General features: G+C 42.0%; 6 protein-coding genes across 7 annotated transcripts; 4 read left to right on the top strand and 2 right to left on the bottom strand.

The window, feature by feature from the left end:
* Nucleotides 1–4,759: 4,759 nt before the first annotated feature.
* LOC137902727 (spermidine synthase-like) lies at nt 4,760–9,900 on the top strand. 2 transcript variants are annotated; one of them, XM_068746809.1, is made up of 8 exons: nt 4,760–4,975; nt 5,230–5,350; nt 6,325–6,417; nt 6,540–6,693; nt 6,789–6,872; nt 8,452–8,597; nt 8,781–8,903; nt 8,998–9,900. In XM_068746809.1, exons 1-8 carry the CDS (start codon nt 4,845–4,847, stop codon nt 9,028–9,030), a joined length of 885 nt encoding a protein of 294 aa, XP_068602910.1. In that variant the 5' UTR covers nt 4,760–4,844; the 3' UTR covers nt 9,031–9,900. The 2 variants fall into 2 exon arrangements, with proteins under 2 accessions (XP_068602910.1, XP_068602903.1); XM_068746802.1 differs by having other exon boundaries at nt 6,783–6,872.
* A 2,721-nt stretch (nt 9,901–12,621) lies between these two features.
* Nucleotides 12,622–13,345, top strand: sst7 (somatostatin family member 7). The gene is made up of 2 exons (XM_068751078.1): nt 12,622–12,726; nt 13,115–13,345. The coding sequence occupies exons 1-2, from the start codon at nt 12,622–12,624 to the stop codon at nt 13,343–13,345; spliced, it is 336 nt and encodes a 111-aa protein (XP_068607179.1).
* An 11,624-nt stretch (nt 13,346–24,969) lies between these two features.
* Nucleotides 24,970–29,287, top strand: masp2 (MBL associated serine protease 2). Its single transcript, XM_068752107.1, has 6 exons — nt 24,970–25,178; nt 27,043–27,262; nt 27,342–27,519; nt 27,777–27,908; nt 28,716–28,912; nt 29,114–29,287. The coding sequence occupies exons 1-6, from the start codon at nt 24,970–24,972 to the stop codon at nt 29,285–29,287; spliced, it is 1,110 nt and encodes a 369-aa protein (XP_068608208.1).
* A 3,280-nt stretch (nt 29,288–32,567) lies between these two features.
* On the bottom strand, nt 32,568–37,297 carry dffa (DNA fragmentation factor, alpha polypeptide). The gene is made up of 6 exons (XM_068750989.1): nt 37,111–37,297; nt 36,411–36,569; nt 36,186–36,343; nt 35,160–35,364; nt 34,034–34,158; nt 32,568–33,427 (listed from the first exon to the last, which is right to left on the bottom strand). The coding sequence occupies exons 1-6, from the start codon at nt 37,202–37,204 to the stop codon at nt 33,203–33,205; spliced, it is 966 nt and encodes a 321-aa protein (XP_068607090.1). The 5' UTR covers nt 37,205–37,297; the 3' UTR covers nt 32,568–33,202.
* An 18,736-nt stretch (nt 37,298–56,033) lies between these two features.
* pex14 (peroxisomal biogenesis factor 14) lies at nt 56,034–78,957 on the top strand. The gene is made up of 8 exons (XM_068752085.1): nt 56,034–56,066; nt 56,827–56,911; nt 62,448–62,570; nt 65,452–65,537; nt 67,036–67,138; nt 70,934–71,031; nt 75,709–75,800; nt 76,842–78,957. The coding sequence occupies exons 1-8, from the start codon at nt 56,034–56,036 to the stop codon at nt 77,293–77,295; spliced, it is 1,074 nt and encodes a 357-aa protein (XP_068608186.1). The 3' UTR covers nt 77,296–78,957.
* Nucleotides 78,958–90,321: 11,364 nt separating this feature from the next.
* On the bottom strand, nt 90,322–135,117 carry casz1 (castor zinc finger 1). Its single transcript, XM_068744845.1, has 19 exons — nt 134,959–135,117; nt 120,994–121,545; nt 115,034–115,934; nt 113,254–113,319; nt 110,611–110,701; nt 108,008–108,172; nt 106,394–106,566; nt 104,918–105,786; nt 101,423–101,555; nt 101,002–101,065; nt 99,872–100,026; nt 99,503–99,625; nt 99,095–99,415; nt 98,788–98,986; nt 97,809–97,980; nt 96,118–96,266; nt 95,161–95,398; nt 94,096–94,449; nt 90,322–93,407 (listed from the first exon to the last, which is right to left on the bottom strand). Exons 1-19 carry the CDS (start codon nt 135,035–135,037, stop codon nt 92,161–92,163), a joined length of 6,051 nt encoding a protein of 2,016 aa, XP_068600946.1. The 5' UTR covers nt 135,038–135,117; the 3' UTR covers nt 90,322–92,160.
* Nucleotides 135,118–137,740: the final 2,623 nt, after the last annotated feature.

Genomic DNA, 137,740 nt, shown 5'->3' with positions numbered 1-137,740 from the left:
GGTTGTCATGGGGGGGAGCAGGCGGCTGACAGTGAGGGTCGGAGGCCAGGAGGTGATCCATGAGTTCTGGCTCGCCAACATCCAGGACCAGTGTATCATCGGCCTGGACCTGCTGAACCGCTGGGGAGCCCAGGTCGACGTGGTAGGGAAGGCTGTCACCCTCGGCGGAGAGCCCATGGAGCTCCAGGCTGGCCGAGAGAGTGGGAACCGACCGAGGAGGCGCCACCAATCAGCTTCAGTTCAACGGCGGCCCAGAAACCTGGCACAACCCCAACCTGCCCCAGAACTGCCCACAGAGTCAACTGTCGCCCCATCTACAGAGACAACCGAGGCCATATACCAGCTATGGCTACGCAGCAGCGATGGCCTAAATCCCCAGCAGCGCCAGCAGTTGAAACACCTCCTTGATGGCTACAAAGACATTTTTGCTGCCAAAGATAAGGACTGTAAGCAGACTGGCCTGGTCCAGCACACCATTGAGACGGGTGATGTTCAACCCATTCGCCTACGACCTCATCGGCTGGCCTTTTCTAGACGGCAGACGGCGGAGGAAATGGTCCGTGAGATGCTTGCCGCTGGTGTGATCGAGCCATCAGATAGTCCATGGGCTGCCCCGGTTGTCTTGGTGAGGAAGAAGAACGGCTCCTGGCGGTTCTGCGTAGACTACCGGCGCCTCAATGCAGTCACCAAGAAAGACTCCTACCCACTTCCTCGCATCGATGACGCCCTCGACTACATCGCTGGGTCCAGCTGGTTCAGTTCCCTTGATCTCCGCAGTGGCTATTGGCAGGTGGAGCTGGCCCCCGAAGCAAGACCAAAGACTGCCTTTACCATCGGCCAGGGGCTGTGGCAGTTCCGTGTCATGCCGTTTGGACTACTTCACAAAGTGGCCAGAGGCGTATGCGGTCCCAGACCAGACCGCGGCTACGACCGCAGAAAGACTGGTGGAGGAGATGTTCGCCCGTTTCGGGGTCCCTAACGAGCTCCACAGTGACCAGGGACGGAACTTCGAGTCCCAGGTCTTTGAGGAGGTCTGCCGACGGCTGGGGGTGAGTAAGACCAGAACAACTCCGCTTCACCCGCAAAGTGATGGGCTGGTGGAGCGGTTTAACCGCACCCTGGCCACCCAGCTTGCCATCCTCACCAGTCAACACCAGAAAGACTGGGACCGTCACTTGCCGCTGGTCCTGTGGTCCTATCGGTCTGCTGTTCAGGAGTCCAGCCAGTGCACGCCTGCCGCTCTTATGTTTGGGAGAGAGCTCCGGACACCGGTGGACTTGGTGTTTGGTGCCCCGCCAGAGCCGGAAATCCCTGGGGGGCAGGAGATGGACTATTTTCGCAGGCTGAGAGAGCGCCTGCTGGTAGTACACGACTACACCCGCCAGGCCCAGGCGAACTCTGGCGTTCGGCAGAAGAGGGGCTACGACGTCCGTTGCAGAGGACGGGCCTTCATGCCAGGGGACAAGGTGTGGGTCTACTGCCCTGTCCGCAAAAAGGGGATTTCTCCGAAGCTTCGCAGCCACTGGCAAGGCCCCTGTGACATCATAGACCGCTTGTCTGAGGTGATGTATCGGGTGCGGATGTCCGGCAAGAGACGCATGGTGGTGCTGCACCAGGACAGACTCTCACCGTACCGACCCCTCGCCCCGGATGCTGGTGAGGCGAGTGGTGGCGGTAGTCCGTGCGCCGGCCCCTGTGACTCTCCGCCTGGCACGGCTCCTGCCAATCCTAGACGGCCTGTTCGCCGCCGTTGCCAGCCGGGGTATTTAAGAGACTTTGTGTTGGGTGATGGGGTCGCCGAGGGCGTCTGACCCCTCAGGTGGGGGCTATGTAGCGATCGCGCGAGATCACGTGAGGCGCAATGCATGATGGGAGTGACTGGGTGGGCTGTTGGCACCAGGAGTGAGAGGGGTGTTGCGTTGAAAGACCCCAGCGTGGCATCCATTTTGCAGTTAAGTTGTCCTGTGTCGCAATAAAGGCACTTGTTGACACAGGCTCGTTTCCGGCGTGGTTCTTCTCCTTGAGCTCGCTACAATATTATATTGCACTGTTGCTGCTTCGAGCCCGTGAGACCGGCGTCTGGCCGTTTCTGGGACCGATTCGAGCAGAACCGTGGCGGACTGGGCCTGACAGAGAGTCCATTAGATGGGAACGAGTGTTCTGTAACGTTCTGGAGAACATAAGCTGTCAAATGAAGGCCAGCTTTTCCTCCATCGCTGGCATAACACTGCCGTTCGGTTCCGGTTCCGTTCTCTCTCTCTCTCTCTCTCTCTCTCTCTCCGCAGCCCCAGCTGGACAGGGACACGCCCCCTCACCCACACGCAGACCCGTCTCAGAACATGTGTTTAACAGTTAAACATCAGTTAAACTTTAACTGATCAACGCACGCATCCACGCACATTCAACGCTGCACGCACACTGATACGCAGAGTTGAATAATTTCATGTCATATAATTGCATTAAATATTTTGTAGATATGCATAATTATGTGTGGTCTCCCCTTTTTGTCATAAACTGATGAGCCAGGTTTGTGACAAAATGTAACAAATGCTGGTACGAATTTTTAAACAAAACATGTTAAATGTTGCCAATCAAATGATGAATAAGCTGTATGTTCATTTATTTGTAAATCTGACTGCCTCACCAGACACGAACCTCACCGCACGTCACTGCTTTCAATGTGTATTTATTTTTTCTGTTTTTAGTTGCTGTTTGATTCCTATTCCATAACTGATTTATCAGCATTTTGTTAAGAATGGTTTCATTTTTTAGTTTGAGAAGAGATTTGTCATTAAACCTGACCTCATTCTGTATTTGTACCATTTAATACATTTGCTGTATCGAAACAATATGTAATCGATTACATACCATATATGAGTAATGTATTAGTAGTATTGTAGTGTATTCCATGCATTACATATATAGAGAAATGTGATATATTGTGCTTTAATCTTTTAAAGTTTATTAGTTTGTGCTCATAGGAAAAGACAACATTGCAATCAATCATGATTATGTATTCAGGATCCAGATGTTTCCCCCACCTATGAACCTTATAGTGCCTGACATTGGTTGTTGTTGGAAAAATAAACCTCGTCATATAACTATCATGGAGCACCAGGTGGAGTTTGTCCCATACTTTAGAGCTCATAATGACCTTCAACAAATTTGACATTTGAACTTGATTGTTGTCTTTGACTGCTAAATGGAGGTTTGCAATGCAAGAAATGCTCATTACATGTAACTTCATTATACAGTCCTAACCTGCAGTATAGGGCACACAGGTGGAAAACCTGTAAGGCTGCATGCCGAGGCATTATTACACTGTAACACATATCACCCTTTCTATTGTTGTAAAGTCCCTTTCAGTCTCTGTAAAGAGATTGTCATACCTGAGCAATTAATTCTATAAGAACTAATACATTGATAACAAAATGTACATTTGAGACCTGTGTTCTCAGGTACTATCTGCTTGGACTGCACTTTGTGTTGGAATTGACCACCGTGCTCTGCAGTGGCTGCATAGGATGAAGGATGCCCACAACCACGTCACGGGATGGTATCTGTCCTTGCGGCCATATGACTTTGATGTCCGGTACCGACCGAGCAAGTCGAATGTAGTGGCGGACTGTCTCTCCAGAAGCTCGGAGGATGTGGGCTTTGCCTTGGAGAGGGAGGGGGAAATGTAACAAACAGGCCGTTCGTTCCTAGTAACAGCTCTAATGAAAAATGGCACACCATTATGATGTTTGACAGGTTACCTGTGTTCACCGTGAGTGATTGTGAGCCATAAGCAAAGCAAATTGGCATCGCAACAGCAGAGTGTCTTCAGCTGGTTGGCTGCTCTCACAGCATTTTAGAATGTTCATAAGCGTTAATAATTATCGTTGGAATTATTGTCATAAGGTATAATGATGACACCAACCTGTTTTGAAAGCAGGATATATTTGTTTTGTAAGAAAAAAGGACACTTGTGTCAAATGTCAGAAGGTGGTACGTGAGAGCTGCACATGGGAGGTGCAGGTTACTTGTGCTCACCGTGAGTAAAAAGGTCAAATGACGACACCAACCTGTTTTGAAAGTAGGATATATTTGTTTAGTTTTTCACAGAGATAATTGTTGCAGTTGGAGTTGGCATGCTTCATCGCAGAGACGTTATGTTGTGTCAATGAAATAAATAAAACACTCAATCATAGTTTTCATTTAGTGGCCTGATGTTTTTTTTGTTTTTTTTTACCTATGCCACCTATTTTTCCTTAGATCATGATACCAATAATCCAAATTATAATGTCCGAGCAGTCAAAATGACTGCTATGGTCACTCTAGTAGTTGCAGAATTCTGGTGCTCCGTGGGATTTAGCATCAATTTCTTATTTTTTATTTTTTATATGGACCAATGGAAATATTCCTCACTCCAGAGAAGAATTTACTTAAAGTAAATTACCAGTTGCAACCCGCTCTTCCTCCTCCCCACAGTCACTTTCATGAGCCAGCACTGGCGCAATAACAGGGCGTGAGTTATTTTCACGCGCACCACCTGCTTCGTCCACGCTGCATGTCGTCACTTACATTGATATCTATTCAGGGGCGGTGCTTCTACTGGGCAGTCAAACAAACCATCGAAAAGCCGAGACGTTCTGCCATCCCATCGGATGATATGACTAAGTGCCTATGATGACAGTGTGCTGCGTCCTAAATCCCGCCTCCCTGCTGTTCTCTATATTATTCCGACTCAGGTTTAGGTGCGATTCGATACGCGGATATCGCTCAAGAGTTACGTCTGTCGCATCTCACGTCGTCGCGTTCATAAACACGTTGGCGTTTGCATTTGGTCGCAGCCAGTTGATATGGACTTCATCAAAGATGGATGGTTTACGGAAACATGCCAGTTATGGCCCGGACAAGCACTGAGTCTCGAGGTGGAAGAAATCCTCTGTAACAAGAAATCTGAATATCAAGAGATAACTGTCTTCAGGAGGTAAGACGCGGTGCTTTCAGATGCGCAAGCGTGGCTAGTGTTGCTAACCTTTGAGCAGAAATTAACACGGGGGTCTTTCCCTGCGTGAGTTTGTTCCATTTGTGATAGAATTTTCCTCACAAACTAGCAAAGTTTCGCAAAGAATTGGCTAACCAAGGCGAATTATGTTATGTAAATAAGGCTGCCTTTTGCTGGTTTTATGTCCCGAGGATGTTCAATGTAATTCATGTTTGTCTATAAATGTGGTATTCCAGTAAAACATACGGGACCGTCCTTGTGCTGGATGGGGTGATCCAGTGCACCGAACGAGACGAGTTTGCCTACCAAGAGATGATCGCCTACCTTCCCCTCCTAAGCCACCCTTCGCCCAAGAAAGTAAGGTTACGTCAGTGCTTCTCAATTATTTTCTGTCGCGCCCCCCCTAGGAAGAAAAAAACATTTCGCGCCACCCCCCCCCCCCTTTTGCTCTGAAGCGGTCAAAGTCACCCTCTTCAGGGCCTTTTGTACGCCACTCTATACTGCCCCCTTGTGGATCAAGTACAAACAGGCCAGCAAGCAGAAGTTGAGGGTGGCATACAATGACTGCATGCGGATACTTCTCAGGAAGCCAAGCTGGTCCAGCGCCAGTGAAATGTTCTGTGGTATCGGGGTTAACACCCTTAATGCTCAGCTGAGGCACCTGTCATACAGGTTTATATGTCGGCTGCATGACTAAGGGAATGACATCATCAGAACACTGACTCAGCCAAGCCTAAGTGCTGTGAAGTTTAACTCAGGTATTTGGTGTCATTGGTACCTGATGTTATTATAGGATTACTGTGTTTACTGTGTAAACGTTGTAAATGTTGTAAATGTTATGTGTGCTTTTTAATTGGACCATTGTGTCTGTAATAAAGATTTTGATTGATTGATTGATAAAGTGTAATTGCACATCCACTCCAGTAGTTGGCAGTGGCGCCCTGATTGTCAGAAAAAAAAAAACACTATTGTATCCTTATTAACATACAAAGAAATATGAAAAAGAAAGAAATATAGATTAACTTACAACAAATAATAACTTTATTACCATTTTTTTTAGTCTGCAACCGAAAATAAGGAAGTCATGTCTTTCTTCTTCTCCCACCGGCTTGTTTACAACCGCTCTTCTTCTGCTAATAATCCCTGCGCGCACTCTGACAATCAGGGCGCCACTGCCAACTACTGGAGTGGATGTGCAATTACACTTTGGTGTAATTCTCAAATGGTGGCGCCCCACCATTTGAGAACCACTGGGTTACGTTGAGTTGTTTGCAGATTCTTCAATCCGTGTCTTTGCTGATTGCTTCCATGTCTCCATTGTTTATCGATAGGTGCTGATTATTGGCGGCGGAGATGGTGGTGTGCTCAGGGAGGTGGTGAAGTGTCCGATGGTGGAATCTGTGACTCAGTGTGAGATAGATGAGGTGGGGGCAGCAGAAAGGCTGTTTGATCTGCTCTCTTGAAAGCTGTAATGATTGTCATTGGTTTGGTAATACTGGACACAGCAGAGCTTGTTCATTCCATTTTTATGGCCTTTGCTGTGCAGGAAGTGATTAATGTGTCCAAGAAGTACCTCCCGGAGATGGCCAAAGGGTTTCAGAGTACCAAGCTCACCCTTAAGATTGGAGATGGATTTGAATTCATGAAGCAGAACCAGGATGCATTTGACATCATTATAACTGATTCGACCGATCCTGTTGGTAAGTGCCACTTTTCTTTGTGTTTGGTGTGTTGAGGGTGTTGTTCTTGACTTGACTGAGCTCATTACCTTTTTTCTTCTTTTGTTAAGTTTCAGGTCCTGCTGAGAGTTTGTTCAAGGAGTCTTACTATCAACACATCAAGGAGGCATTAAGAAATGGGGGGATTCTTTGTTCCCAAGGTGACTTATTTGACAGTTTTGTGTCAAAGTTGGAGAAAGGCTAATTTTGGGTGTGTCAATTTTGTCAATCTGGTTATTACTTAAGGCAGGGGTGTCAAACTCATTTCACATCGCGGGCCGCATACAGCCATGCTCACCATGCTCTTTGGTACTAAAGCTGTTGACTAACATTAAATTGCATCACCACAGTTGACAGGGTAATTTCCCTGGCATCATATGTAAAAATCATTAAAAGCACACAAAATGAATTATGCAGACAAACTTTGATACTTTACCAATCGATTGGGAGATGCCACATCTGTCCAGCAGCGACACACGAAGACCTCTAGCGAACCTATCCCTCTCAGGTCAATTTATTAACACCATAAAGTAGGCGGTTCTCAGGTATTTGCATATTCCCCTACTTCCCCACGATAGCCCAGAGAAAGGAATTCCTCCAGACCCGCATGGGTCCACCATCTTTAAAAGACTCTACTATGTGACAATGAAAATTAAATAATTATCCTAACAACAGTAAGGATTCATTTTCACCGATTTGTATTCTTTCAGTGAAGACAGTGTCAAAGGCAGCATTTTGAAGGCGTTTTCATGTCCTGACTAGCTGTCACTCTCAGAATGTCATTTAAGTGCTTGTGTGTGAGCCTTGAACATATTTTAGTTTTATTGAAGTTCATTACTGACCAAATGTGTTCAAAAAGGTAGGTTGTCCCAAACATGCACAATTCTTTGCAACCAGGGCTGTTAATTTGGGGTACCCTGACAATAGATACTGATAAAATGTGTCCAGACCTATGGAGGCAAATTTGCCCTTCAAATCTGCTTCACATTGCATTATTGAATGATGATGAATATTGAATTATTTCTAGCTGGATGTTGACACACCAGAAGCTTTAATTGTGAAAGGTGAGCAAAAACAGAAAGCTCTGTCTCAAGTTCACCAAATATATATAAACTTTATTACAGGCTCTAGACCCAATAGTAAAAACATACAACACAAAAACACAAATACCTGAAAACGTCTCTCAAACTCGCACAGCAATCCTGCAGTCTTGTCTTTGTACTGTTCCACGTCCGCATTAGGTCTCATCACACGCACGTCTCTCAGACAGGGGAAATAAGCAGGATCGCCACTTGCCAGTTGCGTCTCCCTCAAAGTCAGCTACCATATGCTGTTTGCTCTGTCTCAGTGATGCGGTGTGTCTTCTCCTCTGACCAACACAGTGCGCCCCCTAGCGGATAATTCTTGAAAAGCATTTAATTTAAAAACAAAAAAGTTTTGTTTTTTTTCCCCAAAATTCATCCCGTGGACCTCCGTGCGTGTATAAAGTGTGTGGTGAGGGGTTTTACAGCCTTAAAACATATATGTACATGTATAATAATTGTAAAAAAAATAAAGATGACCACATTGCGGATTTCACTAATTGCAGGTTATTTTTAGAACGTAACCCCGCGGAAAATTAGGGACTCCTGTATAACGTCTATTCTTTCCCAATCACTTCAAGATGGAGGAGTAGTAAATGGGATTGGACAAACAGGAAATGAACGTGCCCTTTTCTCTACACTTGTGTCAATTTCACAGTCGACAGTGCATGGCTCCATTTGGAGATGATAAAGGAGATGCAAACCTACTGCAAGACCCTATTCCCAGTAGTAGAATATGCCTACAGCTCCATCCCATCTTATCCAGGTGGCCAAAACGGATACATGCTGTGCAGTAAAAATCCTGTAAGTGCTTCAGGCATTCTCTGTTTCTCATCTGCTATACTCCTGCTTCTCCTCACATTACCTGTGAAGGCGACCTGCTAATTGGAAAACCATTCTGTAAATAACTCATCCACTGCTTTTTGTTGTTGTTGATTGATTTTTTTCCATCGTGTCAGTGAAGTGCTCTTTATTTCCTAAAATCAGGAGACAAATTTCAAGGAACCAAGGAAAACTCTGTCAAAAGAAGAGATCGAAAATATGGATCTTAAATACTACAACCCTGAAATTCACAGAGCGTCTTTCATCCTTCCTGAGTTTGCAAGAAAGGTAAATGCTGTTTGCATATTTACAGTTAAATATTTAAAGTAAAACTAACCACATGTTTATTTCCTGCTGTTCACTCGCTCTTATCCATTGCCAGGAACTTGATGAATGCATGACCAGCTCCGCCTGACAACCATGTCCATCCTCAGCCTGGCCTTTCATCCACAGATAATTATCCTTCTTGTATGGCTTCTTCGCCTTGTCTGCACAGTCCAGTGTCGGATGTAGCCTTTTAAAGACTTTTTGGGAAATGAGTTATATAGGGAAAGTGTTTGTTTAGTTCTTCCAGTCTTACGTGCTTTCAACGTGTATTTATTTTTTCTGTTTTTAGTTGGTGTTTGATTCCTATTCCATAACTGATTTATCAGCATTTTGTTAAGAATGGTTTCATTTTTTAGTTTGAGAAGAGATTTGTCATTAAACCTGACCTCATTCTGTATTTGTACCATTTAATACATTTGCTGTATAAAAACAATATGTAATAGATTACATACCATATATGAGTAATGTATTGTAGTCTTTACCATACGTTACATATATAGAGTGCCATATATGTCATGTATTGTGCTTTAATCTTTTAAAGTTTATTAGTTTGTGCTCATAGGAAAAGACAACATTGCAATCAATCATGATTATGTATTCAGGATCCAAATGTTTCCCCCACCTATGAACCTTATAGTGCCTGACATTGGTTGTTGTTGGAAAAATAAACCTCGTCATATAACTATCATGGAGCACCAGGTGGAGTTTGTCCCATACTTTAGAGCTCATAATGTCCTTCATCAAATTTGACATTTGAACTTGATTGTTGTCTTTGACTGCTAAATGGAGGTTTGCAATGCAAGAAATGCTCATTACATGTAACTTCATTATACAGTCCTAACCTGCAGTATAGGGCATACAGGTGGAAAACCTGTAAGGCTGCATGCTGAGGCATTATTACACTGTAAAACATTGTGTCATATATGAGCAATTAATTCTATAAGAACTGTAATAAATTGATAACAAAATGTACATTTGAGACCTGTGTTCTTTGATGGTTTAATTTAGACTCACACTTCTCCATTAGAATAAAAACAAAAACAAAACAAAACTCAATAATGAGCAACGTGCAGTTTGACTGTTCAGTCACTAGGTGGTACCCTTTAACACGGCGCAAAGGAATGCTTTCCATTTATACTCGTCAAAATATCTAAATGCCTATTCAGAGAATATAGTGGTTTAATTTGGGCTGTTCTTCAATTTGAGTGAAACTCCCTTTGCAGCATTTGATTATTCAGAACAGTGTTGTTGAGTGCCTTCATTAATTTTGGACGTCATCGTCAAGTTCGATGATCACTTAGAATTGAGTCACACCAACACCGGTCTTGAAGGAGATGTCCATTTTGTCAATTTCCACACTCCTCTGCTGCGACGATGCTGAAAAGAAATTCAAAAGATCAAAATCAAATGTTTTGAGAAGAAACACAAAGGGTTATTTGCCAAAAATGAACAGTGTGTGATCGCCTTCAGTTAGAGCTGGAGGAGAAGAGAAATAAGATCCGCCGCCGCTCACTGGTCGTTGTTCGTTTCATTGCCGAACTCTACAAAATGAAGGTGTTCACAGTGCATTCCGTGCACTTATGTGTTTTCGGAACTGCAGAACAGCAGAAATACCAGAAGAGAGAAACCATATGTTTGCACAACATGGTCTCGTTCCTGCGGTTCAACGAGAGGCCTTCACATCACCACGCAGAGACCAGATTCCTGAAGTTTGTGTTTCAGCTGAAAAGGATTCCTTCAGTCGACGATGAGATCGATCATCAACAAAGACTACGAGATATCATCTGGAGACCGGACATGAAGTCACGCAGAATAGACTGTCCACAGCAACGTGTCTGTAAGGAGGAGGAGGATGTTCCTTCAGGAAAAGGGTCAAAAGAACATTCAGCAACATTTTCAGATGTTGTTATTGTTGCTGGAGACCAACAACTGTGGGGGATTGATTGTTTTTGTCCATGCGCGCTTTCGCCGGGCTCTCCGGTTTCCTCTCCCGTCGGAAAACATCCAGCTTAGATTTGATTGTGCGTTTGAGTAGCTTTGTCTATATACGGCCTCACAAAGCGCTGGCGACGCGGCTGGGGTGTCCCTGACCCGATGGAGAACAAAAGAACTGGAAGGGGGGTTAGAAAATCCCTTACAGTATCCAAAATAGCCACATCCTCTTGAGCCACTCAACATCTCATGTCATTCATGTAAGCCTATTTTAATGCACATTTGGAAATGTAATTACTTTACAAATCTGTGAGTGATAGAGGATGAGCTGATCTACAGAGTGACTGGGTGAATATTAGGCTACTCTAGTTCTGTTGTTAATTTTACTAATCATGGTAACTCCAGAGTGCACTCAGATGTCGAAAGACAAGCTGAGTAACTGATGACTCAAATTGATTTTGAAACCTCTTCTTAAGTCAAGTGCTAAATGTTTTCACGTGCACAACAGTGTGATGTTTTGTTGGTATAACGGGAAAGAGGACGAGATAAAGGAGAGATAAAGCACGTCCCCAGGGCTGTTTTTGTTGACCTGGAGCCCACTGTCATAGGTAAAATCATTAAATACCAACTTTAATGAGAAGATGATAGTTCCTTCTTGTGTGAGGGTCTATTTATCTCTGTTTATTTAAACACTTGTATTTGTGGTGATTCCTTTTTAGATGAGGTGCGCACAGGAACCTACCATCAGATGTTCCACCCTGAACTGTTGATTACTGGCAAGGAGGATGCTGCCACTACACTTTTGGGAAGAGCACATTGATATTGTACTGGAAAAGCTTGACAAATAGCCATTCTGCTGTAGACCCACATCAATCAGCTCCGCCATTCATCTTGACCTGAACTGTCAAAGAAAAATTGCTACACCGTCTCTCTTTTTTAACAACTAATATATGTTTACTCCCAGCACATTGGTGGTGCGCTCTTCTTAAAGACACATCTATGACTCATGGCGAGTGTCACGCAGTCAGATTTTAATCTGTTGGTGGCACAGACACATAAAAGCACCATGACGGGAATCGGATGATGGCAGGTTTTTGATTGCCACTGTAGGGTCTATACTGATAGGAACAGTTGGCAATCGTCCGATGAGATCACACCTTTTGATGAGTTGTGGAATTGTTCTTTCACCATGTCAGAAGAGGTCTCATTTGAGACTGTCTTTCAATCCTGTCAATACATTAGTTACCCGTTGTCTTTTTTAACCTGGTGACGTCATCATTTCCTGCAGATGTTTCCTCCGGTGAATCACATGAACGCAGCGTCACAATTTATCAACGAGGTTAACTGTTGAGTAGGTCCATTTGTTCTTTCCTGAACCCCTTTCATCTACCTTTCCTTTTTCATGCTCACATACACCACCTCCCTACCCAAACACACATACACCCTACACACCCTCCATTATACACCCACAACCCTCCACGTCAGTGGCAGACGAGGCGGGGGGGGGGGGGGGGGGGGGGGGGAGGCGTATAAAAGAGTGAGGGACTTCGGAGGTAGAGCAGAAGAAACATCAGTGGTTTCCAAATCTTGTGACTGGCTGCCATCAACCATACTGCACTTTCTCCGACCCTCTGGATCTCTTGCTGGTCTGAGCAGGTCACACACTATCTCTCTCTCTCGCCAACACACACTCACTTACACACTCGGTGGCTGTTGCTCTGGTCGTCACCTGCTCTCCCATCGCAGCATGCAGCTCCCGGTGGTGTTAGCGGCTCTCATGGGGTTTCTGTTCACTGTGAGAGCAGCCGCCATGCTTCCTGTGGAGGACAGGAGCACCAGCAGTGTGAACAGGGTGAGGAAGGTGATTTTGTGTCACTCACATTTACTTATTTTTTTATGATATTTATTTTCTATTTTAACTGTTGTCATTGAGGCATTTGGGAAATGTTCTTACTGGAGAAAAATAAATTATTACATACAAAAAAAAGAAAAATAATTTCTGAACTTACAAACATGATTTAAAAAAAATATTCTTGATGTTTTCTTATTTGCCTCTTGAATAATTTTCAGGATAATTTTATTTTGGCTACTAATTCATCCCTGTGAGCAAATGAGAAAATGTTAAAATATTACCTTTGACTTAAGCTTTACAATAGGATGAGTGTGGATGTTAAATATTCATATTTACGTGGTCTTTTCAGTAACATCATGTTTTATTTTATTTTATTTTATTGATACAGGACCTGAGCAAAGAGCGTAAAGAGTTGATCCTGAAGCTGGTGTCTGGCTTGCTGGATGGGGCTCTGGACACCAACATGCTTCCGGGGGAAGCGGCTGCTTCGATGGATCTAGAGGAGCCGCTGGAGTCTCGGCTTGAGGAGAGGGCTGTCTATAACAGGCTATCGCTGCCACAGCGTGATCGCAAAGCCCCCTGTAAGAACTTCTTCTGGAAAACGTTCACCTCCTGTTAACAGGACCATTTGCCCCTTCTGCTCCACATGAACTGTAGTAGCCCTCAGCTGTACGTAACATCCACACCCGTCAGACATGCAGCATCGACAGACTTCACTGAGACAGTGTTATCTGTTTGATTATCATTTCTGCTCTATTTATTTATACATTGTATGTATTTATGTAGAATTTTCTTTTATGGTCAACAATAAAGCATGGATATAATATTTGAGATGCTAAACACAGGTTCTTCTGTTCAAAACTTTAAATGATCCTGTTTTACAACTGCTTTGACATAAATGCAAAATCACATGTCATGGAAATGAATTATGGCTGTATTTTAACTGTGGATTAAAATGTTTACTCCACTAAAAATATCGAAGTCTATTTGGATTTGCTTTTATTACACAAATATTTATCTAAATATATTTTTCCTCACATTTTGTATTTAAAGACAATCAGTTTTCTCTTTTTTGAGATGGTGAACAATATCTCAAAATATGGGTATCTTTCATATTCTGCTGTAAATAATATATACCTGCCTTTCTAAGTTGTAGACAAATAAAAATAAAGGCACAAATATTTAATGTTCCAATGGAGAGAAAACGGCGGCTCGGTGGCACGGTGGTAAGCACTGTTGCCTCACAGCGAGATGGTCGCAGGTTCGTCTCCGGCTTGTGGCCATTCTGTGAGGAGTTTGCATGTTCTCCCCGTGTCTGCGTGGGTTCTCTCCGGGTTCTCCGGCTTCCTCCCACCACCAAAGACATGCAGCCTAGGCTGATTGGTGACGCTAAATTGTCCGTAGGTGTGAGTGTGTGTGTGGCTGATTGTCTGTCTCTGTGTTGCCCTGCGATAAACTGGCGGCTTGTCCAGGGTGTCCCCTGCCTCTCGCCCATTGATTGCTGGGATTGGCTCCAGCTTGGCCCGTGACCCGATAGCGGAATAAGCGGTTGGAAAATGAATGAAATGAATGAATGGAGAGAAAACCAAAATTAAATATCATTAAAACTCGACAAATATTTAATTAAAATGCAAGGTTGTGATTTTAAACTTTAGAAAGTAATACCTATAGAAAACTATTTTTACTCTAACTTGGCGGCAAACGTCTGCATTGTGAGGGAATTGTACTGCTACATGTTTTATTAGTGGTCCTCATGAATTCCTCTTCACGAGCTGAGGAAGATGCTTCAGCGAATCACAGGCCATTAAACATGTCAGTAAAACAGGAAAGTAAATTAATAAAAAGCCTCCCTCATAATAACACAATATTGTTGCAGGACGGCAGCAGCAGCTCTCGTATCCCAAAAAGAGGGAACCCGATGTACACGATATAAATAAGTAATATGAATCAGTGTTTGAAAATGAATGTGCAGATAGGGCTGCGCATGTCATGGTGACATGATGAATGTTCCACCTTTCACCCTTACAAAAATGTTCAAATTATGCCGCAAACAGGACCCTGATTGGCTACCTGGTTCTCTATCAATCACACTACAATTACCACATGTGCTCACAGCTCCTCCGGCATGTATGGACAGTGTGATGTGCGAGTTTTAATCCATTTGCTCTGGCCAACAGTCTCTATTAGTGATTTCAGGTACAAATAAGAATATAGTATTTTATGAAGTTGGAATTAAAGCCTCATCATGCATGCAGAGCAAAAACACTATCCTAGAAAAGCACTATGTTAAATAGAGGATTATGGAATAATGAAAGTAAATGGCTTACAATCCTTAGAGGACTTTCAGTTGATTATTAAATAAATATGCCAACTGTCTGGCACATGTCACTCGCGGTTTCTGATTTATTGTTCTGTGTTTTAACATATTAAAGCTCTATAATTAAATCACAAAATAAAATGCTTGCAAATATCATCTTTCTTGTCACTTTATGAATGCTGTTCTTATATATCACACTCATAATGCAAAAAAGAACACTTCAACCCTTAGATCAGGGGTGTCAAACAAATTTTCTCCAAGTGAAACATTAGCATTATGTTTGACCTCCAAAGGCCAAATGTAAACCGTAACACAGTAAAAATGTAACTACATGTAATGTCATTTAATTTAAAATAAATATAACTACTCCTTAACATGCTGTTAATAACTATTTGTTGTTTTTTTTATTTAATTATTTAGCCGCCACAGTAATTACAATAAAATATTCAGTTTTGATATCACTTTTTAAAAAGGTTGTAACTTTAAAATTGTTAGAGATAGAGCCATACTGTAAATGAGAAAAATCATAAGTATGAACCAAAGTTTGTGATGGGAATAAATTAACATATCTAATAATGTGGAAAAGTTCCATTCAAATGCAATCATCACGCAGGAACAAAGATAATCAATACAAAACCAACCGAAGTGTGCAAGATAAAGAACATTCCCCGAGTCAATGCCATGGAAAAGACGTCACTTTCAGGATCAGCACTGGACAGCTCCATATATAGCCGACTACCTATGGAGCTGTCCAGTGCTGATCCTGAGTGCCATATGTTGCCGGCTACATATGGGGCTGCCCAGTGCTGATCCTGAAGTTCAACTTCAGGATCAGCACTGGGCAGCTCCATATGTAGCCGACTACCTATGGAGCTGTCCAGTGCTAATCCTGAGCGCCATATGTAGCCGGGATCAACATTTCAGCACATGCTGGAAAAAACAAAAAAGTTCAAATAACTTTCAATAGTCACCGCCAGCAGATTATTCATTTCCTGACTGCAGCGTGTTGCTATTGTTATTGCCATGTTGTTGATTTTTTCCGTTTGATCAGTTCACTACTTAAGTTACAAACATTGCATAGTCAGAAGAAGGGCAAAGCTCAGGGCGGATTCCATACACTCTTCAACTGGGTTACCATCTCATTATTCTACTAAACAGCGTGAATAGGAGGTAATGGCTCATAGATGTACTTGTTTCACTTCAGCAAAGACATGAATTACCAGATGTTCACAGCATTGATTCAATTACAGGTGGGCATTAAAGGCCACAGAGATGTATTTTATTTCTTTTATATTCATTGTGTGACAAAATCCAGTCTGACTGAAAGATCCCCTGAAAATACAGCCTGATGGTGAGTAACACATTTCATCGCAATGTAATTACATGGTTTGCGCAACCACAGGAAACTCCGCTTTCTCTAATGATGCTGAGTAGACAAAGGCTCCTGTGGGTTTTTTTGATTACAATTCATCATGTAGCATTGTCCATTCTTTCCAGTCTGCAGAAATTAACCAGGCCGTTTTCTGCTAGGACAAAAGAAGCAATCATTTGAAAGAGTAATGAAAAATGTCGAAAACAAAGACTCCTAAAATCTGCATTGGATGCCAATCAGCAGCTCTGGGATGAAGGTTCTCGACACACACAAAAAATATGATGTCAGTATAGGTCATGCCCACTTCACTCTTTATGCCCCCTAGGCTCAAATGAGCTTGCAGAGGAGCAACATCAAAGCGGATGCCTACAAGCAACGTATTTTATTGGTTTTCCTTTTGATCTGACAGAGGATATACAGGAATGCTTGGGCCTTAACTGTGCAATTCAAATTTAAATGTGACTTCATATGTTCTGCTTTTTAAAAATAACAATCATTGAGTTTTTCCCCCTCATGCTCCTTGCAGGGGTAAACAACAACTTCAAAGGACACACAAACCACATTTAGAGAAATGCAGCGCATATTCATGAATATTATGGGATGTGACTAGCCATGGCATGATTTTTGCTGACGTTATGTCATAATATGCAATATATTGTTAATTAGTTATGGCTAGTTCATCATTGGCAATGCTATAACTGTCCAAAAATAGTGGGCTTCTGTATAAATATAATGAAATTAATATGAGAATACTGTTTGAAAAGCACTGGTGGACGGTAAAAGCACCAATATGTCTAATCATTATGTGTAAAGTGAAAGAGGTAAGTTGCAGAAAACTAGGTTGTCAATTCAGTAAAGTGTAATCCTCCACCAAGGCTAAACAGTCCCTTTTATTTTAAGTAAATCCTAAACTAAAGTCCATCAAGACATGAGTCAAATTTCTAGATCATTCCCTTTATCTATATCTACTATTAAATTAAAAGTTTCCTTTTTGCCACATAAAGATCATTTCTGGATCTTTTATCCAAAGCAACTTCAAAGTTGAATGAGTTCCTTCCTGCCATCTCCCAATTCTCACCGACGTTCATAAAACTCTGACCAGTAGGTTTTGTGTCATATATTTACAAAAAAAGTAAACATCTATGACAAAACCAAACACGGCCTCTTTGGTAATGGTGATAAGCAGTCCTGCAGCTATGCAGAAGATAAAATTGAACACAGATGCAGCTCTGTTTCTGTTGATCATTTGGACAAACATTTGCTATGTAGCATGGACATTTCTTAATTATGATAGGTACCACAGTTACTGGATCTCTTGTATTTTACAGCTAACTTATTCACTCTGGTATGTCAGCAAGACCTGGAAATGCATATTATGCTTGATAATCCAGTCGGCCTCACTGAAAGCATCACAATTGCTTGTTTCCCTGACATGTCAGAACTAATTTTCATTCCAGACTGGTGAATATTTACCGGTAGAAGCAGCAAGATCAAGCGGTTACCTGACCTGGCCTCGATTGGTCAAGACAGGCCAAATTAGCACCTAGTGCACAGCTAATGCTTCTGAGGAAAGGTGTGGACAACAAGGTTACGTGTTGACTCCATGCTAGCAGGCTGTAGCCTCTTCTGTGGAAGCAAAAAACTTTGGCAAATAGTTATATCACGTTTAACAAAACACATTTACATAAATGGGAATTGCTTTTGAAATGAAATTTTCCAACAGATTCAGATCACCGCTGCTGACATATCGTTAATTGCATGCACTGTGTACTCAAAGCACGGACTGAATTGCCGAAAGTAAACAAGGGAAAGGTGCTTGCCCAGTCTGAATACTGGAGATGTTGCTCCGAGATTATTAGCACTTTTCAGAAGTGATTGCCTTTCATCTCTTCTTTGAAAACGTTGAGATCCATGCCTTCCTGGTGGTAATCAGTGGCTATTCTCTGCATGACGGTTTAAGCACGAGACGATTTGTAGGTGTCGATAGGTAAACTTACCGTTAAATGCTTCATTACCAGAGCTTTCCAAGGCATCATAAAACGTCTCAAGAATAGGAAGCAGTTGACCCCTGAATGATGGCAGCAACAGCTGAGAAAATCATTCGACAACACAGGTTTTAGCGTGTCTGATGTATTTCTCTCAGAGTTCTTCTGTTTGGGAACATCAATGGGAATGGAAGGATTGTTTTCTCCAGCACAGCCTAATGGCTTATTCAGTCGTTCAGTCCCGGTGCTAAAAGCTGATCATCATAGGGTACGCCGTTCTCTTCAGTGCTAAAATCATGGCTCCAAATATGACCTGTCACATGCAGCAGGAAGGGAGGCTGTCACTATGGCGATCTCTGGATGCCACCACTCTGGGAGGCTGGCCGGGTTTGTAGAGTGAAGACAGAACACAGGGTTGTAATTAATAATGATCTCTAAATCCTGTTTTCCTGTTTTTAGTATGAAAAAAGACAACTACAAAAAAAGTAGTTTTAAAGTGTTAGCTAATTAGTGCAGACATATGGAGCTGTCCAGTACTGAAGTTCACCTTCAGGATCACAACTGGACAGCGCCATATATTGCTGACTACCTATGGAGCTTTCCAGTGCTGATTCTGAGTGCCATATGTAGCCGGGATAATCATTTCAGCACATGCTGGAAACACAAAAAAGTTCAAATAACTTTCAATAGTCACCGCCAGCAGATGATTAATTTCCTGACTGCAGCATGTTGCTATTGTTATTGCCATGTTGCTGATTTTTTCCATTTGATCAGTTCACTACTTAAGTTACAAACATTGCATATTTAATTGTATAATTGTAAAAATATATGGATAGATTATTGCTGTTATTATAACATAAATCATTTCAATTGATCAGCTTAAGAAAACCGCACTACTCCATTGATCAATAAAAACTTATTCAAGTAAATAATATTAAATAATAAATAAAGAAAAATATCATCCAACACAAGTTATGGCATTAGATTTGTTCAAAACTCTTGTCACCGTTGAGAGGGGCAGAACTGCAGTACAACCAACAAATGTGGGCTGTTAAGAACATGTGACAGATGCAGCATTTTACAAAAACAAATGTCTGCGCACAGCTCTCGCGGGCCACAAAAAATGACTTGGAGGGCCATATTTGGCCCCCGGGCCTTGAGTTTGACACATGTGGTCTAGATAGACAGGCAGACTGACAGTCAAATACTAATGATGATAATAATAATAATAGCCAAATAATAATAATAAATTGTACCTTGTATGAAAAAGCTATGCATAATGATGGATATGTGACGTGTGTACTCTGAGGAGAACATTTAAACTTAAAACATGTTGAATTATGAACTGACTTAATATGTTATAATATATTTATTTCTTATCTCTCCTCAGGATCATTACTAACATTTTAAAAAAACAATATTAATGTATTTAGTGATGTTTTCTAAATCTATAAACCACTGAATGTCATTTAAACATCAGGGAAGAAGATTATATAAACAGACATGCAAGCAAACATGTTCAAAATAACTCTTCTGTTTACACCTTTCTATCACTGGCTGTTGTTCAGTAATGGTCACTTCTACCACAGTAAAATCCATTATAAAGTACAAAGTAGAGATAATTGATGCCACAGTAGTTGAGTTACACTAAGTCTCAGACTAATGACCAGGACCTACGCGTAGCAAGTCATTATAAAGTAGTGTCATCAAGAGGAAATGACTGAAAAGAGGGAAGAAGGCATCACGAGATATTGATTGTCTCGTTTAAGCCCTTCAGTGTGTCTTATGATGTGGACAATACAGGCATCTAATCAAAAGGGCAATGACTATTCACCACCAAAATTGCTGTTGTGTAGCTCAGCCTTTGCACCTATAATAGATCTGTTGCCCCAGAAGAGGCTCTCAAGTAATGCAATTTTTTCCCATTATGTAATGCTATACTTATGGCTATTTTCTGAAAAATTGAGCCCTTATGGGATGACAATGCACCTGATTGCGGTTGCTCTAGCAATGCAAAGTCCAATTATGTCAAACAGTGTAGCCAGGGAAAAAAAAGAAAGCTGTAAGCCACAGAGATTCTAAATATTCTCACAACATTACCATTGACAGTTGCGATTTTAATTTACGAATGCCTCGTAAAGTCCTTGCTGCTGTCAATGAGAGAGCCACACCATCACTCATATTGGAAATCCATGTTTAATGTTCACGCTGACCATCGTTTTTTTCAGATGTAACAGACCTGAAAATGTTTAATCAATTATACAAGAAGCAGATTCCCCATTAATACTGGAGATACAGAGTCATGGCCTTTCAGTGCTGTTATGTAATGTCACATCAGTGATACGGGTGTGTTCACGATGAGTCAATATCTGCTCATCACTGGCAGATCTAACAAAGTGTTAAACAAGGTGTTGTTGTTGTTGTTTTTTCCTTAAGGCATTTTCTGACATTTTAAAGTCACATTGAGTGAGCAGGTGGTTTTAAAGATGGAGTAAGAATGAGAGACCAAGAGCAAACTAGATTAAAAAAATAAAATGGAAAATGAGTCTCGCTAAAGCCACTCATCTTAAACACATGGAGTTACACAGACTGACATGTGAGTTCAACATGTTTTACTTGCTCTCTTAGCATTTTTCATACCAACTAGCACCTTCTCAATGGCCAGCAGACCGAGGCAGCCAAGGTCGGCCTTGGCCCTTTGTGTGGTGTAAGACTTAAGCCTTCTTAAGCGGGATAATTTTACCTGCACTGTCAGCATACAAGTTCATCATCTGTTATCTTATCCGGGTTCATCAGCCACCACCTCCAGAGTGTGGAATTCTGCTGCACTAAACAGATACCCTTCAATTGCAATTTTGCAGAAGACTCTAAGATTTCAATTTGTGTAATAAACAAACTTTTGTTCTTCAACCACTTGTTTCTGCTGATTGACATCTGATTGACAAAGTACCCCTGAGGGAACAGAGTGCACATAGGTTGGTAAGTAAAGAAAGAGCCACAGATAGCAGATTTTCTTTATTGCAGAATATTTCTTCACAGATTGATTTTCAGAGATTTTCTAGAAGAATGTAATAAAGTAAAATGCATGATTGTGTTGGGGCACCTTGATAAAGTAAAGAATTCAGAGGTGAGAACAGCATCTGTGTACCATTTCTCATCATTGCTTGAATGCAGAAGCGTCACTGAATGCTTCACGGCCTCATGGCAGTCCACTGAATTGCTAAAGCCGCAGCCTGCTTGAATTAGCAAGGAAATGACCGTATTTGTTATCCGTGGAGAAAGACCCATGCCACAACAAATTGGAAGAGTAATGGGCCTGACGTCAGGGATGAAATCTCGCACAAGAGGCTCAACATCAATTCATCAGGAGCCATTCTTGATGATTAGCCTCAGGGGATGAAGGGGAAGCAGGGTGAGCAATACATTATTTGCTGGATTTAGTGTTCTGGACACTTTGCTGGGAATTCTCAAAGGCTTTGTTACCCACTGATGACATGCAGACCTAGCAATGATCCTTACATGAAAAAAAGACACATCTCTGTGAGCTTTTTGAGATAATTGAGCCTTTTTGAAGCTGAGTCTTTTGACATCACTTCTTCAATAGATTTATGATATCACACCACAGACACGAAGTCCAACAAAGTTAAGTGCATTTACTCTGTGCAAATCAAAGTTAATCAATTATACTAAGGAATACCTTGAACAATTCAGCTGATATGATAAAAAGATTCAAGATACTTTATTATCATTATGCAAACATAATAAAATTGTGTGAAGGCCCACGGCTTAAGGCACTCATCGGAACATAACGAAAAACAAAAAGTAATCTACCGTAATTTGTTTAATATGGAATTGTGAATTTAACCACCCATGTAAATTTCCTCAACATCTAACAACCTCCTACTGCCTTCATTAAGATATATTTGTATATCTTATTAATATAAACACTTCATAGTCTTTTTGTCGCATAAGTTTGTCTGATTATTCTGTTGCGCTGTTTTCTTAAAACATTGATTCTATCTGAAGCACAAAGTGTGCATCATTTATTCTTATTCATTCATTTGCATATTTATAGTTTTGAGAAGTCCCATTTTTACTTGACTTACATTGAGATGTAATTTATTTTCTGAAACCACCTTCAACAGTGTTCAATGAAGCAAGGAAATTCAAGTGAGCCTTCAGCAAGAAATTACTATTACTATTTTTTGTTGTAGGCAAGAAAATGATTTCTCTTTCGTGCAGAATGAGCAAAAGTGATTGAGATTTTATTGCAATCATTAAAATGAACCTGCTGGTTTCTCAAAAATGGTCACATATATATGGCATTCAATCAATTCTGTTCCTCTTGCATTGAGCTTCAATAATAAAGAAAGAAAATGCCAAGTGAACGACCAGGAGCAATGACATATGAAACCTGTTCTTTGTGCTGTGAATGGAATGTGGATGTCTCTACAATGAAAGCTGCATGCATGCATGAACCAGTTTCTCACCATGAGGAAGATGGTATTTATACTTTGATTCATTTGTTTAAGGGCCAAGCAAAAAATATTTGACTTTCCTGAGTTTTTGGTCCAAATAGATCAAACATAAGGTGCGCAGTCTGAGAGGTATCTTGTTGATTATACAGATGATTGTGATTGTAGTCCCGCATCATCAGTGCGTCATCATTCCATGTGAGACTCAAGCTTAACTAAACAGAAGTTTATTCAGCAGTTTATTGCTTCTGATGAGTTTATTTATTAATGTTACAAAATGCTCACAAAGAAATAACATTAAAAAAAAATCCAAGTATTAGTCATTTTATTAAACTGCACTTCAAGTGCATTAATAAAATAACCAACTAAAGACAGGAAATGCACTTACTGCCGTTGCACTTTATTGGACATTATCTCAGTATCTGAAGTACACGAAATAAGATTCAAACACAAGTTCTTGATCTATAATCCAAAAATATTCTTCTGTTGGTATGCACACTTTACCAAAACTGTATACAGCTCAATAATTAGACAGATTCTCAATCAGATATTTTTAATACTTTACCTTTTGAAATGCATTTAAAAATCACATCCTGGGGTTGGTTCATTTGGTCTGACAAATCATCTGTTCCCAGGATCAACAGAACCGAGTGAAGACCCCCTTTTCTTAGCAATCTTAATCCAAATCATTTTGTGAAATGGCAAAATCTCCCAGTTTTAAAAAGGAAAAACCCAGCTAAATGTAAAAACGTATCTTGGACTTTAAACCATTGATTATTTGTGGCAGGCAGGGTTCTGTGAAATCTTTCCTCAAAACTATGCTTGATGAGCAAATTGCAGTGGATGCCACATTGTTCCCCTGAGTTGACACGTCCCCTCTTATTCAAGTTCTTAATTACAGTTTGCAGCACAGGGGAATTGATGTACTGTGGTTGCAGCCAGGGGAAAGGTGAAAACGGTAATGAAGATGCAGGGGGATGTTGTTGCAAGGGTAAAATCATGCACAAAGTGTTCCATCATAGCTAGGAGTATAATTTGTTCAGGCAAAGATGACCGGATATATAATGCAATGAGATGGGCAAAAGAATGGAATAGTAGAAGAAGAAAAAAACCCTGCTTGTCCCTCTTTGATTTGTTCCAGCATCTGTCCTTGCTCAAAGCTTTCTCCCTGCATCTCAATCACTGCATTTGGTTGATTATTTGAGTGGCTCAGGTGGTTGATGACTGAATGACTTTCTATGAGGATGCACTTTATTACCGCATGGAGCAGCAAGCAAGAAAAACATCATGTAGGGGTTGCTCATGCCTTACACACATGGCCAAGATCTGGTCACGCTGAAATCAAATCAACCAGCGCCTTGTGCCTCTGCACGCTTCAGGTGCATGTTGAGCTTCATGTGTGAGAGCAAATTATCCATGGCACCTGCACAGAGTTTTGCTCACTGTACTGCAAACGTCTTTTGTTGATGACGCACATGTACGACATTTGCCCTAGTATTTATATGTAAGCTGAAACCTTTATAATGAGCGTATGTCCGTTGAGAATGGGATGTAGAGATGCTTGGTTTAAGGCCTCACCTTCCCGTGTAGTAAAGTTGAAGTCACACTTGGTCAACTTAAGATAACACTTTTTAATTTTAGTACATTCTTGTCCCATACCAGCATCATGGTGAGTAATTGCATTTTTATTTTAACTCTTAAAACATGTCATGTAAGTAAATATTAATTGAATCACATATATTAATTGAATCACATATAATCACAAATAATGCCATGAATTTTGAGTCTTTTTCAACTCTTGTCTTCCACACACTTTATCTGAACCTGAATAAAGTCATCCACATTACAAACTTGTTTTGCAGTTCAACTGTCACATTGGAAGAAGCAATATTGTCCCCTGGATGCAGGCATGTGCTTTCAACTATAGTAATTAAAATGTCAGTATTGGTATGTTGGAACACGACATACATACAAGGTTCCCCAGGTGGAACAGTGAGGTTACAAGGAATAGATGTAAAGAAGGTAGAGGGCTTCAGGTACCTCCGGTCAACAGTGCAGAGTGATGGAGAGAATGTGGAAAGGAAGTGAAGAATCATGTGCAGGCAGGCTGGAACAGGTGGAGGAAAGTATCAGGTGTGCTCTGTGATAGGAGAGTCAGCGAGGATGAAGGGAAAGGTCTACAATACGGTGGTGAAGACAGCCATGATGGACAGCTTAGAGACAGTGGCTCTGAGGAAAAGGCAGGAGGCGGAGCTAGAAGTGGAGAAGATGAAGATGCTGAGGTTCTCCTTGGGAGTGACCAGGTTGGATAGGATTGGAAATGAGACATAAGAGGTTAGACGTTTTGGAGATAAGGTCAGAGAGACCAGACTTTGATGGTTTTGTCCAGAGGAAAGGCAGGGACTATATTGGTAGAAGGATGCTGAGGATGGAACTGCCAGGGAACAGGGCTAGAGGTCGACCCAGGAGAAGATGCATGGATGTAGTGAGGGAGGACATGAGAGTGGCTGGTGTTGGGGAGGACGATGCAAAGGACAGGGTGAACTGGAGAAGGTGGATTTGCTTTGGGAACCCCTTGCGGGACAAACCAAAAGAAAGAGAAGAAGATACAGAGCTGTTGGAATGCTACTATATGAGCAATCTAAGAGAAAGGGAAAATATGTGGTGACCCCCAAATTGGGAGAGTGGAGAAATGTACAGCCCGTTACTGGTTGAGAACCTGAGCTTGAGGAAGACATTAGGGATTGGTTTTCAATATGTATACATATTGAGATGATTTTTATTTACTACTTGAACTAAGGCAAAAAAAAAATTCAACAGTGAGAGAGTATGTGCCTTCTGTACCCTCCACTTCTGCGTAACATGCCATTATCTCACAATACGGCACGAAGTAAAAAGCTAGGGCACCATTTAAGAAGTGGACCACCAGACAGGCGATTCAGAAATGGAAATTAACATTGATGTTTCCATGGATAATTATTGTAATTTACTTCAAATACCAGACATTAGTGGTTTAAGGTTAAGGAAAAGCTGGAGCTGGTTATTATAAGCTTACTTTGTTGTACAACTGATGGTGGGTGAAAAGCGGCATCACTTCTAAATCCGTGTTTCAGCAATGCAAAAAGCATGAATATGCTGCAAACCCCTCATTAGAACAGCCGTTACAATGATATATGATGTAAAAGAGCTGCCACAGTGCAGGTATGTAAACTCAAAAAAAAAAGAAAAGAAATTCAAGCGTGTTTTGGAGTCTGGTTTCATTCATTTCATTGTTGCTGACATAACACAAACTGTTTTCGTCCCTGATACAGCAATTACTGGTAAACGGACTGCACTTATATAAAGCACTTTCCTACCTTATGAAAGGCTTTGCCATTTAGTTACACAACGATGGCAGCACATTTGCCATGCAATCTGGGCTGAAGCGATTCGGGCAAGGACTGTTTGACTTGTGGGCAAGAGGAGTCATGGACTGAATGATTATCAGACATCCTGCTCTCCTGCCTGACCCTTTTTTGTTGAGGTGGAGACAAAACACACGAGCAGGATGACATTTTATTTACCGATTTGCTGCTCCAACATTATTAGTCCTTCATTTTCAAAAAGAGCCAATATTTTGATTCTGTACTCTTTCTATTCTTTTCAAGATGTTATTCAAAATGTTTACCAGCCAGATGAGTAACAAATATAGAAAATATTTCTATATATCGTGATGATTTGGACAACTGTGATGTGCCCATCAGCCCTCCTTCCTGTGTCTGCTGTATGAAATCAGTTTGATGAACATAGCAGTTAGCAGTTCGTTAGGATCTATACTTTCATTCCCCCTTGTAAATCTGAGCACAGATCATAAAACATAATGAAGCATTTTTTCCCAACACAATAAGAATGAATATAAATTATTCTGGCATTTTAGCAGTCTGATAGATTTATGTCACAGCAAGAGGTGGGCAATGAAGACAAACTGATCATGTGCCTGTCTCACTTTATTTACCTAAATGTCACTAGCTGGCCAGCTGGGTTCATTAACCCTGGGATCACTGAGGCTGCAGCATTCCAATGCATGCAGGACCGTTAAGCAACATGGACAGGTGAGTGTCCGTTAACATTTGTATGTCCAAAATAATGCTTGAAACTGCTGCCATCACTCCTAATTTTGCCCTGTAGGTTGTGTGTATTTGTCCTGCTTTCCCTCCTCCATGTCTCGCTGGGCATAGAAATGTCAGGGTTATATGGCAGCTTCGCCTCACCTAACTTCCCCCAGCCATACCTAGACAACCAGCGCGCTGTGTGGAATATCAGTGTCCCAGATGGCCACAGGGTCAAACTCTACTTCAGTCACTTCAGCATGGAACCCTCAAACCAGTGTGAATACGACTACCTCCAGGTGCGCCAGAGAAACTCTGATTGTCTGCACTGGAATCTGTGGCTTGCTCACTAAAAAGCCTCTAACCTTATCAAATCAGGTTCTGGCAGACGGGAATGAAACATTGCGGTTCTGCGGTGAGGAAGAAAAGAACCATGAAAGCACCCCAAGGAACACGGTCATCCTGTCAGCCCGGAACAGCATGTCAGTGGTTTTTAGGAGCGACTACTCTAACGAGGGCCGATTCACAGGCTTCCAAGCATTTTACACCTCTGAAGGTGATGCAGAATAGTGACATTTGCTACCGGCGGCAGATATATTTTAAGCAGCTGCAATTACACCAGGATATGTGTCATGGAAATAAGAGCATGACGTATTATATACAAAAACAAAAAAAAATAGATTAGCACACAAATGTCCTGCTGTTTTGCATTTGTAAAAGATGCATATCAACATTTTGCATATCTGATGTGTGTTCTGGAATCTGGACCGTGGAATATACGTAGTTATCGTGTTGCGCTTCACTCTTTAACAGACATTAACGAGTGCCTCTCCAAGATCGACGGGGAGAGAGTGTGCGATCATTTTTGCCACAATTACATCGGTGGATATTACTGCACATGCAAACAAGGATATCTTCTCCATGACAACAACAGATCATGCACAGGTAAGAGAAGAGAGCAGACTACCAGCTCTACATGGGTGTCCATCTGAGGCCAAAGAGAAACAGTGTTCAAAGACTGGAACGAAACACGTGCATCATAGCTATGTGGTAGATTGGGTATTCCCAAGATAAATACACTCTAAGCATTATTGTCAATATATACTTACTTATATCCTTTTATAACCTGACTTTCTTGTTAGTTTCCCACAGAAAACCCTTATTTATGCAAGAGTAGTTGATCTCCAACAGCTGGCATTATGCAAGGTTAATTACTATCTAATACCGAGGGGAAAGCAACTGCAAATAACATTAGAAATTGATACCTCTGTGCGGCACTAACTGTGAATTGACACTTGGTAATTTATCACAATTATTCTTTCATGTGCCTTGATTTATTATTCTTCGCCAGAGGAAAATGGGTGACAAAACAAATCATGCAATGAAAAGGGAAAAAATATTTGCTGCCTCGAGATTTACTAATTATGAAATGCACCAAATCGGCCTCGTTGAGATTCTTATTTGTTTTTGTTTTTTTTTGCCTCTAACAACATCTGCATACATGTTGGGGCAATAATTCAAACCTAAATGAATCCCATTATTTATGTTGCCTGGAAATATCTCAATTGACATGAAATGATATATATATTTTTTCTTTCTGTAGCCGTAGTCTGTGTTCAGAGTCATCCGTAATCCATAAAGCATTTGCAAGGAGAGTATAAAGCATATTGAGGACTGGATGAATCATTTCAAAAATGGCTCCACATGCATGTTAAGTAGGATTGTATTAATTTTGCGAGCGTTCCCTTACAGTGCCATGCAGAAGCAAAGTGTTGACCTTACTGTCAGGGTTTCTAAGCAGTCCAGAATATCCAAGTCCCTACCCACCCATGAGTAGGTGTGACCACATTATCCGACTGCCAGAGGGCTACAGAATAATCCTGGAATTCCTGGAACCCTTCGACATAGAGGGACACCCAGAAGTCCCATGTCCCTACGATATGTTGAAGGTTAGTTGAGAGACCTCAGGAGAAGTTGAAAAGCTAATCTATTCGTGCTCATGCTTGTGGAGGCAGTTTGTTACCCAGTTGTCCTCCTTAAGAGAAAAAAGCATGCCAGTTCCTGCAGATTTAAGTTTGGGTGAGGATAAATCAGTCAGGCTTTAATGAACAAGCATTCCCGTCTCTTAATTTATGTTCCCCTTTCAAAAGATTTCAACATCTGGACGACAGTATGGACCCTTCTGTGGATCGATGCCACCGGAACACATTGACACAGGAAGTTACCAAGTACGTGTTAGGTTCAGATCCGACACTAGTGGGACAAACAAGGGATGGGGGATTAAGTATACCAGCGCCAAGGACGTAACCTCAACTTTAAGATAAGACTGCTGGCTTGTTGGCATGCACATGGTATGAGTACTAATGCATTACCTAAACATTTTAGTTTTATATCTCAACACGAACTGTTGTGATGCCAGTGCTGCAGATCAAGCAATTTCCTTATATGCATGCACACACTTTTAAAATCTAAATGTCATCCTATTAATTTGTCATGTCGGTATTATTTCCCCTCCACAATCCTCTTTAATCCAGTTGCGTTACAGATGTTCTTTAATTAAATGTGAAAAAAAATAAAAATTAAATTAAATATTACTATAGTTTGTGATTTTTTATATTATATTTTGTATACATTTTCTGACCATAGCACATATTCTGAAGCCATATTTGATCATTAAATCATTCCTCCGCTAAAGGAACAGACAGTGGATAGGCGGCCAACGTCACAGTCCAACCATAAAGAACAACAGCAACCGACAAGGTTCAAATATTCCAAAAAAAATAAAGAAATAAGCAAACAAACGAAAGGCCCTCTAAAGTCGCTTATGATTTTGTTTAGCTTTGTTACATAATCTAGGTGTTGATAGAACCACTTGTCCAACCAGAACATCCCTGTATAGTGAAGTGTTCTTTTTGTTATTAGGAGCTAAATCTAAACCAATTTTACTCCTTAGTAAACACCAACACATTTCAATGCTCTGGCAGAAATAAATTAACTCCATGTCCTGGAATTCAGTCAGTCTGGGCTATGAAGTAGTGCACGCTAGTTACTTAATATTATGCAGCTTGTTCTCAGCAATCGCAGCTCGACTGCTCTATCAAAAGAGTCACAGCAGAGTACTTCAGTTTTGCATTCAGTCATTGACGTTTCCTCCATGTGGAGCAAAAGAGCATTCTGACTGTGTGAATGTGTCACAGAAACCCACTTCATTCAATTTAATTTAACTTCATGGTTTTTTTAATGTCTCTTGGAATTACAGCAGCACCACATTTCAATGGACTTTGTAACACACACAAAAAAATTGATATTAAAGATGACTAATCTTATGCTGCTATCTATGTATACACCGGTGTTTTGTAGGTCACCACAATTTTGCAAAGCAAGGTATACACCGATCTGTACGTCACATCAACATTTTAAACACAAAATCATCAGTAGAACTTTTGGGACAAGGTTTGTTTCCAGTGTGAAATACCCTGACAACTGTGTAGTAACATAACAAATGTACAGTTGTTCGCTGCACTGTTAACTCAAAGCCCCGCCCCCCACAAGACTGTGTACTATTTGACAGCCCAATCGATTGCTCCTGTGGTTCATTCACTCCTGACTATTGAGCCTAGTTGGAGCTAAAGCCACAGGAATTACGCACACCATGAAACCATTAACCAACAGTGGGGGAAGAAAAGAAGATCTGGCAGCAGCATGCAGCAAAAAGGCAGCCAATACACTCAGCACTATTTTGTTGCGGTGCATCTCATGCATGAAACTCTACATCTGTGGCTCAATAAAAAGGTGGAGAAAAATTACAGTCAAAAGTGTCCTAACTGTTTTTTCTTAGAAAATGCCTTGTGTCATGTTTTAACACAAATATAAAAAGATTGAATCAAATTTTATTTTATTTATATTTCCATTTATAATGGTTGTCATTTAAATTAAATACACTGCGTGCACGTGCTGTGTAGGCACTGGCAGGTTACTACTACTACTGTAATTTCAGCTTGTCCCCTGAGGGGTCGCCACAGCAAATCAATGTTCTCCACTTCACCCTGTCCTTTGCATCGTCCTCCCCAACACCAGCCACTCTCATGTCCTCCCTCACTACGTCCATGTATCTTCTCCTGGGTCGACCTCTAGCCCTGTTCTCTGGCAGTTCCATCCTCAGCATCCTTCTACCGATATAGTCCCTGTCTCTCCTCTGGACATGTCCAAACCATCAAAGTCTGTCCTCTCTGACTTTATCTCCAAAACGTCGAACCTTCTTGACTCATTACTAATCCTTTCCCACCTGGTCACTTCCAAGGAGAACCTCAGCATCTTTATCTTGGCCACCTCTAGCTCTGCTTCCTGTCTTTTCCTCAGAGCCACTGTCTCTGAACCGTCCATCACGGCTGTCCTCACCACTATCTTGTAGACCTTTCCTTGCTTGGGCTAAAACCACATGATGTGCTAAATCATAATTTCATACACGTGGGTTTGGAATGCCGCGGTCCTCCCCGTGTTACTTCAGTACGAGCTGGTAATGGCACCCTCGTCTCACCGCTACTCAAAAAGAGGACCCTCCTGCTATTTTAAACTGACCATCTTTTGTTTTTCATTGTTCAAGAGGGGCATTATAGGACGATAGACGGTCTTGTCCTATGAGTCACAATCGCTGACATTACTCACCCACCGGACTGATACATAACTTCCATAATAGTACTTGTATATATTAGATGGTCTTAAATGAGCATTCATCCGGGAATATTGGTTCGATGTAACTCAAAGATGAAGCTTGTCACTGCCGCACAGAAGGTCGTCCACAGCTCAGTGCTCAGTGAGGCAAAAATGCATCAAGCGGTATACACCTAATCTAATCTTGTCAGAGACAAATTAGTCTCTGCATCCATTTAAAATTGATGCCTTTACTCATTCCAGCGTAACTTTTACACAAATGTGTTTGGTAGACTTCACATCATACATCAGACAGATGATTTCTGCCTGCTGTAAAATTTGCATTAGTATTGTTCATGTTCATCTTGGTGGCATTTCTACTGCTCATGCACAACTGGTGCTGCTGAAAAAAACAAAATGAAATGGAAAACGGATATTTACCGTACATAAAACACTGGACTGCTGAATGTCACCTTTGAAGGAACATGTTTGTTTTATATTTAGCTATTTAAGTATATTTGGTTAAGTTTAATACAAACTATGAATTGTTTGGCAAACAAAAAGCTGACAAAGGTCAAAACGATGACACTGTATCTGAAACACGTTTTCTGACACCTTGCAAAGGAGTAATTACGGAAGATGAAGACGCGGGACCGAGTTATGAGACTCACTTCCACCATACAGATGTTATCAAGATGTAAATGTCATTTCAGTGACAGCATTTAATTATTAGGAACAGACACTTTAAATAATCTATTTTTCTCACTTACTGTATGCAGAAATCCACAGGGGTTCCGTAAAAAAATATTTTATGACATTTCTTCCCATTATTTGGCCTTGTGACCTAAAGTAAAACAAAAGCAAAAGTGTGCATTGTCTGTCTTAACTGTTAGAGCTTGAAGGTAAAAGTAAGTAATAATGCTAGAAAGACGTTTTTGTAAAACAAATGGTTTATTGAAACATCAAGAGAGAGAATCGACTGGACTGGCACTGTCTGAAACAAAACCTCTTTCTACAAGCATGGCCAAAGCTCTTTAGTTGTATTTCACCATCGAATCATTACAAAAAGAAAAACAAAATGTTGCAGCCTCTTCAGTGTTTATGTGCAGGGGTATTTTATGTCCTGTTGCAGCGACTTCCTGGACTCTTGGCACTCCAAAAGAGTCAACAGGGGCGATGGTAGGAACAACGTTACCTCTCTAGGTTAATCATTTTCACCTTTTCCAGGCTGAGCACAGCATATTTACAGAACTCTCACCAAGAATGCAGATGTAGTAAGTGTACTTATGAAAACCTCCAACTACTGCCCGATGTCTCACACAGATATTCAGCTGGGATCATTTCCACAGAAGCATCACTATTTGATGGCAGCGGTTCATGCAAACATACCTTTTGGACAACATCACTGCTTCCACCGGAGGTAAAAGTGAATTACATGTTCTACAAAATGACGCCAATGTCTATATCACTTACATTCATGGATACCATCATTACAGATATATCCCATTCCACTGACCCCCCCCCCCCCCGCCTCCCGCCTCCCAAGGCAGGTAGTGTGGATTCTCATCAGTCTCAGGTGAAGCGTTTGCCTAGTCGCTGCCTTGGGCCGGGGATTCTTCGCTTCTCACCGTGCTCTTCTCTGTGCATTGTCGACTGCCGTCTAAGCTCGCAGACCTCCTGATGGACTGCACGTCTTGGAACTGCTTGAGACGTCTGGTGAGCTCAGCTTCGCAGGCCTCCAGCAGCACGGACGTCTTATTATTGTCCCAGGACAGTACTTGCTCCATAGCTTCTACTCCTCTGGTCACGACCATCTAAGATTCACAGGAGCAGCTTCATGTCAAACACTGGACATGCATACAAGTAATTACCAGACTGATTAATCAATCTCAGATACACATGAACATAATTTGAAGCTGTTAGCAATGTTGATTAAAATTAATTCTTTTGAACGAGGCTCCTAATTTGTTTTCCAAATGAGAGAAGACAAAACGACAAAAGCGTAGCTGTTCTTTCTAGCTGAAGAAACGTTCCCTTGGATTCTATAACCCAAATTATGTCACTAATAGTCCAGACCTGCTGCGTCGAGACTTACAAACTCGCATAATTGTTTCATCAGTTTTACAGCTGCTTGTTACACTTGCTAATTTACAGCATAAGCAGCTTCAAATCATCAGCAATGGCACACGCGCGCATGCACACACACAACAACACACAGAGTAACTCAAACTAAAAAGAAGAATTGCTGAACCAAAGACCACCATCTGTAGAAAAGGTATGAACCTGCATGATTTAAGGAGCTGTTGGTCTGTCAATAATATTAATCATAGAAATCTGTGTGCTTGGTGACATTTCTTTATGCAGGATTCTTTGACTATGCGAGACTCAGTTCAGGCAGTATCAGTGTGTGAGCGGACTACCTGTAGATCCTCAGTGGACAGTCTGCTCTCTGGGTTTGTTTTGCCTTTCAAGACCATCAATGTCCTTGATGTGAATCCAGATGCAGAATCCACCTCCACCCCATCTGACTCAGCATCTCCTAACCCTGATACAGTAAAGAGGACATATTATGAAAAACTCACTTTTCCCATGTGTCTACACCACTATGTTGGTGGGTTGGGGTCATTATCAACCCCAAAACAGCTAAATAAACCATCCAGTCAATCCTGCGTAGTTCTGTAATCAATTACAGAAACGCTTCTGGCAGAAATCTCTTACTGTGACAGACAAGACGGACGCTGTCCTGAGGAATCCGTTTGCTATTTAGACCAAATACTGTCACATATATTTCATATAACTGTCTGGGAACTGCGTTAACTCGTGGAAAAGGGGTATAATATGTGTCCTTTAAAAGGAGTTCTCTTTACTGCATGTAGTATTCAGAAACAAAGAAATGGGGCCACCTAGTAGTCAAAAGCCTCCATTACAGCTCTGCGTAATGCATTACAACACTGACCTATTGAATACAGTCTTTAAAGATACATTTCCACATACTATGCTTATTTTTTAGTCATTTGAAAGTATTATTTTTCCCAGCCCTAAATGCTGATTAGGGTTTTGCAGCTGATGTCTGTTCACTCACAGAAGAAGCAGTTTTGTTTATCACCTTCCTGTAGAAAACAAAATCACATGATTCAATAGCTACCTCGAAAGCAAGGGTCTCGGTCGCTCCGAACTTGGTATGGTTTCAGACCCGAATGACGAGTCAAAAAAATAATTATAATGAAAGGGACTTCAATGGCCTAGTCTAAGAAGAGCAACTTAGAGCGACAGTGATAATACAGCTTCTAAATTGATGGGCGGTGGACAGCTTGGATTAACCTGCTTAACCTGCTTATCTTACCGTCACAGTGACCTGAAACAGGTTAAGCACAAGAAAATGGATGGATGACGACAATGTGTCACAAAAAAGGACTTTCAAACAATAATCAGCAACATTATCAGAAAAACATGATACAAATCTATAACAAAACACGCTGGTGTAAAATACAAAGTAAATTCACAAAACTATAAACATTGCCATATGAGAAATAAAAAGCTTTGTACCTTCCTGGCTGGGTCGGGCTGGCTCCTCCTGTTGCCCGTCCTCTTTCTCCATAGCTTTGAGGTAGAGCTGAAGCAACTCTTTGGACTGCCTCTCCTCCTCTCGTCGGTCCAAAACCCTCTGCAGGGTCTCCTGGAGGTCCTGGGCCCTCTTGTCATGGAAGCCCAGAGCAGCGGCTAGCTCAGAGCATGGTACATCCACTATTCTCTGGAACAGCAGGTGAAACTTATTGTTCAGACTTAAGAAGATGCCTTGAGATAAAGAACATTTTTTGTAATATTAATTGACGAAGCTGGTTTCATGACAATAAAAGCCAAAGAAGAAGGAAGTGTTTGACAAAGATCATTTACTGTATATGACTCGAGGAACTTAAACAATGTAAATGAATAGAAACTACAGTGGTGCTGTGGGCTACACAGAGAGACAGGTGTCTCTCTCCGTGGGGGTCCTTTCCAACATGACCCCCTGTAAGTACCGGTAGTGAAAACACAAGTATATGTTTATGTGCCAGAGGTGTAATTAGCCATAGGAGAAAGTTTTTATGGTTGAGGCAAAAAAAAAAAAATTCCATGTCATCTAAAATGCATGCCCAAAATAATTTCCCCCACCTGAGCAGCTACAGTGTATCGCCAATGCAATGATCTGCAACTCAAATTAAATTCTGCTTTCCATAGATTTTCTTTAAGTCTTGTTCCATTTTCTTTTCAGACAGGAGATGTAGTTTTATAACTCCCCCCCCCCCCCCAAAAAAGAGGTTTCTAAATCATGCTTTCAATTAAAAAAGGTTTTGTGATCACTGTATAATGACCAACAAAAAAAAATATTTATTTCAATTATGTATACCGGTAACTGTAAATATGACTACTAGAGTTATTACCACTAAATAACAACAACAACAACAGTACTAATAATAATAAAATACTGACTGTCACACTAGGGTACATCCTGAGACACGTATCATGTCACATTGTGACCATAAACACAGCAACCATTGTTAGTGATGCAGGTGAACAATGTTGACATCCTACTTGCAAGTCTTCCTCAGACATGAGGATGACGCTGGCGAGGTCTTGCTTCAGGCTCTGAGCCAGGCCCCACCAGGGTGCTTCAGAAATGGAGGCATCCACAGAATCCGCCTCCTCAACCAACATGGAATTCCTGGCGACCCAGGCTGTGCCACCATCCACTACAATTAAAAGTCCGTTAGTACCAAGACACAAGGACGCCTGTCAGAATAACATGAATCAACTTACTCCTGCGAACTGGAGACCACGTCTCTCTTTCATGCAACAGCATGAACTTTGTGTTTAAAGGTAGACACAGGAAGTAGGCGTCATCTGCTACTATGGTCCCGTCATCCTCCAGCACCACCGTGATTGGGTCAGCAGGGCTGATCCCAAGAAACTCACCTCCTGCAAGAACGAGGAAAGGTCAGACCTGCATACTCTATTCAATAGCAGGTTCCTAAAGTCTTTTTATTATGTAGCCAGAATTCATAGCAAAAGAATGAGAAACACATTACATACACCGATAATAGACTAAGAACGTGAGAATGCGAAGGCGTGGGCAACGCCTGGTGACTCGAATCCCAGGAATGAGCGGCACAAGAGGGAAGTCTAGTCTAAAGCGTTCAGGTTCCGACAAGTTTCAACACGATCGTTCGTTATCGACACAGAGAAGCTATCTTAAGTTGGAAAAAGAAGGAATCAACATGACCAACATCAGTCCTGGGGAGGAACCCTGTAAATCATTAGAATGTGTGCGTTCGCTCCAAATACATGGCAGGTTTATCATGTCCTAAAATGTGGACCAAATGAAAGACTGCTAAAAATGCAGTTAACGAAATGTTAGCGCCCTGTTTCCTATCAAACAGCTTTTTACTAAAACTGAAGTCTCACAGTCAACTTTCTGCAGTCCGAACTCCGAGACAAGCTCCAGTGTTGGACAACTCACCTTTGACCCTCAGCTCACTCAACGAGGGCACGGCCAACCCGTACGACTTCTGGCGAGTGAAATTGCAAACTTTACACGGCTTCCCATCTGTCATTTTAGACAAACAAGTACCGGCAGCAGCGATCTAATGCCTAATCTCAACCGCTGCTTCGTCCAAATGCGTGTTCTTCTTCTATTTTTATTTGCCTATCTTCTGCTTCTTCTTCGGGGTTAAACGCCAGCGAGCAATCCTTAAAATGTTGCGACACTGCCACCTTCAGGCGTTACCGTGCACACACTGATTTATTGGTTGTCGAATTTGTGTTGGCTCTAAATTATGGAAGCGAATCTGTTCCATGTATGCATTTTAATTAGAATTAGATTCGCTTCCATAGGGAAGAGTCCATAATCATTGATTTTTACTTTTACAGTAATCTTGGCAGGTATCATCTGGAGGCTCCATATAGATGCCCCTCGGTTCATAATTATGCTGCAGGCTTTGTGAGCTATTCTTCAGACTTGCTGCGCTGCGACCATTCAAAAAACTGTTTCACAATAAAAGATGTCAAAAACTTCATAGTAATCGCAACTTGGGCAAATGTTGATGGGTGTCTTCCTCTTTGAAACAGAGAAGAAATTTGGGTCAGTCAATTGCATAACACAATGAATAGTCATAAAAATAATAATAATAATAAACAATAATAAGAGAGATGAACTAAATCTAGTAGGGTGGGAAAGCTGACAAGAAGGTGGTAAACTCAGGACGAGGTAGATGATCAAATTGGAGGGAAATCTTTCACGTCAGGAAATAGAGGTCTGAAACAAGGGGAGAGGTAAAAAAAAAAAAAAAAGCATAATAAAACAGGAAAAACTGAAAATCATTCAATAAATAAATAAAATATCAGCAGTAGCTAGATATGACAGTTTCACATTGTTTAAGTCTATGTTAGACTGTGAGAGCTTTTGCGTACAATCGTGTGAAGTTCAGCTCCAAAGCTCAACTCAATCAGTGTAAAAACAAATCATGCAAATATGCAGCCCATGGAACTTCATATAGCAAAATTGAATCAACACAGAAAGATACCCATATATATATATAAAATCACATTAAAAAATTTAAGATAATTTAAACAAAAGAAAGAAAAAAAAGTCAATCATTTACAAAAATGGAAACCGCAATTTGACTTATGTCCCAAGTTTGCGCTGCTGGTTTGCTGAGGTCCCCAAACTCTGATTGCAGCTATTCTCTTGCTGTTTTGGGCCCTATTAAAAGATGCAGCCCCCCCGCCCCAGTTACCTTTAAAACATTTTTACACATCCATTAATGTCAGTGAGACAGGCAATGAGAGAATGTGGTGCACTTGAGACATTTGGTGAGACAGCGATACAGTTGTGTGTCATCAGCAGAAACATGTCAATTGACCTGATTATACAATAGTTAATAACGTTTCCAAGTGGGAGCGTATATAATGATAACAAACCTGGCTCCAAAATGCCTCCCTGCGGAATGCCACATTCAGTGCCATGACTCTGATACATGAGCCCCTAAGCTGACAAAATAATTAACTAGTTAAATAATGAATGAATGAATGATACTAAAACCAAGTTTGTCTGTCAAGTTAATTAAAATATCATGGTTAAAAGACAGCTGTATTAAAAGCATCAACAATCATTCTCAGGTCATTTGAGACTTGCGTAGGGCAGCGTCTGTGCTGCTTACACAATAACCAGATTTAAGATGTTGTAAAATGCCACTGTTAATTAAATGAACATAATGTTTTTTTTTCCTCTACAGATATTACAAGGACAGGCAGATTAGAAATGTACTACTAATCAGAGTTCTGCGTCAAAATATAGTTTTATTGTTCTTGTTATAATGATTGTATCATTATGATTTCAATCTCTCCCCTTTTTTTTTGAAAGATCGATTCTCGTGATGGGTTAATGATACCTCAAGGTATTGACACATGATTACACAAACTGTGTCGACACTGTTTTGACACTGTGTTGGTCACTCAACACACACTGCTGTAGATCTAAAATCATTGCAGGTAAACAAGATGGAAAAAAGAAGGAAAAGCTTGCATGCTGTAAACCCAACATTAGCCTGTGAAATAATATTTAATCTTTATTAAATTGCTCGTCTCTTACTTAAACTATGATCATCTTTGTATAATATCATTTTCTCCACTTGTTTTCTGAGTGAAGTTGTTCATGTGAAGGGTTCAAATTTAGCTTGTTTGTGTAAATGCTCAAGAGTTGGCATGTAAAATATAGCAAATTTGTGTAATATAATTCAGAGTTAAAATGTTTATGTGGGATTTTATTAACCAAAGTGTTCAATCATATGAAATACTAAAAATGGATTCATTCACACATTTCCGAGAACGATCCATGAACGGGAGCAAAGCGGAACTCCAGTAGGGACAGCAAACAACGTGATCTCCATCAACGAACCCGCAACAAGTCGATACATTTTGTTTCCTTTTTGGCGCGGAACATCCGGACGACACAACTCCTGTATCCGGTCACGTGGGTTTCTGTTAAAGCGATACGCACCAATGCGGGCTTTCACGCTTGCGCACTCGACGCGGTGCTGACGCGCCAGCGTTGTTCGTCCCATCCCTCCCTCCAGGAGACAGGAAGATGGCATCCACCGAGCAGCCTGACCCACCAACACAGGTCGAACTTACATTTACGCTCCTAAAAACACGTGCCTGTCCTCCGTGGATCAGTGAACCGTACAGTGTGTGTAGATTCCGTGACCCTCTAATAACACGATGTCTTTGTTTATTTCCTTTTAGAACTAATCAGCTGTCGAAGGAGCTAGCTCATGTGCTAGTTAGCATATGAGCTAGCTCCTTCAGCGTTGCAAAAGTGTGCTGACAGGTGGACAGAAAGTGCGAACGTGTCGTTCCGGTCGTTACCAAGACATGGTCGGTGTCCGTACCGAGTTGGCTTCATGTTCGCCATCCCTTCTACCAGAACCATTAGAACCCACCTCTTGTTACTGCCATTTAAAACAATGACAATGAAGATGGGTCAGTATTAGCCAAAAGAAGTTTGGTTGCGTTTCATTAGGCTTCCACACGCACACACACACACACACACACACACACACACACACACACTGAATGCATTTAATAATAACCACGGCAGTCCCGAAGTTACGCATCCCTCATAAGAACACACTTTTTGCAAAATCAATGTCAAACAACGCTGTGAAAGCCTTCACAGAGTAGAGACTTCATTTTCTTTCTTGGTGAGGGTCTAAATGTACACAAGGACCCCCCCCCCCCCATAATCAAATGGCAACACACAACACGCCACACCACCCAGAAAACACGTGGAACATCAGTTCCAGCGCACTCAAAACCATCTACATAAGTTTCAGAAGTTTTGGGATTTCCCCTCAACGTTCTCGAGTGGCCCTGTCGTCGCCTGCGTTGAGTCTGGTGGGATATTTCCAACGGGTGACGGCAGAAAGAGATCTCGACGATGCACTGGAGATCAATGCGTGTTGAAGTCGTCTTGTTACAGCGGGAGTCAGTGGAAGTGACGCTTCACCCGCATTGCCTGTGTGAATGAGTGAGCGATTGAATGTCGGCGGGGTCAGAAGGACTGATGGCTGAGATTGGCAGCCTCGCTCCTGTCACCTTACCAAGTATGGAGTGATTGAATAATGCACATACCATGTAAAGCATCTTTGAGTACCCAGAGAAGCGCTATATAAAATCAATGCATTATAATATTATTATTATTACTTCTCCGTAACGAGCGGAAAACATTTCCTGAACAATAGTTCCGATATCAAATAACTATAAATATGTAAATATGCATGGCAAAAACTAATATTATGGCTGTAAAAGTAGCATGTTTGTTACATTTGAGGGGAAATGAACACTTTTAGTTGTTTTGCTTTGTTTATTCCAAACATCTGGTCTGTGTTGTATCCCCCCCAATTAAACTAATATACGTGCGTGCAACGGGACAATTTTCAACAAGTACAGTGAATGGAAATGCAAAATCGTGTCCAAATTCTAAATCTAATATACCTGTTTCTGAACATGTATTGAACTCCTTTGTCCTCCAGTAGATGGCGCTCTAACACCAGTGTTTCTTATTTCTTTTACCTTCTCAGTCTGGTCTTCCACCCGGAGACATCGTAGCTCCCCCCAGAGAAGCGCTGGTAAGAATTCAGATAACATGATAACAGAATAACATGGAAAAGTAAGCGTTTGAATAAATAGAGCCTTTTAGGTACGTCCGATTGGTATAGCAAAGTCCTTAAAATTAAGGTATCGCTGGTTTGTTAAAACGAGTGTCAAGGCCAGTAAATGTAAAATAATATAAATTTTTGTGTACTGTCACTTTTCATTGTTTCATCAATCCATACTTATTCTATGCTAATCAAATGATATTACGTAATCTCCAGCAAGATCAAGTTTCCAATTGGTAGTCACCTTAACTTTAACGGACCTCCTTGAAGGCTTAGCCTGCAATAAAGGAGTATTTAAATGTTATGGAGTCAAGACATATTGTTTAATGCATTCCTTACAATAGTATAGTCATAACTATTCAGTTACATATGATATAAATATTATGAAATATGAATGTTTTTATTCCTCATGTTATTTAAAGTCTGTTGTCTTAAGTCGCTTTCTCTGGAGAGGCTTTCTTTTTTATGCAAGTTGTAGAATAGAATAGAATAGAAAGCCTTTATTGTCATTGCATAGTGGCTACACAATGAGATTAGGAGCGCTGCTCCGTCTGGTATCTAATAACAACATAAATTCAAGTGATAACAGAAAATTCAAGCAATTTCAGGCTATAACAACACAAATTTAAAGTGATCAGTAGTCCTTGTCTGAGCAGCAGCTTTTAAAACGACAACATTTTTATTTTTGTAAATGTAAGGATGGTGTTCGGAGTAAAACATGATTAGGTCAAGCGATGACAGCGATCATAGCCGGCCCGTCTTACTGCTAACTGGGATCAAATGCATCGCAGGTACATTCACGGTCCTTGCATGGACAGCGACCACGTTAGAGGAGTGCTGTATTGTGCAGTCTACATGTCTCAATGTCATTTACCGCCATTCACTCTTCATCCTCCCCCATCATCCCTTCATGCCAGGGCTAATTTAATCCTGGGCTTATTGATTGTGGGAGCATTCTCCCAGGCTTTCTTTCAATTTACTTCAATTTTGTCATCCCATTGCGCTTCGAGACTGCCCCCTCCAAAAAGGAAAGAAATTCTTCCTGCGACGGTCCTGATTCCTGACTGGTTGACAAGTCCCACCTCGGCCACCACACTCACTTCCAGCCCCCTTTCTCCTCACTCTTTCTGATGAATGCTCTTTCCCAGTTAAGTGGATTATTACAGTAGGGATAATTCTTGTCACATGGCATTATTTGGATGAGGTGAATAATTGAAATTTGTGTCTGAAAGGATTTTATCTGGATGAGAGGAAAGGGACTGCTGGCAGGGTTGGGTAGGGAGAGAGAGAGAGCGAGAGACTGCACGTTTGTTTAACATTTATGTGTACATGTGCATGTCAGACAAGCCGGTGTGTCGGGCTGGGAACACCAGTCATTGTAACGGATTTTGACTCGCTTCACCCAGATCAGCCGGCTTTGGTGCGCTGCTTGATGCGGGCTCTCCTCTGTGGCTGGAAGGTCCAGCTCCGGGGCCAGCGTCCCAGCCTCTGCTTCGTTAGCCCAGAAGGGCAGGTCTGGACCCGGCAGATCGAGTTTAGAGAAAGAGGCGGGGTGTCGGGGACTTGGGGAGTGTGTGGTCTGACTGCCGCCCCCGGCGCTGCTCTTTTCTCTGCTTGCTTCATCTTCATCGATGACCTTCGCCCCCTTTCCGCCTTCCGCTAATAGTTGCCATGACCATTACTCTCGCTGGTCTCTCCTTAACTTTTCACGCTCTCCCTGCAGTGACACACTATCCTCAGTTCCATCTTCCTTCCAGTTCCTCTGTTTTCATTGTCTTCAAATCCACCCAAACACTGTTTCTTTATTTACAACCAGCTTCACTTTATTAGCTCGTGCCTCGGAGGGCAATTTGGTTTGCAGCAGTCAAACATACTTGCTGTTCTCTAACAAGGAGAGCTTAATGGAAAAAGCCACAACAGGTGTTTGATCCAGGAATCGACCAATATAATTCCTGGTTCAATTAGAATTGGTATTTAAACAGTCCTCCTCATCATGCCGCTCACATTTAGACACCATGAGACTGCATAAACTCAATCTGAGGGAAAACTGAGAATTTACTGATGCGTTTTTGGAAGGTCATGTGACACTTGATTGAGTGTATCCTTTATTTAGCCAGGAAGATACCACTGAACAGTCGTGGCGATGACGGCGGCACAAATAGCACTTTGAGACTTAGTAAATTACATATTATAATAAAATATTTTATAACTGCTTTGTTAGACAAAAAAAATGACAGAAAACTCAGAAAGTGAAGCGACCCCCTTACCAAGCAGAAGTCTAGTTCTTTTATGTTTCTCTAGCAGAGGTTTACTCTACAGTGTGTACTATGCATGCATGGAAAAAGCATGCGTGCATAGTGTTGACTTGGCGTGTGAATGTGTTTAGGTGTAGGGGTTTTACTATAACAGAGGGAGGATGGTAATGGGAGGGGAAAAGGAATTGTGAGAAGAGCATCCCCGGTCTCACAGCAACTTCAAAAGCTCCCCTTCCCCAGGATATTAAGCGACGATGATGAAAAATTTAGCGAGCGTTAAATAAGCCGCTTTGAAGTGATCTGTTTTGGCTCCGCAGTCTCCAAATTTCCGTAGCTCTTTGCAATAGCCGTCATACCGTTGAGTGGGAAAGGAGCGGGAGACGTGGGGGACCTGGCTGGTTGGCAAAGGACATGCCAGCAGTAATCGGTCCAGCCAGCAGCGTGAAGGCGCTGCAAACTGTCCCCTTCTGCTTTTCCTCCCTCCCCAGCAGATCTTCTGCACAGCCCGGCGAGTCTCAGGCAGACAGATGTTCCTCACATGTTGGCTCGGAAAATAGATTTCTTTCTTCACTTTTGTGTGGGTGTCACATAAATGTAGCACAGTGGTGACACCAGGAAGTCAGAGGTTACTCTCTGGCCTTGACTCAGTTGTTTTTTTGTTTTTTTTTGTTCCCTTTCCATGTGCATCCACATGGGACATGTGTTTGAAAAACCATACACAACTATGCATTTTAGATGCTTTGAACCGTTTCAGATTTCCACTACCATAAAGCAAAAATAATAACGAGAACTTGATATCTTATTTCAATTCATTTCCCATTTATCATTTCTAAAGCCATTATTTAAATTTTTGAGGACTCCAGCTTTCAACATGCTCCAAATTAATTATTGGGGCAGAATAAAAAATGGGAGCCAGTAATGAGTCTGGTATGGTAACTCTATTCTGTCAAGAAAGTAGGCTACCAAGGGAACCTTCTTTGAGATTTTCCTTTTTTCCTCTTTGCTCATTACTTTAATTGTAATTGTAATCCTTTATTGGAGCTGTCTGCAGTAAAGGAGAGTTATTGTTCGAGTGGGGGCGTGAGCCATAGAGATATTTCATGATTATTGGAAAAGGCGGTCACTAGGTGGCAGCCACTAGTTCGGCCTTGCTGTAATTACTGGTTGGGAAGTGATGAGGAGAAACTGTGTGCGTGTGTGTGTGTGTGTGTGAGGAGCGTTTTCTCAGATTCCTCAAAAGAGAACAGTCCGATAACTCTCAAACAGAGTCCGTATCCTGCCACATTAACAGTAAACATGCCGTTTAGGTGACTGGAACAAAGACTCGTGCGGCGTAGGAGTCGATCTTCGCGTTTTCACGACCATTTTCAAACAAGTAAAACCCCATTGTTTGCGCAATCGGAAAACTGCATTCCACAACGTGAGCTAATGCAGAGAGGTTTAGAATCAGATGATGGCGTGACAACCAAATACATTTGGTTTCCAGTGCCCAAAGGTCCCCTGAACCATCTGCACTCGGTGCCGTTTGCCTCTGTGGTTGTGGTGAAGTTTTATCTTATGAAAAAGCTCAATTCTCCGTTTCTCAGCATAACGCTCATTGTGCATCATGTGCTGTTTGTTTCGGTGGTTAATGATACGGGAAGGGCTCTTCATTTTATTGTTGCTGTGTTGCACTTTTCGCCCTCCTCGCACCAACCGAGCAGCAAAACCTCCTTAGAGGACTCTGTATGAATTCTCACTGTCATGTCCAAGGACGAGTGGCGCAGGGTCAGCTAATTGCTTTTATGATTATGATTTCACGTCAGATTTATCGTGCATGGTTGGAGTACATCTTCCAGGTCCTGCCGACGTTGCTGGCTTAGATGGGGGGGAAAATGAGTTTACAGCTTCGGGCTGTGACTTCTTGTTTAAGTGCAGGTCACACTTTTTGACTCATTAGAGTTGAACGCAGCGGGGGGTGATTCATGCAGGCTTTTCCGGTGAAAGCCCCTGTTTTCTGCGTCAGTAACTATGCTATGAGTATTTTGTTTTCATGCTTGGCCACAACAGAGTATTTGTTTGCTTTCTCTTCCACATGTGTTTAAGTTTGGAGGTCACAAGTGAGGAATGACAGACAAGGATTTGGGGTTTTTCTGTTTGAACTTTGTGCAAACCATAAATCTGTTGCGTTCATTTCTGTTTGCTGATAAAATCATCATGTTTAGAACCCTCATCGCATGCCAGACTCATCAGTTGACTGCTTTTTGATGCTTGCGACTTTTTCTGATGAATCCTCCCAGCTCTTTGAAAATGACAAACACAGACTGAGTCCAATGGATTTAATGAATTTTGCGTAATTTATGATATTTTTGTGATCTCTGCCTCATCTGCTGAGCCGCATTAGATCTGCACTGCCAATCCTGACAATGACTCTATTTTTTGATGACCGCATTGAAAATCTGTTAATTCACTGTAAAGTTCACAGTAAATGAAGAAGAAGCTGCTGTCACTGAATGTCAATAATAACACATATTTTATGTAGATCGAGTTTCATGTCGTGACCCGTGGCTCTTGATTTGTAGCAGCGATTTGACCTCTCTCTGACCTCCACCCCCCCCCCCCCCCCCACTGGTTTGGCTGCAGTGTGAATAGTGACAGATGCATTCTGTGTCTTTCCACTGCTTAGAATAATGATAGAGCTGGTTTTATGCAAAGTTCATTTTGGAAACATGTAGAAAATGTAACGGAATACAAAGGTAATTTAAGCAACGCTGTAATTTCTTATTCTCCTACTATTTAGTGAACTTTGTTTAAGAAATGATAGAAATGTGACGCAATTTTCATTACAGCATAGGCGGTTTGCTTCAATATACTCGGGGGGGGGGGGGGGGGCTTATTGAGCATCCCTTGTACTCTTGTTTTTTGCATTGCGATTACTTCAGCTTGATTTCCTGTCTTTTCTTTGTGTTTATGGTTGTAAACCGCTCGAGTGAGTAACTTGGTCTGAGAGTGGCTCGTCTCCTTGCAGCGAGGCTGGAAATCTCCCGATGAATCTGAGATGCCTCCGCTGTCAAGACCGCTCACATCACTCTCAGCCTCCAATGTCACTTTCAAGGCATAATTACACAAGTTGTGTTGATTAGTATGAGAAGCAATTACGCTGGCTTTCCGGCGCAATTGGGGAATGTGATGGCTCTTGATTGACAGAGAGAATCCTGGCTTTAATAAGTAAATGACTATGGTAATTCAGGTGCTGAGACCTTTTGATTTGTCAGCATCTTTCTCGTTTTCGTGATGCCCTCTGATTTAAATGAACATGAATTTGATTGAATCCCTCTTTATTTCCCCTTGTCCCTTCACCCATCTGTCTCTCTCCTCTGACCAGCAAGTGCTCTCACAAGGGAGCCATATGCTTACGCTGTCAAAACCGTACTGCTGCCGATGCTGAATTGTTTGTCTGTGAATGAATCCAGTGAGGAAAATCCCCCCCCCCCCCACACAAAAAAAAAAGAATGAAATGAGCAGTATGTAATTGTGGCCCACCATGTTTTCACATGTATGGAAAAAATATTAGAGCAAAAATTATTTGTAATTGATACGTCAGGGAACCATTTCTTCCTCCTTTTTATCTGGCTTCCCAGTAAGTTATTAGCTGTTAAATTGGCGGCAAGCTCCCCTGCAGCGTCAGATATTTGTTGAAATGCTGGGATCCCCTCAGTGCATTTTTAACTACACTTCTGAAAACGCTACCCTGCCTCATTATGTAGTATGATACTGCCTTTTAGGCAAGTTTCTTTTAATTGAATAATATTTTTTCTCTTGCTATGGGAAAGCTATTGGAACAGCAGTAGTTAAAAATAGCCCTCTGTTCTGTGTAAAACACACGGTAGTCTACTGTAAAATGTGGTTCAGATAACAGATGCAATTTGCCCATTTTATAAATGATCTAAAGCTTTGACACTCAGTGTAGTTGAGATTTTTCTTTTTTTTAATGAGAGCATTAAATAATGCTGAAATTTGATCGACTCAACCCAGTCTCATATTTATTTCATTCTTTGTTAACCACATTTAGCCCAATCAAGTAATTCCTTGTTTGTCTTAGTAACCCCCTCTGGAGTCATACATGCATAAATATAATAAAATAATTTGCTTGTGCACTCCCTTGCCCAGCTGTAATTTATATGGATTGAATGACTACTGCATTGTGGAAAAGCACGACTGGACCGAATGCTCGTTTGTCACCTCTAATAAATGTTGGGATGTAAATTATGAAGTTATGCTTCAGATGTAAATGCACTTTATTCCAGTCCTTTAATGTAAACAACCCGCTCCAATACATTACGGGGTGGTGGGTAGCCGGGGGGGGGGGGGTTGACTTAGATTTTGACTGTTTTGACAATCAATAATAGACACAATAGAGTTAGATGGGGGGCGTTTTAACATATCTGAAATCAGGTTAATAAATTGTTGCATGAAAGCAGTCTTGTATACCAAAAATGTAAATACATTAATATTATTAATAACGTTGTGACTGATAGTTATATCAAGACTGTAATAACGGTTTAATGGAATATGACGGCAAGAATGTATTACAGTTCTTACATTTACCTCGCTAGCATTTATCAGAGATTTCTGAATTTTTTTTTAAGTTAATTGCTTCTCCTCTTGGAGAGCGGCAAAAAACTGCTCATGTTTATCAGTTAATATGTGTTGGTTTTTCAGTGTTTGATTAAAAAAAAAAAAAAAAAGGTTCAATGCTAATGGGGTTTGAGAATTTCTCTGTATGTGGCAGTTTGAGATTGTGGCAGTTATCAAGGGAATCTGGAAAAAAAGAGATAATGGGCTACTCTCCAGACTAAAATGAAAGTGACAGAATTCCGAAACTGAGATAAAATTCTCTTAAAACCCCACAAAAATAGAGCACTTAACTGAAAGTCGGTCTAATTAGCCTTTAGATGTGTGATACTGTGCGTTGACGTGTTTCAGAGTGTTGCCGTGGAAAGTTCAGCCTCACGCGCACTCACATCTACTCTATTCCAAATCCTGCTTTTCTGAACAAAACCCAAACCCTTGAATCATTTCTGTCTCATCAAGATGCTTTTCTTTAGGCAGGTGATTTTTGTTTTCACATATGTAAATTTACTAGAAAGAGAAATATATTGACCTATTTTCAGAAATTATGCATGAACTTGTGTTTTAATGTCAACCAGCTTCTGGCCTATTGTTTAAATGACATGTTACTTACTCTGGAAATGTTGGGCAACACTTGGCACTGATCTTTAGCAGGACGACAACTCCTTCATCTATAGAAGACACCTGCCGGTGTAGCAAAACTCTTTCCAATGTTCTTTGTGTTTGTGCAAAGTCTTGATGTGAAAGAAGAAGAACTTTTAAAAGCTATTATTAAGGTAGGGCAGAGGTCTAGACCCGCAGTGAAACAGGTTGACACGATGAAAACAAAAACAAAAAAACAACCATAGCCACTGGCAAAACTGACAATTATCCAACTCATGAGCAGGTTCCCCTCCCTGGTATGTGCGTCTAAACTGTTCACATATTGTTAACTCGGTGATTAACTGGAATATTTTATTTATTTGTCTCTGCGGCTCTCTTGGCTACCATACTTGGCTATCTCTTTTATCTTTCATTTGAACAGCACATGGAAAGATGTATTGTGATTGCCATGAGCCTCAAAACATGCCGTTAAAATGGAGTGAAGTGGGGGTGGGAGGAAGCCAGGTTTTTTTTTTTTTTGGTCCAGTGTGTGACCACTGTAGATTTGAGAACCATTATGGATCTGGAATCTTTGTACTCAAGTCTGATTCTTTGCAAAACCTCCTCCTGTTGTTGCTTCCTCACATCTGTAGGAATATGTGGTGGTTTTCTTCCCGGCCATAATGTGTGAAAAGTATTTTAAGTATCGTGGGGAGATGAAAAGGGGGGGGAGTGAAGGTACTTCATCAAACGGCCTGTACTTTTGAAATGCAGAGAGTGGCATTGTCGTGTGTTTTTTGTGTCAAGGTCGACAGAAAATGTCAGAACAGGTGCACGTCTGCTGCTGAACAGCTTGCCGACTCAGCACCTTTGCTGTAACACGTCGCCCTGTGTGACATTATCATGGTTCACTGTAGGCTGTCTCCTCTTGTCTGTCTTTCAGACAAGCCTGGTAAAACAGTTATTTTTGAACATAAGTTTAAATGGGCGCTGATGCCTCGACTGTAACCATTAAGGTCATGCAGTGGGCACTGTGCAGGAGTGACTATTAGTGAGTGTTTCATCTTGAAGTAAATGTAAGAACGTTGTTTTAGGCTGATGGTTGAAGTTATATAGGAATGAATGTGCTGCTTTTACATTACTGAGTCTTTTTTAGTCTCCGTAGTGACATGCTGGAAAACCTGTCTGAAGTCAACAGAAGGGGTGGATTATGTTTAGGTGTGGTACCTGTAAATCAAATGTCACATTGTTTTCTCACTTTATTATACCAGTGAGCATCTGAGTGCTGAGTCATAAAGGTTAAAATAATACTAATTATTTGGTCTGCAAATAATTGCTTTGTATCCTCTGTGATCGGCATAAATGAGAAGTTGTATAAATTTTTATTTGATGCTGTCAGAGCCACACTTTGTTCATGCTTATCCTGGGCTCAAGGTTAAATTCCTACTGGCAGTTGGAAGCCAAAATGTTTCCTTTGTCATTTTACTAGATTAGAAACTCTCTCGCCCTGTTTTTTGTTTTAACAAAAGAAGCCTTACTCTCTCAAGTTTCTTCCCTGATTGTGATTGTGCTTTCGATCGGATTTATCTACCGCTGTGGATATGTTGTATTGGCAAGTGTGTCTAAACGTCTTTGGCAGGTCTCAGTGAAAGGTAGCCTGCCAGGTGTTCCACCCCTGACCAGTAGATGGCGATGTTAATCTTCTCTGGCCCTGACCCTGTCTGTCTGCTTTCTTGCAGAGGAAAGAGGGCTCTCACCCTCTGTGAAGGGTCGTACCACCAATTTCTGACCCCTTTTTCGAAGACCCTGAAACTGCCGTTTGAAAACTTACAATTAGTTAATCGCACCTATTGACAGGAGAAGAGTTGACAGGTGCTTATAATGCCACCGGGATGTCACAATATTTCTGGCTGTCCTTGTGACCATACTTTCATCCGGTTCTACCATGTGCCTGAGAGGTAATAATTCTATCGATAAAAAAAGTTTCATCTTTCGGTTCTCTGTGTTCTATTTCTATTTGTCAACTTGGCAGGACTGCTCACAAAACCTAATGTCAACTGGCTGCATCTTCACTCGATCTCCCTGCGTTATTTGAGGCTTCTTTCAGTGATTCGCTCTGTGTCGCTTCGCTGTGCTGTAACGCTTGGCGTGTGCGTCTATTGTTTAGGCGAGCGCTGTGTCCGTGATTGGCCACAGTTCGGATCAACGGAGGAGGGTTAGGGTTGTCACTGTCGGTTGCAGTCATGAAGAAGGTGGCTCTTCTCCTGACATCACAACACAACTTCTGTGGTGTGTCTCTTCTCGTTGTTTGCTGCTGGTGCTACTTGCATTTTTCCTCAATCAACTAATTGAGTTTGAAAGGCCTGCCCCCCCCTCATGTTAAGCAGAACAACACACACACACACAGAGCAGTGTTGGTGGTTGTTAAGTGTTGTTTTTTTGTTTGTGTGACTGTAGCCGATCTTTTGGGTATGTATATCAGATTGTTGTTTACTGGTAAACGATCAACTTTTACAGTGTAGTTTTTGTTTGCTTTAAAATGTTGTGAGCAGTTTACTCTCGGAAAATCAACCAATGTCACGGTATAATACTATTATATATCTTCTCTTGTTTTAAACCAAAGTTTAAATACAATGTTACAGTATATTCTCTTTAGGACTTGTTTGGTAATATTACTCTAACTGTAAGGTATCCATTTTGTTTGTCAAACAATAGTAGCACAACTATTATATTATCACACAAATACTCAACTACAGTTTTTGTTCATTTAAAGAATAATTTGTATTGTATTATTAGTCTATAATTATATATTATTATGCTAAAAAACTTAAAACCAGCAAACAAGGACCAGATTTCTATGACGCTTGATTTTCATGTAAATTAATATATTTAAAGGCTCATTTTGTGAAAACCTTTTTCATACCCTAACCACATCATAACCACATTTTCTTTTAGCACATTGCTTTAGTCTAAAATCACATCTTGTGCACTCTTGTTTTAAGTAATGGTTGGTGTCGTTACTCAGAAGCTGCTCGTCTCAGAGTGTCATCATTAACTCTAAAAGAAAGGGACCAAAAAAACAAAAAAAAAAGCTTTGAATTACAGTAAAGAGGCACTGCATTAAAGAACAAAGGAGATCGATGGCAGTACATTACATTTTATGCGAATGGAGAAAAAAAATCAACTAATTAAAATTGATTACTCCTGCTTTGTAAATGTGTTTCTGAATTAAATTATTGTATGAAAACATTTTGACCAATTGAGGAGCTGAGGAAGTATCCATTACTGGATTGAAGCTGAGAGAAGGGGCTGGATTGTTTTTGTGGTGGCTAAGTAGTTTGTTGTGCTCCATTGCGACTCCCCTCTTGCGGCACCCACTGCTAAAGTGCCATGGGTTAATCTCTGATGACCCTCATCTTTCAGAGCGCCTCCAGACTCATGGTTTTGGCCTTTTACATGAATTGAAAGGAATTTGTGGGCTGTATAAGTATTTTCTTGGTCCAAAGTCAGTGGAAGCGAGGCGTCAGCGAGTTCATCACAACTCTATAGGCCCTCGCCCCGCTGGGATGGCTTTATCTAAACAGTCATCTTTCCCACAAGTTAAGCAAGGCCAACCCCAGGCAACACGACTGACGGTTACACATTAAAGAACTTCAGTCTGAGGTTTACTGTACTCTATAGCTGCTGTTAATTTGACTGAATGTCATGCTTATCTTCAGGTTTAAATTGAAACACTTAAATAATATTTGAACTTTATTTACACTGCACTAGAATGTCCTTTTTTGAATCCTGTTCTTCCAGTTCTTGAAACAGGCCTATGAATGTAAAAATATACAGAAGTTTCCGTATCTATATATATGCTTAAATTACATCCATGGAAAACACAACAACAACAAAAAAGTCGTCTTTATGCATGCCCAGGAGATTGAAAACTACGGGCTTGTCATTTTGACATATAAATGCGCTTTAACTGGATTCAAAATCCGGAGCACCAAGTGTTGGTTACTGCTGAACCGCTGCTGTGATCTCAGAGCTCTGATAGGGAAATGATTGTCAACGGAAAGTCTGCTCTCTATATGCAGTGGTCTTAAAAAAAAATATTATTTCCATCATGCAGCCCTCCTTTTCGAAAGTGGCTTTATGCGCTTTTGATGGCATGACTGTAGCCGTGTTTGTTCATGGCTCTAATCCTGACACTGTTGCTGCTCTGGGTGTTATTTTTAAACCTTTGCAATGTAAATGTCAATGTTAGTTTTCCACAACCCTTTATCATCTATTGAAATGTTGCCCTTTTTAATTTCTCAAGTCAAAACCATTCGACCACATTCAGAGAATAGAAAACGGAAGGAAAGTAGCACACTATAGTTTCTATTCTAACTATTATCCTTTTTTCCACCGCTCGTCCTGCTTTACACCAGTAAAAGTTTAAAACCTGCTGGATCAGTATGGGTCAGCAAGGCCAGCAAAGCTACTGGACTGTCTGAGTGTGGGGATATAGAGGTTACCTAAATCGTGTCTTCACCTCACTTCAGGGTCATTCATTTCCTAACGCTTCCCCCCCATGAGACTTTGCTTCCTCTATTAAAGGTCACATTAAGGTGGAAAATATGTTACAATTAGAAGGTCATTTAAAGCTGCTCTTTTAAAAAGATTAAAAAAGCACTGTCGGCCATATGAAACTGTCAGGTGACGAAAAGAAACACAGTAATTGCATTTAAGCTTTATTCCTGTCTGGCAGGGCTCTGGTATCACAGAGGTATTGGGTTAAGTCATTTAACACAACCATCCCTGATAGCAAATCACCCATGGAAGCACCAAATTAATATAGAGCTTCATTTTTCCTCGTCTCTCACTTTCTCTGGCTTTTGGTCCTCCAACATGTGTTAGGAATTTGAGATGATCCTAACACAATTTTTGTTCATGTCTATCAGTCTGTTATTATATCAGGGGCACTTCACCACAAATGTACAAGCCGGGCCAATTTGGAATGAATTGATTCACAGTGAGACTGTGTTCTTTACTTGCTAATGATTTCCTTTTAGACCCTTCTATTGCATTCAGCTTCTGGTGCCATCACGCTGCATGAATGTCGTCACTGTTGCAAAATAAAAGTTCATATACCTTTTTTTTTGTGTGAAATGCATTACGTGATCTACTCACTGCATGGCAATAATATTTATATATATAAAAAAAGCATGTGTAGAATCTTTGTCGATTGGCTTGTGACGCAATGCCGTTGTGATTTGAATGGAAAATTAAATTTGGATAAAGGGTTTGTAAGGCATCTATTTTATTCATGAACAGCAACATGTCAAAATTAAATAAACGGAAAGTGACAATTGCAAATGCTGGTTTTTTTTGTTTTTCCTGTACAATGCTTTCAGTTCAGAATGATTGTTCATTAACTGGTGGTTTGATTTGACCACTGAAAAGTTTTTTCTGGTTTCTTATCTTTCTCCCAGTTGTAGTTCAGATGTTCTCCATTTCCTTTAAAGTACTTGCTGAAATGAAAAATGAAAGACATAAACTGCATTCATATTTTAGTATATATATATATATATATACATACATAAAAAAGATTTACAACTTAAATCCTGAAATCCTCCATAAAATATCCATATATCTTAATCTATATTATAGTTACCAGTTACAAATGGTCACATAGATTCCTCCAGACTTCCAACCATGCTGTTCGAACATAATTGGATTGCATCCTAATTCCTCACAATTCAAGGTATCACAGTTGGAATTTTCAGACAAGTGCAGTGTAAAGTCTTGTCCAATCCAAACTCAATAACACTGCTGTAATCTTGTCCGTTCAATAACTTCACTCTCTTTAAGTGTGTTGGTTAATGTTATCTCTTCCTGTGATTGGATTTTTGCCTCTTTTTTTGTGTGGGGGGGGGGGCATTAACTTACACTCTCTTGGTTATCTGGTTTGCAAAGATTATTGCTTTTAGCGTGGAGCACTTTGGTGCATTAGCAGTCTAAACTTTAATCAAGGTTTACATCAATGCCTGTTTGTTGGTTTAAGTAAAAAAAAAAAAATTCATTCATCTTTCCAAAAAAGGGAAATTCATTTGATTATCTTTTGCATTCTTTATATCGCTGCGTGTTGTTATCCATCTTGCCCCGTTAAAAGCCCAGTTGTGTGCTATCCAACACTATAACTGGGATGATCCATAAGTCGATAGCAAGACAAGACTGAAACCTGTACAATGTGGTTATAATTGATTGAGCTGTCTGGATGGAACTTGTGCAAAGCATCAATGTCATCTGCTAAGAAGTGCACTTTTTCTCTCCCTGAAGATCTACCACTACGGTTTTAACCAAATGGACATTTACCTCATTAATGTACCGCTGAGCTAGCTGAGCTCCTTACTAAGATGTTATACTTATCCATTAGCATTGACACAATTTTCTTGTCTATTTTGCGCTATTGAAACTTTAGGACGATGTCAGCAAGGTCTGCCCATTCAGCATCCCCCCCCCCCCCCCCCCCTTAGATCATTACGGTTCAGGGCCAGCATCACACTCTTATTTGCCGGAATAATTATTAGAATGTTAGATTATTATTACTGATTTTTGCAGTAGTTTTGTCGACTCATTTACTTGAATTGTAAAAGCTTTACCAAGAGCTATATGATTCTAATTTCTCTGTGTTTTAACTCTATACTTTGATCCACATCATCAGATGAGGGTTGACCCTGCAGACGGTTTAGTCTGCTTGTCACAATGACGTTTCCGGGTGACTGACTTGAATAAGCCCTCAGTGGGTAGATACAGGAAATACCATACCACACGCATGCCCTAATGTACATCCCGGTTACTGTATTGTCACAGTGAAATAGTAGATTGGTGCTATCACAAGTGAATTGTGATAGCATGTGTTAGAATTAATCTGACACATTTCGGTAAAATGAACTCTCCGTATCATCCTCACGCTACGGGTACTTCTATTGCAGTTTTGTAGGTGCTTAATATATTCTCAATCATGTTCCTAATTACAGAATTGGAAAGGCAAAGGAAGGAATCTATTTTGTCCAGTTCCTTAAACTTGCATACTGTACTGTGTGTTTAGCTCTTTACGCAGCTTCCCTGCCACACCTACTCCTTGGACAAGTTAAAACGGCAATTCTTCGGGATTGAACAGGGTTCATAGTATATGCAATGCATTACCCAAAACGAATTACCACTGGCAGGGCGCTCAATCACTTTGTATCTTTCAACACTAAGAGAAAAGAAGAGTAATCAAAACCTTTCAACCTATTAGAGGGATGACTTTTCCAATTGAATCATGGGGACCACAGGTGCGATAAGTCATCTGAACCTCCCCTCTGCTGTGCTTCACCTTTCTCTGTGTTCTTACATATTCATCTATTTTAGGAGGCGCCACTTCATGGCGCCCACTTCAAATTTATGTTTTAATGCCATTTGAGTGAGATTTTTTTTCCTTCTCCTTACAGTTCTTGGAAATGCATACTGGGGTGGAAAATTAAGGTGCATCTCGAAGGAAAACATAATAGAATCGATGAACGCTGTGCACTTAAAACTACTGATGTTCTGATGCTATTTAACGTTCTAGTGCATTAACGTTTCAAGTCATTATAACATTCAGGCTGGATGATTTGATCATAGCGGGTTTTAAACTGGAGGAATTACTGAAGTTTTCAGCCTAGGATTCTCAAGTTATAAGATACAAATGATCACCTCTGTATTAAAGTATGGATTTTCTTCCTCTGTGCACTTAAGAATGAAAGTTTGTCTTTAAGCGGGTAATGGCAAATTAAGCTCCACACTCCATTTACCCAGCACTTTTGATGATGGGTTAATTTTATAACTGCTGATTTGAACATTCCCAACATTTAGCTGAAAGTTGGTCAGGTGGTCATTCCTCCTCTCTTCTGGTTGTGAGGGCTGGGGGGGGGTCTTGATTTACAATTAATCCTTAAAGATGTTCTCGGCCTAGATTTGTGCTGTTAAAACACCATCAGCAGATGTGCAGACTTGATCTTATTCCTCTCATGCCATCTCGAACGGAGGAGTAAAATCACATTTGTTTCTTCCCAGATTGCCACAGCTGTTAAATTTCTACAAAACCCTAAAGTACGAGAGAGTCCTTTGGCCACCAGAAAAGCATTCTTGAAGAAAAAAGGTGAGCGGCATCTGATTCGATCTTGGTTTATTCAAAATATACTGCATGTCTCTCACAAATGTGTATTAATATTGTAAACCATGTGGTCGTCCAGTTTTGCAGATACTGCACCTTTTTTTATTTATTTTATTTTGGGAGTGTTTCACTTTACTTCACAAAGGGTCAAAGGTTGTGGCTGTAGCTGTTTGCCCTGGGGGGGGGGGGTCTAAGGGAGGTCGATTTAGCTTCAGAGTGCTTGAATCAGACCCTGTGAATAAATGACACACCAGTTGAGATGCTCCTTTGGGTTCAGGAAAATTAATATTGACAAACTCCCTCTGCATTTCAATGGAAGTATCAATACTGCCTTCCAGCATTTTAACCCTTTTACTTAATTTAACTGTAATCATACATTTGAGGTATGACACAGGGGGGGTGGGGGCTTTCTATGCAGGAATGGTGGCTCACGTTTCTGAGCAATTCAGCAAGGTGATTTCTTACACATCATACAATATTATTTGGGAAATAAACTGTTGTATTTCTCTAAATTTATATTGGTTCAATTTACTAATAGTGATGGAAATGTGCACAATTTCACCATGTACTTATTACAGTTGGTCAGCGATTGAGAAATTCTGTCTGACCTCAGCGAGACCATTTTGTTAGTATTTTTATTTCAGTTTCTTCGCAGAACAGTTGTGTTCTTAGGGGACTGCTCCTCTACCGTGTTTGGGGACTTGGCCTGCAGCATTAGAGTAACCAAACGGTGAAAAGTGAGCCTGAAAGCTCCGTGACATGGGACTGTAACTTGAAACCAAATCCATGGTTGCCGGCTGCTCCTACACACATCTCCCATGGCTCTAATGACTCTCGATATCTTTAAATTTCTGTCTTTGTCAAATTATTGACAGCTGAAACATGTTCATAATCTTCTGTTGGGTCTCTCCAATATAATAAGGCCTCATCAATACCAAAATGATGTCATACTACCACCGTATTTTCTTTTTACTTTAGTCTTTGTTGCGAACTCTGCGAAGTTCCACTCTCCAATGCTTTGCTCTTGCTGCACTTTGTGTCCATGAAATATGTATGATACTTTAATGCAGATTTATTTTGGAAAGTCCGTTCCATTGCACGAGCTCAATTTGCGTAGGGACATTGATCTCAAAGAGAGACGGTAAAGATGAGTGAAAATAGGGTAAAGAAGCTCTAAGCACAAAGTGTGTTAGAGTAGCACTCTGAGGTACTCGTCAGATAACTCATATAGTCGTACAAATGTGAACCTGGAAGTTCTGAACATTCACGTGGAATTTTCTGTGCTGCTTCAGGAAAATGCTTCGCAATAATCCTCCATCCTTCGACACAGTTAAAAGAAGCATCACAACAAGACATTTAAATAGTGGTTCATATTCTCGAAAGTGAAGCTGCAAAATTGACAAAGGTTTCATTTTAAAATTGTCATTTATTCTACATGAAATTTCCACGAGTTAATTAAAAATCGTAATAGAATATGATCTGTTGCAATAATTCCCTTTGGTTGCTTTATTTTCTGTTTCCCTTTGGCCTTAATAGACATTTGTCTATAAACAGCAGCAGGCTAACGCTTCCACAGCCCCCCGTTTCTGTACCCAACATCTATCTATCCTCTCAACCTTTCGACCTAGAAACTCAATCATCATACTTCTCCCTCCATCACCACAGCAAATGTGTCAGTCTTAATTTCTAATTCAGTTTAATGCAATATTTATGTAAATACTTGAGGATTTTACTCCATATTAACGGCCGGAAATGTCAAAGCACACATAAAATGAAACAATACCATCTCCCGGTGGAGTAGAATTTAAATTGGAATCCTCTTCTTGCCAGTACTTACGCTGGACTGCTGATGAAAGAGAAAATAGGGCCCACTTTGATTGCATGTTGCAGAATCTTTACACAATAATCTCACTCGTGCATATTATTTCTCTGCACATAATTTATGCCCCAATATGCGGTGACGGATGTTGCTCTGGTTACATCAGTTTTGTTTTTTTTGCCCCTCATAGAAATCCTAATTGTGTAGTTTATTTCAATGTTTGTTGGAAAATAACACTTTCCGTTTCCTTTCAACCGTCACTTTCGGAGCATCCATTGGCAATTTGGCAGTCCAAGATGTCTAGCTGTCATTCTTGAGTCCTTTTTGAATAAACTGGCTGAGTTTAGAATAGTTATTTTTTTTCCAGTGGAGTGGGAAAATGAATTGCATTTAAAACCATTTTGAAGCAATCGTGGTTGACTTATTGCTTGCCATGATGAAGTCAATTTCATTTTGTTTAACCGAAATGTGATGTGCTCCAGTCTCATCTAGTGCATTGTGCCATCTATGTCTCTATAATTAACATATTTAACCTTAAGGAGTGTTGGGGCCCCATTTTGGTACCACCATTTTCACAAACATTTAGCAGTTTAAATGCATAATTACCCTGAAAAATATGGGGATAAAGTCAACAACATTTTCAACATGTCATTTTGACCACAGCTCCTGAGCTGACACCAATCAGTCGCTCTTAGATTACAAAAACTGAATGCAGTCTGACAGAGTGCTCACAGTTTGTTGAATTACAGGGAAATTCAGAATTGGAAACGGGGACAATGTATGCTTTGTCAGTGAGACATAAATGATAGCCTGACTTATTTCTTTTTTATACTGTCCCAGTTGTTATTGAATTGAATAAATAATACTAATAGATTTCACCCTGAGCGGAGGGCCAGTGATCGAGGGTCGCAGGGAACACTGGTAAGCTGTTGCTCTATTACAATAGCTCCTATGAAGGTAAGGATAAGGTTCATCATCCCAGATATGCTGTTTATAAGTGGGGTTATGGGGCTCACCTCTCGGACAAAAATGACAATGACCAAGGCCTGCAGAGAAGGTAAAGGGATTGATGTGGTTATAAATTACTCCACGGCGCCACCTAGCCTAGGCCTTACCTACTTTGTCATCAGCACAAGGCGATAAAGCAGGAAAATGAAAGCAGAGTCCCTCTTTTTAATACATAAATGAATACTCTATGAGAGTGGTCATTATTTAGGGCACACGAGTTTCAAGCAGTTGTCCTGAACCAAATGGCATGTACAATCTCTCTCACCAGCACTGACTGTGAAACACATTGAAATTGTGCTCAAACTTTTAATAAACTATTGACCTCCGTCTATTTATGACCCCTGTCATGCAATTTGTCTGTTTTTTCTAAATGCGATATTCAAAATGTAAGGAATTTAAATTCAAGTGCAACTATATAATTCAGGTCTTGGAAAACAGTCAAAAAAGGCACTCGCCTTTTTTTATCACCCAAAAATATTTTAGTAAGCAATTTTTATAATTGGCTGTCCTGCCTAGGTGCTGACCCATAAAGTCCAGAACTGACAGAATTGGAGAAATGGATTTAATGTAAGAGCCTTGCTGCCACTTTGCCCTTTAAAAATACAGAGAGAATATGAGCCACTGAAAATAGAGCTGTAAATAACCTGACGAGCAATGGGTTTTCCTTTAAATAAATACCGATCAGGTTTATGTTGAAAGACAATAGAAAACGTAGCCCAGATATGCAGTTTACAGTATTTATGGCTGTAATATCGAGGTGCCAGCACCGTAATTTCATGCCCCAATGAGAATGGCAAGGTCAAAGCAAATGCTTTGGCTGAGCATCTGCTAATACGGTGACTCATAAACAGGCAGTGTGTGTATCAGGTGCACCAAATAATACAGTATAATGAAATACAGAATAGCTTTCCATTATTGTTCTTTTTATGGTGTCATCATTAGGTATAATTTATGTCTTTAAAAAAAATTAATCTCCCCACAGGGCAATCTGAAATGGGGGTTCATGGGTCACTCCACAGGTTCTGGAGCCTGTAATAAATTTCACAACCCTGTTTTTTTTTGGTCTTCCCCTTTTTATATGTAAAACTCACTTTAATTTAGTTCTACTTTTTTTAGGGGGGGGCGGGGGGCAGAGTTCTCTTTCATTTTCTGTTCTCACCTCAAGCTGTGTATATATATATATATATATATATATATATATATATATATATATATATATTTTTATGCGAGTTTTAAATAAAATAACATTAGCTGCATAAACAACATCAAAGATGCTCATGGCCAATAATATGTGCATATAATATTAATCTCAGATTATTAATAAAAAATTACATTTCAATGTGAAAGGAAAAACCTGCAGCATGTTATTATTTCTTCTCTTTCTGTGAAACCGAGATCCCAACATCACTCAATAGTCTGCCACCATAGTCTCCTGTGGTCGGCTGAATCAGGAGTCCAGTCTGACTGCACAAACTCGGCACATGGCGCTCACCACTTCCCGGCACTCAGGATTTGTTGTAGACTAGACACTAGCCAATATTTGCCTTCAATTATGCCACCATTTCCATGGCTATTTGATGTCCCCGGAGCAGTTAAATAGGTGGTGTAGGGGACTTCCTCTGGGTTTAAAATGGTTGGTAGATTACCGCAGAATTCCTTTTTGCTTTTGATACCAGGATAGGTTGACGTGATAGAGGTATAACCAACATGTCAGATTTCACACTGTCACACTAAGTAAGCAGATATTCAAGTGTAAGGAATCATTGGTTTATTTAATATGGTACCAAACTCAAGAAGGTACATTTCTGCTGTTTCTGTTTACGATAATACTTAACACAGACGATGCCAAGAAAAAGAAGAGGCATCTCTGGAAGAAGTGCAACGGAATCCCTTTCCAAACAGCCAATGAGCAATACTTACCATGGTCCGACTTTAACAGACAATTGTTTTGCTATAAATTGGCTAGTTTTTTTTTCTTCTTTCTTTCTGTAATTCATTTAAAGTTGTAATTATTTTCTTTTATTTAGCGTACGATCATCATTAAATGATGAGCCACGGCATCGGCAGCATATGGAGCCTGAAATAAAATCCTTTCTTGTCACAAAAGGATATGTTCATATTAGATTTTTTTTTTCTTCTACTCCCTTCTGATTCCCCATCAGGGAACCCTTTGCAATTTAATCATCACTAAAATCATTAAAAAAAGATCTGAAGATTAAATTATATTGGCATTTGCAAAATTATGTAATACATTTACATTACAATGAAGAAATTAAAATAATGCATTTTAGCCGTCTGGGGCGTACGCAATCTCCACATGGGAAATATGACTGAAGAAGTGGACGGACTTATTTTCCTTGCCTTTGGTGGCAGTTAATAGGCAAGCAGAGTCTCAGATTTCATTTTGTGAACCTTTTCACACTATCCTCCTGTGATGCATATCTCTGAAACAGAAACTCCCACTGGAATTTTGGAATTATAAAATGAAAATGTCTTTTTTCAGAAGAGGGTGGGTAAGATTGAATGAAGATATGACATGTTTTCTCTGAACTGTAGTTAAAAGATTTGTGAGGTGCTTGGGAAGTATTTAAGCGTATATTATTGTAGCCAAGGAGCCATTGAGTGTTTTGCATTAACATGCAGTCACTAAGCCTACCTTTTGAAATGTCTTAAATGTGTGTGTTGTATTTTCAGGGCTAACGGACAAGGAGGTGGAATTGGCCATCCAGCGCTCTGACAGCACAGAATTTCTACCTCTGGTCCATGTGGGGCCCCCTCATTCAATCCATAATCCTCAGCTAGTTGCTGCACCCTACAGTGAGCGCACATACCCTTTCCTCCTGTTGTGCATAAAATTAATATTTATGTGCACCATCTCAACTGAGAAGTCAAGTCTAATCCAAACTTCTTGTCCAGGTTTGCCAGCAGAGGTGTGTTCTGTTGTTTTAATTGATTTATCCCCACTAAACTAGGATATTTTACCAAACAAAAGGAGCTTTACGCGTATTGCAGACATCGTTTGATGCCAAGCATCATTCGCTACGAGTATGAATTCAGATACAGGGGATGTGACACAAGTATGAAGTCTTTAGCCATTGTGTTCCAAAGGGTTACATTCCGCCTGGACCCCGCACCGCAACCTGTATCTTTATTACCATATGAGGTTATGAATGCTGTCCACTGATTTACCAATGCAGAATGAAGTCCGCGTAATGCTTAACCTATATGACAATGATTCCAGATATATTCCACCCTCATTTATTACCACACTGTCCTTGACTCCCCTGGCATCTCATGTTTTGTAATGAAAGTGATGTTGATGGGATGGCCATGTAGTTAGGGAGACTCGTGGGCTCTCCGTCCATAGTGGGGGTTTTTTATATATCAAAATGGCTATAAGGGAGCTGCATAATAAGGTGAGAGCAGGGAGTCTTGTATGGGGGGTCACGCTGAAAAGAGGGGGCTACCTCCCTTTGATGTCCTTGTTATGGGGATGGTGCATGGGCACCCGCATCCATCTCTGTCGAAGTAATGGATGCTCTGATCTCTATTTCCACGCGGTAGAAGGACAGGAAGGCCTCCACTGAACCCAATAAATTTGAGAGGTGATTGGAAAAACGGGGGATGGAGACCACAGTTCCACAGCTTAAGTGACCAAAAAAAAAAAAAAAGGAAGATGGTAGAGTGGAGCTGGTAGAGGATAAGGGAGGGACACTGGAAGAATGAAAGGTCCTGGGTAGGGTGGTGTGGAGTGTTAAAGAGCAAGTGAAGACATCTGGTGATGCACTGAGTCTTGTTCAGGGTCAACCACCCATTCCAAGGATTTCCTTTGTCCTTCCAAAGCATGGCATTCTGGGATAGCTGACAGTCTATTGCAGCTATAATGGTGATGAAGACTCAAATTTATGTGGTTACCATATGGATGCTGGAGGATGATTCAAAATTTCCAATGCAAAAGGTTAGGCTTTTATCCCCGAATGCTGCTGCAGCAGTGAAACATGCCCTTGAGTTGAGGAGAATAAAATAGCTTTCACCCTGAAACTATATCATTTAGTCCAATGTGGCAGTGGGTTTTCCATTTTATTTGCATGTCAAATCAGACAAGTGGTAAGGTACAAGATCAATCTGGTTTAGTTCAACCCAGTTAACATGTACCACTCAAGCTATTCAGTGAAATCAGACCTCTGAATAGAATATCAGTATAGACTTTAATCATTTTCTGTTCATTTGGGCTGAGTCGAAGTAAATTATAGGAAACTTGTACAGTACTTTTCTTACCGCACCTTTTGTTGTTTAGTGGCCTTTCCAGTTGAGCACCTTGCTTGTGTGGGGAGTTTCCGCGTTTACAGACAGTTGGCCTACCCACATGATGGCTTACGCTATGACACATTTCACATGATCTGTCACTCATCGCAACAGTCACCTTCCGAACGTACAAACATGTGCTTATTTTTTCAGTTAAAGGTTAATACAACGACACTCTATTGCGCCCCACCCAAATTAAATGAAAGACAATAGTGTCCTTTCAGGAAGAACAGGATAGCATCCTTGTTTGCTCTTTAGACCTAACCTTTACAGTTTTGTAAAATAAATATTTCACTTAAACGCGTGAATAAATAGATTGAACAATTGTGATGCCACAAAGAAATAGTTTAGTGGAATATATGTGTACAAATACACTGTGGAATTGACTGTCTATGGACCACAACATTGGTACTATATAGACATTACATTTATTATACATTCCATTGGCTCTCATTGATTTCTGTGGAGTATTAGAATGTATTAAAACTGTCTTTAACATGTAATTTGTATGTTCTGCTCAGAATATTAGATAAATACATTCAAACCTGAAATGATATTATCAATTGTAACATGATTAATGAATGAAGAACGATCAAACATTCCCATAAACACTCCTAAATCTTGTGGAAAATCTTCCTAGAAGAGTTGCAGCTGTTAGAGCTGCAAATGTTGGACTGACGTCGTCGTAAATCCTATTGATTTAAGGATGGGCTGCCAATCAAGTTCATCGGTGCATCTTCTGAAACTACCTTGAGCAGCTCGGCTTGGTCCATCCTGTCTTTCAGTTGGACTTGACACCTGAGACACCGCTGATAGCTGCCTCTCTTACTATTTATTCATGAATGAATGAATGATGAATACATATTGATAAACATAAACATGTTTAACTAACAAAGTATAAATTAAACAAATACTCTTAAGCAAACTTTGGTTGTTGAACAGAATATGGCCATACATACACTCAATCCATGCTTGTCTGTTGTTTAAAAAAATTAAATTAAATACTTTGTCATCAGAAACCACACTTGACAAACTAAAACTCACTGAAACTGTCCATAATCATTTCTGGTTTGGTTGAAATAATCCTGAATTCAATAATTAAGATATGAGTACTGAAAACAAACAGGTCTCATGAGATAATTTAGCCTTTCTCTGAGCCTTTCTATTGTGAATGGAAAATAAGTGATATCCAGACTGGGTGGAAATGTACATATATAAAATATAAAGTGCATGCAAAGTGCAAAAATGGTCTCTGATTTATTGATCAAGTGACTAATTTGATTCTTTATATTTGGTTTCAGTGTCACAGTTAATGTACTGTATTTATATTGTCAGTGCTTAAGTAAATTAGTCTCATCAATACTGTGTTTAAGTGATTGATCCTCCGCGCCAGGTCCAGCAGGCTACAGATGGAGAGACTATGGTGCCCTCACCATCATTATGGTGGGCATCGCATTTGGCTTTCATCATCTTTACAAAGTAAGTCACACTTTTTAGCTACTTTTATTTTGGCAGATAATGGCTCTCCAAAAACTTGTTATTCATACTTTATCCCATAAGAGCTCTCAGCACAGCATTACTGAACGTGGACTTTATGATGAGTTATTGGGCCAGAGAAGAAGTTATGTTGCATTAAACTCACCCTACCTTACTTCAAAGCATGATCTAATTTGGACTCCATCTTTTTCTTTTTTACTCGCATCCTTCCTTTTCTCAGATATGTTTCCTTCAGCAAATATTGTTGCTAACACATCGCACAACCATTTTTTTGACATTGTCCTGGTTTTTATCGGGCTTACCAGCCCTTGAATATGAGCTCATGAGGCCCCTTGTCCCTTGTGACATTAATCCTGTAGTGGTTGTTAGTAGTAGTCTGAGTGGCATGTGGAAGCCATTACTCTGTTTAGTGGAGGACAGGAGCTGAGGCAGTGACGGGCCTTTCTCCTCTACACGAGAGAAAGGGAGATCATGTACATCCATCCTTACCCGACCCTTTATGCTTCTCATAATGCTGAACATGCACGTTCATGGTCTCCCGTACCTTATTTCTCTGTCCATACATTCTTCCGCTGAAGAACACGCACACTGTGCCAGTCCACTGTTTTCCTTCATTCAGCTCCCGGCCGCTGGTCGCCTGGGAGGTGAGATCCCCTGACGGGTTGGCGTGTCACTCGAGCGTAGCGCCAGTCGCACCATATGTCCAAGCTTCTGCCCATTCTCTATTTATGCTATGGTGCACCTTGTAAACACCACACTCCCAGACACCCACTTATTAATTACCACGTGTTGACACTCATTTAATCGTTTTCTCTAAAATGTGTTTAATACTTGCACTGTTGCGGCCCAGAGAGCTGCAAACAGACTGTGAGTGCTGAAATTGGTTTTATTAAGCTTTGAAACCAAAAAGAAAAATTTATGGTGATCACGTTCACATTTTATTTTATTTGATGAGTTCAGCTCTAATCACATGCCAAAGCTTCCCTCATTTCAATTCAGCTGGTTTTTTTTTATTAAGTGGCAAATGGCTTATAAATGGATACTAGTTGTTTTTTTGTCTTCTCTATTAGTTTTATTATAGTTAAGTCAAATCCTTTCCTAACTTCATTAACAAATTGCTTGGTCTATAAAGTTTAACAAATTTGTCTTGACATATTTAGTTTGCAATGATTATGAAACAAAGAAGCGGCTAACCGACAGTTATTTGTCTTTTATGCTTGAAAAGCAACCACAATAAAAAAAGTCTATCAAAATAGCTTATTAATGTTCACACCTCCTAATGGCTTCAACACTGTGCACATACCCGTAGGTTGCCTGGATACTTGAAATGCATGCATCTAATCAGGCGGTTAAGACAATGAAACACGTGTCCAATAAAAACAATGGAGTTGACCCTCTGCTGCCGAGTGGAGGTGGCCCTGTCTTTCTGTTCCTTCCCACCAGAGAGAAGTGTAATCTTGTGCCGTGCTTCTAATTGCAGAAATACATCCTTCCCCTCATTATGGGCAGGCGAGAGGACAAGAAGCATCTGCAGAGGATGGAGAGCAACATTGAGGCAATGAGTGGCACGCTGACACAGACAGGTGAAGATTAATATCTTCATCACTTTCTCGCTCCTTCACATTTTCCCTCATTTATCTGTCGCCAAAATCGGGGGGGCCCCCGCACATTTTTAACAAATGATGCTGCTGTCATTTTGCTTTAATTTGAAATTGCTTGTTTACTGTCAGGCTCTGGCTCAATTAATTACGTTTCGCTGAAAAGCTCTTAACCTCGGAATATTAATGAGGAGTTGGGAAATGACAACTTTTCTCTAACCCCACCCCACCCCATCCCATCCTTTCTCTCACTCCCCCCCTTCTCTCCATTTCTCCCTCTGCACCAACCCCCCCCCCATCCAAACCTCCATCATCATGATCCACCCTCCTCCCCATCGCTGGTGAGAAAGTTCATTTTCATTTTCTGTGTGAGTATGGGTGTATGCGCGTCTGTGTGTAGGACGCGCATGCTACGTGGCACTATGTGGGGTCTGGACCCAGCACTGGCCCGAGTGTGATTAAGTGCATGGTGACAGGTGCGGCTCCCATATTGGACAGGTGAGGAATCACAACCTGGCTGTCGGGCAGGGCGAGAGAGAGAGAGAGCGAGACGCAGAGTAAGAGTGGCTTCCCTCACTCTTTGTCTGTATAATTAAAAATCAAGAGAGGTGTAAATGAGAGAGGCACTCTGAGAACGTGTTGGTCTATTAGCAGTGGCGTTGAACTGCCGTTTTTTTTTACCTGGAAGTTAAAATCCCTTAAAGATGCACATCTGGAGAGATGAAAAGGTACAATACCAGCCACTGTGTTTTCTCAGATAATATTAGATTATTAAAATTCAAGTTAAATGCTCAGTAATTTGGGACTAGATGTCCCTTAGTCAAAAAAAAATAAAAAATAAAGTAGTTTGTTGACAGTGTCAGTAGTGTGGAATCATGGGAGTTGTCTTGTCTGTCATGACCCAGACAGGAACGTTGGGATAGTAACATTTGCTGACTCTCCTTCTGAAGTTGTAGCTACAGGCCAATCAATGAAATTCCCTGTTACCTTGAAGAAGGAAATGTTTGGGACAATGTAAACGCACAGATCCTTCATAAAATAGATGTAGGTGTTTTAAGACATTTGAACATCTAAATGTAACATATAGTATATGTTCCAATAAAATAAACTTGAGGCACAATATAATGGGACATCGGATCAAGCATTAAGTCATTCCAAGAGAGTGAGTTTTGACAAAACTAGAATCAAATAAATTCCCTTCTGGATTTCATAAGGTAGTATACTATCTGGTACACCTGTAGGAGGAAAACACACTTTGAGGTAGGAGAGCACCGAGTTACTGTCATGCTTGTCGTTATCGGTGGTTGTGAGCTGTGAACAGACAGCGGAGTCAAAACAAATGCTCCTTTCGGAGCCTGCGCTCTCACTTGACAGCCACGTCGGCTCCAATACAAGCGTCCTTTGTTGATTGTCCCTTCATTTCCAAATTAAAACAGATTAAGTGTTTCAGTTTACAGCGCCTGTCACGGAACAACACAGTGTGGATGAAGATACGGCTGTTATCATATCCAGTCACACCCATGTTTTCTGTCTTGCAAACAGTGCGTGCAAGGTGCGCCAAACCTGAATCTGATTAACAAATATATGCTCTTTTATGGTCATATTCGCCCAACTATGCAAACATGCATCCTCTGGCTATTTCACTGCCCATTCTTGTTCTTCTTATCACTATCTGGATATGTGCCAACTGCCCTGCGGTGTCTGTAGGCAAAGACAGGATTTCATGGTAAGAGTCCGGTTGTGTTTGCAAGGAATAGGTGAACAAAAGCAAGCGTCTTTTCTTCAGCCAGTCTGGGGAACTAATTTGCTATGATTGCCACAGCCCAACTGCTGTTGTAGTTAATGACAGTTGGGGAGAGGGGTTGCTGTTACACTGGATTTTCTCTTTGTCTGCTGTCCCTCTTGATCCATCTCTCTTTGCTGCTGACTAATAGGGACCCCACTGCTTTACTGCTACCAATTGCTTCAACCCCTTTTATTAAATAGTTCATATATTTCTCCAGTTCCACTCACAATGAGGCGGTATATTCTTTTTGCATGGGCATCACATTAGTTTCTCTCAGAAGCCCCCCGTCTCCAGAGATGGGGCCTTGACTCCTATTATCATTTGCCTAGAAATTCACACAAACAATTAATGAATGGATCTTGGAACTCCTTCAGCACAGCCAGGCTGTAACAGAATCGTGCGACTGTGTGGGCACTCTTTGTTGGCGGGGGCCATATTGGTGACCAGCTGGCCATTAAAGCTAGCGACAGGACTGGACATATGTAGTGTACATTATATGCAGGTATTTACTGAATAATTTACTGAATACACAATGTGCACCCTCCTCATAGCAGCTGCAAACCACACATCATCTTATCTCAGACTCTCTCTCTCGCACACACACTTTCTGATTCATGCCGGGCCAAAGTCATTGATTTCATTATTCCTGGCTCCATATCTGTGATTGCTGCAGATAAGAAGTTCAGCATTTTTGTCATGTTTGACAGTACAAAGTCTTCAACTTTGTGTTTTGCTGAAGTGGCTGAAAAAGTGGTGCCAGCAGTAATCCAGGAGGCACGTCATTATAAGATGGCAGACTGACCCACACATCTGGATAAGCTGTTTTGTGGCAATGTGGAAACTCATTGGCAAGCTCCTGATTTAGTGTGAGCACAGCCCTGTCATGGTAGCACCTTTTTTTTGGTATTTTAGTTTTATTGCCTTCTTCAGAAGGGCTGGTCACACTCTGCATCACAAACTGAGTAACAACCTCTAAGTGTTTGCACAATGGTCTTTGGCCCCAACTGATGATCCTGCACAAACTCCATCTCCCGTAGGATTTTTGCATACATGAAAGGATCAAACGTTTCAGCACCCCACCCATATTGATGCAGCTCCACCCATTTAAACACAGGTGTCACTGCAAGATATTAGCTTCTTTGAAGGATCAAATATTTTGTCTGTTTTGTTTTCTTTCACAACCTTCAAGCCAGGCTGTGTCTTTTGTCCTAGCCTGGGCTAATGTGAGACGAGGGCTCTTTACATCCTGTCCAGCCAGCTGCAGCACAGGCTTTTAACCATTGGCCTGACAACCTCAGCAGTGGGCCGCCACAATATCTGTTGATGTTAATCCTATTAAGCTTGATTTAACACTTTACACGGCCATGATTTATATGAATGTTTATTGGTTTTCTGTAATATAATCAGCTCGGGGAAACTTAATGTATTGTTTGGTAATACACGCGTGACTGGAAGCAGGGGGCAACAAACTGTGCCTGGTGTTATTTGAAATCATACACCCTCGTCCAACACCAACACTTGAACTAATTCAATCTTCAAAGTCAATGGAAAAAGAACAATATTTATTAGGATTAGGGGGGACATTTTGTCTGGCAGCCTCCTCCCAAATGAGAGCCTTGTTTTTTCCTTTGTTGATCGTTTGAGGATTTAAGATGCATTAGAAGGCAGTGTCTGGGTGGATAATGGAAGGTTAGAGACTGTTATTTGATTTAAGTTCAGGCACTAGAGATTAATATCTCCATCCTATCCCCCACCCCCCTTGCGCACCATCAACCCCAGCGCCTTGGACCAAGAAGCTATGACTGAAACTATCTGTTATTAGCATTGATTGCAATTCTTAGAGGACACCTTTGATCACTGACACGAGTTGAGTCTCATCAGTTCTATCATTGCAAAGGAAATATTCAGTTTCGTCGGACTTATCCCACAGACTTACTTCCCTTGTTTCTGGTGACTTTGAAGTGTGCTGAGCTTGCTTCTGCTTGTTTCTACAGTTGGCCAGCTGCAGCAGACCCTGGTGTCTATCCAGGAGCTCCTGAGCCAGCAGCAGCAGAAGATCCAGGATCTCTCTCAGGAAAGGGCTACAACAGAGGTAGCTCATCAACGACTCACTGGCAGTGTCTGTTAAGACTCTGATTTAAAAAAAAAATGTTGTAAACAATATTTATTTTAACAGATTTTAGCAGTTTTTAATTAATTCTCAATCATAAGGTGGAAAAAGCCATTGAAAGCCAGGTATGCTTGATAGACAGATATTAACTTAGAAATCGCAGAAGAGGCTGGTTAGCTTCTCCAGATTGATGAGGAGAGGCAAAAAGTTTTCTCCAGGCCTCTGTACTAAGATCTCTCATCTCGCCCTGAGTCATAACAACTAAAGACGGACAGTCTTATTATACTCTTTATCATCTGAACACAAGCTGCCAAAAAATATGGTGAATCTCATTTTTGGACTATAATCTTTAACCATATTGTCATATCTCTTCCCTTTGATTTTTATAGACGGTTGTCATAATCTACTTATTCTGATTCACCATAAGACTTGACTTCAATTCTGAGCGATTGTTCTAAAAAAATGATGTGCTGAAATGAAATGTTGCTTGCGTTTTATAACACCACTCATAAATTGCTTTATGATCTCTGGGCTCTTAAAAAAAAAAAAGACTCTTGAAAGAGACAATCTTAGACAATGTTTTATCTCCACAGCTTGTTAAGCACGCGGGTGTTTCAATGTAGCATCTGGATATCGCAGGAAAACATATGCGCACACATCTGCTTTGGCACAAACGAGGTAGAAAAATAGGAATCTCTTCCCTGGACGAGGTTTATTAAAAACTGTCAAGTCGGAGTGTAATTTTTTGCTGCTTCAGGTTTCCAGCCACACAGTCTTTCTTAGTGGTGTCGAAAGCAAATCAGCATATCGGTGTGCATAGTCGTGATGATTGGATTTGAGCCTATGCCAGTCAGAAGCAGAACTATCAAAAGGCTTCGAGGCCCCACTTTAAACAATGAGTTCCCTCAGTCTCAAATGGATAAGAGATGTTTTTTTTCTTTCCATTCGTCATCTTCAAATCACAGACTGGATTAAAAAGTTTCTTCTTCATTTTCTATGAGTGGCCTTGTTGGACAGGTTTAGTGTATAAAAAGTAGAATTCACATCAAAACGCACATTAAACAAATCATAAACTCTGATTTAACCTTAAATTTTCCTTGCTACCCTCTGTTGTATTAGGCCATGCGGGGAAATTGGGAACTTGTTTTCAGGTCCGGGGTATTTGATGGGAAACAGATGTTGCAGCTGGTGAGCTACTGATCCTTCACTGTTTGCGGCTTTCGGGGTTTTACGCACCACGCTGCTCAAAGTGTACCACGCTTACCAATTATACCTCTCAACGAGGAAATGTGCATTTAACCTAAAACACATGGAGGCTTCTGTCTCCTCAGCTGCAATGTAAATATTTCTCGTAGTTTGGAAACCACTCAATTGCGGCGCGAGTTTACTGTCCTTAAACTGGGAACCTCATTTTGGAGGTGAGTTTAGACAGACTGACTCATGTTCACATGTATGCACATACACACAAACGATGAAATTTATTAATGCAAATTTACAGACTTGACAGCCTAAAACGTTTTTTCCACACTATTTTCTCAGACCTGTATGTGTATATATATATTAGTATATACGCACTTATGTATTCTGACACTGATTCTGAGCATATACAGTATTTGCCTCAGGATGATTCATGGCTGGTGTTAGACAGCCAAGCCTATTTCTGCTCCATTATCATTACAAATCTGCCTGTTAACTGTGTTTGCTCTGCTGTCTCAACTCACTGATCATTCTCTTTATTAGTGGATACTCCATAGAAGATTAGAAACCACCTCCTTACTAGCAAGAGACAAACTGCCAGTGGGAAAGTGCATAAATGGAGTGAAATCAATTGCACTGTAGCAGTGTTTCCACTCAAAAACACTCCTCTGGGAACTTCCTTTTGAAACTAATTCCATCATAAATATACATGTGTTACACGAAAACACACTGTCTGCCGGCGGAGTAACTGTGAATTAATTTGCCTTCAGACACTCTTAAACAAGGCTTGTTAAAGATCTTATCTTGTTGCTAATGGTCCACAGGCATTTATCTTCATTTAGCCAGATGCGTTGCCATCCTTCGGTGCTGCTAGAGTTGATAGGCTTTTTTTTTTTTTGCTCGCAATATTTTTCTCTTTTTATTAAACACTTATTTAACCAGTAGAAAAAGGGTGATCCCTGCCTATCTAATGGGCCTACCCAAGAAATCTTAATTACAAGGCTTTTTAACTAGCTTAAGGAAATATATACTATAAATGGTAAAAAAATAAAAATAAAAAAGCAACCTGCTGATGGTGGATGTGTCATGGGTCCCACCTATTTGTGTAAGCGTTACTTTAGTTTGGGTTGTTTGTTTGACACATACACCGATTTGAACATTGCATCTGTTCATCTGCATGAGGAGAGGAGCAAACCTTTAATTTTGAATATTCCCGGTATTTTGCAACCCTACTTTGATTCTCATAGAAAAGAAAGAACAAGCGTTCATGCATGTTCATTAGGGTTGGGTAATAAAACAAAATACCCCAGCACTGACATTTAGGACCTCTCACTGATGTAATCTTGCGCATGTTGGTTGATTCAGTGAACAGCCAACCCCTGTGGTCATGAACTGTCCTCAGTGCTGTGTTGCGTTCTGTCATGTGCCTCCATGCAAAGCTGCTTTGCTGACAGGAGCGCAAATATGGGCCTGACAAAACCCATAAAAAGGAGTCTACTTAACCTTATTATGCTAATTGTCTTGTAAGGCTGAATCTGAAGCAAATGGACTTCTGTTTAGGTTTTGATACCATTTCACCCAAGAGGTTTCTTCAGTTCTAACTGACTGGTGTGAAGTAAAGATATTTAAACTCATCGCAAGTCACTAATGCGTTTAAATATTTGTACTCCCTGCCGTTATAAAAAGTCAAGATGATATACACAAGCACAACTTTAAATGTCATACATAAACAAAGAATCATTGTCATGACTGCTAAATTAATAGGAATAACAATAATGATGCAGAGCTAAATGTGTACCTTTTTTTTAAAGTCCTTTATGAAATGATTGGATCATTGCTCTGTAGACCTGGAAGGATCTTCAGGATAATGCTTTTGTAATAAAAGCTGCTACATCCTTCCAGAAGTTCAATATTTTGATCAGCAGTTTGTTAAAACACCACGTCTGACACACACTTGTGTGGTCTATTGGATATGTGTCAACACTTGACGTGGGGCTTTTAAAGTCAGCGGTGTTTTCTTTCAGTCTCTCCAGTCACTGATACTTTCCCACTTTGCATACACCCAGGCAGCTAGTGCACTTATCACAAGATTCCCACACTGTGTGTGTGTGTGTGTGTGTGTGTGTGTGTGTGTGTGTATACACACACATAATGTATCTCAAAGCTGAAATTCAGTCCCGGTTCAACATTTAATTAGGTTTATTCAGACTTAATAAGACATCTGTCAGTGGTAGTGTTGTGTGACAAGTCTTGATGCGAGATATTATATGACTTTGCTCAGTAGCTAATGCATATTATGTATTTAGCTGGTGGTTAGCCATTCTACTCTAAAACCTTTTTTTTGTGCACTAAGTGATAGAGGTGTGTATAAAACCACACGTTTCATTTATTTGGAGCAATTTGCTTCTTTTCCAGCAAGTCATTTAACTCAGCCCATAGAGCAATTCATTTTTTTTCTCTGTAAAATGAGAGAGAAGCCGAATCCAGCCTTATTATACAGGTGCCTTGGGAGACGAGGGATTAAGATGCTTCTAATGAGGTGACTGCTGTAATAAGAGTGTCTTCAGCCAGCCTCCAGTGCACCTCCTCTAAAACACGACTTCTTATCAGAGAGGTTTAAGAGTTGATAAGGAAAGAATCTTCTTCTTCTTCTTGCTTCTTCTGCCTCCCTTCATTCCTGCTCTGCCTCCCACCCTCCACTGTAAATGAGTCTGATCCCTTTCAGATCTGATTCAATTAATTTCTCTTAGATTTAATTACGAGCAAAAGAGTCAGTTACCCTCGATAGGGGGGCAAACGTTTCATAACAAGCTTCTCTGGCGAGTCAGGAGAGTCGTAATTGCAGTTTTTACTTTTCGTTTATCATACTTTTTTCCTTGTCTTCACACTCTGCTCCATCTATTCTCATCACTCTGTCTTCCTATTCTCACACCATGTTTGTATTTTAATTCAGAAGAAGACTATAGGGGGAGCAGTAAAGTACATGATCGGTTTCACACCTTTTATGCATCAGACTTCTTATCCAAACAATTCCTTGTCAAGATGCTTCAATGATCAAAAGTCTCACCTAAGATATTTCCTTGACTTCACACTGTCACACTTTAAAAAAAAAAATTACATTTATGTAAAAACAACATGATTTGCCGTCACTGGACATTCTGAGCAATGGAGGCCATACGAGTGAGTGCAGTTGCATTGTTTGTCCAGCAGCCCGGCACTTATTAGGTTGTTATGGTGACGAACAATAAACATGTGGTATTCAGCATTTACATTTGCCTTCTTTGTTTACATTGTAAACGAAACCTTTTCTATTTTATATTGTTGAAACTGAGAAGAGGGGAGTTGTTGAAAGACCTGCATTGACTTTATGCTGCAAACCTGCATGTGCCCTTGACACTGCGGGTAATAATGTGTGTGGGTGTGACAGTTCTTGTGTGTTTCTGACTTCTTTTTTTCCTACAGGCATCGTTCTCAACCAGACACTTTCTGGACAACCAAACAGTTGCAGAGTTGAAGGCTGAGATTGCCTCTTTGAAGGGCTTACTGCTCAGCAGGTAACAAAGTCCTCAGATCCCATTCACATGGAAGTGTGTGTGTGTGTGTGTATGTGCGTGTTCATGCTCATGCACTTTTGAGTTCCTGGATGTGGTCCATTTGAATCATTTTAGATTAATCAACAGAATAGCATAATTTGAAATGTATTCATTCAAAATTCCCAACGTGGGATGGGTAAAATAAATATCTAACGAAGTGGAATTTCTGCTGGTCAATGAGACGGATGTTTTTGGTCGGGATGAAATCTGATCTAGCACATGGTAATACTGGTGTAATATACATCTTAATGTCCCCATGTTCCTTCCAGCTTTGTTCTTCAATCTAGTCAGGTACAGCCCAGCTCAGGCAGTCCATTAGCATGCATGATTATGTATCAGTGTCTATAATGAAGCCTGAAGTAATAGTGTACCTCAGAAAACCAGGGGAGGGTGAAAATTGCTTCAGAACTATCGAGTTGGGAATGTTTTATTCGTAGGTTCTAATCAGTAATAATCCCTTTGTCATTTGCTTTCTTGACTTCATCCTGACTCTCTCAATGAGGTTTCTGGCAAAGGCTTGAATCACACAATCAAGGCTTTGCTTCACCATCTGTCGCCAAACGCGTTGTTCCTGTCAAAATGATCCAAATCACCTCCAAAGGTTTTTTTTTAACTAGCAAAAAATGCTGATCCTATTACGATTCAACATTTTCTTTAAAGGTGCAGCAGATGTAGTTAAAAAAACAAAACAAAAACAAATAATCTTTTTGAGGTGTGATGAACATCTGGCTGTTTGGGGGTGAACGCCATTTTCTGCGTTGTCATTATAAGAGTTGCATTGGGTGCTTTGTGTGCAGCTTCCTGCTAGAATATAAACAGTATATGCCCTTATTTAAGAGCTAATTTCCAGGCAGTGTATTTAATAGTACATCAGAGGTTGCCGTGTGCTGTATTGTGGCTTATTACATTGTGGAGAAGTGAGGTTTTTCATGAAATTCTGATCAGGCCCTCTTTTTCTGTTTTGTCACACCGCCCTCTCTACCTGATCTTTGTTCCCCACAGGAAACAATTCCCTTCCACTCCCGCTGTTCCTAAGATCCCTTCTTGGCAGATTCCCCTGAAGCCACCTTCAGTGCCTGGATCGCCATCCGTCGACAGCAGCAGCGACATCTCCCCCGTCAGTAACGAGTCGAGCAATTCCTCTCCTGTTAAAGATGGACACCACAACTCCCAGAATGCACTTGGAGGGGCTGATGGAGCTCCCGGCATAAACGGAGAGTCCGGCCATGTCAGCCTCAGCCCAACGCTGCCCCTGGACATGAAGGACCAGGTTCGCATAGAGGTTCAGGGAGAGGAGAACAAAGAGGAGCAAAACGTGGAGGTTGTTGTTCATGCAGAAGAGGAAGATGTAAGCATGCAGACAGAAGATCGGAGAGGTGGAGATGGACAGATTAATGAACAAGTGCACAAACTAAGGCGGCCTGAGGGTGCAAGCCATGAGAGTGAGGTTGATTAGATGACAGTAAAAAGCACAAAACAGAGCTTCTCATCATCTTCTCATCTCTGCTGATGACAATTTCTACTCTGCTCCTCTCTGCTTGCATTCATTTTGCTTTTTTTTAAACTCTCTCTTCTATGTAAAAGAGAAGGACACATGGATGTTTAGTTGACACAGCTTACCGCATTTACTGTTTACATCATGCAAGTTAAACAATTGTAAGCCGAGCCATTAGCTCCCCTAGCTAGTGCTAAACAGTCAGACCAGAATGACTCAAATAGACTGTATGCAGTATGATCCATTCATGATTTGAGCAGATAATTCCATTTCTCCTTGATGCTCTTAAAATTGACGGCTGCTATAAAGACCAAAGGTTCAGTGCTGCACAGAAATACATCCTGTAAAGTGCAGCAGTAGGTCAGCAGTCATTTGTTGGTACTTCAATCTCGGAAGTTGCAGTGTGAGCGTCGAAAGAAGCATTAGCAGAGTTTGTTTCCCTGTTGATGGCAATAGGAGAGGACAAGCTCTTCCAGGGCCGGAGCTTTTAGCCTCTTTTATGTGTCCTTTTGCATTGGTGTCAGTCTGTCAATAATTCACAAGGCCAGCAGGATGACATTTGGGTGAAATAAAAGCCCTGAAATTCGAGATTAGAATGTGATGACGGGCTTCATTCCATGTCGGTGTCAGAATGCTCATATGCTAAAAGGAGAGAACGATAAATGTTTTTTTGTTTTTTTTGCCCCCCCCCCCCCCCTTTTCATTGAGGGCTGAATTGAGCATCGCTGCGTCTGTTTGTGCTTGGCAGAAAAGGAGAAAAAGAACCCAGGCTGTCTACTGAGCTGCATTTGTGTCTCCAGCAGGGCAGCTGATTTGGTTTGTGAAGTATGTTAATAATCAAATGATCAACAAATAACAGATGTATTAGTTCATGCAGCTTGAAATGTCAAGGAGGCTAAAAGCTGAAATCTAATACAGAACGCCCAGTCGCATTGTGTTATTTTCCATGACAAACCCTCCGGTCCAAATTATGTAGGGCCTCCAACAGCGAGCAATCTTTACAGAAAATGGCACCAATATTTTGTAATTCTGATCCAGAAAGAAAGGGCTGCCACAGAGCTTGCATCGCTTTTTCTTACCAGCGTGGTGGTGGATGGGAGAAAAAAAAAGCCCCATGATTGAAAAGGAAAGTAGTAAATTAATCCTTGATGTAATGAATTACTCACTCTTTCTTCAAGCTAAAAGAAGTGTCCATGAATGAGAGAGAGCGATACCACCTCGTACCCTTTTCTCCTTCATCTCATTGCCTTGATGGCAACACAGAAAAGCTAAAGGGATGCTGCACATTTCTGTGTGACACTGATCTTGTTTAGAAATGTTGATTCGGTGTATGCCAGGAGTGTGTAATAAATGAGACACCGATGATGCAGTGAGCTGTAAATCCTAGCTTTGTGATTTTGTGTACGAAGGAATAATCTTTTCCTCAATACTTAATCCAGAGTTGGAGGTTAGGCAGCGTTGTCACTTGACTTTCATTGATGGATCTATTCTGTAACCTGAATTTCAGCCAATAATGTACTTAATTATAATAAATTTGGTTTATCTCAAGTAAAAAATCTGCTGTATTAATTTTAAAAGGCCACAATATTGTATTTATGCTGTTGTATCACAAAAAGTATCACTGGCGGGTTCAGCATTCAGACACCTTCATATCGGTTTCATTTTTGCTCTGAATTTTGATTGAGTTGTCAAATTACAATTGAGTAAAATATATCACGTGTTCTGTTTGTCCATTTAGTAAAAAAAAAAAGGAAACCTGCTCAGACAAAAACTCGTGGATGCGGTTTTTATTTTCATTTTTAATCACTCTGATTGTATGACTGTTTGTCTGTATTTATCTCCAAGAGGAAGTTCCCTTACATTCATATTGAGAGAGATTACTCTTTATTTTGTTATTACTTTAAACTATGGAGTAATTACTTGACTCGTATGATTTTTATTTGTCAATTAAAAACACGCACACAAAAAAAAAATCCTACCATTGAATAGGAAGCCATCCAAAGCATGTGGATTCTAAATCCAGTTTCTGATTCATCATTATACCTGTATGATGAACAAACTGCAGTACTCGTGTCTCTACTGTCTGTAGAATCATGACTCCGCCTGTACTGAATTTTCAGAAAGCGTGACACGGCAGGGACTTTCAACTTTCTTTCTGGAAATGACTAAAGGGACGTAGTTATTCATTGTGTGAAGTTTTGTTTTTTCCTGTTGGTTGATTGTCTTTCGGTACTGACTTCTCAAATGGTGTTTCCTATTCTGTACATTAAAAAGAGGATTTTGATAATAGATTATATTTATATCGCACTTTATACTTGGCAGCCAAGTCTCAAAGTGCACACAGAAACCAAGAAGGAGCAAAACATAAAATCATAAGAATAACATAATAAAATCAATAATAAAATCAAAAGGGGCACCAAACAATAAGTACTGTATAAAAAAAAAAAGAAATGCGATAAAATCAGTCTAAAAACCTTTCTAAAAAGGAAGATTTTTAATCCTTTTTTAAAAGCATCGTCTGTCTGTGGAGCCCTGAGATGGTCAAGGAGGGCATTCCACAGATGGGGAGCAGCTGCCTGATGAATGCAATAATGTGCAAAACTCTGAAGGTAAACTTGGATCTCCATAATCTAATGTCCCACATCATACAGTCAGGAAAGCCTGATTGGTAATTTAAAAAATATTCACTTCTTACTGTTGAGCGCTAAGAAAACGATGAGAAATCAGTCTGGAAAATAGTCTACAAGTGAAAGATATTATTCCCAGGTCTGACAGTCTGGGCAAGTCCACCCAGAGAGCAGACCACAAGATGATAAAAAGAAGGCTCTTGCTGCTGTTGATGTGAAAGTGCATGCCAGAAGGAGACTACACGAGTTGAACTTTCCTGGGAGGTGTGCAAGGATAGAAACATGAAGGCCAGGCGGACGTTTCCCAGACTGAATGTAGACAAAGACCAGACCCGAGGACGGGATTGGCACAAACCCAATACTGCATCCAGGAAAAAGACTGGTAGATTGACTACATGAAGCATGCTTCCATACGTTTGCTGGCAGATGGAGGATTCCCAGTTACTGGCAGTGGAGCTCAAATTCTACACTGTAATAGTTTATCTGGTCTCCTACCAGCTTGCCAACAAAATGCTATTCTGAAAAAGCCCAATTCTGTACAGGTCATCCAGAGTTCTGATAATCAGTGCTTTATCAGATATTTGATGTGCCTTTGCCTGAACGATCCGTCGCACTTCACGAATTGATGCGCTGTAAACTTCTCTGAGGCTCATTACCGCATCCCTTTGTAATCCGTTAACCTCTCCCTAGAGTCCATGCCAACCTGAGATTTATAGTGACCAGTTGTAGTAAATCCACTTGTACATCAGTTAGTGTCTTGAGGGGGAAATTGCGGCGCTTGTCAAGAAATCTCCATCTATCCCTTCCTTATATCACAGTCTGCAAACAATTCCAAAGCCTTGCTGGGGACACTTCCTGGTTGAGCTGGCGCTCTAACCCGTAACCAGCGCCTCTGGATGTCGTCGTACAACGAGGCCTCGTTTGTCCAAAGCAGCGCCTCGGTTCTGACACCATTCGGCTCCCCCTGTTGGGAGCCGTAACCTCATCAATCTTGCTGCTAAACGGAGAGCACTCAATAGGGCTGGTGTATTGATGCGCTCTGAACTCCATTGTTCACTGGCAGTCAGCACTCAGCAGGTTAGAGGGCTGAGTGTCTCCTTGGATCAATGCAAGGGTTGTTAGCCCATCTCATTCAGTCAAAGGGCTAACATGACTCCACTATCACACATCACCTCTACTCGCTACTCGCATCTAACTCCTTGAACGTGATGATCGCAGTCTAGCTTTTCTTCTCTCATCTTCACTGATTCTAGATAGTTCACATCCTAGTTAGCAGGGGTCCAGTTTATGAAGTGTCCACTGAACGTGGCATCCAGAGACATCAGTCTCAAAGGGGACGTTTACAGAAAAAAGATTTTGCATAGGAAAGGTCATGGACAATGCAGGAGGCGTAAAGGATAAAACGTGTCTCATTCCTTTCCCCTGTAAGATGAGATGCATGTGGCGTGCACCTGGGAGCGATCCAATGTAATACGTGATGTGTTACATCACACACAGACAATCATTCACACACACACTAACACCTATTGGCAATTTACTGTAACTGATTTTGCATCGTTTTGGTGGTGGGAGGAACCCGGAGAACCCGGAGAGAACCCGCACAGACACGGGGGAGAACATGCAAACTCCTCACAGAAAGGCCACAAGTTGGATTTGAGCCTGTGGCTTTCTTGCTGTGAGGCAACAGAGCTTACCACTGTGTCACTGTGCTGCCCAGTTTAGAGTATGCTATGTGAAATTATCTTTATCTTTGTCTCTTGCCTTATCAATGTTTGTGTTCGTCACTCAGAACTGTCAGAACTGGGTTCTAAAGCCCTGCCTCTGCTGCTGCCGCTGTGTTGTTTGCTCACTTATTCCAACCATCAATCCCTTTTCTGGAAGGTTGTGAGATACACATAGACATATTATTTACATTGTGTATTCTGTAGATATACTGTATGAATACCTTATTAAATTCAAAGTGTCTGCTTGTGTATTCAGCATTGAGCTATTTCTATTTGTATTGGGATAAAATCAATCGATGGCATCTATTTGACAATCTATCCATGGCTTAGCAGGCCTAAACCTTGCTCTGACCGATTCCTCAATATTGTTCTCAGCTGTGAAAGGAGGTATGGGTCACCTCCAGCAGCTCTCAGCGGCTGTCTCTCTGAAAACAGCTTACCAGCGCTGAACACTGGCTCCTTCCTGGTGAAAATGAGAGCATTTGACAAGCCAAGGTCACCAGGGGGCTTTGCCTGTATAAGGCTTCAATCGCAGGGCCCACCGAACAGTGCAAAGTCATAAAGCACTTTGTCATCACTTGCTATATAAACTCTCAACAATCAAGTGGGATCGCATTCCCTCCCTCCCACCCTCCCACTATGTGTGGCCTCTGCCACTTGATTTTCTCCTGGCATTGTTTCAAATCCAAATGGAGTATGGGGATACTGGAAGGTTGTTATGCGGAAGTCAGTTGGGCCTCTGTTGGAACCTGAAGGAGAGCTTTATGCACCTTATAGGCAGATAAAGGAGGGCTCTGGTGAGGACAAGCAGCGGCAGCCTGTTGAGAACAGGGTGGTTGAGACTGATTATCCCATAATGAGCCATCAGCATGGTGGCCATGAGAACATGAAGGGAGACAAGAGGTAGACAAATGGAATGCCCTTGTCCTGCGCTGGTGGAGGGTAGTAATGCCATCATGAGAAGATTGGATTATCCAAAGCAAGGCCTGTCAGCCTGCTGGGAGAGGGGGGGGCTGCAAGAAGCACAGGGGCAACAGGTGCAGAACCCTGCAGCATTTGTGCAAATTAGACTAATCACAGAGCCTGACTGTGGAACACCTGAAGCAGAGCGGCGAGCAGAAGATGGGAGAATAAGGAGGAGAGGAAAAAAGAATCCAAGCACTGTTTTCTTTGTCCTTTAGTATTCCTAATACACCTTCTGTTCTGTTAGCATGGCTGTTCAGCCATATAACTCATCCAAAAGCAACTCGGCAGTCACGCTACACCCACGTGAGATAGAAGTTACACCCATGACCCTTCAATTGGTCAAAAATAAAAAAACAAATCTGAAAAAGTGTCCAAGTCAAACAAAAGGTGGGCGATTTTTGCCAATGGGGGCTGAAAATTCTAAATCCATAATTTGACCCTTCCTGTAAAGCCAGCATATAAAAATAAACTTTTAAAATACAACCTCATCACTGAAGAACTTCAGCTTTTTTTTCTAACAGCCTTTTAAGTGGACTCAACCAAATATACGTCCGACCATTACTGACCAAAGCCAACAAAGGGATTCTATTGAATGGTTTACGGTAAATTTCACAATTGGGACAGTTGCCTGTCCCAATTTGGTCAGACTAGGGCATCAATTTTCAATAAAAAACAACACAATTTTAAATAGCAGGCCATATCCTATAACTTTCCGAGTGTCCTTCCTAGAAACACAAATTTGAACTATTATAATCAATGCTAATGATAGACAGGGAAGGCTGTGCGTTCACTCACATCATCCTCCAAAACTGGCATGGATGGTCACAGCGAAATACAATACACATTTTCATGCCCTTTAGTGAGGAGGAGAGAGAGAGAAAAAATAATAATCCCCAAATCCCTCAGTGGACGCTCAATGTCTTGTTTTGGAGGGTCTGCGGTACTCACAGAATTCTTTTGGTAACAGAAACCCGTATTGAATGGTGACCGTTTTCTATTATTAGCATCAGTAGAATCTTCTCAGCCTTTGCTTCTTCCATGCTACAAATATCACATTGCTGATGTATTCCATATTGAATTACTGCGTTTTAACTGGGCAAGCCACAGAGTGTCTGTTATCAACAACCATAATGTGGAAGATTAGCACACACATGATGCCCACCTGTTGCCCAGCTCGGTTTTATGAAGGTCACAGCTGTGATACTGAAACCAGTCTTTTTAAAGGCCCTTGTGATTTTCACAGACGGAGGGGAGGGGGGGGGGGGGGGGGGATGTTAGTCAAGTCATTCAACAGAAATAAAGCTGATTGTAATACTTTAATTTTAAATGTACTGCAACAGTACAACTAACCAGAAACAATATTGTATTTCCAAATCTTCCAAACCTGTTCCAACCTTCAAAATGTCTAAGACTCACTACATGTTGTCTTCCAAATGCCACAGTTGTCACCTTTAAAGCACAGGCTATTTCAGGCTCCCCCCCCCCTCCTCCTCCAGATCAGTGACATAAATGCCCTGTATAGTCACAATAGAAATCCATTTTAAAGTCGCAAGAAAAAATTCCTTTATTTCTGTGATTTCTGGCAATTCCACCAAGAGGCAAAAGCAATTAGTTAAGAGCCAATAAAGCCTGTGCTATCCAAGCCCTTGCTATGGTAGGATATTAGAATCAACCACAGTTAATTAGATTACCATTGCCATTATTCACCACATGCAACTTCTGCCAAAGTATTTGCTATAAAATGAAAATTCCAAACCAAATCAGAAAAGAAATATCAGAAATGTATTTTTTTCTCAAGTTTGAAATTGAGAAAAAAATGCAGAGCAGTACTTTGCAGATAGATAGATAGATAGATAACTAAAAATGTTGACTGAATCCTTTGCAGATACATTTTCCTATGCAAACAAGACTTGGTTAATAAATGTGCAGGGTTTGGTAGAGGGTATGCACGTATAGCATACCCTCTACGTGCAGAGACGAACCTTTTTAACCATCTCTTGTAGAAAAATAATAATTTTCCTCCACAGAAATTTCAGCTGAGTGAGTCATGAAGCGCTGATGCAAGAGTCAAATGGATTTACAGCTCTGTCAAACACTGTCTGTTGTGTGTTCCAGCCATCATCACAGAGCAGAAACAACATGCCGGACCATTCCAGCTTATTTGTCAGCCAATATGCCAGGCTTTTTCACCGGGAGAAAATAATCTCATTCCCTTCTGACTCACGTCAAATTAAGCAAATTTACAGCACTTAGCACTTGGAAATCTCTGTTTGGCAAGAAAAGCAGCAGTAGGCCTCACTTGCCAGTTTACAGTGTTGAACTGTGGCAACTGAGGTAGAAGAATTACTCTGGCTTCTGCGTTATTTGCCCCTCCATCCTTCCTCCTTTCGGGTAAAACCTATGAAGTGATGAAATGCTCCCAGACGTCTGTGGTAGATCTCTGGCCCAAACCTGAAAGCAATCACTTGGAGATGTGGCTTCAAGCCAACCTGGGCCCCCACCGTTTTATGCACTTGTTTCTGGCTGCTGTCTGTTAGTAGTTGTTTTGTTCTGTTGGCAACTTTGTGTTTACCTCTGGGGATGACTAAAATATGATGACAGGCAAACCTGAGACAAAGTAAAACAAATAGAAGCCAATGTTTGGTTATATCTTAGTCAACATTTATGTTACGGGTTGACGGGAGGCTCATTTTTCACAAGCTGTTTAAAGGGCCTCAGCGCTAATCATGCCACGAGATTCTGTTTGTGTTTGTAAGATGACAACTGCATGTTTACCAAATATCATCTCCCACATTACATTATGTCCTCTTCCCACCTGCCTCAACACCCCCCCCCCCCCTACAAAAATATGTTCATTCAAAATTGGGCTCGGATAAATATGGGAATTCAGCAAGGTGCCCACATTTAGCTTTTTGAATCCGGTCACATTTAGAATTTAAATCATTATTTAAAATTCACAAGGTATCTGATTATTGAAAGGATTCTTTGTGGAGCATGTTGAGAAACTGAGTGTCTCAGCTGACCTACATTGAAATCTCATTTGTGACCTTTAAACCAATTAGATAAAATATTTTTCATTAGTCAACATGGTTATCTTCTCATGCTTGCGTATATCTGCTTTCAGGGTGTGTGAATTGGGTGGAGTTACAGTTTTCCTGGTCTTCACTGACTGAATGCTCCACAGGCTGAGAGGAATGCTTTATCTTCATGTCAAAAGAGAACAAAAAATAAATAAAGATGCCGAAAGACAAAGATTTCTGACGAGACCAGCCACACAAAAATGTGAGGACTATTTATGGAAAAAGCAAAGAAAATCTTACACAACCAGACAGGAAATATAGATGCTGCTATGTGAAGAGAGAGAAACGTATGATTCAAATCCTGCAGAGTATGCAAAGAAGAACATTTCATGCAGCTCATGGTCTTTTATTTGTGGAGGATGGAGTCAATTTTCATCGGACCAGTAATTGCTGTAATGAAAAGTTTAGCAAAGATCTCGTTCTAGTTCAACGACCATAGTGAGGTTGGATTTTAAATGTGAAAACTTGTTTTTGGACACTTTGAAAACTTGCTTCAGTAACTGATGTTTGAAAGAATCTCAGGTTCCAGCTTTTCTACTAATGTTTTATTAGAGGTTGTTCCATTGGAACAAAATGTAAAAATGTGGTTCATCTAAAAGCAATCCTTTATTTTAAGTTATTTTCTTTCGGCTACTTCTTTCCACTCCGTGGATCCGGCACAGGAGTTAGGCCTGAAGCCCTTTGCTGCAGTGGCCTGGGTATCAAACCACCGACCATCCAATGAGGAGATGCCCAGGAAGAGTCACGATTTTATGGCTAAACATTCAGTTTTCTTGCTGAATTGTCTTTCTTTCTCTTTTTTCGTGTACAAGCTATAATAGGACTTTCTACCATAGTCATCTCTGACAATTAATAACAGGATAAAGTAGCTATGTTAAAACCGAGTTATTCTTGTATATAAAAAAAGCCCATTGCATGATGAATTTGGTTGCCTGATACCAACTTGACATTGCACATGCTGCACTAGGATGACATTTAGTCCTTGTGATGATATATTGCATTGCATATGAAATAACACAGTTTGAACGCCTGCTACCAGACTTTAGATCCTTACTCCACATTTTGATCCCCAAACAAAGATACCAACACCGTCACAGATATCAGTCCGGTTGAAGAAGAGCAGCAGCATATCGTGAGAGATCTTCATAAGATAAGCTGCATGTTCTTCTCGACCTGCATCCAATAAGGTCTTGTTAATGGCAAATTGGATAAATGTGTGTCCAATACTTCATTTCCTCTGAGGTGTCTCAGCAGCAACAGCTGCTACCAATGGCAAAGCAGGTTTTTTTTTTCTTTCTCTCAGACAGCCCCCTTTTCTGCCTTGTGACTGAGGTCTTTCCAAAATAAGATGATGCACATGCAAAAATAGATAAATGAACATCTGTTTCAAAGGGCACCGTGTTTAAAGACAGGGGCAACTGGGGCAGAGTGCTGAAGGACATGAGGGAAACATCCAAAAATGTGGACTATAAATGGGTCAGCGAAGCAGTAAAATGAGCAATGCTGACATGCATGTGATACGTGATATACTGTTTACCTGAGGGTGACCAGCAACAAGCTGGACTGAGCCTGATATTGAAGACGTGAGATAGTGAGCCAGTGCTTTTTTAGAATTTAAGTTACTTTGACAATGCAATACCTTGTGCAGTCGTATTTGGTGTGAACGCAAGTGGCCAGTTGGCAAATGATGTATGCAAACTATGTCGAGCTATTAAAAAATATTTTTAATGTGGATTCAATATGCTTTAAAAAAAATTATAAGAAAGATTCATTTTGAAGGGTTTCTGTTTGTGTGTGTGTTTCCAACTAAGAAGGCACATGAGGTCGACGCATCCCTCCCTCGCTTTAGTAAACTAGGCACTGGGCATAGTAGCTGTCCAGCAATCAGAAACTGTCATTGTTAACTGATCATTATTTTTTTAGGCCACACTTTGACAGCAGGAATAAACTGTTAACATATGCAGTCTGAATATGGAATGTTAGTACGACAACGGACTGAAAAGCGCGGATCCATGTGTCCGGAGGAGCTAATCTATTATTTGTTCTAGTTGTTTATGTCTGAAGGCAGTGTAGACTGAAATGTCTGTCTGTCTCACGCCCTCATCGAACAGGGCGCCTCTGACGTTACTGATCCATCCAGGTTTTCAACAGATCTCCCACCTGCTTCTCTACATATACGTTTACAACACGGTAATAACAAGACATAATGCACATTAGTATTTATTTCACAATGGTGTCAAATGCATTTATGATGTGATTAATACCTTGCACATTATCTTAAAATGCAGTCTACAGAGACGGTTTTTGTCTGTGAGCATTTCCATTTCCCCCTCTGTTTTATTACTGCAGGATTCAGGAACAGGCAAGGCGGCGAGTCCAGGGCAGGCAAATCTTCATAAATCCTTCCACAGTGGCTACCCTCTTTAGACGCCACTGTAGAGTATATGTCTTCATCTACGAGTGCACAGGCCCAGCCACCTGCTTTTCCTCAATTCCCCCCTCCCTCCAAGCTTTGTGAACTTAATAAAAGCTGCCATTAAGCAGCGCTTCATCTGTTTGGGCCTTAATCTGCCTTATAGGCATCATGTGACCACATATGCAGCGCACACCTGTCGTGCGTGTTCCCAGCCCTGGCTGTTGCTGCTCCACACAGCTCACACTCTCACTCAACCTGTTCTTGGCACATCAACACTCAGCATGTCAGCGACACAAGCCTAACCCACCACATTGGACGCCATGTGGAAAGGTGTGGGCAAACCTTCGACTGGTACTGTAGAAAGAAACGTGAAAAAATCAAGTGGATAAATATACATAAACAATACGTCGACACTGAAAATAGGCCAACAGTCATTCAGTTTGTCTTTATTTCACTGGGTGAAAGCTCAATCTTTGCATAAGACATGCAGAAGCAGAAAAACACACAATGAAGATTTAGCGCAGTGAAGATGAACGGCACTGTATCCTAGAGGAAATGGGCAATACCATAAAAATGAATAGTGGTGCCGAGGGCAGCAAATTTAACTAAACCTTTTTTCTTAAAGAAAGAAAGAAATAAATTGCTTTATTGTCTACTTTTCATACGAAATGTCTCATGAATCGAGCCAAATTGAACACTAATGGGAGATGGCTTTTAGTCCAAAAGTGCAATAGATTTGACAAAGTCTCGAATGTTGCTCTCTGTCTCCGCTATGCCGTAGTAAGAAGGGGGCTTTCATATCACATTTTCCCAGCAGAGGAAATACATCTTTCCACACCAATTTTCTTTAATAATTCTTTTTACTTCCTTAATTAAAACAGTAAAATGACACGTCGTTTCAACTGCAGCCTATGCAGGATTTGGAGGTCGTTTCCGTCTGGTTTTTGTGTAATATAATTTTCATATTTATTCTTTTTTCCTGCTAGATTATATACAGGATGCCAGCTGGCTGACAGATGGTGATGCCTTTACCCGGGTTTTTTTCTTCTCCTTTTTTTTTTTTTTTATTAAAAAAAACATCACAAGGAAGAGGAAGGACAGGGACAGCTGTAGACAAAAGGACAGACAGAACCAGCACACTGGCCACTGGGTGACACAGGGGAGTGGGAGGAGAAGCCAGCACATGGCTCAAGGAAAAGAAGTGCCCTTTTTACACTGAACAAGATGCGGAGAGAAGTAGAAGGCCTTTAAATCTCCGTAATGGTCCTTGGCTCTGATCTGGTTCTGCACCACAATGTCTTTGCATGAACAATGGGGAAATTCTCCAACAAATATTGTTGATTCCTCTACCTGCTTAAATGCAGAATTTTTTTTTGGGGGGGGATATATTATTTTACAAAGGAAGTGTCCTGTTCAGATTTATAACGAAACAAAGCAGGGAAAAGACATCCAAGTTTTTTTTAAAGATGCAGTACCGAAGCTCTGAGCAGATGGAACGGAGTCACAGGTCTGTTCTTTTTTAGTTTTGTTTCCATTTTTGTAACAGCCGTGTCCTATTTATCTTTCATAACCCCCCCCCCAGATACAAGAAGAGACAAAGTGTTCACGACTGTGAACTTTTGCCCGGCTGTCATCCTGGCGCATCTCTCCCCTTTATGTGACCCAAGGATGAAGCACTAGCAAGCACTACATGTGTGTCATTATAATAATTATAGTTTCTTTATTTTCAACTTTTTACAAGTCCTATGTTAGAACCTCACCTACACCCCCCCCCCCCCCCCCCCCCCCACACACACACACACACACACACACACAAAAACTGAATTTAAGTGCACAGTGTCTCTGAGCCCCGGCTTCTCTAAAACAACCGTTAGTGAGCCGTCCGTGAACAAAGCATGCCCACAGCAAAGTAAATATAAACCAAACATTTAAATTAAGGAGAAAAAAAAAAGCACACATTTAGAAAAATAACAATGAATGAAAATGCTAAATAAAACAGGTGAATTGAAATCAGTGTATTTTAGTTTGAGCTACTGACATTGTTGGGAAAGGGGGGGGATGCTGCAAATAGCATAAAGTAATCTGACAATGCTACAGTGCGAACAAATTAATTTAAAATTCAGATGTAATTAAAGAAAAAAGGCCACGCACACAAGCAAACTATGATGAGACTATTTGAATTTTCTTTAGCTTTTTATTATTCATTTCTCCTTTTAACGTTTTTCTTTTTAAAGGAAGCTGTTCATCAAAGAGCATTTTGTTCATATATAGTATTTTTTACAGAGGAAAATACTGTACAACCATTTTTCTTCTCAAAACATTATCTGGAGGAATATCATCTACACACATTATTCCCTATATTAATATAATTTATTTCCAATGCCAAGCTCAGGACATAACTCGTGATCAGTGTGTCAACTTCTTGGTCGTACTTATTGTGTTTATATCAATACAAACCAGAGGGTGGCTGAAACAAATTTAGTACTACAGTAAGCAAGCATTACCTTGAACCTCTGAAACATTTAAAATCCCATGTTAGTGTTTCTTTTTAGGACACTTTCTTTTTAAAATTGCACCCGTTTCCTTTTTTTTTCTTGACAATACATCGGTCCAATCACAGAAAGCGAAATAAAACCAGTCTTTAAATAAAACACAGAACGACAGTTCTTTGTCACACATCTATTTGTGCATTAAAGCAAAAGTGAACTAAAACAACATGTTTAAAGCAAATTCACTGTTAAAAGATATATTTTTTTTTAGACAGTGAAAATGAAACAAAAAAGTGCAATAACACCCTAGAAATTTCTCATTGGAAGGTCACATAAATATTAAATAAAAACCACAGGAGCTCAACCGCAGCCAGAGTGAATGGAAAACAAAATGCTGCTGAGACATTTTCGGTCTGTATATATTCAACATTAAACACGCTCCTCCCTGACACGTCCTCTTTGCTGCATCTGACTCGTTGTTTCCTCCGGTCAGTTCGACCCCCTCCTCAAGCTGACTTGCCGGCTGTTAATCACGGCCGTGGCTCTCTTACAAAGCGATATGCTTCCGACAAACACAACAAAATAACATTGTATTGCAGATGCAAATGGTAACAAAATATTTTTTTAAATATACTTGAGTTATCTATCATGGATAAAAGTGCACTACCCACCGACAAATTTGATTTCTCCACAAGGGTGGATAAAATTAAGGGCTGAGCTTGGATTCGGTGCTAGTTGAACAAAATTCTTCTAACGTCACGGAAAACTGTTGAGAATGGAGGCTTTGAGGACGCCTGACTGCAGCTGAGAGACCAAACATCTACCGTTCAATTCCATATGTCACTGAGAATAAAGAAACACATCTAAAGGAGGTGGGAAGCACAACGTCACTTCCTTTCTCTCACTGTATAGTTATAATAATTCAGAACTTTAATACAGGAAAAAAAATCTAATGTTTCAACACATCCTGTTCCCCCTTCGTGAATTACATCCCTTTTTTTTCTGTGTATCTACGGCCCAGCAGTTCATCTGCCTGAGCCAACAATTTCCTTTTGTATATCATCGTTCACACACACGCACGCACACACACACACGCACACACACACTTACATATATAGGTATATAGTGAGGATTTGTTTTTGATTTTCTCATGTTTTTCTTAACACACAAAAAAAGTGAAAAAAATAAATTAAAGTCAAACATGCACGCACGCAAAAAGACTGATGTGTAGTAAAATGCTTTACATTGCTGCCCTGCATGTAAAACAGGGCCTAATTCCGTGTGTCTTCGTTCATATTTTTTTTAATGCATAATTGAATTAATAATGTTGGTCATCTTGTAAACATCATAATAAATCATTTTGGGCCATCATTTTCTCCACGCTGTTGTGTTTTTTGTTATTGTCGTTGTCATTTGAAGTCTCTAAACGGGATCAATGAGGCCACTTTCATTGTTGTTTGTTCAAAGTACACAGGGATTTTCTTCAGTTCACACGGACATGTTTTATTTTGTGTTTTTTTTTTTTCATGGGTCTTCCTTTTCCATTTGGGAAGTATCAGTGTGGTTAACGGAAGCATCAAAATTCTGACCGCTGTTCTTCTCACCATCAGGCTCTGCCATTGAATCATCGTTTGAGTCAGTGTTGAGATCCTCCTCGACCTCCTCCTCTTCGTCCTCCTCTTCATCCTCATCCTCCTCCTCATCCTCTTCCACCTGTGCCTCCTCTTCTGGCGACAGGTCATCTTCAGCCTCTCCGGATGTTCCCGTTGTGTCATCTTGAGGTGCTGGGAGGCCCAGCGGGGGTGTAGGCTCGTGGCGGGGGCGCGCCGCATCGTGATGCATCTTCTTGCTGAGGTCCAACGAGTCGCCGAGACCCAGACCGGCTGCATTCTTCAGGAAGAACAGGGAGCTGCTGGCATCAGTGCTCAGGTTGAGAGAGCTGTCCAGGCTGAGGGAGGACGTTGGGTACGCGATGCCACCGGTTGGGTAGAGCATGGAGTGAGCACTGGTGTTAATGGTATGGGACATCCCATGGAGGCCCCCGGGTGAGGAAGCGGACAGACCCATAGAGGCAGCACTCCCTCCCATGTGGTGTGGGCCCTCCCGTTTGGGTGACACGGATGGCAGATCGCACCGCTCCTGCTTCTCGTGCTTTCTCTTGTGGGAGTCCATCTGGGACATGCCCACCACTGTGTGCTTGCACTCGGGGAAGGTGCAGTGGAAGTGCGAGCACTTGAGCTTATATTTGCAGTCGAGGACCTGACAATCAACGCTGGAGCTGAACTGGCAGAAGCCAGCCGCGCTGATCACATCTTGCTTGCCGTGGTGCTTGCGGTGCGCCGTCACCTTGGTGCTGTCGGTGCAGCGGAAGCCGCAGCGCAGGCAGTGGAAGTGGGTGCTGTTGCCTGAAAACTGGCAGTCGAGGAAGTTGCAGCTGAGGGAGGATTTGAAGCGCTTGAAATCATCCAAGACCAGGTTGTCGACACGGTCATGGTGCTGTGCATGCTTGTACATGTGGGTGCGGCCACAGAACTTGTAGCCACAGTTCTCGCGTGTACAGTGGTAGTGGGTCACCTTCAGGGAAAACTGACATCCGGCGTCCTTGCAGTTCTCGTAGAGGTCATAGCGGCGGAAGCCGTCCAGCATCATCCCCTCGTCCAGCATCTTACGTGACGATGCGGTTTTGCGGCGCTTGCCGAACGGCGACATGTCCTCAATGATCCAGAAACGCTTTTTTGAACCAGTAGCCGTGGGAATGGAGATGGTGTTACCTGTAAGAAAGCAAAGGACACACAATCAGTCGATTCACAAAGTCAAACCCACAAACTAAACGCAAGTTAGACTTTGGACCGCCCTGGTTCTTTAATGTGTAATCTTACTCAGCCAGAAGTGGTTCATAGCTGAGTAAGCAAAGAGTCCCATCTTTTACAAATTCCTGATTCCCAAATGATTAAAGGACAGGGAAAATGATAGATTGACTTTGGAACATGACACTTTTATGCGGTGTCTCCAGCCTCCAAACAGGAGTAGAGCGGCGGGCCTAAACCGAGCCTCTTATCTCCATCTTGTTTTATGCGGGCACCCACCTTTTGCAACACCCTGGGGTCACTGCTAATGATGTGATCCCTGTTCTGCAGGACAAGTATCAATGGGCCTCGATAAAACTCCTGGAGTGATTAAACTAAGCAAGGCCATAGATTCAAACTACGAGCGCTGCATTTACTGCTCTATCGCTAAATCTCAGTCATACATGAGGATTTGAACACGTATTCTGTTACTGTATCCACTCATTAAACATGCACTTTCCTTCAGTTCTGCACAAATACTGCATGCTGGGAAGCTAATTATTTTTCTTTTTTCTAGCACAATCTGAGAGACACACTGGCTCACACAGTTAGATGCTGCAAAGGACAAGTTCAGCTGACAGCTGCAGTGTTGGTTTGCGCCGGGGATAAGTACCTGCAGCATCCTGAACTATAGGGACGTCATTTTTAACCGGAGACGGAGTGGCAATGATGGGGCTGAAAGCTGGTGTGTTGGTTGGCATGACAACACTCCGAGTGGCTCCGAGAGAGGCGCTGAGCAGAGAGTACGAGAGACAGGATGGCGAGAGAAGGTATGGGAGTGAGGGGAGAGGAGGTCGAAGGAGAGCCGGAGAAAGGGATGGGGCCGTGGACTGGAAGCCAGGTTGAGGAGCGGAGGGAGAAAATAGTGGCAGTCGAGGAGGAGGAGTGGAAGGAGGAAGTGCGTTTTGTGTAGCACGTGAGTCAGCAGGGGTGGTTGGAGCAGAAGTGGTAGCAGGGCAGCCTTGTCCTGGAGAGACAGGTTGACCAGGGAGGGTGAAGGACAGACAGGAGGAGGGGAAAGGAGAATATTCACAAGAACAATGGTCAAATCACGCACACACACACACACACACACACCGCACACATGGGATGGGATGGGAGGTAAAAAGGGGAAAGATAAGAGATAAGAGAATGGATAATATTGGCAACACTTGGAGAAATGTGAAAATCACAGACATGCTCAGATATAGAAAAAAATCAGAGAAGAAACCATTTAATGTGTAAGTTTAAGGGGGGGGGAGGGGGCTGTTTCTCCTTCATTGTCCTTTCTCCCATAATCCATCCACTAAAAGTGCACCTAAAGCCACGGGGATGATCTCCATCCAGCGAGGTTGCATGCAATAAGAAACCTACAGCGCAATAACTCAAACTACTGATGTGCAAAATGGATGTTTTATGAGGATGACAAGGCGCACTGCAAAGGATAATGTCCAAGACTTGGACCGTAAGAACACAGCATTGTCATCAACCTAATATAATATGATTAATGGGTCATTATGCTATTGATTTTAAGTCAGACGACTAAATCATAAGATATATAATGAAAGAATGTCTGAAATGACAAGGTGCTGGTGAAGCATGATTAAAGAATAAGAAACTTGCATTGGTCAACTTTCAGACTAAATCGCATTAAATCTCTCCGTCTGTCACCCGTCAGGTTTTCTCTGCACATTCTCACCTGCTGGAGAGCCATCGTTGCCTACAGGTGTGCTGGTGCAGCTCCGGTCCTGGTTGGACGACTCGGAGGAGAGGCCCAGGGGGCTGCCGCCTCCCCCCATGTAGTCCATGTAATCATCAGTCTCGTCTACCATGGCGGAGGAGAAGTTGGAGTTGACGTCACACTGGTTCAATACTGCCGCAGACATCATTCCAGATCCATGCTGCATGTCGTCTGGCCTCTGACCAAGTGGCAGCACCTTGAGACAATACAGATCCATTATTGAGGTTCATTGGAAGCAAACGTCTTCGATGATGATGATGATGATGCCCCGTTAATGAAGATGTTGCTGTTGGGCAGCTAACGTACTCTGGCAGCTCGAACGTCAGTCCTACGTCATTACATTACATGAAGACTTCAACAGGAAAAAACAGGACAAAAAAAAAAACCTCATAAAATTACCATTAAAATAAAGTCGAGACTGATTTGTCACTGACTGGTTTTACAGGTTATTTACTTTGGTGATTTACAGGATACAACTCGTGCTGCAATCTGACTCACAGAGCATGAAGGATTATGCAAAGAAAAAATGTAAATGTAGTTCAAAAAAACATATAAATAATGTAACAAAATCTCAAAATCAACATGAGCGATTGCCGTGACAAACTTTAAAGCCATCTTTTTGCTAGTTTGTTTTTTCAATAATTATTTATTCGTATTTTATTTTTTTTAATTTTGGAAAGTCTGCGCTGTGGTTGAAAATTTATAAAAACTTGTTTTTGTTCATAGTCACCATAGCCAAAATCAAAGTAAACTAAAACAGGTTTTAAACATGTCCACTCCCTGTTTGGTCTCTGTAAAAGGGTGTGTGCTAAACTTGGCTTTCCTGAACTATGTTCTGATTAACGCATATTATAGATGGAAGAGCGCTGCATATTTTCAATCGTGCGTCACCTGTTCACTTTTGTATGTTTGTACCTGTGACGGGACTCTGTCAAAGTTCTTCCCCAGCATTCGCCTCATGTGCTTGCGTGCGTGCGAGGTCATCTGGTGTTTGAGCAGGAAGGAGAACTGGCAGCCATCACGGATGCAGTGGAAGTGGCTGTTGACCTGGCTGTACTTGCAACCTGGAAACAGAAAACACTTGTAAACTGCATGGCGGAGATGAATTTTCTTCTTTGCCTGATGGCGGGCGTCCGAGAGCAGCTCGTGTAGCGAAGGCGATATAATCAGCAGACGATGTGACGGTTAGATACAAAGCAAAGAGGTTTTATATTTTAATCTCGTGATGTAGCGCCTACAAAAGAGGGATCGAGTTTCAAAGTATTTCAGGGAATAAATGTAGGAGGAATATTAGATCACTCCAGTGTCACACTGAGCAAGTGGAGGCTTCTGTGCACTAGACCTGTGGAGCTCTTTTATTACACTGACATGCTTTATTCAATTAAGAATTTACATAAATAAATTCTCATTTTCTGTGGGCCAATAATGCACACACCCCTGCAAACCAAAGTAAATATACAATTATTACCATATTAAATTCATTTTTCAAAGTATCTCCATTGTCATTTCCCCTTTTGTTCACCACTATACTTCTGTCTGCTCCGTGATCTTCTGCTGTTTCCGTGTGTTTTAACCAGTAAAGCTCTGATTGCTTTATGTTTTCAATTTGAACGAATGCTCCCATTTTGTGTCTGTTAATCAAATACCATTATATAAAAGCAGGCAGAAATAATTGAAAGAGTAACATGCGGGGCAGGTGCTCGCATGTCCGTAACCATGGCACCCGGTTTAAGAGCACAACGTGTCTGTGTCATCAAGTATCGTTTGTACACACAATGTTTTAAACATGCAAAGTTGAGCAAATAGCAGTAACCCTGGTGACATGGAGGGGCCTTTGTCAGACAGAAAGCAGGTAACATCATCAGCGGTGTTCAGTTTAATGTTGCTGCCATGGATACGGGCGACCCATCAATTCTTTATGACTGGAGCACAAGCGATGGTAATCCTTTCTGTATTCCCCCCACCCCAGCCCTAAACAATGCATTTGGCAGATCAGGCTGAGGACAAAAAGCAGCTGTTTAGGGCCTGCTTTTTTGTTTGCTTTGTTCCCGTGTTCTGAAAAGCATGCGTTACCACCAGAAAAAGAAAAACAGATCACTTGAATTCATTTCTGTGTGACGGCAGCAGTGGCCGTGAGGCGCGGCTTCACAACACAAACAGGCTAAACCAGACAAGCCAGATAATTAACAAACACCAACCTAATTGCTCATTTTTGACGGGGGCAGAAGGAAGAGGAAAACAACCTGAATGTGATTCCCCCTCTTTGACATTAGTGCTTATATAGCGCAGACAGGGCTGCCTCTGGGACCTGAGGTGCCATTGTGAATATGCAAAGTGGGCAACAAAACCTATGAGGCTGACTTGTTTCATGCCTCTTAAACAACTCACACAGCACGACACTGTTTGCCAACACTGGTCCCTCTCCATTTGTAAACACGGAGAATATCCGCAGCTGCCAAAAAAATCTCTGTGTTTCTCCACACAGCGCCTTTAACCCGCACAAGCGGCGTGGCAAAGTAGAGTCAAAGGCCAGGCTCGTTAGCTTTGGACGGCTTGGTGAACAAAAACCTTCAACTTAAACAAGACAAAAGTGATTCCGCTCTTACCCAGCCTGCCGCACTGTTCCCTCTTGGTGAAATATTTGAAACCGTTGGCGGCACGGCGCTCTGCCTTCTCGTGTTTCTTGACGTGCCACGGCAGTTTGGTGGTGATGTTAGTGACGAAGTAGCATCCTGGCCGCAGGCAGTGATAGTGGCCCCTCATTCTGAACTCACAATGCTGCAGGAGGGACATAGAATTTCCTATTTCATTAGTCGAGTGAACATGCGAAAGCCGAAGGACAGCTTAATGATAATAATAATAATAATAATAATAAGTATTTTTTTTTTGTTTCAAAGATAAACAAAATAAAAAAGTGACATCTCTAAAACCCTTCAGTCCTGATCATTGGGAACATCCTACAGTTCTTTTTCCGGGCTTCCCACAACCACCCCTCCTTTCTAACATGTCTGTACACCACCATCTGTTTGAGAGGCTCAGATCCCAAAGGACAGGGTGAATAAGATCTGTTCAGTTCAGGCGATGGAGACTGAGAGGGGAGGGGGAGGGAGGACGAGGAGGAGGAGGAGGACGAGGAGGAGAGGGGACTTTTTGTGAGAGGAGTGATTTTCGACACATTAATGAATTCATTTAAACGGTTTTCCAAATGCGGGCTCGTGAGAGCAGGCAGGGGCTGCCATTTAGGTTTCATTTGCCAAGCATTCCCCTGATTTTTGCCCTATTCCAGACAGCCTTGTTTACTGTGCAAGTGACAATGATTTATTGGGTAATATCAGCTAAATTGGCCTTTTCTGAGAGGAGAATGCGGCAGTCAAAATGACATCATTGACATATAAACAGGCATTACTGGGGTGAGTCGACTGTCTTTTTCAGCAGAGACGGAAGACGGAGAGCAGTGGTTGTGAAAGCCTTGAGTCAAATAACCTCTAACACTGGTCTAATAGACAGCATACTTCATGCTTAGAAAGCCAGGCGATGACAGTCGGTGATTCAGCTCCTGGCTGAGTTATCAAGGTGCAAACTCACCTGGTTGGGACAGAGACACTGGAGAGAGTAGTAGGAAAACTGGTCTCGGATGTTGAGCAGGTTGTTGTTGGGGTTGATGTGGTCCAAACAATGGGCCTCGGCCTTGCCAGATGTCTTGCACACGTACTTGCAATTCCCAAACAAGCAGTGGAAGTGGAACTTGTTTGAGTATTTACAGTCAGTAGCCAAGCAGGGATCGCTGAATGAATAAAATAGAAAATACAATGTTATAATCGCTTGGCCCAAAGAGGAAAAATAACCACAATCTCACCCAACATAATAAGACACAAGTCCAATTGTCTCTTACTTTTGCTGGAACTGCAGGAAACCAGGCTTGACTTGTGGCTTAGCATTTTCCAGGGAGGTGGTGGCCAGAGGGGAGTTTGCTGGCAGGTTGGGCATGGAGGCTGGCATCTGAGGGATGCTGCCGGTCAGCTGCTTCCAGGCCAGTATGGAGGGCGGAGGGGAGCTGTAGCCACCCGAGGAGCTGAGGTGTGCTACGTCCATGGAGGGATTGTTGGCCAAAGAGATGGGGGCAGCAGGCTGCATGGGTGCCCCCTCGCCAGAGTCCTTACCGTCACTAAACTGAGGCTCCGACTTCACTTTCAGTGTGGCCCGAAGGTGGAAGCTGAAAAACAAGACTCAAGCTTAGTCTTTAGTTGATCAATAAGATGTGGAAAGGGTATATTTTATTATCATTAAGAGGCTGGCTCACTTGGCATGTTTAATCGCCCCATCCACAGTGCTGAAGAGCGCACCACAGTCTTCGACCAGGCAGTGAAAATGAACTTTCTGAAGGAAGTCGCACTGAGCCTCGCAGAAGTCATCTGTGTCAAACCTTCACAGGGGCACATCATGAAAATGGTCAATGCAGTAACATCAAAACCTGTCTGAAGACACATCCGATATCATGCGTTGTTTTTCTCATGTCCTGTAAACCATTTCTCATTCCCACTCAAATGGACTCTGCTCTAAAGGGTTCCCATCAGCCAGAATGTGAGAACGTTGCATCCAGCACGGTCAGAATGAGGAGTTCAGGCTTAACTCAAAGGCTGAAACTACATTGATTCTTCATGTCTCATACCTGCGGAGGTATGTCCTCCAGATCTCAGTCGGCTTTTCCTGCAGGTTTCTCTTTAGGACTCGGTTCAGATACTGTGCCGCCCCCGATGCGTTGCTGCCCTGGCCTGCCTCCAGCTCTGTCTTCATGTTCATGGTGTGGAACAGGGCAGGGTTCACCTGTGACATCTTAAACACACACACACACAAACAAATAACCAGCTGCTCGCTTAGCTGAGCAAATGCAAAAAGAAAAAGAGCGTAGGGTTAACATGAACCCATGAACGTTTTGGCGCGACAAATAAAAGCATGCAGCCTTTTTGCTTGAGTGAAGGCCAAGTGTGTTTGCCAATCATCCTTTGGGAGTGATGGCGCACCCTTTCATGTGATGGGGAGGCTTGAACCAATCCCCAAATGCTGACATGACATGAGGAGCTGTTGGACCACAGGTCTTCCAGCTCCTCCAAAATCTGTCTTCAACGACAGCTTTGAGGAAAGCAACTCTGAAGTTTAGCTTTCCTGGGGAGAAAAGACGACGTGTGTGTCCGTGTGTTGGAAGGCGAGTACACGGAGGAGGGGAGGGGAGGCGAGGGGGAGGGCAAATAAAATGGAGGCTGATCTGTCATTACGCCATCTATGTGATGGAAACCACCTCGCATATTTACATCAATCAGACAAGATATATGATTAAGACAATGTCCATTTTAATCTTCACCCCAGAAAAAAAAGAGAAACAGCACACGTATAAATTTACATACGCTAACATTTAGCATGGTAAAAAATGAGGGCAGCACCTTCCTGTGTTTTTCCTCCTCTGACTTTTTAATCAAATAATTTACCAACTCTATAAATAAATGCAGAGCAAGGCAGGGGGGGGGGAGGAAAAGTATAAAGGAGGAGGAAAAATGGACGGCGAGTTCGTAACAGCTCATCAAAAAACAAACATCTCGATATATCTGGCATGACACCCAGCTACTGCTTCATTATATTAATTTGTGAGAGGTGCAGTGAAAATTACACTGTATGAAAAATGGTTGGAAAATTTAAATGGTACAAACTCATCTTATTAGCGGTGAAACATGAAAAAACAAACAGGCCCCTCTGTGTCCCGCTAATTTGTCTTAGAATGAAAGGCGTTTGATGGATGGATCTTACCTTATTCATAAGCGAGGATAAAAGAGATGTATTCCCTGGTACAGCATGTCCGTTTGATTCATTACTGGAACAAGGAGAATGAACAATGTTTAGTCAAGATTTGCATGAGAACAGTAAATATTTCTATTTATCACACGAGGTGCGGTGAAATAACGAAGAGGAAAAATGCTGTCTTCTTAAGAAATAGCATTTACTTTGAGGTGAAGGGAACATTGGAGTTGAAGGTATATATAAACATTGTTCACTCGCAAACATGGACAAACACAGTATCATTTGGATTTTAGAATTGTGTGCACATTGAATATAAGCCTTGATGCCAAGAATGTAAAAAAATCAACAGAAACCTTATTTCCTTGTGGATTTATTTTGTGAATATGTTCCATATAGCATTTAACAATCGATGTGCTAGGCGACAGTGTACCTGTTGTCTTTCTTGCTCAGGTCCAGGCTGTGCTCCTGTGCGGAGTCTTGGGAGGCCCCAGAGTTGACGTCCAGCGGCTCCTGCTTCACTTGAACCATTCTGAACGGGCTGGTTGAAAGAGGCTGCCCATTCCCTGAGGATGAAGCCGGAGCCGGAGACGGAGACGGAGACAAAGAGGAGAGACGAGACAACAAAGTTATTATTGGTCAGCATTATTACGCTATGACAAGATCTAATGTGACTTCTGTCCTGGCCTGAGAAGAAGACTCTGAGTGATTATTATTGCAAAATGATGTCAGGCCGTCAAGCCTTTTAAACGGTGATTGAGAGGCGGGAGATATGAGGGGAAAATACTTCTTTTTCTGCAGCACTTGTCACAACTCATTTGCCAGACTGCCTCTTAACTGGTCATTAAGTGAGATGCTAATGCTGAGGGAAAGTGGCAGTCTCAGATTGGCCACCCCCCTCCTTTCCCGGCTCCTTGTTGGCCTGACAACGGACGGCAGCCAATACCACTGAGTGTACCCACAAGGAACAGGGGTGTTATGTCGGTCAGATTAGAGCTGACAGCCAATCAGATTGGTTCAAATAGCGTGACCTTTCAATCACATTCTCCTCCAAATAGGTATTCGGTGGATGCCGTCGGTGAGGACGGGATCGCTGAAATTAAATAAATAAAGACCAGGACATGACGTGGAATGAAGATGCTGGCAGGAAGGTGATTTCTGCCCCGCCCTCTATCCCAAGGGACTGAAATATTAATTTGTCCTGGGGCTACAACGAGGAAGCGGAGCTTTTGGCAGACAATAAGTGGTGTTGGGACTGGAAGGGTGACCCTTCAGTCGCCTCTCAGGCGAGACTTGAGAGCACCGGTGGTTGGTTTGGTGAGTGAATCTGTTGTTCAGGAATCGGGGCTGGAGCTGAGGGATAGTGACAGGCAAGGTCATGAGCAACCAAGTGTGTGCCCTTGGCCCTCTGACTGGTGAGGCCTCCGTCCTTTTTCTCCATGCGGAGAAAACAAGACCAGCCTACGTAAGGAGGAAACCCGACCACTGAGTCCCCCCCCCCCTCTCAGAAGATGACCCAGAGACATATCACTCAGAATAGGAGTGGAAAAGCAAGACTTGGGCCTTGTCAGCTGATGGGGAAGTGTCACTGTCAGTTCTGTTTGACAATGGCTGAGGTTGGAAGTGCTGGAGGTGTGTTTCGGGTGGGGGGGGGGGGCTGATGGAAAACAGCAGTCAAACAATTTTGCATTTGGTTTGAGGTCAGATAATGGTAACCAAGTCTCTGTCTGGAACTCCTCCCCTCCCCCAACTTGATACGAGTACACCCAAAATTAACTAGCCAGACAGATCCTCCCTTGTCATTGGCAATTAAATCAACACTGACCCAATGAAAGCGCATTACATCAAGAGCAGTCCCTCACTGTATGATCTCCATTCAGTCATCAGGCAGATGGAAGAATTCCTTCACTAAATACGAGCATAAATTGACCATTTAAACGGGATAATAATACATAAGTCTCTTATTCTGCTGCATATCTCATGAAATTCTTTTTTTTCTATCTACTTCCCAAATAAGGAGAACAAATGAGTTTGATTCAAAGCAAGTTCTTTCTGGAAATTATCCAGGAATAATGTATCACCACGTAATTACTCCGGATAAGATACAGAGCTTGTGAAAGATCATTTGTACCGTGTGTCTAATTAGCAAACCCTTCAGATGTTTGAATCTCTGGGAAAACACTTAGGGGTAAATTGGAGTGGAACATTAATAATAATAAAAAAAAAAATACTGAGAAAATACTGAAAGCAGAAAAAATAAAATAAACAAATGCACAATTCAGCCCAGCAGAGATGCAGTTTCATAACCCCATGAAAATATGAAGGCTGTGAAAAATAGCCACAAACACTGACTTTTCTCACACCTTTTTTTTTTCTTTTTCTGAGAAGCACAAAACCACTTCCTTCTTAATTTAGCCCCAACTGTCCTGTTCACACATTTTATGAAGCAAATACAACAAACAAAACTACGACTAGCCTCCATCCTGTATGCGTCCTTAACTCTTACAGTAAAGTATGTGGTCACGGCAGGAGAGCTTATTTCTAATCAGCTTTGTTATCTAGCCAAGAGATGCAGTCTCTCAGTAAGACAACAAGAGGGGTGGTGAAAGCACCATCTGTGGCATCCCCACCCTCAGTGGGGGCCTTCCCAGTGTTCAGACTACCTGCTGAAAGCCCAGAGGTGGAGCTCAGCCTGACAGCCTGGGCTCAGCCCGGCTCCCCGGAGCAGCTGCCCCAGCGCTCTCCCAGGGCCTGTCCTGCTCCAGGAACACCACCAGGAATTGTAATCCTTCCCGGTCTCAACATCCGGAGACGCACCCCCTTGCAGCTCCATTTGCAATCTGCACCCCACCTGCTTAGGCTCAGTGCAGGAGGCCCCACTGCTACCGAATGCAAGTCTACGCTTCAATTTCAATTTAATGGTTCAATTTTACTTTCAGTTGCTTTGTTTCCAGCAATATGATAAACATTGACAAGGCAATTACTTCCATTAAATTAATGTGAATTGTGTTTATGCTAAATAGATATTGACATGTAGGAACAGACAGTTTCTAGAAATCCCAAAAAAGTGTGTCTTTGCTGGTGCGTGGAACTGTGTCTGGCTTCTCGTATCAGTGGGAGAAAAAAAAGCTTCTTTGTCAGCTCTGGTGCACTGAGTCATTTCTGCCTCGGTGAGTTCTGTTTTTTTCTTTTTTTATCAGTTTGCATAGAGGATGCAGTAAAAGGGGGAATATATATATATATATATATTCTTTTTTTTTGTTCTTGCAATTTCTAAACTTAATTTTATTCCACCTCCATTTGCTTGGAACGAGCACAGACACAGATAAGAGACCAATGATGAGGAAACATGTTCGACACAAGCCCCAGGAGCCTCCACTCTGAACATCATAAGAGACTTTTACAGACTCCACTCTCCCCTGTCAGCGCATTTATCTCCAAATGGATTGTGGGTATCTAACAAACGATCAACACGACAACAAGCCCAGAGCGGCCGGCCAGGCCCCTGGCATGTCCCTTTAAACCTGAAAGCAGCAGTTTCCCTTCGCGGTAGGACAGTGATTAACTGTGAGTGCACTTTCTCTTCCCTCACTGCTGCTGAGTTAAGTCCACGCTCGAGAAAGAAAAAAAAGAAAAGACGTGACCTTTAGCAAGCGTGCAGCTGATTCTTGTTGGACTCAGACACAACTCAAAAGGTTATTATTTATCATATATTGTAACAGGGTTATGGATTAATCAGTCAGCTATTTTTTTTTAGTTTTATTATATGAAGCAGAGTATTTCCCTTCTGTACCTACCTGAGAAGCTGTTTATGTTTGAAACACAATTATTTGATTAATGAATTACTTTTACTCAAGAAGCATAAATAAACTGTTTATATTCTGAAAGTATCCACATACAAACATGTCCTGCCTTTGGGTTGCGTTACCTGCGTCTGGGTTGTTGGAAGACTTAAGGGCAGCAGCTGCCAGTCTTGCCATCATTGGCGAAATCAGACCTTTGCTTGCCGAAATCTTCTCCATGATGGAGGAGTTGGCGAAGGATGATGGGGTCGATGCCATGGATCCGTCTGCCCCTACTGTGGAACAACCTTGGGTCAGTGAGTCGGTGGGCATGGAGCGGGTCCCAGAAGATACAGCAGATATGAGGCTAGCGGCGGGTGGAGGTGGTTGGAGAGGAAGCCTGGACATGAGGGGGAAGAATGGGTTTGAGGAGGCCAGAGCGTTGTTGGAAAGAGCCAGGGCCACCGGCATGTTGCTGGGCAGTGCCTGGGACAGCAGGCTGGACATACGCTGGCCTGCATTGGACAGTGTGGTTGCGGGTTTGAGCGTGTGTCCTGATGTAGAGGAGGACAAGACAGCAGTGGTGGCCGCGGCCAGTAAGTTTGGTACAGTGGTGGACTGCTGGGTGGTGGGAGAGGCACTCAGGCTGGAGTTCTTGCTGCTCATAGTCGAGAAGTCCATCAGGTCATCGTTGCTTGATTCTTCTGGTTCATCCTTTGGCACCAGGAAGGCGGATGAAAGACCCATCACACCGGAGGAGCGGATGTGTCTACGCTCATGCTTGCGTTTGTGGGAGGTCATCTGGCTTGTAGAGGTAAAGGTGAACCCACAACCTGACCGGATGCAGTGGAAGTGGTTGGTGGCTTTGCTGTACACGCAGCCCTCGTATTTGCACTCCTCATACTTGTAGAACTTCTTGAAGCCATCTTTGGCATAGGCATCATCCTTAATATGGTAGCTCTTGTGCTTTTCAATGTCACATTTGTTCTTGAAGGTGAACGTGCAGCCCGGGCGCCTGAAACAAGGGCAGAATATAAAAGGAAAACCGGGATTAGCCATGATGCTCTGTGACAAAGACACCGGAGTATCTGAAAGCTGCTGGGAGTCTTGGAGAGGGTCCACATGATTCAAATACTTTACAATGGAGGAATGATAACTGAGGTGGTTTAATAACACAGCAGCCGCTCATTGACACGTTGCCACCTGCAATCTTTGCCAGGAAGCTATTCTGAATAAACCGAATGACTCTACATGCATTGATAACAGTCATGTTGGCTCTTTAAAAAAATATTTTTTTTTTTTTTTCGATTACGGTAATTACTTTTGCATCTATTTTTCCTATTACGGTACCTTAAAAGTCTGACAAAAATATTATTTTAAGACAGGGATTCCATTAGTTGTCATTTTATTTGTACTTCCAATAATTCATTGATTTTTCAATAAAGAATTACCTGATTTTTTCCCCCTTCATTCTGCTGTTCATTTACTGGATTTTGTTCTTATGGTGAAAATGCAATTACAGGCCACGGGAGCAAAAGTGTTTTTAGAGATAAGTATAAAAAAATAAAATAAAAAATATTTTATGCATTTAAAATGAAGAATTATATGTTAGGCCTATTCACCTGCAGTGGAAGTGTGTTGTTTTCTGCCCATAGAATTGACACCCAACTGTGCCACAATCCTCAGTGGCACGAAATCTCTGGAAGCCGTCGTTGATCAGCTGGGCATTCTTTTTATGGAAGTTTTCATGTGTCATAACATCTGAGGTGCTGGTGTACACCTTGCTGCAACCCACCTGCAAAAGAGCAGACAAAGCACGGCTATCAAAAAACATCAAGATCCACAGCAGACATGAGAGTTTCAGGTTGCAAGAACAGTTTGGAGAAGAAAAAAAGCAGAACTCTAAAACACAATGCAATAAAGAGATGTGTCACACTATACCGGCTACACAGACAGGCGCTCAGTGTGGTTAGGAAAAGGCAAGTGGCCTAGAAATGGGTGGAAGAAGTTTGTTTTCACATTTGATTTGTGGTCATATGCACCAGAGCAGTCCAAGTTTCAAGTCAAAGACATTCATTGGAAACAACATTGTCATTGTGACAATTGAAGAAAAAAAAAAAGCACCTTATCTTGTCAGAGGTCACCGCAGGCAACTGAAATTTAAGTGTCTAACTGACAGGATTTGCCTTTCAGAAAAGAAAATTAAATTTCAAAAAGGTGATGATGCTTTCACTAAACACATACCGGTACTCAAACACTGAGAACAAGTTTCAAAGGTGGAGGGGGCAGAGGAAAGCGAGAGAGAAAGATGACTGTCTTGTCTTTAGTTTAAAATGTGCTGGTACTCAAGAGTCTTCAGAGCCAGCATAAGGGGGACGGGAGGGGGACGGGGCAGGTAATGTTTGAATTAAAAGCAGCAATTGTATATCATCCCTGGCACTTTTCACCCGTGCAAACCGGGCAACTTCTCCATATTGAGTCAAACAATGAAAAAAATGCCACTCTGTTTTTCCCCCCCTAAATCAAGTGAGCCGATGCCAACATCTGCAGGTTCTCAGGGACTGTTAAAACAAGGGCTGAAATGTCCTAATAACAATTACGCCGTTAGAGGGGTTTAAAAAAGAATAGATCTCAAGCCATCCTCTGCTGCGCTGCTGCCCTGCCGGGGAGAAAGCTCTCGGCACAATGACACATTGAAAATAAGCAGATGTAAAAAAAAATTAAACAAATCTAGAAGGGGAATAATCTTCAACTGGCGGCTTGGTACTAAAAGATGAAAAATGTGTAGTTTATATAAACACCTAACTGAATTTTATCCATGCCAATTAAGGAGCGAGAGAGTGCAGCGATGGAGAAGGCGCCGGCGGCCTCACGTGTATTCAACCTTTTCCAATTTTCTTTTATTTACTTTAAGACACGTTTTGCAAATCCGCTCTACAAAAGACACTTTAGAAGAAATAAAACGTGCGTGGCCTGACTTCCCAGATCTGAACATCATGCTGGAATATCACCGACAGCCACGGCTGACGTGGCGGCTCAGGGGCCGTTCATCAGCAGAAATGATTTGTGGGTTGTTTGTGTTGCTTGTGATGAGCGCTTGTGGCTACACTTGCAGACATTTCTCCCTGACTATGTGTAGGAGCCTTTGTGTGAATGTACAGTACGTGTATTGCACATGGCGGTGGCTTTCTTCCTTAGTAGCGGTGCGTGGGAAGAGGAGGACGTGTGTAGTGTACCTGCATGCAGTGGTAATGGGTGCTTTTTCCATTGAGGTGGCAGCCATGGTAGTAGACGCTGCAGTCGTCCAGAGGGCTGAAGCGCATGAAGCCATGCTGCAGTGAATTGTCCCTCTTCTTGTGCATGTTGTAGTGCCTGATTACATCCTGCTTGCTGGTAAACCTCTGCAAAAGGGGACGAGGGGGAAATTTACGACAACAGGTTGGTGTTTATTTAAACCATTCACGGAATCAGCAACAAGTCACTTAATCTGTGTGGAAGCAGCAGCTGCAATATGCAGGCGCCAAGTGGCATTTAGGGAGGGCTATCCTCACTGCAATGGAGAGGGACAGGATGTCTTTAAGGTAGACGGTTCTGTGCTTATTGATTTACTTTAAGTTATGTCTTATCCAAAAGAAGCATCAAAGGTCTGGGATACACTGAGCACAGGAATTGCTTTCACATGGAAAATTAAGAACGTTCCCCATCCACCCACTGCCTGAACATTATGTTTTCCCATCCACCAAAAGGTGGTTATATTTTTTTAATTAAGATGAATCAATCGACATGCAAGATCACAGTTATGATGTTTCCGTCATTGGAAAAATTATGTTCCGTGCAGATGGGTTCCGAGATGTGCACAAGGGAAAACAGAAGACAACAACAGAAACAAACAAACAAATAAGCCAACCAAAAAACATTTTCCTTTTTAATTCGCTGAGATATGATTCCATTTTAATTAAAGCTTTTACACTCGCTATTTGTGAAGGCTTTCAACTGTAATGGTGGGAGAATATGCAAAGAGATCCACCTTCTGAAATTACAAAATGTTAATATAAATGAGTAGATAAAAAAAAAAAAAAAAATCCTCCTCCGCCGAAGAATCAGGGAGAGAAAATAGAAAAGTCTCTCCACAGAGACCGGCAGCAACTGAATCTGCTGTAATTGGGTTTAAGCTGATGTTACAGAAACTGTAATGGGAGACGGGCAAATCAATGACTTCTGTCTTCAATCCATATTTATCTCCAGTTGAAGGAAAAACATCAAAAAGAACTATTCTAAAAAGCAACTAATTACTACACAAAGTAGGGTAATTGCTTTGTGTCGTGCGTTTCTCTTGTACACAAGCTCAAATCTAAGATCTCACGCAGCCGTTCATTTCCTCCTCTTGGCCTGTTTCACGACTGCATATTTCTGAGATGTTTGACTCCTGCAGAGAAAACACTTCACAATGGGGCTTAATCTAACCGGAGAATGTTTTGGAGTCATCGACAATTATGAATCCTTTTCCTGAGACATCCAGAGCTCGTTCATGCATGGGCTTTGACCTTTCTGGTATCTACCGGTTAATGATGACCGGAAGATGAGTTGAACTGCGGTCATGGTACATTCGATCCATCAAGCTGTCCAAAATAGGCCGTTGAGAGAGCTGACTTGGAAAAAAGATCTCATTTTCAGTTGAGTGGCGATGAAGGTTGGGAGCCACTTGCTACATTTATTTTAGGATTCCCACTAGTGTGGCAAGATGCACACTCTCGCTCATGTACAAGCCCATGAAAGGAGAATGTTAAGACTCAGCCAATCGCCACGAGGCTGGCAGTGGGATAATATTCCAGGAGAGTGTGTCATGTAACATTTCATGAGTTATCACTTCGAAAGGGGCTGCTCATCCGCTGCCTGCTTGTTTTTTTCAGCATATTGACATCCTCGAGTGCTGGCACCCAAAGCATATCTGTGTTTCCATGCAACGCAAGAGCAACAAAGAACTGTGGCGCTGACCGTGGAAATTGCCATGATAACCTGAACTAACACTCTAAATAACGACATGAAATCATTTTCCTTTTGTATTCCTTTAAGAACGTGCCCCATCAGACTGTGAAGGGGGAGTAAATGAAAGCTAGGATCTGTGATGCAAACAGCATTTATCGGGTGGTAATCTCTCCTGATCGGGAGCAGACAAAGAAGATTACTGCTCAAGATGGCTTTATTCAGAAAGTTGTCAGGAACGGAAAGAAAACACACGCAGCGCTGGCTGTGCGTGGATTTTTGATGTCTTTGACAAATCTTCCTGTGTTTGTCGAACTCTCTCAGGCCATATGCTACAGCAAACACAGGGCCTGTAGTACGAGCTGCTCTGGTGTCTCTCCTTCCTGTGCCATACATGACAACTCCGGGGAGCAGGACAAGATGAATGAAAGTGGATTAAAGGCAGCGCCCCAGTCAGTGGCAGATGTCTTCAGAAGAAAATGCATAACATAAAAAAGAGCCCGATTTCAAGCATATTTACAATTAAACCCTGTGATAAAAGGCCAACTGTCAGACGCCGACTGCGTCTGAGAGGCACCTGCAAACTGAATGGATGTTAGCACACGTCGCTTGTTCTGCAAACCAAAGCAGAACAACATCCAAGTGGAATTTGCCTGGGTGTGTCCAAAAAGAGATTATATTGTTTGTATATCCTAGGATCACCACCTCACCTTAGAAAAAAAAAAAAAGCTCACCTAAGGTAATCTTGTTCTAAAGAAACGCTGACACTGCTGAAGGCTGGCACACGAAACAAACTTAAAATGTAGAATCTGTATTTGTGTGATGCTCAAAAAGGTAATATAGTACTCACGCTCACCTGGTAGTTACACTCAGGGTCCATGCAGTGGTAATGCTCTCGGTACTGGTAGGCGCAATGCACATGTCCACAGTGCTGACTGCCAGAGAACCTGGAAATCAAGTAGCAGGATGCGTTTCAAAAGTTGCATATTTTTTACAGCTACACAGAGTGACATCCAGAGACGGGAGCACATCAGAGCTTATTGCACAGTCAGTCACATGATAAAAAATAAAATAAAAAAAGTTGAATGGGAAAGCTGCTCGAACAGATGTTAGTGTGATTCAACCATTATCAAAAGCAATCAGGAGTAATTAGAGAAGAAATGATCTGAAATACTAGGACCAGTGCAAAAAAAAAAAAAAAAAGAATATGAAGGCATAATGCTCAGCTCACCTTCAAAGTAACACGGTTCACACCTTCAAACTGACTTCTTCTTTCCACACTGCTGCAACAATTTACCCGTCTGTCACACCAATTTCAGTTGAATTAGCTCCATTTATTTCCAAAGCGGCCGTAAGAGACACTAAAACCCTTTCCCTCGACACGCATATACACACACACACACGAGCGCTGGGGAAAATCACCCTCGTCAAATCAGTGGTCTCTTCTACAGCTTGACTCTGTGAGCAAAAGGGTCACATATCCAGGCACGTAAGATTAACTCTGTCTACTTTTCCCCCAAAATATTTTCTCTCTCTCTCTCTCTCTCCTCTGTAGCCCTGAACATAGATTTCTATCTGGTGGCTGTACTGTAGCAAGCAGTGGCTTGCTACAGTACAGCCACGTTTACGGTGGTGATTATAAGCCTGACGATGATGACTGTTAAAATCCTCCAATTACCAGTGAAAACACACAAATAAACATTTGCACTACTGCTGCCAAGAACTCCATCTGCTAGCGCAGAGCAGAGGGGGGAAAGGGGGCTAAGTCATAATTTTTCCATCTCCCTTTCAGTTTTTTTCCTTGTTAGGATTATCCCAGAGCTGCATTTACAGATCACTTTCCCGAGTTCATTAAGCTAATTGAACGGCACATCCACTACTCTTTAAGTTGGCTCTGTGTGTGTGTGTGTGTGTGTAGTGATAATGAAGGTAGAAGGGGCTGTTTTCGGGAAGACCAAACCAGAAGTCGAACTACATGCACGCACCAAAGAGAGCACACATATGTCCCAACCATTAGTGTTTTCTATACTCTTCTTGCACATACAGTACATGCACCCGCATACACATTTACACTAATCAACTACGGCCCACCCCTCTGCTCATTGCCCAGCTGTATCACTTGCCTCTGGACAATTCCCACTTGCCGCGTCAGGGGGCCTAATGGGCCGCTACTATTCAGCAGCAGATTAAATATTAATGTCGCCACGATACAGAGATTGCATTGCATCTCGAGTTACAATAGAGATACGCAGATGAATGTGCCGAGGCAATAGTGGGTGCATAAAAGCATTTAAAGAATGAGTACTGGGACTAAACAGTATGAGGGAAGCTCTTTAAAACATTAAACTATAGTTTGGTGAGGAGATAAAAAAATATATATATTTTCCCAAATAATTAAATATGTAAACATTTACAAAGCGGGTTGTTAGTATTAGTTTGCACTCATTAGCTGTAGCGCCAGAGAGGACCCTCCCTTGCTGCTGCCTCCCCTCTCGGTGCTACATTTGCCCTTTTTACGAGCCCTCCTTTTCCATTTTTCCTTCCCTCCTCTTCTATCCTTTCTCTTTTTTCCCCCAACTCCAACACGGAAATTGAAACTGTATCTGAGCTTATCTGCAGCCTCCCCGTGCATCAACTGCCGAGATGTTTAGACAAATTTTATGCATTATGCAGCGCAAATATCAAAACAGTTCTTGGCAGTGCCAGCAGAAGCCTCATTAAAAATTCCTTAATTAAATCTTCTTGCAAAATGTAATCAGTCCAAGGAAGAGGTTGTGTGTATGTGTGTGTGTATGCAGAAGAAGACACGTGTATGTATGTGCGTGTGTGTGTCTGTCTGTCAGTGCCAAGGCTTTGATTTGTGCCCTTCATGTTATGGCTTACAGAAGTAATCATTAACGCCAAAGCCACTTTGGCTTTTCAAATGCTGTTTTTCTCTCTTTTTAAAATGGAATAAACAAACAAGTGATAATCACCTTTCTAGTGTCGGCTCAAAATGAATCCAGAAGGGTGGACATTGTTCCGGTTCCATTGACACGCAGGACGCCTCCCCTCCCCTGATGTTTTTTTGTCTTTGTTGGTGTCAATGACTGGCTTTTTAGATCAGTCAGTTCAACAACAAACAGCGAAACTCAAGAACAGCCTTGACAAAGCGCACTGGTCTCTCTATTTCAGTTAACACAATGTCACATCCTGTCCTCTCTTCAGTGCTTCAGTTTTGTACACATCAGGAGCCTTTATTCAACCAAATACCGTAAGCTACCATCAAACCATCTCTCTTTCATTGCCTCTCCTCTTCGATTTCCCCTGAGCAAATCAATTGCAGTCTTTTCTTAATCAATTTAGTGCATAAATATTTTCTCATACTCCTCTATGATCTAGTGAATGATAAGTGAAAAAAAAAAAAAAAAAAAACACCATGAGAGAACTGAAAGATGGTTCATTGCTGTTTTGGGGTATATTTTCTCATTTGTGAAGCGCTGCTGAGAGATCTGCATACCTGGCAATATATTTCTGGTAGAGGTTAATGTCATCGCTGGGGGGTTTATCTGGTGGCAGGCCATTCCTAATGCAACAGTAAACACAAAAGAGGCTGGATTAATATTGAGGTTGGGCTGGCTGTTGTTAATAAAAAAACAAACTGACACAATATTTACTTACAAGCCACTCCCAAACTTTGGACTATCAATATACATTTTCTTGTGCCACAACATCGTTTGCATGTGCTGTATGAATCAGGGATGGAAGGCACACACTTTGATGCATGGTCTCTCAACCAATGAGAGGCAAAATGCAGGAGCAAAGGGACATTAATCTTTTATGGGGTATTTTGTTGAGCGCTCATATGCAAAACTGGATAATGGGGATGTGGAAGAAAAGCTCTAAAGGGGCATTTTCTGATAAGGGCCTTGGCTCTAATACTGATGTCAGGTTGTCTCCAATCAGTCTGTACTCAGTTCAAACAAAGATGTAAGATAATACTACAGCTCCGAGTGCATATGGATCAAGCTAATCGACTTAGCACCAATTTTAACTCAATCAGATTCTGTTCAAAACAGGAAATCAGGATGAATTTATCACATTACTGAGGCTGGCCGAGGAAGGCTGCATGCTTCTTGTCACCTGTGATATGATTCCCCTCAAGAAGCAGGTAGCAGTGCTGCCCGTGGAATGGCGGCCATAATGCAGTATTGGTTCTGTTTGTTCGCCTTCAGAAATGGCATTTAGCTTCATGTAAGCAGCTCCACACGGGGTATGACCTGGGGTTAATCTGGCCCAGAGGGGAGGATCCGCTGCCACACATTTTCCCCAGCACCCCCTCTCCTCTCTATACACAAGCACCAGACTGGGTCGGCCAGCCGAGCTTGCAGCTCCACTGAGCCCCGACCTGACAAAGGCCAAAGCCTGAGGGAGATGTGCCTGAGGGCTCTTGAACGGTGTCTGTGATAGGTCTTGACTAACTAGAGACAAGGTCAAAACCAATCAAACAGACTCTGGGAGCTGTTTCCTACTGGTAGCGCACACGACCGTAGACTAGCTCCCCAAACCCCTCGTTTGCTTTCTTTAAAGTGCACTCGTCAGGCAGTGTAGAGTCGGCCCTTGCGACTTGCCGGGAGGTTAGTCATGGCTCCAAAGTAATTAAAGGGAGAGTTGTTACACCCTAGCCAAACGAAAGAAGTCAGTCACTTTGCGATGACTGTGCTAAATCAGTCTCCACGGAGTGCTACAGCGAGTAAACACTTCATGTGCCTTTGCAACTCATCATGTCGTGGATCTATTTGGCGCTATGCACTATTTCACACTACACTCCTGTTGGCTGCACTGCGGAGGTAGCAATTACCTTTGCGTAAGGTTAACTGACTCGCGGTAGCTGTTAAGTGTATGTGAGCTTCACGTTATCTCCAAGGTGTTCCACTGGAACCTGGGATCTTTTCACATCGCCAGTAAACTTTAAAGTGGATTTTTAATGACAAGTTACACTAAGTATTATCTGATTTGACACAAATAGCTAATGCAGTGTGCCACGTAATACATTTTTGGCAGGCTTGAATGTTATAGCTATCAATGTGTGAGGATGAGTCAAAACGCACCTCTCTGTATGGGAAACCATTTTTGCCTTTTTCTCTGCATAACACTTAATTCACTCACCCAATACCTTAATAATACCTTAATTAACTACAGCCACATAATAAATCAAGATAATACTTTGATACAATTTGAGAAGTTGACAGAGATATGGGCTCTTTAAGTGTCATGCTATGATCTTTGATAGGACTTACTTAACGGAGGACACAGTGCCAGTGGTGATGGAGTCAGTCTTGGAAAAGCTGGACTTTAGGTAGTCAGAAGTGTTGAAGCTCATTTGACCCGTCTGGTCCATTGTGAGCCCTGGAGCGATGCTGGCCCCAGCTGCGCCAACGCTGGGGACACCAGGAGCTCCTGGTTTACCTGGTGCCATCGCAAGGACATTGGGCATCAAAGAGCCCTCAGGATTTCCTGGCAATATCTTCTGAATTGTTCTGACATCATACTTTGAAGGGCGGCCCACTTTGCCAGTCTTAAATGCAATCGCACCGCCCATGTCAGGGTTTCCCTCACCAGGCTTGAAGAGGTGCAGAAACTTCACATTCTCCAAGTCGTACTTGGAGGGTCGCTTATATGCATTACCATTCTGCTGCTGCAAACTCTCACCCATCTTCAGCTTCTCAATATAGAAATCATACTTTGAGGCTCTGGGTGCCATGTTTTGGACATGAGAGGAATTTGGTTGCTGAGAAGAGCCCAGCTGAGGTCCACTTGGTGGTTTATGGCCCAGGTTGGTAGGATAGATCTGTGCCTCTGCCCCTTGGAGGCAACCGGAGGTCTGGAGCATTGTACCGCTCGTGTCTTGGGCCAGTTTTGAGTTGAGGTCATCTGGTTTGGGTGGGGAAGCATGCATGGGCGAAGGTAAGGTTTCACCGGCTTTCAACTTGCGAATGTATTCTTCATACTTGGAGAAGCGGGCACGCCGTGAGGCCTCCTCACTGCTGAGGGATGAGGGGTCTGAGGTAGCGGCTTTGAGCTTCTCAAAGCTGATCTTCTTGGTCAGCTCATCCCTTACCTGCTGGTCATCATATCCGAACATTCCCAAAAATTCATTCATGGTGTTGGCTGCATAGTCTCGCAGGGCAGATGCTTCTCCTGCACAGAGAAACAGTATGGTGAGCTCCTACACTATGCAGTGCTTTCAGATTTCTTATTTAAAAGCAGTGATCAATAACATAGAATGTGGGGGTCTTTAATGGTGTCTGTCATTGCTGTAAATGCACACATTTACTCTTCAAATGAATCAAGATGTGCTGATTAGTAGCCAAATCAGTCGGAGTCCACCTAATCGTTCTAGTTCCGTAATGACGATGCTTGGCCGACGATGTTGATTCTGACAAGTGGAGATTACCGGTATATTTTCCAGCTCAATCAATGAACCTCTATCTCACTTAAAAACACCACTTTTGTGATAGCGCATCAATAACCTACAACATGTATGAAATGATATGCATTTTGTGGCAACTATGTCATTTCATTTATCTTCATCTGTAACTGATAACAGGAATATAGGCAGCTGAACAATGGAACAAGTGATTTTCCACCGCAACCTACAACAGAATCTGTAGATGTCTGTGCATTTACAGTATATGTGTGTGTAAACAAATAGAGTTTGAGGCAATGCACTTCCTGTTTTGGTTGCCCTACAAGTCAGTCTTGCAAATTTTGCAGTTGAATGAAGGAGAGAATAAACAGCACCTTTCTGGTGTTTCATTCTCATCATGTTGTGCTGTATTTCTTTTAAATTAATTAGTGAGTATCATTTAAGGGTAACATCTTAAGTAATGATATACTTTATTTAATATTCTGCATGTAAAAGCAAGAAAGTTTAATAATTATTTTAAGAGTGCATATGCGGGATAAAACAGAAATCAGTTTATGAAATATTTGGAAAGTAATTACTTTTCATGTGCATTTTCCTGCAACCTTTTACTTCACTTGATCTTGAAAATTACTTACAATTTCTAAATGCTAAAGAATTATGGCATGTTGAAAGCATCTCATAAAAACTCCCATGAATCTTGGTGTGACCAAGGTATTTGAAAAATAAGATGTTTACTGCGTCACCTTCAACAGTGAAAAGAGTGGAACATTGGCTTCTTTCTGCTTTTTACACATTTGTGAACTGAAACATCACTTCCATTTTAAGAGTCCATTAAATTGGACAACTTCCCCAAGGACATGGGCGAAATATAGTCAATGTATAGTATAATTGCATTATGTGGAGATTAATTCTGGCCCATTAACTTTCATTCAGGTTAGTGCAAGGGGTCAGGGAGTGGGGAAAATGGAAAATGATTTGGCCTGGTAGCAGTTTATTGAAGTTCTACATGAAGAAGAGCATGGCCAGGCATAGACAGAGGGTGTGGAGAGAGACACAAATAGAAGGTGGAGCTTTGATGCAGCTCTTGTGGGTGCGTACTGAAAAAAAACTAAAAATGCATTTTGCCTATGTTGCATGTTAGGCAGGATACCACAAGACAGAATGATATAGTAAAGGTACCAGATGATAATTTAATCAGAATCATGACAAAGCTCCGTTCCTGCTTGGCACAATCACAAGACTAGAGTCCATAAACATATATTAAAACATGTGTTTTACAGGACAAGTGGGCTGGTAAGAGGCGGGGCCACCTACCAACATGTTAATTAATATACAAATATTTATGCTCCTGTCTCAGATTTCTCTGTTATTGCTGAATCAGTTGCTGTGCCCTGCTTTTCACATCCCCATCACAGCATGGAAAATAATCGCAAAATGTCAGGTGACAGTATATCATATACCTCTAAAGTTAGGACAACCCACCCACATTGGCATGAGTCAGAAAATCGAACTAAACTTTGGGGAGTGAGGAATGACATTTAACCAGCAACATCTTTTGGATATGAGTGATATTTCAAGATTTCAAAATAAGAATAAATCCCAATTATTCTGATCACTACTACAACATTGTCACATTTTATTCTTTGCTGACTGGTAACAGCGTCATGCCTATGACCTGTTATTTTACAACAGGTGTCAAAGTAGAGATGATCTATTGATCATCTAACTATAACAGTGAGGGTAATGGCTTCTGTCAAAGGGGCACTAACATGACAAACGTTTTTAGGATTTTAACATTATCTTCTAAAATACTACTACTAATACTAATAATCTCCTCAGCAGGGCATCATTAATGCAAACTCGCAGTGTGAATGATTGGACTGGAAGCCATTGTGACTGGGTCTGGCAGGAGATAACGCTTTCTAAAACACCATGTAAATGGAGTTTTTGCAGTGTGACACCATGTGGGACGCAACATGCATGGGAGCATAGGTTAAGGTGACATTGGCCCTAGCACCACTGCTCCTACCCGTAACCCGTAAGCAAATAAATAAAACAACCTTCCCTTTTTCTTTCACGCTCATCGTTTGCTGCTGTGTGCTAACACATCTGACATCCCCCCCCTGCACTCCCGGGTGTCAGCGAAACAACTACGAAGAAGTGTTTCCTAATCTTGACACTTCAGGCGAGCAAAATGCAACACACGTCACAGAGCTGCTTGTCTGTATTTAAGGCAATTAGGCCACATTTCCTCCCGCAGATATGATAACAGATGGATACTATGTCTCCTTTAGGCTGACCAAAAATGGTCATCAGTGTGGCATAGCTTCTCTGGTCAGAGGACTGAGAGGCAGAGGTGTCGCTGATGATAAAGTTGCATACTAGTGTGTCTATATATGGGATAATCTAGACATGGAAAACCACTAAAGGGTTCACAATGTAAACTATTTGGTAAAAAAAAAAACCCCACACCAGGCAGTGCTTTCAAATTGAATGATGGAATTATTTTTTACATGATGCATTCATTTAAATAGATTTTTAAAAGTTAATTTCCCTTCATGTTGGTGAATTAGTTCACGTGTGCTTTGTGTAAATGGACAGTGGTACCCTAATCAGGAGCTGCCTTGAATAAATGACATTATGTGAATTTGTTTGAACTAATTTGACACACGCAAAACTCTGTGAGGTTCAAACTTCCTCATTGTTTGGCTAGTTAATTAACAGGCAGTAAATAGAGAGGGCGTGGAATCAGCTTGAAATGAACAATAACCTTTAACAGTGAAGCACAAATGGGAGTCATGGTCAAGCCCATTTTGACCCATTGCTGGGAGCATCGCTGTCGTTGCTTTCATTCACTGGGTTTTCGATTGACTGGGCTCTAATGTGACTTCTAAATTATCTAGGAAAAGTATTCTGGGATTTTGCGCTGATAGGAAATCCGCACCATGCCTCAATGTGAGGAGTTAAATGTTTTGAAGGTCGCAGTTTCTCTCATTGATCTTGCAATGTTTGTTAATTACATTGTCACTGATGTTGTGAGAGATAATTAAGCTGCTATGTTTATATGCATAATTATGTGTACTCCGCATCAGCCTTTGAAAGACAGCAGTGAGAAAGAGAGCGAGAGAGAGAGAGAGAGAGAGCATGGAAAAATGGTTTAATTGTGAGCGGAGTAGAAATACGGCAATATAGATGCCCCAGTTACAATCAACAAAGAGCAAGGCTAAAAAAAACAAAAACATCTACAAACAAGATTTGCAACTGATGCAGCATGCTCTGCACACAGTCTTCAAACACTCTGGGAAGGTGCAATGCTGCAATGCATGTTTACTGACAGGCTTTCCACGGCCGTGAAATAAACACAAAATGACTAATTAAAACCACAAGACCTTCTTCATTTGCCTCTGAACAGAAACCTGTTTAATTTTCTGAGAAGCTCCTGCCCCCAATCCTGGATGTGGCCAGAGCTGCTGTTGCGCCGCTCGTGTAAAATAACGAGAAACGACAAAAAAAAGACGCTGAGGTACGTAGCTTAACCTAGATGATAGGAAAGAAAGCCCAGCCTTTCAAATGAAGTGAGCAAGCACAACACAAAACTTGATTGAATCACAACAACCTATCTCAGTGCTAAACAGCAGGGCCCCCACCTCTGAATTTCTGTAAAAAGAGCTTGATCTAGTCATATATCTGATCTATTTCTGAATTGTATTTATTCATTTATTTACAGCTCTATGTTATAGCTTCTGCCAATCTCTCCCATAGTACAGATGCATCTAGTTCCAAGGGTCACAAATTGCATAACGGTACTCACTCAAGAGGTCACCTGCTCTGTTCACACATACTATGGCTACTTCAAAAATGATTGCTGGATGTGTCCTCCAGTTTTATCTCATGGATAATCAGCGTATCTCCATGCAAAGAGAACATCTTGTCACAATTTAAGAAGGGTTATTATGAGTCATCTACAAGAGCTCATTATATAAGGAATATATTGTAAACAAGCTCAAGTCAGTTTACAATAAATATATGGAGCCACTGATATCTAATGCCGGACATGAGATTGTGGTACAACAACCCAATTTTTGATTTTACCTGACTGCTCATATCGTGGTTTTTGGAAAGTGAAACATTTCAAACCTCGCTATGATTAAACTCCGTGTAATAGAGGAGCTTGAGGCGGTGGCTAAGTTTAGTGGGCTTCAGGAAAATCAAAGCGTCAATATGTAATCCTGGGTGTAATATGAAGCCCAGCCTGGTCCGGCCATGTGCTCCTAGCCCACAGCTGTCAGAAGAGTGCATAAGCCTCCTCCATTTACGAATTCCTTCATATAGATAACCACACAGATTACCTGCCCCCCCAGGCCAGGCCTGCATGTTGAACTTGTCCTTAGTGTAATAATGCAACCGGCTATTCATATTGTAACTTTAGAGTGTCTCTTTCCAATACTGGACACACTAAAGTTTATGTTAAAGTGGCAATGTCACCCACCCTCGTTCGAAGTCCACACAAAACTATTGAGTGAGATTTGGTATTGAAGGGCAAAGGTTGTGTTGGATCAAATCAGACTTATGTAATTACTTTCTGCTTTGAGGCCTCTAAATGACACAATAACAGGAGTGGAAGTGTGATTACAACTACAGGGGGTAAGAACAGCACGCTGTGATTGACAGGCGGGACTGTTTTCTTTCTCCATTAAGATGGAACATCTTTCTGGGTTCTTGTTGGAAGTATCTGGGATAATATAAGCGCACAAACCAAATAGACATTACTAATCTCTCTCTGGACAGTCCTGTCACAAAGAAACTGCCTGGCAAAGCGCCATGGTGTACCTGGAGTAGAGAAAGTCCTTTGGTGACTTGGGGCCTCGCTTGGTGGCATGTAGGTGTCGTCTTTTGAGGGCTTGTCTTCAGCTTCTTTGCTCTCGTGGAAGCTGGCCTCCTGAGAACCCGCCACAGGCCCGGCCTCCTCTTCAGCATCGCTGCAGCCTTTGGGCTGCACCATGTACACACCCTCGGGAGGGCCATCTTCGTCAGTGCTGACTTTGAGTTCTTGCTCCTGTTCGTCATCAGGAGCCGGTGGCTCGTCGCTGTACTCGCCATTGACCCACTTCTCGATGGCCTCGCGTCTCTTCTGGTCCTCCTCTAGGCTTTGACTTAGGCTCAGGCTCTCTGGGAAGTTGCTCTCATTGTCATCATAGTGAGAACTGCCTCGCTCACTGTTGTCTGCTACACTCTGGTCTCCCTCTGCATTCTGGGAGCTGCTTTCAAACACCACCTGACGGCTCAGCTTGGCACAGATAGCGTTGAGTTTTAGGCCACCTTTCCTTTTGGCAGCCATCTTGGATTTTCCTGAGGTCGTTTCAGTGCATAAACTCCTTTCAGCTGATGGAAACATAAAAAAAGAATGTAGATTAGCAGAGAATCTTGTAAAACAACACGTTTCACCAAATGCAAATAAGCATTTTTCTTTTTTTTATGAAGCCCAGTAGCATCATAAACAATTTATAATCCACCATTTGCATGGCAGAAGCTTGGACTGGTTTCAAGAACACAATGCAAAAAAAAAAAAAAAACGCAGAGAACAGACACTGCTGCTATTAATAACGCACTTAACAATAACAGCAGAAGACTGTAAGGACACACACAGATACTGTACATATCTTCCCAAGTCACACCTCTTCAGTCAGCTCAGACTTCAGCGCCGTAGTGGGAAAAACTAAAAAAAACCTGGTAGATGAAAATCAGTGTCAGATAGGTATCAGACCCCCTATGGTACTACAAGCAGCAAGTACACGGCTGCGTAATCCTTCACTTGACAGCGCTTTAGAGACGCTGTGAAATGTTATCTTCATTCTCACCTCGAGAGGCTGCGGTCCTGCCACTGAGTGAGGGGCTGCACAGCATTAAAGCTGTCAGGATGTGGAGTTAATATGCTGAGCACTTTTGGGCTTTTTGGAGCCGCGTTCTCTTGTTGGCGATTCAGAGGGATCAGACTCAATAACTGTTTCTGACGAGGCTGCTGGACTCACTTTATTAAAAGCAAAATAATAACCCATGTCTATAAGCTGTTTTTATTGCTGACCCAGCCAAGGCAGTAACATGGATACTTTGAACACACACACACAAACTCACACGTGCACACGCACACAAAAGTGCAGTTGCCGTGTTTTACATGTTTTCTTAACGAGACATACTGCACAGCCCCCCCACCCCCCACCCCCAGTGTGGCCTCTCTGAACAATAGCGCTTGATAGACTGTGCTTTGGGGCAGGAATGGGTGGCATTATTTCAACCCAAGTGGGGCTATCTTTATAACATGTCCTCTGATGAGGCAGGAACAGCTGCCTGTAGCATTCCATATCCAGAGCTGCCTTTTTAGGGCAGAAAATGCGCTCTCGTACCTTTCACTTGATTTCCAGCGCCACCAAAGTTCACCTTACAACAGGATTTTCCAGACTCAAAATCAAGGCCAGATCTTTATCGAGTTGTAAATAACTTTTAAGCTCAGTAAAGGAGGTGGGAGGTGACCGTGAGTCACGCTGAATTTATGATATTTAAAAAGCAGAAGAATTGCCAGGGATCAGAAAAACATGTCAAACCCTGTATTCTGTTTGCATTCAGCAGGATGCAGACACTTGTTATTTGAGGCTCTGTGAAAGCAGCAGCTCGGATATTTCCTCTGTGAAGCTGTATTGAATCTTCACTCAGCCACACCGTGGTAATAATAGTATACTAGATTGAGCTATGGACGCGCCATTTTAGCTGGAAAAAAAATCTCTGATATCAAGGGTAGCAAAGTTCTATTTTAAAGACTCAATTCTCTCTCTCTCTATAACAATGAGTACGAGCCTCTTCATTTGCCCTCCACCATAAAGCCAAGCACAATCATGTGTGAGCCATCGCCAGCATTATGCAAATCACATCGATGCAACATAAAATCCTGTTTTCATTTTCTTTCGCAAAGCTGTGGAATCATTAAAGGATATGCAATCTGAAGGGGTGTACAGATCACCCCCGTCCCCAGACAATACACCCCGGCCTCCACACACATGCTTTCTCAGTTACTGTATTTACTTTGCGGGCTTCCTCTCTGAAACAATGACTTCAGGAATCATGTAGTTTTGAGTGTGCTGTATATCACCAGCGCATTATTGTACAATTTAGTGTTAGACAATTGCGAGTGTGGGTGAAAGGGTCACCTTTAAGGAGACGGCAATTTTGAAGAAAGAAAAAAAGGAATCAGCTGGAAAAACTATTAGGAAGTGGAAGACATAAATTTTCACATTTTTTTTTTTCCTCCAGAAATACTCTACAAAGGAAGATTGAGGTCATTTGGGTGTTGCAGTGGAGGTCATTTTTTTTCCTTCCCGTTCACTGCTTTCAGTATTTCATGCTTAACTACCGATTTCCTTTGCATTGCAATCTCCAGCTTCTTGTAGGAAATGACCCCTACGCATTTGATGCTTTCCATTAGTGCGTATATATGTTCGGATTTCTGCGAACAACACGAAGGCTGAGCGTCTAAGCAGGCCTCTAAGTGAATAATCAGAAATCTTAAGCAGACACTCAGTGTTTTCCTGTGAAAGGTAGGGAGAGCTTTAAAACACATTTAGTATTGCAAGACTCCCGTGGGGATGAACATGCTACGGTTGGTTGGTTTATGGAAGCTGTCTAAACTAGTCTTTATGCTGAGGGTTTCTGCCCCCCCCCCCATTGCTTACAATACGGATTGCTATGGTAACACACTAAGCTGTTTACCTAAAGTCATTTGTGTGCATGATAGCGTACAATGAGATCGAATCTGTAGGGACCTACATAAAAGAACAACTTTTCCCTCCGGGACCAGTGCCCCCACCTCCCAGAGAGTCCAGTAAGCATTCTGGCTTATTAATGAATATCAGGATGAAAAACAACACTGTCACAGGGATCGGACATTATTTACCGCCTGTTTTAGCCTGGTGTGCTAATTGTCAAGGGGGAGCGACCTCACTGAGCACCGGGAGTTGGAAAAAAAATAGTCAGGTCTGAATGTGAACACAACAGCTGAAACTAATTTTTCCAGCTGCTTATGTTAACTGTGACACTATTTTTCTGGAAACAGTGCAGGGCCACAAAGGAGTGCCATATTCTGTCTGTATAAGGCCAAAACCCGAGGAAAAAGGCAAGAAACTATGCTGCAGACATTTGCAAGAGGTCAGCTTCTTTTTCATCTTCAGTCAAAAATAAGTGCATCAAAGTTCTTATGGGTCCTGTTTCCTCTCAGTGCTGGACGACGCCTGTGGTCAAGTCTAAACCCACGGTGTCGTATGCATTTTTTGATGCAGAATCTCTGTTTGTGTGCCAGAATGATATGATGCCCAATCAAGTGGTGTTTCAAATCCTAATAACGCTGTTGGAAGTGCATTATTTGCGTGAACGTGCACAGACTGCAATCAAGGCACCTCCGGGTGAAGGATATGGGCGTTAACAAAGGTTGGGAAAGAGCAGGGTCGTAACTTAATCTCTTTGTGGCATACCAGACGAGGCAGTGTATGTCCAAATTGCTGGCGTAATCATCTTATAGAAGACACAAAGTCATATACCAGATATAGAGAACGGACGCAATTGTTCATTCAAACTGCAGTGCTGCACCATAAACAAACAGACTTCCTGCAGTCAGTTATCAGCTTGTATGGGGGGGGGGGGCGCTCAGGAGGGTCTGTATATAAGAGGGGTAGATATTACCTGTTTAAACTGAAGCTTAAGACTTCACCTAATCAAACACAGGTACAGGGCTTGTAGATTCCTGCTGAGTTCCAACATGACTGACACAGGAACAATCTCCCTGCAATATCAGGAGTTAATTAACACAAACAGAGACTCGGAGATGTCTGTTTAGCTGTGGATTATTTGACAATAATAAACCGAGAGTGGAAAAAACCAAAAAACTTTATGAACCTTTTGCAGATTAATCGACAAGGCTGCAGCTCCCCGTCTGTAGCTAAGAAAAGCCTTTTTTTTTGTTTCTGGCTCTCCGGGAAGATGTATATGTGAGAGAGTGTGTGAGTGCATGTGTGTTTCATGGATGATCACTGAGCCATGAGCCACTGAGCGGGCAAACATACACAGACACACTTGAAATTACCATGTTTTTATTTTTTTGCAAATTTACAGCTTGCAAGAAGGAAAATGTTTCCTTCACTTCCCCTGCACGGCAGAGAGGCTGCGGCAGCCACAAGGAAGTCAAGCGGAAAGCCACTGATGGGACAAATATGCCACGACACCCAGACCCCAGCATCTGGCCCCTTTCTCATTTTTATTACACAAGAATAACAATAAGCAGGTCGTCGACCCCGCCGTGAGATTTTGCCACAGTTTTCCAATAGTCGGTGCAGCCGATGATGAGAAATTTCCATTTTTCCGCATGCATATTTAATTGAGTTTTGTCCCAGTGGTGCGGAAATGATTTGTTTTTTGCTCTCTGTTCACTTGACTCCTCTTCGGAGTCGCTAACCCTGATTAAGATGTTCCCGTTAATTTCCCAGCGCACACCTTTTTTTTGTGCATTAATGGTTCTGATCGTCTAATTAAAACTTCTCAGCTCGGCTGCTGATCACCGCTCGTTGTGCCTCTGACCTGAAGTTTTAATTGCCGCATCAGAAGTGATAATAATAATTTTGAGGTTCTGATGATTAAAAACAATGCCACTGCCAACTAGTTGATAGATGGGGGGTTTGGGGGGGTTCTGGGAACATCTGAGGAGAAGTTCGTGTTGAAAAGGGATTTCAAAAGCCTGTAAAGGTGGATATAAACTTCTATTGGAGATGATCACTAAGGGACAGTGGGCGACAGCACATGTAGAAGTCCTCCTCCTTCCTCAGAGTGTTTTAAAAAAAATCTGCCACTGACTGATGCACTGTGGAACACTTCTCACTGGGCAGGTTTGTTAGGTTAGGGAAGAGATAGAACAAAAGATAAAGCGCAGGAGAGAAAGGATGATAAAAGCACATAAAACACGATGACGGTGCAATACCCTCTGCTTATTTTCCTCAACATAATAGCACAGTAGGCAAAGTACAACTGGCACATTGTTCATTAGTGACTGAATGGAAAAAAAAGGAACCTAAGCTGACTGTTCTCTGTCATAAAACCCGATACTGGGAGATATATGTGCTCTGTAGATTACTGTAAAAACAGGAGAAGTGATCGTCTCTTAAACTGTACGTTCACACTGCACCTTACAAATCACATAGAGTGATGACAGGAAATGATTCATGCATGAAAGAAAGGGAAAAAAATCATGCAGCCAAAACAAAAACTGCCACCGGTACTGATCTGTCCTGTTTTCTTCCATTTGTAACGGCTGGTTTAATAATATTTGTTTTGGGTCCAAATCAGGCAAATTGTACACTCCGGAGGGGGCCGCCTCCTCTTTCCTGCCCTCTACCTTCCCCCATTCCCTCTCTCACAAATGTATTTTATTATTAATCAGTTGGTTGCACATCTGCCTGCTTGTTGTCCCCCCCCCCCCCCCCCCCCCCTATCAATAAAGCACTTATTGCTTTTAGTCTTGAGCCTGACCTTGCACGTTGTGTGCTGTCTTTCTGTGCCGCTGACCTTGAAGGACACGTTTGGAACTATTACACTTCAGCTCAGTCCACAGGCCTTCAGCCAAATGCCACGCTCCTGTCACACCGCCACGGAACACAAAGGAGAAGCAGCAGGACTGTGGCAAAAACAAACGGCGCCGATAACACACACACGCCTGCATAGGACAATGGCTGGAGAAAACAATGTATATTTCAATATAGACAGAAAAGGAAAGACAATGAACATGAAGCTAATCAGACAGGAAGTTGAAATCTCAGGACAAATGAGCCCTAAAGCTTCATCACAAACAGGGTAATTATGGTGTTCTTCAGAACAGAGGACAAACAGCCTACAATGGTCTAAGGGAGAAAAAACACACACAACATGACACGAGTGACAAGAGCCGTTCTGACAGCCTCGCACCGAAACAGCCAACTTTTATTGAGTTTGCTGCTGAGGGTAATTCACGGGACGCACGGCCAAGTTGTTAAAATTGTACATCAAATCTGGACTCACAGCTGCCACCGGATGATGACTTCATTTTTAAGTGTGGCAAGAGGAAGAAATCGTCCTTTAAAAATCAACAACAACAACAACACACAATCGCTCACAGCGCCATGCTTCCACAGGCTGGACCAAGGGAAATATATTCATGCGGCTTTATTTTGAAGCTCAGATCCCATGTTCGGTTTCAAGACGCCAGGAGAGCAATTTGATTAGCCAATCGCCATGGTAAATGAGCAGACGACCCCGTGTCCCTCCCTCATGGTTGGTACGGCAGCAAGGCAGTGTAGATAGAACGGCGGCGAAGGGGCTCAGCGGTGCACCTCTCAGGGGCCCTCGAGCTAATATCTGTACAGATTAACTGCTTCAGTTGTATTTTGGTCACGGGGATCTCTCTCTTCGCCTTTGTGGCTTGTTGGGAGGGAGAAGGGGAAATGTGAATGAGCTTGTGTATTGTGCTCATATGTGTGTGTGTGTGTGTCAGTCATGTATTTCTTCTACAACGCAAAGTGTGAATCCTGCACGCTGCCTCCAGGAGGCCGCGTGTCACCAGATGGTATGATCGTTGAGGTGCTATTTGATTTACCAGAATCTGGAGATCCACCGCTGAATAAGTCATCCATATCCTTTTAGCGTTATCTACCCCCTTCAGCTCTCCAAAGGACACACACACACACATCCACGCACACGCACACGAACACGAACACGCACACTGTGACAATCCTCCAGGGTAAACTCAGCACACGCTGCTCCATTAGTTATCAATTAAGTCTGGAAATCTCCACCTGGCTTACACACACAGAGAAAGCCGACGTGCAGCACCCCCACTCGTTGAAGTGACCATACCTTTTCTTTAACGCTATTTATTTATTTGTATTTACTGTGACTGTAAGTGAGATGGCGCGCTGGTACATCCAACGCGAGTGGCACTTTTGTCCATGAGGTTAACCTTGATATGAGGCCCTGTCAGGCCAGATAATGTCAATCAATGACAAACGCTCACAGATAACCCCTAATGTGAAGCCTAAAAAGCAAAGCTGTTTAGATCTTTAGACATGCCCCCTTTCACCAGCATATGAATTGCACTACAAGGAAATGAGCTGTGGCATTTCTTTAATAAGACTCTTAAGACATTTTGACAGCATATAAAACACTCTGCCGCTGAAAAAAATTAAATAATGCCCTTGCTGACAAAGCCTCCTCACACAAGGCAGCGCTGACAAACAGATCCAAGTCTGAGTTAAGAGGAGAGGAAAAGACATGTAGGAATGGGGGGGTAGGAAGGGTGGACCTTCCCGTACGTTTTTTTTTCTCAAGCTACCGTGGACTCCTTAATTGATTTCCAAGGTTACGGTTCAAATTTGTTTTTCAGATACGGACGGGGGCCACATGCATCAGAGTCAATATTTTTCAAGCAATTTCCCTAAATTTGGCGCAGCTCGGAATGTTAGAATCAGATCTCGCTGACCTTCTTACCCCATCCCACCTCCTGCTTCTTCGCCCTTTGCTCCTCTACTCTTTCTTTTTTCAAAGAAAGAAGGAGGTGACATTTACTCCCCCCCCCCCCAAAAAAAAGCTTGTATTTCCAGACAGGATGCCCCGTGCTGACAACGCTGCGCTGATCGATCCCTTGCTGCCATTAAAAAAATTCGCTCTGCCTGACAGACCTTTCCTCTTTCGGAATTTACGTGCGGGTAGCGTGAATCGCGGGTGCCCAATAAAATGTCCATGGCTCACTGAAAACTGTCACTATTTCAAGCACTATTTTCGTATGGTGATGCACAATTAAATTTTGATCAGAGCACTTTCTTTGCGGGGCCAAGAGAGGAAGTGATGAGAACGAGAGGAAGTGATGAGAATGCGTCTTCCTGCTTCTGGGATTTGAATGTTTTAGACCCTGAGGCTGCAACTGCCAAAACTTTAGATTCACTTTACATCTGCGATGCGCTGTAAACACGTATGTCAAGTGGCCGTAATCAACATTAATTGTGTGTGTGTGTGTTTAATGTGTTTGTCTGTTTGCAGACGTACTGAAAGCTGGGTGTCGTGTCCTCTTTCTGCTTTGTCCCATCTGCCAGCAGGTCATGTCACTTGTTCCGGAACAAATGCAGACTCTGACATTTCAAATTGAGGAAAAACTGATCCACAAAGAGGGAAAAACGGCGGGTTGCATCAGCAGCAGCACAAAAAGTGTGCTCGGCCAGAAAAGTTCACTTTTCACATGAAACAGAAATATTCCTTCCCTGGGAGTTGAGTAGAGGGAGGAATGAGCCATGACTGAATTTGAAGGTAAGTAAAAAAAAAAAAAAAAACATTCACAAAAAAGGAATAGGAGTTGGAAACAATGAAAGTATTGCTTTGTGGGGGAAAAAGAGTGCTGTCTATTTTTATATACTAAAGGGAGTGCTGCCAAGTTGACTCAAACAAATAAACTCGCTTTTGATAAAACCGCATCGACTACTTTTGCATTCTACACCAAACACACTTTGTTTCCTGCATCTTTAGCTTCATGACTTACCACGTTTGGGAGAAGGCACTCGCAAAATTTGTCGAGCACAAACAACTGAAGTTTTCAAACGGTGCAGCGTCGGCGCCTTTAAATGTAATTTTATTTGAAAAGTGACAGTTTAAAGCAAAGCGTCAGAAATCAACACGGAGCGCTTGCCTATTTGTGCTGCCATCCAGCTGCCAGTTTTACATTTCTCCAACATTAATATTCCTCTTATTATTATTTTAAAGTGAAAACGGATACTCTGTTGAAGTGCCAATCTGATGAATTACGAGAGCAGATTGCTGCTATTAATTATTAAAACCTATTTTATAAATATTCAGGTCTGTCATGCATCTAATAATGAACGCTTTAGAGGAGGTTACTTCCCGTGCGCATCCTAATGTGTCACACTTTAATCACGCTCGTGTCAGCGAGTGCTGGGCTTGAACCTGCACCCCCCAAAAAAATTAAATCTACCAAATCAAGGAAACTCAGCTGGCCCGCGACAGTGCTCATCACAACTCTGTCGTTCCTGCTGTGTTGCATGATCCGGGTTTTTCTTCTTCGCCACCTAAAGATGTGGCGAACACTTCTCAGCTCCTCATTGCATTCTTACTGTGGCAATTTGAACAGAGAATAATGCATCGGCAGCACTCTACCCTTCTGGACACACCTACTCCCAGCGCTACTGCTGCCATATGCTGTGTTGATACATATTCATAACACTTTCTCGTGTGTTTGAGCGTTGGTGTGCAATGAGGCTTAAGTGAGTGTCTCGCAACTTCAAATGGGAAGAGGAAAAAAGTGAAAGAAAGAAAGTTGATATACTCGTCCTTCTTTCTGTTTGCCTTCCTTCTTCTTCCATCCTTCCCCTGGAGGGGTGGGAGCTGATGGGCGATCCCAGCGCTTGTGCGAGGATGACCCAGAGGATGCGAAGTTTCAGGATTACCTCTAAGAAACTGGGAGAGGAGGCAACTCTCAAAATGGATAAAGTGTGCTGGCAGGTGCACTAAATAGTCTCACTGGTGGGGCAAGACTCGCTGGCACTGCACGCCAACCTCCGTGTGCCCTGGCAGCGTATGCACAGAGCTGCACAGAGCATTCACACACTCGGATAGAAACACACAGACTGAAGCACTCTAAGATTAACGCTGTCAGAGCGACTGTGATACCCCTTCATTATCTGCACACGGGGCCTCCTTCATGCTCTTGCTCGCCTCACTGTCCTCTCCACTGCTTCTCCATGGAGGTAGTAATTACTAAAGCTAACATTTCTTGTTCTCTGTGTCTCCAACGACTCTCCACTTCCCCCTCTCTCTTTAGGAAAAGCGCTCTCAAGTGCCATGCCAGCCTTTTGGCGACAGGAGATGCGGCTGAAGGTATGCCAATAGTGATGGCTGCACCAGTGTGACTCCCAGCGTCTCTTTTATGAGAGTATTTCGTGCCCAGCTGATTTGCAATAAAGGCACAGTGTGGTGGTGAGATACAGATCAGTGCTCGGGGTCAAACACTCAAGAGAAATGCTTGATGTCCCATTGCAGAATCAGTTGTGCTATGTCGCTTTAACAGGCTAAGATCAGAGAGATGCTTTTGCAAGGCTTTTTTTCCCATTGCCAACAACGCTCTTACTCTTTGGCTTTCTTCTTCCTCTCCCGCTGGAACTATGGCTTTATCAAAGGTGAAAGCTTGCTAAGGCGCATTTTCTCAAACGTCTACTTCTTCAGCCTGCCATTTCCCAGGACACTCTTGGTAAACGTCACTCATAAAAACCAGGGAAGATTTGACGGCGAGATCAAAAAGGAATGAAGGACAGGTAGGAGAGTGAGGAGGTGGGGTCGACGAAGAGAAACGATACCCTCCTCCTTCAATCCAGCATCAACTCGTGGTGAGGGTAATTCCTCGGAGGGGGGGGGGGGGGGGCTGCGATGTCGGAAGCAAATAAAAGAAAATGACGGCTGCTGCCAGGACACATAAAAATGGGTAGTTTTACCTACAGTGGGTGTTCAGATATTGGAGGAGCAGAGAGAACAGAGGATATCTGCGGGGTGCTGAAAGGGGATGCGTCAACCAGGCCAGAAAGAAGGTCAGAAAGACGGTCCTCTCCAGAAAGACAATCAGGAAGACAGTCCTCTCCAGAAAGACGGTCAGAAAGACTGTCCTCTCCCAAAATGCCATCAGATCAGTAAAAAGACCCGAGCCTTGCTGTTAAGAAAACACTTGCATCTGCTCAAAGTGAAATGCTTTCAAAGTTTATCAGCTGCCACGTGTCTGCTATTTATTATTAAAATAACAGACTAAAAAGAAAAAAGAGGACGGCAGAGAGATTAAAGACAAACCTCTCACAAAGACTTTTCTGAGGGCGTCAACAGGTGTCTTGGAAGCAGAAAGTTTATGTTATTTGCCTCACAGAGATTTTGAGACAAAGACATGCTTCATTCTTTGGAGACCTGAAATGTGTTTTGACACAGGGAGAAGGATGTCTGCATTTTCTCCGATGTTGTTCTCGCTCATTCTCGTAACACCAGGATCACTCTGCGTAGCCTTAAGGAGATTAGGCTGGCTCATATTCAAATGCAAAAACCCACTCCACGAGTGGGCCACGGAGATCAAACCTGGCGAGACAGCAGTCAGAGAAAACGCTATCGAGTGTAAATCAGCTGAGAGGAGGCAAAAGAGACAGAGAGGAAGAGTGAGAGAGAGAGAGAGGCTGTGGTAAAAGACAAACAAGTGTTGGCTCTGCTATATGAGTTTAGTTAGCTAGAGAGTTAGTGCGTGAGTTATGGCTAGTGAAGGGCTGAGGGATGCTGTATTTATGAGGGGACTGAGTGAGTGTTAAATCCCTGGTAAGAAATAAAGTCGTCCCTGAGCGAACAAGGGAAACATTTCACTCAGTCAAAGAGGTGCCTCGAAAAAAATGAAAGTCATCGCTCTTACAGGAGAAGCACTATTTCGTATCCCCCAAAATTGCTTTATTCCTTAAAAACGCTATAGATCACTTCCAAATGGATTGAATCTCATATTTGAATAGAGAGGAGGATTCTCTGTGTGCATAATATCGAGGGAGTCCTTGTGCCAACAAAAGGCAAAGAATTTGATTCTTCTAAAATTACATGCAGATTTTCTGAGGGATCTTTGTCTATGGGGGGGCTGCCAAAACATACAGTGCACTTGTTGCAGTGCAAAGGTTCATTCAAGAGAGATTTCCATTGTGGTTTACTCAGGAAAAAAAACTGTGTTTTCAGTTCAAATATTTGAATGTGGCTATTTAAATGAATCTAAATCTCCATCCATCCATCTGTCAATGCAAATCCAAACTCTGCTTTCAATTAATTTTTCTTTGCGAACAAATCGTGATGTTAAATGGAGTTAAGGATCAGGCCAGAAACAAAGGAGGGCACATGGCCAGGGGGGGCGAGGAAACGCTTCACACTGCACTTTGTCTGCATCAAACTAACTCAAACCTCTCTGCAAACGCTGCAGTGGTAATAACAATTATTACTTAAAAAGGCTATATTTTTGCATTAACTTAAAAGGCTATATCTTTTTCTTCCCCTTCAGCCTGTGCAGCCTCACTTACCCTAAGTATCTTCATAAATCAGCAGTTACTGTTAACATGTACTCTGCGATTCAGTCATCAATCTCCTACCAGGTCAGAGTGAAAACAGAGGGGGAAATGTCTCCTTAGTAAAATGTCTCTCTTGTGAACGTTGCTACTGCCACCCACTACTCAAAACACACACACACAATCTGCACACAGAGCAGTAGTGTAGACACACACCGGCTAAACAACAAACGCACATGATCGGCACACGGCAACCGGTCTAATCGGACATGGCAACGGCTGCCAGATCACCAGAGTACAGCAAGCCAGATTCCATTCTTACTTCACCTTTCACTGGAACTGGTTCCATTCGTTAAAAAACAGACAAACAACAGGCATGAAGTCTGAGCTGATCAACTCCTGGCCCGTCTTTTTCTTTTTTCTTTTCTTTTATCTGTGGGCCCTGACAAGAAATATCAGGCCCGAGCTGCAGCGGTGGGCTGAGGGACGCACACGAGTAGGAACTCGTGTAAATCCGTATTTATGTTCACAGACGCAGTATTTATTTAACAAAAAGGAGAAAATCTCATTGAACACCAGGAGGATTACTCCTCTTGTATTTATTTCTCCCCACGGGAGAAAAGTACTCTTTGGACTTTCGTCAACAGTCACTGTTTACATCTGTGGAAAATCCTTCCGATGACAAACCTCTCCATCACAACATCTGTATCTAAACAACTAAATAAATCTACAGCAACAGTGCAAATCACCACACGTAGTATCTGAGAACATCTGCATGAGACATTACAGCGCCAGGATTTTAGGTGCTTTTTAGTCGTTTCTATTTTCATCCCAAGTAATTGCATGTACAGCACAATGCCTTTCACTTTAAAGTCAAATTAAATATCTGTGTAGCATTTGATCGCTTTAATAGTCTGAAATGGCCTCATATGAATAAAACATATTTGCTCGGCATATTTGCTTTCCAAAGTTATAAAATGTGAAATTTGTGGTTGGAAATAGGTAGAAGTAGCAACAGCTGCATTTTAAAAAACTGCAATTACAAAGTTCAAAATAAATGCAAAATAACAAAACATAAATATTATCAAAAAACTATTAACTTTTTTTCCCGTCATGCCCCTATTTCCCTGAAATGTAGTAAAAATAAAAAGTAGCTAGGAATATAAAGTAAAAGTACTCAAATAAACTGTATGGATTTTGCCTGCCTGATTTTGCCTATTTTGATTTAATGTCATAAATGTAACTAAAACAAAAAGTAAAACCGAGGAACGCGTTAGTACAAGGAGTCAACAAGAAAACTTTTAAGGATGCAGCACAGCATTGCAAGTAATTAAACCACCACCACTGATAAAAGTACAAATCTGTAATTAAAAACTGCATTTGTTTCTTCCAGAAGGCAAGCATCACACCTGCTCATTTCCTAACACTATCCTACACGCGCGTGCGCACACGCAGACACACACACACACACACACACACACACACACACACACTTTGACACCACCCACCAAATTACTACACATGCGTGCCTGACTCATGCCAACTGCAACTAGTAGCAAACTCGTTCACCTCGAGGTAGCACTCCAATCCTCTGTGTGTGTATGAGAGAGGGAGAGAGAGAGAGAGAGAGAGAGAGAGAGAGAGAGAGGAAGGTGAGTGTAACTCTTACCTGGAAGCAGACCGCCCTCTGCGCTCTGTCTCACCTCTCCCTCCTGCCCTGGAAGAATTTTCTCCATAAAGCAAGGCATTTTCTCCTCAACTGCTTTCTGTCGAGACTCTGATCTCTCTCTCCCTCTCTCTCTCTCTCTCTCTCTCTCTATCTGTCTCTCCCTCTCTCCCCCCACTGTCTCTCTCTCCCTCCCTCTCTTCTTCTCACTCCTTTCCTCTATCCCACTCTGTCCTTGCTGTCCTCTCCTCCCTCCTTACCCTAACCCTCTCCCCTTCCCTCTCCACTCCCTTTTCCCTCCCTCCTTCTCCGAGCACAGATGTCATGGCTGAGTTTACCCACTTTACCAGTAGGGGTCCTTCATCGCCCTTCTCCACCCCGGAGCCACATGGGGGAACAAAACACACACTCGCACACAGACATGCACAGGCCCAGGGAAGAGAGAGCCACTTAACGGGCACCCTCCTGTCACTGCTACAATGAAAGCCCTGTGCCGAGCAGCACGGCTGTGTGAGCTGCGAGTGTATGTGTGTGTGAGAGAGAGAGAGAGAGCGAGAGAGAGAGAGCGAGAGAGCAAGACAGGTGTGAAGTGGGTGACGTGCACAGGGAGCTGGCCCTCGGCCCTTTCCAGCCCTGTTTGGCAAAGCTTAATCCAAACACACACACACGTACACACACAATATATATGATCACAGGTTGACTTACAGTGTGTCCCTTCGAACCAGCAGCCAGAGAGAGCAAGAGAGATTGTGGGCATGAACAAGCAGACACACTCCCACACATACACAACACAGTGACACACACGCGGAACAACCACCGATGTTTACTGCCGCTACTGGTGACAGTGATAACATGTGCTCTGTGCCCTATGTGTGTGTGCGTGCCACTGCATGTGCATGCACACAGTAACAGATCGTTCACACACAAACACAGAGCAGCATTCTTCTTTCAGTTCTCAGTTCTATCTTTATAGTTGTTGTTTTTTTTTATTAAAAAAAAGAAAGAAAACTTTTTCATTGACACTTTGGTGTCAGATTTGAAAGCTCTCAGTTAGTGAAGAGTGTGGAATTTATAGTTTCTCTCCTACTTGTGGGGCACTTTTCACAGTGCAATATCAGAACAGGAGAATATTAGCTGTCCTGCTGAAGCATGCCAGATCTCCGTTTGTCTGTTTCCCCTGAGAAAAGGAGAGGGAAGTCAAAAGTCTCAATATGCCTCTAATTGATTATCACCTGAATCCAAAGCAGAAATGCGAGAACACAAATGAGACAGTTTATTGGGTAAACTGGGGAATGTATGGAGTTCACGTTAACGGTATATTGAGCAACAAATAAAGGCTGATTAAGTTTAACACTGTGCAGAACTTGATCCCACATCTTTTATCAAATATTGCCCAACTTTTATGACCATTTATATTGCAGTAAATGTGTGATCCACACCAGGATCCTATGCTGTTAAGATACATACAAGAACTGTAATTATCAGGTCATATTTTGCGTGTGGACTTGTTTTTACATTTATTGCTGCCCGGAACAGGATAAGGGTATCTGCAATCACGATGTGATATCCCGGACCTGCTGCAGGTAACATTTGAATAGAGGGTGGATCACCTTTATTTGAGTTAAACAAAGCCTTCTAATGACACAAAAATTGCAGCCACTGCTTGACAGACAAGGCTCCAACGCCCAAACAGACTGCCTTCAAAACATTGACAAAGAGCAATAAAGAAAATAGGATGTAAAAAAAAAAGAAGCAGGATACGGATGTTGAATAAAGGCACCAGAAAGTGTAAATATTAAATATCCTGATAAGCTACTGAGAGAAACAGACTCTTATTGTTCGCAGCGGGTGCAAGACTGAAGTGAAAACAGGTTTTTAGTCATTTATATTTACAGGAAATACAAATGATGCATTCAATCATTATTCACTTGCTCTTCTAGAAGGCAGCCCGACATGTGTTAGATGTTCGAGGAGTGGCACAAGGACGAGTAAAACATACCTTAAATAGACTCCAAATGAAGTCACTTAACACCCACTCACCCCCCCCCCCCCTGCTCTGTCTGTCTTCAACACAAAAAGCCCGTGTTTGACTATCTCCCTCTCAGGTTCATGGCTGTTTTTGCTTTTTATACAGGCACCTCGCCTGTCACGGTGCAGGAACGAGCGCATTCCCCTTAAATGGCTCCTTTTGACAACTGATCTGTAAATACAGCCGGATCTGCAACTTCCCACTTTGTCCTCACAGCACCTTCTCCCTTCATGTCTTTGCTCTCCCTGCCTCTGCCCAAACTCCTGCCCCCCCCCCCCCCCCCCCCCCCCACACACACACACACACACACACATTGAAACACAGCCATGCACACATTTGCCCCCCACATCCCCCTCCCAACTTCCCCAACTCCATTCCCCCTGCCTCTATAAAAACACAAATATGCCATAACTCAGGCAGCGCTGCCACATAGCCTCCATCTTGCCCTGTACCGGGGAGGGGGGGGGGGCTCTCAGGAAGGTCACCAACAAATGGCTTTCCGATTCACTGCCCCTGAAATAATTTTGTGTATTAAAACCTGAATCTGCACTTTCTGGCCTGAAAGCTTTTCTAATTATTCTCGTGTCCTTGGGACAGACACGGATCCTTCACACACTGGGGGGGGGGGGGGGGGGGGCTATAGAGCAACCACTACAGCCACAAACACCCCTTCACCTCCCTCCCTCTATCCCTCTATCTACCCACCTCCTCTCTCCTCGGCTCGGCTTTCCTCTCCTCTCCCCGCTTTACAGCCAC

Source organism: Brachionichthys hirsutus, chromosome 2 (assembly GCF_040956055.1).
Source record: "Brachionichthys hirsutus isolate HB-005 chromosome 2, CSIRO-AGI_Bhir_v1, whole genome shotgun sequence".
Taxonomy (NCBI): domain Eukaryota; kingdom Metazoa; phylum Chordata; class Actinopteri; order Lophiiformes; family Brachionichthyidae; genus Brachionichthys; species Brachionichthys hirsutus.
Note: the sequence above shows the minus strand (reverse complement) of the source record. Positions and strands in the feature narration are given on the sequence as shown.

Excerpts from the sequence above, each read along its gene's own strand:
- LOC137902727 (XM_068746802.1), top strand. The coding sequence starts at position 4,845 with ATGGACTTCATCAAAGATGGATGGTTTACGGAAACATGCCAGTTATGG. Across the intron at positions 4,976-5,229 it reads GAGATAACTGTCTTCAGGAG|TAAAACATACGGGACCGTCC; the intron begins GTAAGACGCGGT and ends GTGGTATTCCAG. Across the intron at positions 6,873-8,451 it reads GGGGATTCTTTGTTCCCAAG|TCGACAGTGCATGGCTCCAT; the intron begins GTGACTTATTTG and ends TCAATTTCACAG.
- sst7 (XM_068751078.1), top strand. The coding sequence starts at position 12,622 with ATGCAGCTCCCGGTGGTGTTAGCGGCTCTCATGGGGTTTCTGTTCACT. Across the intron at positions 12,727-13,114 it reads GCACCAGCAGTGTGAACAGG|GACCTGAGCAAAGAGCGTAA; the intron begins GTGAGGAAGGTG and ends TTATTGATACAG.
- masp2 (XM_068752107.1), top strand. The coding sequence starts at position 24,970 with ATGTGCAGGCAGGCTGGAACAGGTGGAGGAAAGTATCAGGTGTGCTCT. Across the intron at positions 27,520-27,776 it reads AGCATTTTACACCTCTGAAG|ACATTAACGAGTGCCTCTCC; the intron begins GTGATGCAGAAT and ends ACTCTTTAACAG. Across the intron at positions 28,913-29,113 it reads GTCCCTACGATATGTTGAAG|ATTTCAACATCTGGACGACA; the intron begins GTTAGTTGAGAG and ends CCCTTTCAAAAG.
- dffa (XM_068750989.1), bottom strand. The coding sequence starts at position 37,204 with ATGACAGATGGGAAGCCGTGTAAAGTTTGCAATTTCACTCGCCAGAAG. Across the intron at positions 36,570-37,110 it reads GAGTGAGCTGAGGGTCAAAG|GAGGTGAGTTTCTTGGGATC; the intron begins GTGAGTTGTCCA and ends TCGTTCTTGCAG. Across the intron at positions 34,159-35,159 it reads AGCCCGACCCAGCCAGGAAG|GGTTAGGAGATGCTGAGTCA; the intron begins GTACAAAGCTTT and ends TTACTGTATCAG.
- pex14 (XM_068752085.1), top strand. The coding sequence starts at position 56,034 with ATGACTTTTCCAATTGAATCATGGGGACCACAG. Across the intron at positions 56,067-56,826 it reads TTGAATCATGGGGACCACAG|ATTGCCACAGCTGTTAAATT; the intron begins GTGCGATAAGTC and ends GTTTCTTCCCAG. Across the intron at positions 65,538-67,035 it reads GCTTTCATCATCTTTACAAA|AAATACATCCTTCCCCTCAT; the intron begins GTAAGTCACACT and ends TTCTAATTGCAG.
- casz1 (XM_068744845.1), bottom strand. The coding sequence starts at position 135,037 with ATGCCTTGCTTTATGGAGAAAATTCTTCCAGGGCAGGAGGGAGAGGTG. Across the intron at positions 99,626-99,871 it reads TGGAGGACATACCTCCGCAG|GTTTGACACAGATGACTTCT; the intron begins GTATGAGACATG and ends GCCCCTGTGAAG. Across the intron at positions 95,399-96,117 it reads TTGACAGAGTCCCGTCACAG|GTGCTGCCACTTGGTCAGAG; the intron begins GTACAAACATAC and ends TATTGTCTCAAG.